Below are 127,533 nucleotides of genomic sequence, written 5' to 3'. Positions count from 1 at the left end.
TTGGCTGCAGGAAGCTCCTGCAGCCAATGAGAAGCTGCACATGCCTCCTCTGCGCCAGAAGGAGCACTGGAGATAGCATTTGCACATGCATTCATGCACACGCACTCTGGCCCACCGTGGAGTCTGCAGGACCGTGAAGGCCCAAGCCACAGAAACTTTGCTGACTGCTGCGTTAAGGCTTTGTGTCCAAGCAGTCTTTTTTTTCCTTTTTGCTGCAGAGCTTTCCACACACAAAACTCACTCTTTAACATGGAGCTTTAAGGCATGGAATGTGCCTGGAAAGCATGGGGGACAGGTAAGTGTGGCTAAGCCCTTGGTGTGTTAGTCCTCAACAGTTTGAAAGACCCAGCAACTGGAGGAGAGAATAATGCAAAGAACTGGCTGCCAGGAGATGTCGTTCCTAAAACTGTTGATCATTAGCCAAACGGCATAGATCAAGATCTTTTTAACCAGCAGCGCTGCAGTAACTGGAGAGGGCGACTAAAGTCAGCGATCACAATTTTTCCTGTAATTACTGCATAATGAAACTAATTTCTTTTCACCCCAGATGCCTTTCACCTCTTGCCAGCAGCACATTCCTGCAGAATATGAATGCTAATAATGAAGTGGCTGGAGACAGGCAGTGCTTTCAGATTGGAGGGCCTGACTTTTTAATAGTGTTCTGAGCGTGATGCCAAGAATGCGGGGATCGTGCTACTACTGTCCCTTGCAGAAACGTTTGGGGTGGAGAGAAACAGGTCACAAAATGAATTTAGGGCTCTGTGGCATTTTTCCATAAGTTCCTTTTCATCTCTGATTTTGCACTGCAGCAAAGGAAAGGATAACGTTCATTCTGAGCCTCCCTATTAGATGTTCTCTCTCTCCTAATTGCAGTGTCTTGGGAACTCCTTTCAGTGATGAGCCAGGAGTTCTCTTCAGATGAAATGAATTGAAAATGGGGAGATGTCTATCATGCCTCACTTCTTAAAATCATAGAACTGTAGAGTTGGAAAAGGTCCCAAGGGTTAATCCAGTCCAAACCACTGCAATGCAGGAATCACAGCTCAAAACCGACTGACAGATGGCCATCCAATCTCTGTTCAAAAACCTCCTAGGAAGGCGAATCCACCACCTTCTGCTCCACTGTTGAACAGCTCTTACTGTCAGGCAGTTCTTCCTAATCTTTAGTCAGAATCTCCTTTCTTATCATTTGAACCAATTGGTCTGGGTTCTCCTCTCTGGAGCAGCAGAAAACAAGCTTGCTCCATCTTCCATGGGACAGCCCCTTTAGCTATTTAGATAGCCATTTTTTAAATTTTTAAATTTATTATTTATACCCCGCCCATCTGGCTGGGCTTCCCCAGCCACTCTGGGTGGCTTCTGAAAAAAATTAAAATACTGTGATACATCAAACATTAAAAGCTTCCCTAAACAGGGCTGCCTTCAGATGTCTTCTAAAAGTCTGGTAGTTGTTGTTCTCTTTGACATCTGGTGGGAGGGCGTTCCACTGGACAGGTGCCACTACCGAGAAGGTCCTCTGCCTGGTTCCCTGTAATGTGGCTTCTCGCAGTGAGGGAACCACCAGAAGGCCCTTGGTGCTGGACCTCAGTGTCCGGGTAGAACGATGGGGGTGGAGACACTCCTTCAGATATACTGGACCGAGGCCATCACATCATTTCTCAGTCTTCTCTTCTCCAGGCTAAACATACCCAAATCCCTCAACTGTTTGGCATAAGGCTTTGTTTCCAGAGCCTTTATCATCCTGGTCACCCTCTACTGCACACATTCCAGCTTGTCAATATCCTTCTTAAATCAGTGGAGATGGAATGTGTTTTCTGCCACCATTCAATATCCCAACATACCCACTGGGACTGACAAGTTTTTACCAAGGAATTCTTTTAAGGTCTGTTGACCCAAATCTAGTGATGCTCAGAGAATCCCCACCCCCCAGCTCAATTTTTCCACCTAGCCTGAGGTTCTATATGACCTTCTCTTGCTGGTAAATGCACATTGATACAGCCGTCCAGCTAGTAAGCACTTAGCCCCTCTTCTCTTTCCCAATTTCCTGGCTCCTTTCAGACCAGCCTTTGCTAACCCGATTACCTCCAGATGTTTTGAACTTCAACTTCCACCAGCCCCTGCCAGCATGCCCATGCTCCCATCAGACAGGCCGACTGAGGCTCATGGGAGTTGTAGTCCAAATCATCTGGAGGTCACCAAGTTAGCAAAGACTCATATATGTGGAGGTTGACACAGCTTTCAGCTTGTGCCTTTTTCTCCATTATTGATACACAGGAGTGTCAGTGTTGATTGATTAAAATGCCACAGGAAGAGGAATCTTTATGTGTGGGTTTTATTAATAGGCTTCTGCAAAGATGCAGCCATTTGTAATTGAGTTTGATCTCTTGCATTGAACGCATGAAAACTAGGGATTAGCCAAAAGAAATTCAGCGCAAGTTTCTGCTTGAAATTAGTGATTTCATGGTGCTGAGGTGTAACTCCCCCAGGCCCCTAATTTCTACCTTTTTTATGGCTGTTCTCCCATGTTCATAGCCAATTTTCCCCCACCTGGTTCATTCCTCCAGAAGTGATCCCAGCTAATCAGGGATCATATACAGGATGCCATGATGTTATGCTTCTGTGCAGTCAGAATAATATTTGACTGTTTCCAGATACCAATAGAAGCAAAATGAGCGTGGGTATTGAGGACAATGCTGTCCACAAAGGTCACATAAATGATCCAAGCCAATAAAGGATCCCAGAAGAATCATTTGTGTGCAGCTCTTTCGCAAAGATCCTTGAGAAAAAGTAAAAGTCTATTATTCTACTGAATATTTTCACGAACTGCCCCCTACTTTGCTCAGCTTTAATAAAATCTTTCCTAAAGCATTTTGAACCGGTGCATTTCTAATCCCTTTTTAGAGATAAGAATAGTTTACAAAAACTTCTAAGTGGAGTTGAGCCCACTCCAAAGCAATTATACACATGTTCTAAATATGCACTTACAGAGATGGGCCAAAAATGTAAACAAAAGTTTTTCCAGTTATGAATGAAAAAAGTTAATGGGAAACAGCGAAAAAATTAGAAGTAATGAATACAATGGGAGGGGGAGAACATTTAACTGTTTTCAATGTACAAATAGCAGGTTTAAAAAATTTTCAGATGTTATAAAAATAAAATTTAAAACATCCCAAAGTTAGATGGCAGTGTATACAATCAAAATAATGTTGTGTTTAATGTAAGGTTAAGATGGATGAGGCCACCCTAGAGGATGGAGGGACACCATAGCCAAAGGAATGTTCCACTCTGTGGGGCTGGTGGCAAGGCAGACCAGGGTTGGATCTTTGCCAGAAGACGACCCTCCAGCAGGGGCTTCACTGACAAGAGCTCCCTGGGCTGCCTCCCCATTTGCAGCCTGCTTATTGTTCACTCACCTCTCACTCTGGTGTGTGAGTCACTGAGAGGGAGAAGGAGTGTGATTTGGAATACAGTCGTACCTTGGAAGTCGAACAGAATCCATTCCGGAAGTCCGTTCGACTACCAAAACTTTCAGAAATCAAAGCACGGCTTGTGATTGGCTGCAGGAAGCTCCTGCAGCCAGTCGAAAGCCGTGGAAGCCACGCCGGATGTTCGGCTTCCAAAAATCGTTCGAAAACCAGAACACTCCCTTCCAGGTGTCCATCGTTCAGGAGCCGATTTGTTTGGGAGCCAAGGGATTTCATAGAATCATAGAATCATAGAGTTGGAAGAGACCACAAGGGCCATCGAGTCCAACCCCCTGCCAAGCGGGAAACAAGTTGAGATACAAGGTATGACTGTACTGTGTCCAGTTATGGTCACTTCAAAAAGGATATTTTAAAATTGGGGAAAGGTTCAGAAAAGGGCAACCCAAACAATCAAGGGGATAGAGAGAATCCCTGTGAGGAAAGGTGGGACTGTTTCGAGAAAAAGGGAGGAAGAGGCAACATGAGAGAAGAATATAAAATCATGCATGCCATTATGGCTGGCTCAAGACATTTTGCTGCTTAAGGCAAAAACAAAATCTCTCTCTCTCTCTCTCTCTCTCACACACACACACACACACACACTGTTAAGTTGTGGGTGAAGATATCAGACGACACAGCGATTCTCCAAACAGCTCTTGTTTATTCACAGGTCAGAACAGAACTGAACTGAAGGGTTCAGCCAGCCTGTTTATATACAGCTCCAGTACAAAATAACTGTAACAACTTTCTGCAACTATCCAATCACTGAACGTCACTTGCAATCCCTTATTTGCATATGTGGACCTGAACTATCTACAGTATCACCCTGCTGGCCCAGGGTGAGAACTTCAGTACATAACACAAACTGCTGCTGCCTCCTTCTCTGCCTCTCAGTGCCCTGCCACCACCCAGCTTACTCCTCCTCTGTCCTCGCCAACACCTGAAACTACTGGAGGCAGCAGGGGGAAGCCCCGGTGTGCTGAAGGCAGCAGGGAAGAAAAGAAGGAGGCCAGAAAGGAGCAGGTGGCAGCGGGAGATGGAGGAGGTGGGCAACAAGTGCAAGAGTTGCCAAGAGGAGTGTTCCTCCAGGACCCAGGTGTACTCCAACCTGCTGTCTCCAACCTGCCTTGCCAAGCCTCATGAGTGGGCAGGCCCTGGATGGCACATTGAAAGTGGATAGAGTGCTAAGCGTCTGGGTGCTTCGCTTTCAAGAGAACAGGGAGCAGGTTCTGCTACATGCCATGGAACTTTGTGGAAAACACAGCTTAAGTCGTTCAAAAAGAATATATTGGAGCACCGCAAATCATTGGCCCATGTCTTATTCTTGTTTTTATTATGTATCTTGTGGTATTATTCTGTATTCTGTATTTTTATACTGTGAACCACCCTGAGATCTTCGGACGAAGGGTGGTATACAAATTTAATAAATAAATAAACAAACAAACAAACAATAATGCTTATGTAGGAAACAGTAGATCTAGCTGAAACGCAACACATGGAGATCTGCATTGATCATTGAAATGTATCTGTTGTTGTTGTTGCTGTTGTATAATTCTAAGATGATTGCATAATTTTAGAATGCTGTATAATCTTAGAAGAGGGCACGGCTGTGACTTTCATGAAGGGGCCGTGCACTTCTGAATTTGCCACAACATCTCTGCAGGTGGGTCATTTGGTGTTCACTGCCTGTACCTACATTTGAGGATAATTTTGGAGCCCAGGGCAAGGAGCAGGAAAGGTCCTCCCCCCACAGAGAAAGCCAACTCAGGTAAATTGTACCACAGCAAAGCTGCCTGTTCTGTGGAATTATTATCCAAAATGGTTCCTCTGTGGAAAAAGGACTTTTGCTTGTCCTGGTTTTCAAAGTGCATCTCTTCTTGCTCTCCCTGATAATTTATGGAAAGACTAATAAACCAAGATCTATGCCACAATAAATCTGTTAGTCCTTAAGGTCTCACAAGACTGGGTTTGACTTCTTCCTCGCTTTGCCTCAGAAACCAGGAGAAGCAGGTGAGAGAAGTGACTGGAGAGCAGGGAGCCTCGATTCCAACCCTCCATTCCTTCCCCAGGAGTTGGAGGGCTGTGGCAGCAGCTGAAGCTTTTCCTCCTACATCCTCCACTAGACTTCCTTGCCTGAGGGAAATGCTGCTCTTGTCTTCTCCCTGTTTCCATGGCAGTGCCAGAGCCTTCCGGCTGAGTCCGTGCTGTGTCTGAGGGGCCTCTCGCAGCTCTCCGGCAGCTTCCCAGGCAGAGCTTTTTGTGCGTCTGTGTGGTTGTTATTGTCCTTCGGTCTCTTCATCTCCCTGTCAACACCTGAAAGAGCACCTGGATTGCTCTGTGTTTCTGACAGCAGCAGCCATAGATCCCCCAGATTAAAACAACAGGGGGTGAGTTGGGTAATAGGAACACATAATATGATGCAACCATTTCAGAGATCAAAAATGCTGGTGACTGTGGACAGGGGAGAAGACACTCTGTAAGTTGTTATTTCTTGCATTTATATCCCACCTTTTCCTGCAGGGCTCTCAAGGTGGTTCTCCCCCTACTCATTGAATCTGCACAACAACCCTGTGTGGTAGGTTAGGCTCAGAGGCAGTGACTGGCTCAAGGTCAGCCTTTCTCAACCTTGGGTCTCCAGATGTTTTTGGCCTGCAACTCCCATCATCCCTAACCACTGGTCCTGTGAGCTAGGGATCATGGGAGTTGTAGGCCAAAAACATCTGGGGACCCAAGGTTGAGAACCACTGCTCAAGGTCACATTGTGACCTAAGTGGCTGGGCAGCAATTTGAACCCTGGTCTCCCAGGTCCTAGTCCAACACTCTGACCACTATGCAGCACTGCCTCTCTAGGGATGGGTGAATCTGTTTTGGTTTATCTCCGTTTTCCCACTTTATATTTGGTTCACCACATTGTCACATCAGTTTGTGAACTTTCCAAAAAAAAATCCTCACAAAAATTCACATGCAATTTTCGTGCCAATTTGTAGGATCATAGAATTGTGGAGCTAGAATGGGTCCCAAGGGTCATCTAGCCCAACCCCCTGCTTTGCAGGAATCTCAGCTACTAGTATTATTTATTCAGTCATTCATTTTATTTACATCCTGCCCTTCAACCTGGAGGTTCCCATGGCAGCACACAACAATTAATCAAATGCACACATCAATACGAAGACCATGAAGCTGACAACTCAAATAAAAGAGAAATTAAAACATTTAAACAGCAAGTCAAAAGGGAATCCAACAACAGCTTAGGGCTCACACATACTTGCATACAATTTTGCCTAGCTGTGGGGTGCCCCCTGCTCGCTCCACTTGTCATACCCCCATCCCTCCTCTTCCTCCATTTCATTTCACCCCCACCAATGATATCAGCCCTATCTTTTCTTCCTCCTCTTTCCCTTTGTCTGAGCTTCCCCCAAACCACCTAAGCTCCAAGGGGAAGGCAGAGAAATCACTCATCAACTGCTCTTTCACAGTTCCTAGAAGAGAGAAGTGCTTGATTTGCTCCCAAGCCAGAATTTTCCCTCTTGGGGAAGTGTTGCTTGCAAATAAACCACCTGAAGATTGTTTTAGGTCATCCCACACACACCTCCACCACAACTGATTGGATAGTCTCTCCTACCAAACACCAAAGAAATATCTTACTATGATACTAGGGATCAAAAAAGGAAGCAGATTTCTAAGGAAGGAAGGAGTATTAAGACATTCTAGTGTTAAACATGAAGCAATAGTGGCATCCAGTGGCACAGTTTCATTCATAAAACACCCCACAAAACACTTGAAATGTTACATTTTATTGCGCCACCTGTTCTGACAAGGCCATTGGTTCATGAGCTAGCCTGGGTACTATTCTCCAGAATCCCTGAAGAAACATTTTGCTTCAACGACTTAACTATTAATGGGTCTCAAAGGGGAGATGTGGGCCTCCTGATAAAGACACAGGTCGTGATGCTCACTGCTTGTGCCACCACAGCTGTTCAGGAATCAAGATAACCACAGCCCACCAGACATACACAGGCCTCGCTGGGTGTTTGGTTATGGTGAACGTTTTCTTTTGCTTCCTTCTTTGCTTGACAGAAATAGGGTGCTGCTTGTCAGGCAAGCTGTGCTCAGCGTGGGCTGTGCTCTGCTTTCAAGCCACAGGCCCAGCTGGTGTTCCAACCCAGCTGTTGTTGGACTACAACTCCCATTCTCCCCAGCTAGCAGGAACCAGTGGTCAGGGATGATGGGAGTTGTAGTCCAACAACAGCTAAGGACCCATGTTTGAGAACCACTGCTATAAGGCCTATGAGGAGCCAGTGTGACCAAGAGGCTCCAGATCTTGGCCTGGGAGGAGCTTGTGAGAAAATGATGATGATCACACTTAGGCTGCAGTCACATAGCAGTTTATTCTGTTTCCCCAACATTTCCCTAACTAGTTTTCGTATCATGTTTCACGCAACGTAAAAGCCGCTTCTGGAAATCTAGCAAAATGGAGTGGGCATTCAGCATGAACTTGTGTGTTAATTGCTTCCAGAAATTATTTCCTTATTCTGTAAGATTTAGACACTGCTAAATTGTAAAGATTTGACCAAACTGCGGGTGGCAGTGGAAGACAGGAGTGCCTGGCGTCAGTGGCTTAGCGTGGGGGGTGCAGGGGGGGCCGGCCGCCCCGGGCGCAACATCTGGGGGTTAGGGGGCGCAAATCCACGGGTTAGGGGGCGCAAATCCATGGGTTAGGGGGCGCAAATCCACGGGTTAGGGGGCGCAAATCCATGGGTTAGGGGGCGCAAATTACTCGCCTTGCCCCGGGTGCTGACAACCCACGCTACGCCACTGCCTGGCGTGCTCTGGTCCATGGGGTCACGAAGAGTCGGACACGACTAAACGACTAAACAACAACAACAAAATTGTAAAGAAAAACCCTCAAAGCAGTTTACAAATATTTACAATAAAATTATCAATACAAAAAAATTAACAACAGTAGTTCAAAACTTTTGAAACATTAAAATAACAGTGGACTAAAAACAGGTTAAAACCTACACCAACATTCTAAACATCTGGACTGGCTTGTTGAAACAAGAATGTTTTTAGCCAGCACCAAAAGAGTACAGTGAAGACTCATGCCTGACAGCAATAGACAGGGAGTTCCAAAGTGTAGATGCAAAATATAGCTGCTACTGCACTAAAAGATTGTGTTCAATGGCACTGATAGCAGTGCTAATTACATTGATTGAAGTGGTCAAGTTGGGGTATATAAGGTGATCTTGTAGGTAAACTAGTCCCAAATTGTTAAGAGCTTTAAATACTAAGCCCAGTATCAAATGGGCAGCCAGTGAAGAACTCTGGGTGAATATTTAGTGCAGCCCTACACTGCATGCTTACATTCCTGCCACTACCACAGCCGATCCTCTAGATCTCTGCAAATCTGAGCACGTCAGAAAATTAACTTCCGTTGAAACAGTGTCTGAGCCAGTGTCTTAATAAAATGTTGGACTTTTCTTTGCCACTAATATCCACAAGATGGCAGCAGATACATTGTCAGTGCTTGTAAGAAGTGGATGAGCGATAGAAGAAAAATGGTCAGGTTAAAAGTACCTCCCTGAATTTTCATGTAGAGGAGGATTTTTTTTTTCATTTTTAGATTCAATATCTCCAGTCAGGGAGAACAAGGCTTCCCTTCCTTATATTTCTAAGGAGCTGGCATGGAGGCTGGTTAACTTACGTCCATTTCTTGATTGTCACTTAAAGGCATCCAGTCACTGAAATAAAGAAGTAAACATATCTACTCCTAGCTCTTGTAGGAATGGCTTAGGCATTAAGATTAGGCAGAGAATGGAGGCTTATTGTTGTTACTCTGTAGCTTCTTGAGAAATGCTCCTGTTCCATGCGCTTTCCCTCAAACCAGCTTCTATCCGATTTGAAAATGCAAGGCGCAGTTAATCTGAGGTGTGTACAGTTCAGGCAGTCATCGCACATGCCCAGATAACACTTCAGTTAATTGGAATTTTACATGGGGAAACCAATCAGGTAATGGGCACTGGGTGAAGACATCCCCTCTCTCCCTGAGCAAGCTGGGTCAAGAAGGTCAAAAAAACAGTGTTAAACTTGCATTAGATGCTGAAGATATGTTCTTTCCTTCAAATCGGCCTTCATAATCTAAGCAACTGATGTCAACTTCAGTCAATTTTATTGGCACATTCCAGCAGATTATAAATACAGTGGTACCTCGGGTTACATATGCTTCAGGTTACATATGCTTCAGGTTACAGACTCTGCTAACCCAGAAATAGTACCTTGGGTTAAGAACTTTGCTTCAGGATGAGGACAGAAATCGTGCTCCAGCAGCACGGCGGCAGCAGGAGGCCCCATTAGCTAAAGTGGTGCTTCAGGTTAAGAACAGTTTCAGGTTAAGAACGGACCTCCGGAACGAATTAAGTACTTAACCTGAGGTACCACTGTAATGCTGAACTCCATCCTTGTGATCCACTATAGACCTATAAAAGATTATTGATAAAGAACCAAAATGGACCAGGGATGGAAAAGTCCTTGCTGAAACAACTGCCACGGGATTCAATCTTACTAATTTGGGCGATGGAGTAAAGACCCTCATAGAGGGGAAGCAGAAATACAAGAAGCTAAGGAAGACTAAGGAACAATTAATTCAGAAATAAGTTGGAGCGAAATTGAACATGCAGGTGGTGGTTGTTGTTGTTAATATCACAATCATCTGTAACATGCCACATAACATGTTCTCTGGTGGCTTGCAAGAAATGAAAGAATAGAATACAATATTGAAATACAATAACAGAACAAATAAATAGCAGCGCAAAAACTTTCAAATCCTGCAATCCTCCAGTTCCTGGGAAGCATATTTTCCTCTCCAAAGGCCAACAGAGAGACCCAGTGTGCAACACTGCTCTCCTCACTGCAATGGAAACTACCTGTTCTAAATGGGAGGGGATATAGTAAATAAAATAAGTGCTCTGCTCTTACTGCCTCTCTGCCAGCAGCACCCCAACAGGGGATTGGCCAATGCAGTTCCACCACTTTAGGTTCCCCGTCCTCTACTCTTCAGGATTGGATCGTAATCCTCAGAGTAAAAGACAAAACCAGTTACATATCAGACACATCAAGAGCCCAGGCAGGCATAGGCAAACTTCGTCCTAGAGATGTTTTTTTGGCCAGTGTGGTGTAGTGGTTAAGAGCGGTAGTCTCGTAATCTGGGGAACCGGGTTCGCGTCTCCGCTCCTCCACATGCAGCTGCTGGGTGACCTTGGGCCAGTCACACTTCTTTGAAGTCTCTCAGCCCCACTCACCTCACAGAGTGTTTGTTGTGGGGGAGGAAGGGAAAGGAGAATGTTAGCCGCTTTGAGACTCCTTAAAGGGAGTGAAAGGCGGGATATCAAATCCAAACTTTTCTTCTTCTTCTACAACTCCCATGATCCCTAGCTAACAGGACCAGTGGTCAGGGATGGTGGGAATTGAAGTCTCAAAACATCTGGAGGGCCGAGTTTGCCTATGCCTGGCCCAGAGCTTGAGTTCACCATTTAGAAAGAAAACACCCTCCAATTTTTCAACTCCACTTTTTGGAATTTAGTTCAGATTTGGTTGCCCTGTATTTCTGGCCAGCTGTCTCCCAAAATGAGATCACGAAGCTGTGATAAGGCACTTAATGAAGCCAGAATTCTGGCTTAACACTTATAGAGGCAGCCTCACTTAGTGGATTCCAGGGATCAACTTTTTTAATTCTACAGTATGGGGATGGAAGTGCCACCATTCCTATTCCGGGAAATGGAAACCATCCTTGATTCCCCCTTTACTCAAAGGGTAACATAATCACAAATTGTGCTGAATTCCTACTACACAGAGTAGAAGACTTGAAAGCAATAAAAAGAACAAGTTGGATTTCGTGTGGGCTTCTGCATCACAAATAATTGCTTTATTTCAAATCATTTTGTCGTCAAATGTTCTGTTCTTCTGTGCTGCCTTTCTTGATCTGAAGGCTGCCTTCAGTTCTGTAAATGAGGAAAGACTGCGCTCCAAGCTTCTAAACACCAACTTGGATACTTGATGTTGGAGCTGACTTTAAACTGCTGCTGTTGCAAGGCAGCAAATGGGCTTCACAGGTGGTGAAGTGGGGTGCTTATTTCGCACACTCAAACTAACAAACCTTTTGGAAGCGAAAGACGCAAACGTGCCTCCCGTTTTAACCCAGAAAATAAGAAGAGTCAGCTTTCAGAAGTTTGGGAAACATTGCGAAGGTGCTCTGAAAAGCAGCACGACATCTGCTGTGAATACAAACCATATTATAGGCTGGGAAGGCAAAAGGTTTAAAGGGCAGCCTAATCGCATTCCTTATTTTCAAAGGTATGAAAACAAATGCAAATGAGCCAGATGATCGTGTGCCAATTTGAAAAGTCATCCAAGTTTGCAAGAGAATGGTCTTGAAGATGTCCTCCACTGATTCTCTCTCTCCACCAGATGTCACACTTTTCTTTTTTGCCTTTCTTTCAGCCTTGATCATTTGCTTTTGCCTGCATATCCCATTCGTAAACGGAAGGGTACAATCCTTCTGACTCCACCTGATATCTCTTTGCGCTGGCAAGTACTTGAAAACAGCCATCATTGTGTTCCAGCCTCACATAGCACCCGAAACACCACAAGAGCAATTTGTGAAGGGGAAGGTTTTCCAGCTGAAGAAAAAAAGGGTTGTGCTAAACAATTATCTGGAGAGAGAGGAAATGAGTGGTGAAACTTCTTGAAAGGCCATCCCTGGAATCTGCCCAATTTCATTACTACCGGAGAAACTGTCCAGCAGGGCGGCAAAATCACAAATACAGAATGTTAAGCAGGAGGGATTTTGTAACTTCATCCAAGGGAACAAAGAAAGGAACTAATGTGGTATTTTATGAAAGAGGATATTTTGTTCTGATACCTCAAATGAAGCCAAGAAAGGGGGGGGGAGTTTGTTTTCTTGAGCTGAAGCCCCTTTCCAGGTGTGGGGTATTTTATATGCTCCTGACCTGTTTCTGGGCAGTAAAACGAGGATGAGATGAGCGGGGATGCGGTTAAAACCATAGTGACCCATCCAGAAAAGTTTATTTGTGTGATGAATTAGGGTGGCATTCAGCGCTAATCCTACTCAGAGGAGACCCACTGAGGTGAATGGCAGTGACTTGTATTAATCTCAGTGGGTTTACTCTGTGTAGAGATTAATTGCATAAGAACAGAAGAAGAACCTGCTGGATCAGGCCAATGGCCCATCTAGCATCCTGTGCTAACAGTGGCCAACCAGATGCCTCAATGGGAAATCTGCAAACAAGGCCTGTGCCCAAGAGTTCTCTGCCCTCTTGTGGTCTCCAGCAACTGGCATTGGGCAGCATTAGTGCATCCGACCTTGCAGACAGGGCATAGACACTGCAGGTAGTAGCCATCAATAGCTTTATCCTCTGTGTACTTGTCCAGTCCTCTTTTAAAGGCAGCCAAGTTGGTAGCCATCACTGCCTTCTGCGGGAGTCAGTTCCGTGGCTTGAACTATGTGCTGCATGTAGAAATGCTTTTCCTTATCTGTCTTGAAGATAACCCTTAGTCACAGCTTCCTTAAGAATATTAGGAATCTTGCTGGATTGGACCAAAGACCTCTCTAGCCCAGCATCCTGTAAGCCACAGTAGGCCTACTAGGAGAGAAATGTGCACAGTATGACATGGAAATCTCCTCCTATTTTTGTGAAGTTTGATGTTCTGCCAAATACATTGCTAAAGTCTCATTGCTTTGGATGGGATGTCCATCAATGACCAGTGAATCCCTCCCCCTTTGTTCAATGAGGCTTAATCTCCAGTAGTCCTTTTTAGGACCCGCTCTCGGCAAAGTGTCATCCTATGCATAGCATCCTCTGTGGTGGCCCCTAAGCTGTGGAACTCCCTTCCCAAAAGTGCATCTGGCACCTTCATTATACATCTTCCGGATGGTTCTGAAGACACAACTCTTTATACACCTGGCTTTTAACACTAGAGGTGTGTCTTTTTATCACTGTAAGTTGTTTTCAATGGTTTGTAAAGTTGTTTCAGTTTGTTGGTTATTTAATAAAATGTAAGGTGGTGGCGCTGTGGGTTAAACCACTGAGCTTAGGACTTGCCGATCGGAAGGTTGGCGGTTCGAATACCCGTGACAGTGAGCTCCTGTTGCTCGGTCCCAGCTCCTGCCAACCTAACAGTTCGAAAGCACGTCAAAAGTGCAGGTAGATAAATAGGTACCGCTCCGGCGGGAAAGTAAACGGCGTTTCCGCGTGCTGCTCTGGTACGCCAGAAGCAGCTTAGTCATGCTGGCCACATGTAAGGTGGCCAGTAAAGCGAGGTGAGCACCGCAACCCCAGAGTCGTCCGCGACTGGACCTAATGGTCAGGGGTCCCTTTACCTTTACCTTTAAGGACTCCGGGGTTGTGGCACTCATCTCGCTTTCAGGCCAAGGGAGCTGGCATTTGTCCACAGACAGCTTTCTAGGTCATGTGGCCAGCACTTCTGACACAATGGAACACGATGACAGAAACCAGAGCACACAGAAACGCCATTTACCTTCCCGCCGCAGCTGCTTGATTGTACGAGAAACCTCACAGCAGTTTACAAAACGGGTAAAGCAATAGAATTGTCACTAAGAACAATTTACAGCAATAATTTAAAACGTACAAAAAGTTAAAGCGCCACAATAGACAAACAAACAAAAACTCGCATCAACTTTCTGAATATCTGGGTAGGCTTGTCCGAACAAGAGCATCTTCAGCAGGAGCCAAAAAAAGATACAGTGTAGGCGCCTGCCTGATATCAATAGGCAGGGAGTTCCAAAGTGTAGGTGCTGCCACACCAAATAATCAGGTTCTTACAAATGCTGTGCAGGTATTATGTGGCCCCTGTAAAAGTGCCAGATCCACCAATCAAAGTGGTCAAGTGAGCGCATGTGGAGTAAGGTGATCTCGTGGGTCCCAAGACTTTATATACTAATAGCAACACCTTGAACTTGACCCAGCAGCAAACTGGCAACCAGCACAGATCTCTGAGCAGGGGCATTATATGCCAAGGCCCCACTTCTGCCAGCAATTGTGCTTCAGCATTCTGCACTGCCTGCAGCTTTAATGCTGCAACCTGCCCTGGGACTTTAGGGTGAGGGGGGGTGAGTCATAAAGTAATCATAATAATCTTTACTCAGAGATGTGGTCCAATCCACTCAATCAGGCTAACTCCCAGGTAAAGCTGCATCGGCTTGGGGCCCTTAAGGATGACCTTAAGGCAAGCATGAATAAGACTCCACTGGTTCCCTCCTCATTTCCTGGTTTCTAACTTCACATGCTTCCCTTCCCAGTTATCTGACAATGACCTATTTTTAGACACACGTCACCATGACTGGGAATGTCACTTGATAGAATACCATCCTGAAGATTCAAGTCTGTCACAGATAAACATGCACAGCAGACTGGTACGTGGAAGTTGCCTCTGAGACCTGCTTTCCTGTCCGTTCCAGGATGCAGGAGATGAAAATCATTTCAAATGAACAGCGACTGGTTCCTGTCATGTCTCTTGAGTGAAGACTGAACATTATATTTTTTTTAAAAAAAACCAAGAAAAAGAAAAGATGAGCTTTTTTCAAACTGACAGTCTAAGGAAGGTACCCGAGGAGCAGGAGAAAGCCAGACCTTTTTCTCAACGTGGCTTGATACTGATGCTTTCCTCTGTTTCCATCCTCCAGTCCTTGCAAGCTGCAGGTCACCAGAGTGTGTGAAATGCCATCAGATTCATCTAAAACAGACACACATACACACACACACACAGAGAGAGAGAGAGAGAGAGAGAGAGAGAGAGAGAGAGAGAGAGAGAGAGATTCCATTTTAAAAGATGTTAAATACGTTAGTATTTTACATGGAGATTGTCTTTTTTCTGCAATATCAGTGTCCTACTATAGCAACAGTGAATCCTACAATGGACAAATTGCTTTATCATATACAGAGCAAGATCTGGCTGTATGCTACCACTAAGAGTTTTTCCTGTCTCTCTACTTTGTCACTTGCCATCCAAGGCCAGCTTGCCAGAGGCTCTGGTGGTTCTGACCTCAACAAGGCAATTTTCTCACTGTCTGCTTCAAAACATTACTCTCCCCCTTCCCCTCTCACACACAAATATTGAAAGCTTTGATATATCTGCAAGTTCCCTCTCTCTAAATATGATGTGTTTGCCATCAAGGAGGAGATTTTCCCCCATTTGCCTTGCCCCACCCTCCAGCCTGAAGCGAGTTGCTTAATATATATATGACATAAATGTTTATGCATGTTAAACGTACTGTTCGTTGCTGATCATCTTTTAATTTTAGTTTATTTTGCCGTGCTATTATATGACTTACTATGTATTGCTACTGCATTATTGTAATTTTGCAGACTTTGTGTGCATCGTGAGCACAGTTTTACTTGTGGGAAATGAGGTATGTTGATAAATTAACCATTTATTTAGTTATTTCATCACATTTACACCCCACATTTTACTCCAAAGAGCTCAAGGGCATACATGGTTCTCCTCATCTTCACAACAACACCGTGAGGTAGCGTAGGCTGAGAAGCAGTGACTAGCCCAAGGTCTCCCAGTCAACTTCATGGCCAAGTGAGGATTTGAACCCTGGTCTCCGAGTGCATAGTCCAACACTCCAACCACTACACCACAGTGGTTCTCAGTGACAAAAAGAAGTGTGGGGCAGATCAGGATGTGACTACCAAGGAACCTTTGAGAGCTTAAAGGTAGCTTTGAGAGCTTAAAGGCAGAGGGCCTTCTCGGTAGTGGCACCCGCCCTGTGGAATGCCCTCCCATCAGATGTCAAAGAAATAAATAACTATCTGACTTTTAGAAGACATCTGAAGGCAGCCCTGTTAATGGAAGTTTTTAATGTCTGATGTTTATTGTGTTTTTAATATTCTGTTGGGAGCTGCCCAGAGTGGCTGGGGCAACCCAGCCAGATGGGTGGGGTGTGAAGAAGAAGAAGAAGAAGAAGAAGTTGCTGCTGCATGTGGCCATTGACCAAATTCCATGTGGGTGGCCAGGGTGCAAAAACAGCGTAAAAGGAGTGGCGGAAAGAGAAAAGTCCATATGTTGCATTTTGAACACTAGATGTCTTTCATTAAATCTTTCTTTCTTTCTTTCTTTCTTTCTTTCTTTCTTTCTTTCTTTCTTTCTTTCTTTCTTTCTTTCTTTCTTTCTTTCTTCCTTCCTTCCTTCCTTCCTTCCTTCCTTCCTTCCTTCCTTCCTTCCTTCCTGAAGAATAGCTTAGTTGCTTAGAGTGTTGGCTAGCCAGTGCTTTTTTTCTGGGGCGACACAGGTGTACGCATATCCCCCCAAAAAACATTTTGTGAATCTTTGTACTTTTCTCCGTTTACTGTATTTCTTTTTCCCAATTTGAACTATAAAATGGTGATTTTTCTTGAGTCAAAATGAGAGTACCCCCCACAAAAACCATTTTGTTTTTTTTAAGGGGAAAAAGCACTCAGGATAGCTGTATGTTCCCGCATTCCAGAGGGTTGAGCTGGATGATCTTCAGGGTCCCGTCTAACACTACAGTTCTATGATTCCATGAGCCCTGGTCCTCTGGAGCCACACCCAGCTTGCTCTTTTATCAGTTCCATGTGTTAAAGCATCTTAAACAGATGGAGAGGGAGGGAGAAATGCAAACAACTTCACAATTCACAATTGTGGTGGCTGAGGACAGAGCATCTATTTCTGGGAAGCCAAGTGTCAGTACAGCTCGAGCAGCCCTCCCGAGAAATTCAACAGTTGAAAGAGGTTCAGTGCACTTTGCAATGCAGCGTGAAAACCCAGAGCTGGCTGCTGTGGCGTTAAGGTTGCTGGATGTTTTCAGCCTTTTTTACAGGCTTCATTTGGGTCCTGAGGTCTCTTCTCTGTTTCCCTGCTTCCGTGGAGATCAGAGGAGAAGGAAAAGAGAGCTTTCTATTAATTACAAAATGGAGAATTTCTAAAATTAATTTTAAAAAAATGTTTTAATGAGCAACGCATTCTGCATAGCTATCAAGTCACTGTCACTCGGTAAAAGCCCCTCTCGTTCTATGCAATGGAGAGCGCTTATAAATAACCCCTTGAACGCCAATAAACTGGTGGTGCCTTTCCACGTGTTGAGGGAGGGGCTATTTTTGAAGAGCAGCGCAAAACTGATATACAGGAAAATAATAAGACTCCAGTTTAGCTGAATGTTGGGAGATTCAGGACAGACAAAGGGGGAAATGCTTCTTCACATGGCACTTAGTTAAAATATGGAATTCGCTCCCACGATATACAGTGATGGCTCCCAGGTTGGACTGCTTTCAAAGGGAATTAAACAAATTCGTAGATGAGGAGGCAATCAATGGTTACTAGGCTGTAATTTCTGCATTTCAGAGGGTTAGACTAGATGGCCCTTGGGGTTCCTTCCAACTGTACAATTGTATGATAGGTATATATAGTTTCCAGTATCAGAGTTCTCTGAACACCTGTTGTGGGGACCACAAGTGGAAGAGGGCTATTCCATTCATGCCCTGTTTGTGGGCTTCCCAAAGGCATTTGAGTAGCTAATGTGACAGCAGAATGCTGGACTTGGGTTATGGTTTTCATGATCACATTTCTCTTTCTTGCAAGGAGCTCAAGCTTGGCATACATCTGGCTTAGGCTGCGAGACGATGACTGACCAAAGGTTGCTTCGGAAGGCTCTGGTTGTCAGGTGAGCAGCCTGAAGATTCAGGAGGTTGATGTGCTTTCACCTGGTGTCTGGGGGCCAAGTACCACTTATTGTATGGCCCAAGCAGTGTGTGTGTCACCAGCCTGAGATGGGTGGGCCAGTTGTATCAGTGATGTTGTGTATGGGAGGGATCAGATTCCTCCAGATTGGGTCACAGAAACCCAAGCACATGTCGTGTGAATGTGGTGTAGTGCTTAGAGTGTTGGCTTGGAGCATGGTTCAAATCCCCACTCACAGAGCTATGGCTTCCAGAGTGGTTTAATGGTCAATCCCAAGGAAAGGTAGATCTGTGAAGGGACTAGGAACCTCTGAACAACTCTCAGCACCCTTAACAGAAACACAGCTCTCATAATTCTTTGAGAGGTATGATACTGCTTTCAATATATAGAGCAGATGAGGTTCTGGGTGGCAGACTGAGCAGGCAAACAGGTCACCTGGGCTCAGTTTTCTCCACTGAGGTCAGCTTTTTACTTAAATTATAGCAATGATTTCCAAATTTGCAACTAACTCTGTAGATAAATTGGCATATGCATGTTCCATGCATTCTTGGGGGCAATGAGTAAGCTGCTACCCTAACAGTTTCTGAATGATGAAATTGTCAAGCACACTTGCTTTTCTGGCATAGACATCACTAGCTATAATGGAGGGGGGGTTGTGTTGTCCCCTCCTTTCCTTCCTCGAGTGCTTTCTAATTAATGAAACCCAACAATAGAGCTTTTGCTGTATATTTTAATGAGAGGTCACAGGCAGATGACCCGTTCTGCTGCGGAACAACTGCACTTATCAATTAAAAATAACAAAAAAGAAAGATTCCTTCCTATCCCCCGGAGGCTGGTGCCTTGATCAGAAGGAAGATAGTGGCAAGGGGCGAAACAGCAGGAGACCCTCGTTCTCAGCCGGAGCCGAACCGTCCTAGTGCCATCTCAGGCACAATTACTGCCACCATCAGGTATAACTGCTAAAGTATTCCTCCCTGAGCAGGTAATTTAATCTAAGCAAAGCAGCTTGACCTACAAGTGACCCCTGGATTCTAACTCTCCACACTGCTCCTGTCCGCAATAGCCAAGATTCTGAGTTAGGAGAGCCACCCACTAAGGCTTTGTTGTGGCCTCAAAAGGTAGACCCGGGGCTTGATTTCAGTCCAGGCTGGCCCACAAGGGAATGGGCCCATTTTTGCTTTTCTTTCAATGCCAGGGTTCTCTCTCAAATACATGGAATAAATGGTTGTTTCATTGGGACAGCAGGCCATTCCAGCACTGACTTCTTTTGGATAAGAGACAATGGTGGTCTCACCATGGGTGAGGTCCTCTCAGCTCAAATGAGGTCTCAGTCCCAGTCACCCACACCCAGTGGTTCAGTAGCCCATTCAAAAGTGCAGAGTCTTTTCATGAGAGTCACAACCACACCCCTTCACAACCACACCCCCTTCCAAGATTGTGCAGCACTGTACTAATAATTGGGGACATGCTGCAATGATCAGTGCAGACGTCAATCTGTTGCCTTCCAGCGAGATCTACTATTTTCTGTACCTGGGCAGATGATTCAGAGTGCTGCAATATCTTCTTCTGGGGTGACTTAAATGGTGCTTTCCTTGAAGCTCCATTACAAATAACAGAATTTACATGCCATTCTTTCGAAACCGAAGCACCTTGTCTCCCGAGTGTTCCCATATGCTTAGCTTTGGCACATACAAAACCATTCCTCGTTGTTGTTCTTCCTGAGTCCCTTTTCAAGGGTGACCCTAAGAGCCAATCCTCCATGACAGACTCGCCTCCTCTCACTCTGATTGGCTCTCATCAGTGCAAAGAGTGGGAAGACTTCTTCTTGGTGACCTTTAATGCTGCCTTGGTTGGCTCTAGGACACTGAAGACAGGGACCCTGCTACAGAAATAGTTATAGGACCTTGGCCCCCTGTAGACCAGACCACTAAGCTTCTGCCTCCACCTTCAAGGGCCTGATTTGCCCCATAAGGTTGTGGGGGGACATAACTCAATGGTAGAGCCCCAGCTTTGAATATAGACAGTCCCAGGTTCAATCTTTGGCAACTCCAGGTAGGACTGCGAATGTCCCTTGCCTGAAATACTGGTGAGTCACAGCTAGGGATAGGGGAAGAAATTGGATTCAGTTCATATTTATAGCTGAGTGCACATTCTCACCTATAGCACATACTGAAACAACATGCAAACTGAAGCACAAGCATTCTTAAAAATGGGCACATTTCTGAATTTTGCAATGGCGTTCTTCAGCCAAGTAACATATACAAAATGCATCTACTGAGGTAAAATGTGCGTATGAATGCTTATATTAGTGAGACTAACAGACAAAAATGCCTTGTTTTATCTGTTGCATTTTCATGTGAACTTTTTTTTAAAAAAAATTTAATCACAAACCAATGTGGAATTGTCGAGAACCAAACTTATGATTCAAAAATGATGAATGGAGGGAAACCAAAATTGGCATATCCTCTCATCCCTAGCCACTGCCAATCAGTACAGACAATTCAGACCCAAGTGAATTGAGTTGAATTTCTTGATGAATTGCAATTCTAATGTTTCACACTGGAGCTTCCATTTTAAATTCTAAGCAAAGCTTCCTTCAGATCAGTGGCAAAGTGTATGGGAAGACTGAAATGTTCTCTTACTGGTTTATTAATATTGCCATTTCCTGGTGTCCAGTTAGAAGGAAAATGGAACCTTCATTCATCAATTCATTCATTCATTCGTCCATTCATTCATTCGTCCATTCATTCATTCATAATTACAACCCCAGACCCTCGAAGTGTCCCTATTTTCCAGGGACAGTCCCAGATTTACAGAAGCCATCCCAGTTTCTGATTTAACCCTGGAATGTCCGGCTTTTCCTTAGGGCAGCCCTATTTTCATCGGAGAAATGTTGGAGGATATGGAATTATGCAACCCCCGAAACAAGTAGATAAGTAACCGTAAAACCTTTAGAAGACATCTGAATGCAGCCCTGTATAGGGATTTTTTAAAAAAACGTTTAATGTTTTATTATGTTTTTATATATGTTGGAAGCTACCCAGAGTGGCTGGGGCAACCCAGTCGGATGAGTGGGCTATAAATAATAAAATTATTATTGTGGTTATTATGGAATAGGGCGTCCCTATTTTCATTGGAGAAATGTTGGAGGGTATGCCCCACTTTTCACCAGCAGGTCCCAGGGCGCGTTGCAACAATTTAAAATTAAAGCAGATCATAATCACGGGAACAGGGTGGGTCTTATCAACAAAGGAACCCTGACTCCAGCCGGCTCAGCCCTGGGCAGCTCCAAGCGTCTGTCAGCAAGGAACATACAACAACACCGCAAGATGACTGTCTTGGCACAACTGCAAAGAAAATAAGGCGTTATTGATGGAAAACAGACAACATTCTAATGCGATACTTGCTCATTTTAAACGTGCCTTATACATAAAGGAAGCTCTTTGTGTCAGAAAATCAATTTCCATTCGTATCCAACAGGAAGTCGAAGGAGCAGAATGTTAAACTGAGTAATAGTTCACCGCATATTAAGTTTTGCCTCCGCCACAGAGAAGGGAACTAGTATAATGTTGCTAAAATGGACATAAACATTAACGGATAATTGTTACCATAAACTTTGTTTAATAAGCAGGCTGTATTGCACCCAGTAGCACCAAATCATTTTTATTTCAAGCTAAATTTACCTGCTCTGTTTATAGACTATTACTGAGCTCCACATTTCAAGCATTGATTACCGAGTTAATGCAGAATATTAAAATGGTTTCTTGTTTGAATAACCTTCCAGGTAGATGGCTTTGATTGACAAGAACGCCCAGAGAGTGACATGAGAGTAAATATATATGTATATAAAGGGCTAGAAAGAAAGCTAGGCAAGCAGGTGGGGGGTGGGCAGACTACTCGTCTGCAAGACATGATGACCTTTATGTTTTTTTCTCTCCCTGTGCTTGGCTCCCAAAGAACACTGAATAAAACCAGGTACATGGAGCCAGGTAAGAAATCCATGTGCATATTTACAAATACGTTCAGGCAAGAGAAAACGAAGAGTTTGCTCTCAGATGCATACATATGCATACAACAATAGATACTTACAGTACATGTCTTGTGAGCAAAAAATAAAAATTGTGTGCATTTTTATATTTATTAAACAACAGCATGAACAGAGTCTGATGCTTAGAAGCCTTGTTTTGCTCTAGAGCAGTGGCTCCGAAAGTGGGCGATGCTGCCCCCTAGGGGGTGATGGGATTACCTAGGGGTCGTGCTAAGAGGTGAGTGGGAGGCAGGGGGGCAGTGAAGGTGTAAATGACTATCAGAATGACTTTGATCAAGTCTGGCAGCACTGGATCAAGTTCATTCATTTTGCTGAATTAATTAAACTAAATAGCCTTGGTTGAAATTTGAATAAATGTGCAAGACATGTAAGTATCTATTGTTTGTTAATATGTATGCATCAGGGGTTGGTTCTCTAAGCATGATGCCACACTTTGTAGCGTTGATGTAGCCTGAAACATATATACTTTTATTTTCTTATTAGTATTAATTTTTAAATTAATTAATTAAATTTCTATACTGCCTTTCCTCCGAGGATAACAGGGCAGTTTACAATATAAAACACAAATATATATCACATAGTAAGAAAAAAAGATTACCCCCCCCCCTTCAGTTTAAAAGACCATGGAGAGGAGTTGCAGTGGACCACGTGGCCACCCACTCTTCTCCGGGGGCAGGGGAAGAAGTCCCACGTTGCCCGGGAGATCCCGGCCACATCAGCAGCCAGCCAGCCAATCCGCTGGCTGGTGTGGGCGTGGCAGGGACCCATTTAAACGGAGGCGTGAGCTGGAGGGCTTCCTCTTGGCTCACTTCCTCAATATCCCACCCTCCTTCCCTATTTTGCAGGTTTCCTTCATTGGCTTTGCTATGGACCTCAGTTGGTCGCCGTTGAGAGGCCTGGTAGGAATTTTTCCACTTGGCAAAATTGGCATGGGCCATTTGGTTTTCACCTACCTCGTAGCAATCGTCACAACTTTGTAAGGTTTTGCAGGTAGGCATTGTTGGACCTTATGATGGGGGAGGGGAGGTGTGGCCATCACCTGCCCCTCCAAGCTTAAGGGTATTCTGTTAAAGGAATCTGGGGGTGTGGATCTTGTCCGAAGCCTGGGGCAGGGCTAGGGCCATGACACGACCCCAATGGGAACCCCTGGGGGAGCTCGAATTGGTCTGCATCGATGGGGCTCCCCCTTCTGGTGGTTTACCCTTACCGGACTCCCTGCGCAACAGGCAGGAGTCAGATATAGTCGGGTCCATTCAATGCCTAAGCCAATACTGCTCACATTCTGTAATCAATAAAGTTGTGGCCAAAATACTGCCCAATAACATTAACCTGATATCTGTGTCCTGGTGTTTTATTCTTCAGTGAGGGGATGGCTGTGGGGTCTCGACACGCAACTGCCTGTTCTGTAATATTCAGAGCATCCTCTGCCAGCAACCCATCTACAAATTTCTTACACTTGCTGGGGCAGATTGATAGGAGTTATAGTCCAAGACATCTAGATGGATCAAGTCTGGGAAAAGCTACACTAGTCCCAAATCCTCAGCAGGAACGGCCAATTCTAAGCATTCAAAGTGGAAAGGGAACCCACTTTTGCAGAAGTTCTTAACAAGTAACACAGAGGGATTCCTTTTCCTTTTTTTGGTCCTTCTGCTATGTCTTCTTTCAGATCTTTGCAAGAAGAAGCAAAGCATACAACTCACTTCAGATGTGAATCCAGCAGGGAACCAGCGTCTGCCTACATGGGATTTTACACATAATTTGGCTAAGTCAGCAATCCAGCTGCAGACTCAGGCTTCGAAGGAAACCATGTCGATTTGTGAGAATCCCTGGAGGACACAAGTGTCTACAGCACAGCAATGACTAGATCACACCCTCCATGTTTGCACTTATTTGATTGTGAAGATGTGTGTATGTTGTGCAAGTATATTTGTCTAGAATCATATATGTTTTTAATCATCACAACTCTTCGATTGATTAACACAGGACTCAGGCGAGGCTTCCGTTAAAAGTCACTCATAGGAATAGAAACTTTGGGGCTGCATTAACAATTGCAGATCAAAGGACATGGAGCAGTTTCAAGTCGGTACAAGGCCAGGAGCAGCCAAGATCACGGGCACTAAAGTACAATGCCCAGTAGAATAATAGAATTGTAGAGTTGGAAGAGACCCCAAGGGTCATCTAGTCCAACCCCCTGCAAGGCAGGAATCACAGCTCAATAATCCCTGAAGGATGGTCATCTGACCTCTGTTCCAAAACCTCCAAGGAATGAGTGTCCAACCACTTTCTGAGGCAGGTTGTTCCATTGTCAAACAGCTCTTACCATCTGAAAGTTATTCCTAATATTTAGCCAGAATCTCCTTCTTTGTTATTTGAATTCATTGGTCCAGGTCCTACCCACTGGAGCAGCAGAAGTCAAGTTTGCTCCCTCTTCCATGGGACTGGAGGGCTGGAGCAGATCCATGTGAGGATGAAAACACAGGTAAAAGCTGAGCCTCTGGTGAGTACCAGATGCAGAAGTGGACAGGGCAACAGGTGTCGTACCTTTTGGACAGTAGGTTACATTCCAGCTATGCAGAGGTTTCTACATATAACCACCTCTCCAACCTTCATCCATCCAAAGAAGAGGCATCATCATCACCGTTCAAGGACACTTTCCAGCCAAGGAAAAGCATGTGAGGAGGGCGTGGAGCAGGGCCCTTAAGGGGGCATAGCCTGGAAAGGGGTGTGGCATGGCAAGAGTTGCCAAGGGCCCCATCCGTGTAGAGTTGCGGTTACTCCATCTCAAAAAAAAAAAGATGGCACGAAGGCAGACAAAAAATGCAGGAAGAAAAAAGCAATCAAAATGGTCAGGGTTCGGAGCACCTTTTTTTTTACTAGAAGGGATGAATGATCAGTCTGTTTCTGGTCCATGCAGACTTGCATGAGGCCATTCATAACTCCATTCCAACCCATGTCCATATTAAGTTCAGATTCATATGGATGTTCATATGCATTATTATCCGTATGAATTAGTGTATGCTTGCTTATTTATTTACTTCCCCATTTGCTGCGTTTTTGAGCTGAGAACTCAGAGGAAACTGAAAATTCAGAGAAGGGCAAAATCCAAAGGAAAATTGCGTTTTGATCAGTGTATTAGTCCAGAAGGTGCATATTAGGTCTAGTACGCACAAGGAAAGTCTAAAGGATTTGAGGCTTTCTAGTTTGTTTGTTTTTAGAATGAGAACTACGAGGGCAGAATAGAAGTCTGTGAAATTTGGGGTAATAGTATGGAGCAGACAGGATAATTAACACCATAGTTTTGGGATCAGCCAATAAAACAGATTAGTGGTACTTCACACAAGAATTCATGGCACAAGATGTGATGACGGCCATTAGCTTAGATCAGGGGTGCCTAAGCTGCAGCCCTCTGTATGTTGTTAGACTCCAACTCCCATCAGCATGGCTCAATGGTCAGGGTTGAAGTGAGATGCAGCCTAACAACATCTGAGGCTGCAGGTTTCCCACATGCAGTTCAGGTGGCTTTGAGGAAGCGATGAGGCACATTTGCAGAACGGGAGATCTGTCAAAGTCATTAGCCATGCTGTCTAGAGAGATTCTCTACTGTTAGAGGCCTTACACCTCTGGCTCCCAGGTGCTGGGGACAAATGGCAGAGGAAAGCCCATCACTGCTTTCCCTTGCATAGAGAATTTTAATGGGCATCTGAGTGGCTTCTCCTGGAAAGAGAATTTATTTATAAAAATATTTGTACTGTGCTATTCATAAAATAAAATAAAAAGCAAAGTGGTTTACAAACATGTATACACAATATAAAAACCATGCAAACATTTAAGATCAGAGTGCAACTAACTATTACATATACCTATACTGGCCTCATCCTGTCCTTAAAGTCAAACCTTACATTAAAGTGAAATAACTTATTTACAGGATTTCCACAGCCTCATACAAGTGCAAAAAAACTTTGGAAGGGGGGGAAAACCCATCTACACTGAAAGATGTTCCTATGATAACATCTTTCATGGTGATATTCCGCTGCTAAGATCACAAGTTTCAAGTCATTGTGAATTTGCATGTATTTTCTAAAGGACATAACAGTTCTGCTCGGAAGTAACGCTTCCTTTTAAAATGGTTTCTTTTTTCATGGTTGCGACATAATATTTAATATTTTCCCTTTGTACAGTTTTTAAATAGTTGGGCTTTAAATTAAACTCTGGTAGAGGGGGAGGGGGGAACCTACAGCACTTTGAGAAAGATTTTATTTTTCAGGGTCACAAGTACCACAGTGCGATTTCTTTCTTAAAACAATGACACTTTAGTATCTCTGTAGTTCTATGAATACTTTTGAAGTGTCATATTAAAACCAATCTCTTGGCCTTCAGGCAAAGAGAAGCAATTAGTCTTCGAGTTGTGAATAAATAAAAATCCATTTATATACCCGTCCTTGACATGTACCTTGCAAATCTTAGAAACTTCATCTAGTGGGAAAAGAAAATGTTACCGACAGAAAACAGCAATACTGAATCACATTGCAGCGCTGCTTCCTGGTCTCATTTAGTTTGTATTGCATCTTTTAAGTCTTAATTCATATGTATGTATTCGCACGTACTGAAACCCAGCCACAGAAAGACCCAGACAGGACTCAGAAGAAAGGAAAATCACAGAATAATATATAGGCTTGTATTGCAGGAAAATATGCATCATCAGATCATAGGAAGCTGCCTTGTACTGAGCCAGACCATGGTCCATCTAGCCCAGTGCTGTCTACACTGGCCGCCAGCAGCTCTGCAGGGCTTGAGGCAGAGGTCATTCCCAGCCCTGCCTGCAGATGCCATCGGAGAATGGACCTAGGACTTGATTCAAGCAGAGCTGGCAAACTACCATTTTCTCTGAGCAACTTTCTTTCGTTTTCTTTTTCAAAAAAAAACCCACTCCTTTATTGTGCATCTGGTTTGTTGCAAATACCTAAGCAATTTTGCATAACACATATTTTTCCAAACCAACTGCTACTGTGTCCAAAAGCTGTTTATGTTCACTTGATTCTAAGTGAGATCAACTCGCCCAGAGGGTTAAAATACTGTTTTATTACTAGTTTGTACGACAGAGGTAAATGTAATTTTTGGAAGTGGCATATATAGGCAGAGACGTGTCATCGGAAGCAAATCTCTTTTCCATCGCTGCCTCCTTTTTTTGTGCCGATGGCGACCGCTCGTAAAGTTTAAATCTCAGTGTGGCTTTTTGGTAGCCGCCCTTTCAATCTGGCTGTTGAGATAAGTAGCCTGAAGTAGAAGCCAAACTGGCCCAAGGCCATTTTCTCTATGTTACCCATAGGTATAAAGGGAACTTACCTTAGAGGGAATCACAGCATAGGGCAATCCAGCTCAATAGTTTTTACACCAGCCTTGGCCAACCCAGAACCCTCCAGATATATTGGAATACAGCTCATGCTGGAGCAGGGGCTGCTGGGAGTTGTAGTCCAAAACATCTGGAGGGTGCCAGGGGTGGCCAAGGCTGGTCTCCAAAGATTAGCAGAGGCTTTCCAGGATTTCATAGAAGGAACATCCCCATCCCTACCCTGGGGATCAAGCCTGGGACCATCCAAAGCAGATGTTCCTCTATCACTGAGCTTTGCCATCACAAACTTAGAAAAGACCCAGAAAGGCCAAATCAGCAGCCTTGTCTAATTGCACCTAGAATCTGCTGGCAAGCAGGATGCTGTTCAGAATGCAGTTCATGTTTCAGATCGGATCCTGCCTTCGAGTGCTGCATTATTTTTCCCCTTTCTAAGTCATGCCTCTAGGGCAGGAATGGGGAACTTTTGGCCTGCCAGATGTTGTTGGACTTCAACTCCTATCAGTCCCAGCCAGCATGGTCGGTGTTCAGGGATGATGGGAGTTGTAGTCCAACCATCTGGAGGGTGAGGCCACCGGTCCTCTTCATAAGGTCAGTGGGCAGCTGATGACCACTGGCTGTCTCCCAGAGCTGGTTGGGATGGACAAAGCAGAACCAAACTGGGAAATCTTGAGCTGGATGCAAATCTCTCCACTGACCTAGTTCTTTTTTTTCTTTTCTTTTCTTCTTCCCCCCCATTTCAGAAGCTGAACTAAAAAAAAATCCATAAATTAAGGAAATTAACTGATGGAGCCTCCGGCATCTTTGTAAGCTATTTAAATCTTTAAATTTACAACATCTTCTGCATATATCAAGTAATTGAACTAACTGCAGGGATGTAACTTTAATGAGAAAATTTCCCTCTTCTCCTGTAGTTTGTACTTGGGAAATAAATAAATAAATAAATTCCCCTTAGGAAAAAAAACTTTCTGTTTATCCTTGTTACAGAAGATAACTTTTTTTTAAAAAAACACAAAAACCACAAAAACCCCGAACCCTCAGTTTTAAAGAGGCTTTGCGTCTTTTCCTTTGTATCCCTTGGTAATGAGGAGAAGCATCAGGAAAACCAAGAGTGGGTAGACCAAAATTATGTGGCCTTGACTTTTGTTGGAAAAGTTAGAAACAGGAAAGGTGAGTCTCATTTTCCTTAGCCGTTTCAGAACAATAGCAATGATGGCGGGAGGGCGGGGGAGAGAGATTGCGTAGTTTTTCTGCAGTTGCTCCTCCTTGTGGCTAGTAGGCGCTAAAGTTTAAACTTAGTTTAAATCCAACAGACATATTTCTTAAAATTTATTTATAAAAGTATTTGTATACCGCAATGTAATAAAAAATAAAAAGGTTTACAGTGATAAAAACATTAAACCATACAATAAAACCATAAAAAATTAAAAGCAGACATCAATTAACCATTGTGGAAGAATGTGTTCTTAATTGCCTACACAGGCCTGGCAGAATAGGCCCAGCAGGCATTTAAAAGTTGGCACAGAAGGTGCCTGCCAAATCTCTAGTGGCAGGGTGTTCCACAGGACTGATGACACTAAAGGCTCGGTTTCTCATTGTTGTCAAGTCAGCCTTGCCAACTCAGACCCTCCAGCAGATGATCTCAGTGATCGAGCAGGGATAAAAGGGATTAAGCGATCTCTGAGGTACCCAGGACCCAAGTTGTTGAGGGCTTTGTAAATTAATACAAGAAACTTAGCCTCTGAACATACAGTAAGGTTGAAATTCCATGCATTTAACTTGTGCATATTCAGCTTTATGTGCCTGCCAAAAAAATAAAAAGGGGGTGGAAAGGGGGCAGAGTTCCAGAAAAAATTACTTTTGGCAATCCACGCACCATTGAACCTGACGATACTCAAGTTTGGCTTTAGGCATGATCCCTAGAATATAAACCCCGTGTAAGTTGAGGGCTTACTGTACAGTGGTACCTCTGGTTACGAACTTAATTCGTTCTGGAGCTCGGTTCTTAAGTGGTTTCTTAAGCTGAAACCATTGTTATCCTGAGGCGCACTTTCACTAATGGGGCCTCCCGCTGTGCGTGCACCTCTGGTGCGCAATTTCCATTCACATCCTGGGGCAAAGTTCACAACTGGGAGCAGCTACTTCTGGGTAGGCAGAGCTCGTAACCTGAAGCGTTCGTAACCAGAGGTACCACTGTACTAAAAAAAAAAAAGATTTGGAAAGTAAGACTGGGGAAGGTGGTGGCAGTCAGTAATACAAAATCTCAAGAGAAGGAATAGTTTCCTCGGGATCAACATCCCAGTTAAGACCTGTACAGAACTCCCTGGAATTGCAGAGGAACACAGGGGAGACTTAACATACTTGAAGGTGGAGGCGATGCAATGTGCTCCAATAGACCAGAACTGTTTCCAAGCTTTGTCCTCCAGATGTTTTGGACCACAATTCCCATCAGCCTCAGTATGGAAAACATCAGGTTGGGGAAGCCCGGGTCAGATGAATGAATGAATGTCAGATGTCAGAATGAATGACACACACACACACACACACGGATATTTTTCTTAAAGTTCTCTGCCCTCATATTTTAATTACTATAAGTGAATAATTGAGGTTTCCTAGTTATGTCTGTCAATTTATTGAACTGCTGTATTCTATAACACTGACACACATTTTAATGTCCTTAGTGCAGATTTTACAGTAAAGCTAAAAAGAAGGATATTCTGGAGAAATTGTACTAATAATGGAGACTTGCAGTTAACCATTGTAATTTGAGAGGGCAACGGAGGGTGGGGACGCACGTTCGGCTTGCTCTAATTGGAATGTGCGCGCATGGAAAAGTGGTTAATGGGAACTTCTGGAGGGGGGGCGGGGCAGTGGAGAATGATGTGCGTTATAGTTTGGATGATTGGCCGACAGGGATCCTATTTGTTCCTTCCAGGAGAGGAAATAAACGTCTGCAGTTGCAACTGATCACTGGCAAGAAAGGCTGGAGGGATGGCGCTCATATCTGTGACAACGTACAGGCTGTCAAATAGGAACTTCCCAGGCCAACCCCCTCTATCAAGAAATGCCTCTCCTATAATTTGGAAGGGGGGAGAAGCCCGGGGTAAGATTAGTCTTTTTGCCAGGCTTGAGTGCAATCCCGCGCACGTCGAAGCCGATGGAGAGTCCATTCTTTCCTTCCTCGGGAGCACATTAAGGAGTTTGGGAGGCCATGAATGTTAGGAAGAAAGCAAGGCAGGCAGGCAGGCAGAAAGTTGCTCCTGCCAGCCAGCCAGCCAGCCAAGGGGAGGCAAGCGCGCTCCTCATTGGGGCGCCGAGGGCTGGAGGCGGTTTCCCCCGGAGGGAGCGCGCTGCACAAACGCTTGGCCCGCAATCCGACCTGCTTTTGTTCAGAGTTTATGGCGAAGGCTGGAGGCGCAGGGAGGAGGCGGAGAGAGAAAGCTTCCAGCAGGCGGGGAGGGGGGGGCAGAGGGAGGAGGCCCGGCCAGGCTGCTGCGGCCGGGCCGGAGGAAGCAGGAGCGCCCCTGGAGCTGCTCGCCTGCCTGGGCAAAGCCTCGGTGGCGGCGGCGGCGGCAGACATCTCCATCTCTCGCCGTGCGCCATCAATGGAAATGGCGCATTTGGCCCGAGGCGGCCTGCCAGGGCGCTTTTCTCCCGCCGCACAATGCCTGGCCGCGGACGTCATTCGCTTCCAGTGGCCTGCGGGGCATTGGGGGAGCGTTTGCAAGCCGAGGCGCGGGGGGGGGGGGTCGGGGAGGAGAGAATAAAACAAAATCGGATCCCCAAAGAAGAGCAGAGAGGAGTCATCGAAAAGGGAAGGCTTATTCTGCTGGCTCTCCGTTTGAGCCCCTCGATCGCTGAGCTCGTCTTGTAATTAAAAGAAGGGGGGGGGAGAACCCGTCTCCAAAACTTGCTCCAGTTTATCAACAAGTGCAGCAGCGGCCCGGGTGCTCCCCTCGTTGTAACGAGGGAGGACTCCAACGATGTGCAAAACGTGCCCTGCCTGACTTATTTGGGAGCTGCAAATTTATGCCTAGTTGGGAAATGCCCCGGGAAATATTACATCAGACCAAATGACAGTGATTAAAATCAGCTTTGCGCTCCCCCTCGCGCGCGCTCCCTCCCTTTCGCGCCCCCACCCCCACCTTTTCCTTCTTTTGCACTAAAGTCTCTCTGGAAGGGACGTGGCCCTGAGGACTCCGGCGGCGCCAAACCGTTATCCTCCCCCCCACCCCACCCCCAGCCAAGAAAGACGAAGAGGCAGGACCGTTAGCAAAAAAAGAGGCGAGATTTCGACACAGGACCCAAAGCTTGGTGCTCGCGAGGAGAAAGGGGGGGGGGAGCGATTTTGCAGGGGGAAGTCGGTGCGACGGGGAGGAGGCAGATTTGCAACAGGATTTTTTTTTTCTTTTTAAAAATTAAAGCAAGACACAGAAAGAGTTAATTTAGAAAAATAAATAACAACAACAATTCCGGCGGTGGGGAGGGCAGATTTTGCAGAAGGTTGGGGCCAAGATCGGCTTTTCCTGCGAAACTAGCCCAGGCGAGAGGAGAGCGAAAAGGGCTGAGCTAATTGCAGCCTAACGTGGCGGCGGAGCCGGAGGCGTTTTTTCAGAGCCCAGAGCGAGAAGCCGCTGCTGCCGCCGTCTCCCTTTCGCGGTTTCCTTTCTCTCTCTCTCTCTCCCTTCTTTTTTCCCTCCCTTTCCCCCCTCCTCTCCCCGCGTTATTTAGAGAGGAGATTATTGCCTTTCTTCTCCCGAGCAGCCTCGGCTCCTCTGTTTTAAGGCTCTTCTCTCCCCGATCCCCCCCTCCTCCTCCGCCACCCCGCTTTCCTCCCCTCCCCGCACAGACGAGGCAAAACAAACAGAAAAGAAGAAAAGAGAGAGAGAGGAGAAGAAGAAGAAGCCTGGGCAAATAGATCTACAATAATATTGCATCGCGGCGGCGGCGGCAGCAGGGTCGGAGGCAGCTCAGCCAGAGGAACCTACAAAGGCGCCCCGAGCTCCCTCCGCCTCGCCAAGCGAGCGGCGCGCAGCGCGGAGGACAGGGGGCTTGGCCCAGCTCGTCGGCGTTTCTTCTTCGCCGCCTGCGCTCAAGGTAAGGCGGGCGACCCGGGCTGGCGGGGGAAGGCGGGCGGGCAAGCGGGCTCCCCCTGCTTGCCTCTCTCTCTCCCTCGCTGCTTCCTCCTTTGGTTTGCACCGTGCGCGCCTTCCAAAGCAGGGGATCCCCCCTCCCCAAGTGGTTCTTGCAACTCAACTCGGATCTTGGGTCCTGTGTGTGCAGCTGCCTTTTTTAAAGCTACAGTGACACTTCCAGCCAAACCCTTCCTTTGCACCCTGTGTGTGTGTGTGTGCACGCGTGTGCACGCATGGCTCCGTGCGCGCGCTTGTTCCGCGCGGCCGCGCGTATGTGTGTAGTTTTGCCTTTTATTATTTTTTTTCTCCCGTTAAAAAAAAAAAAAGACAAAAAAGGCAGAAGGCAGCAGCGATGATGGCCAGCTTGGCTGGAGCCCCCTCGCCCGAGGCTGCTCGCCTCTCGCTGCTGCCCTCCTAGCATCAAGCTGGAGAAGCGGGGAGAGGGGTGGAAAGGGGGAGGTGGAGGTGGAAAGGATCCGGGCCAAGGGAGCTGCGGCTGGCGTGGAGGGAAGCGCGCGGCGCTCGCTGGGGCCCCCGCGGCGTTTGAATGGTACATGCACGAGCGAGCGCGCCTTGACAGCCGTCGCGGCTTTGGAAGGGGGGGGGGATCGGTGGTTGGGGTGACGATGAGGGGCGCCAGAAAGGGCTGCCGGCTGCTTTGGGGGTGAGTGCCGTGCGGGGCGGGGGCAACATTGGCGCTCCTAGTGCTTTCCGTTTTCTCCTCGGCTGGGGGAAAAAGGGGGGCGTCCCTTCTTTAGGAAGCCCCCTTCCCCGGGGGCTGGTTCTGCACAAAAGGCCAAAGAAATGGTGAGGATGATGAAGGAAAAGCGCTTGGAGGGAACGGGTGAGAGGGGGAGCCAAAGCCCCAGGCAGGCGGGCTGTGAATGAAAGTCTGGCGCCAGCGATTAGGAGAGGGCGGCGAGCCGAGCCGGCTTGGCCCAGGACTGCCGGCGATCGTCGGTTTGCGCTGTCGGTACACGCCGCGCGCGGGGCTCCCCAAGCCCTGCTCTAGGGCTGGAGCTCCCCTTTCTAGAGGGGGGGACACTACTCTCCCTCTTCCATTTGCCTGCTTTGCTGCTTCTGTGAAAGAAGAAAAGGCGCCATGTTGCTCTTTTAATTTAATTTTATTCTTTGATTTTTGTTTGTTTGTTTGCTTCCCGCTACTGCTGGGAGCTTTTCTTTGGCAAAGCCAAAAGTTTGGAGCGAGCCTCCCTGAATGCTGTTGACCAGCACTCAAAAAGGAGACCGGCGCGGGGTGTTTGGATGTGTTGGGCCACTTGCGCGCTGGCGAGTAGATGGGGATGCCTGCTTGAGTTTGTGCGGAGATTTAGTCTTAAAGACCCCCAGGCTGCTCTCTGATACAGAACTTAACCTGGGGCCCATTCAACATAATGGGATGGCCCTCCACGTGAGCCACTTTCAATACAGAGGGAAGTTTCAGCTGGGACCCGTGCAACTTCTTCCTGCGGAGGAAAGTGCAGGCTTGTGTGTTGTATTTGTTTGTGTGCACACATAGGATGGAGGGACAGAAAGGACCTTTTGGACCAAGTTCTGTGCTTAAGTGAGCTGGGAAATTTTTAAGGGAAGCCACTTCCTAGCAATAGCTCTGGCTGAACTCTCCATCTACTCCCATAAAAAAACCGAGGCAGATATTGACAGGAGGCCATGAACTTGCACCCTTCCACACTCCTAATGACCAGATTACACCTCAGCTGTCAACTCCCTGGTTGCGCAGTTGTTCCACCCCCTGCATCCCTGGGTTTTTAAAGGCTACCAACTGTGGAGAGCTGAGCATCTTTTGCACAGACAAAGGTATCCAGGCCTTCTATGTCTTAACCCACGGGCACATTTTCTACGGAAAGGTTAAAAGACTTTTGCAAAAGGGAGGGGAGCACTAATATTCTCCAAAGGCTCTTGAGGACAAGGACTTTGGGGGGGCAGAAAAGGTGCTGTGAAAAATGCTTATATCCAGATGCTGCCCTAGACCTGCCTTTGACCAAGAGAGCCCAACAAAGGGATGGTCCAGAGAGCAGGTTTTAGATTTGATCTGATATAGGCAGGGGGTGCAGCCCAGGAAGGTCTCCTGCACAAGCTCCCTTGAAAGTGGGGTGGAGGTGGGAAGGGAAGCTGTGCCAGGCCCCCCTTCATTCCAGGGGGACTCCTGCAGACATTCCTGCTGGACTCTAGTCCTTAGCCACAGAGTAGTTTGGATGCACTTGAAGCTTTTGATAAGCGGCTGGCTGGCTGAAAGGAAGATGTCCCTTTTGCATCCCAGAGAAGAGCGGGGGTGGGGGGGGAGTATATTGCACTGTTTCAAGGCATCTCTTAAAAACCCGCAGTTTTCATTTCATCTCTTAAATGGGCATGAAGGAATTAAACTGCATGAGTGAATAACAGCATTAGTTTCAATTAATTTTTTTTATCCTGGCAACAATAAACTTTAGAAACAAAAGCGTTTTTACATCCTTAATTAGTCTGGCTTCCCATCTGTAGGCTTTTAAGTGTCTGTGTGCCTTGATTTAAACTTTTTCCTTCTTTTGGAGCTCCTTTCTTTGCCTGCTTTCCCCCTTTTTTGTTTTGTTTTTAATCCCTGCATACCATTTGCTGTAGTTTCCTATTGTTTGCAACCTCTCACCTTCCCTCCCTTGGCCTTTGCCTGCTTTGCCTTTTAGTTTCTGCAGTTGCTTTCAGGTATACAGATATATATATTTCTCCCCTTCCCCTCCAAAAAAACACAATCCCACCCAATCATCAGCAGTATTGGTTACTATGGCCCCCCAGGGTGTGTATGTACAAAAAAGGGAAAGTTTTATCCATCCCAAACTTATTTTGCACTTTTGAAGTCTTTTTTTTTTTTTTTAGGAGGATTTCAAATTGTAGCATCTAGAGTGTATATTAAATGAATAATATTCCTGTAGGCTTGTGTGTGTGAGAGAGAGAATGAAGACAGAGGCAACACCCTGGAAATTTCTGCAGTCTTTCAGCATTCTCTGCCCCAGGGTGATAGCCCTGGGCATGGAGTTGAATAGAGCTCTTACAACTGCCTTCTGTTTACCTTTTATGGTTAAAATAACAGCTTAGCAAAGAAGCAACTTCATGGGGAAGCGATTCGGTGAAATCATTGCAAGCTGTAGCAGCCTAGCTAGTTTAATCACCCCTAGAGAGCGGAACAACTGTGAGCTCAATGGGACACAAAATCATTTTGTGTGTAAATGAGCATAGGATGGTGGTTATTTCACTTTCCACGGGCAAATAGTTTTTACAAGCAGCACTTAGGCAGTTAGCACAGGAAGGCGGGAAGAAATAAGCTGCCTTTTGGAAGATCCTGGTGAGAGATGCTAGAAAGCTACTCTGCACACCAACATGGAGGCAGTTTGGGTATCAGGTCTGTTGGTTGTTGGCATCATCCAATGAGATTTCTTTTGAATGAGAGCATTGCAAGACTGCCCATTCATTTCGAGCAGGGCTGGCGCAGGAGAATTTCCCGGTGAATCAGTGTCTCTGCCTTCAGCAAACTCCCATAGATCCTCTTCCTGTGTAGACAAACCACACAGGGATAATTTGAACTAATGCAGTGTGCTTAGTTTACACACACACACACAATTCTTAATTACTCTGTAAAAACTTTCACTTGAGACTGCCTCAGAATATGTCAAAAGTTCATTTCAGAAGCAGTAAACCAAAAGACAGTTTGATTCTTTCAGTGCATTCTTTAGATACAAATACAAAACTATTTACCTTTTCTCTGAATACTTTTAGATGGTGTAGATACAGTGCTTGAGAAAAATGTCATCTTAAGTGAATGAGAGCAAAAGAGTCAGTTGCACGTTTACAGTTCAGCTCATAATATCCATCTTCTGTGACAAAAACAAACAAACACCTGGGTGGTGTTTTTGTAATCTGCGTACCCATCTTTCTAGTCCACTCTGAATTCAGATCTGGGTCCCTATTAGATTTAGATTAGCATCTGCTCAATTTTGTGGACTGCAGACTTGAATAAATTTTTTTCTGCATCTAACAAGTGAGAGACAGCAACAGTGCACAGAGGTAATTCAAAAAGCCATGCAAGGGAATAGTATAAATTGCTAGATTGCACAGTTGACACCCAGGATGAGAAATTAATGTTGTAGCCCTATGCAAAATAGCTGGAAAGTGAGCCCCATTGGAAACAGATGGACTTACTTCTGAGTAAAAATGCTTGTGATGGAGCTGTGAGCCTGCAGTCCTAATCCCTCTTACCAGGGTTATGCCTCATAGAGTGGAACTTGATTCCAAGGAGACATATTTTGTATGAGGGACCCTCAGACAGAGATGTTGCTGTTGTAGGTTAGCTAGAACACTTGGACTATACTCTTGTTTCTGTAAATTCAATGGGAATTCTGCTTCTGCAAATCAGAACAGCCTGCGCCTTCTGCCTTTATCTAGCGGCTGTCATTTCTTGCCAGAAGTCTCTATTGCAAGATAAAACCATTGCAAAGTAAGAATTGAAGGGCTTTCTCTGTGCTAAGATTTCATTCTGAAGGAGGAAGAAGGCAGAACGGTGATTATTCACGAAGGAAATTGCTGCCTTTAGTTATAGGGACTTCCTAGGCAGCTCCTCTAACACTATTATTAGGGGATAATAGGCTAGCTGGGGTCAGAACAAAGACAGGCAGCGCTGACATCAAGCTTCTAGCTGGAGACCCCCAAAAATTTAAACCCAGGAATCTAGTACGTATAAGAGCTTATTGTGTTCTTTGGTGTTGGGAGAATTTGTAGGCATCTGGGGAGATGGGGCACCTACAAGCAGGAAGAAATGGCAGAAGACAATGGGGCTGACACTCTGAAATTATTTGTTGAAAGCAAGTAGTTCCGTTGATGATGTGAAATATTTGCTTAAGATGGCTCAGGGCAAGAACCAAGAGACATTTGCTCTTTTAAAGAATTCAGCCCCTCTCCTTGAAGGTGGTGCTATTGTCAAAATGCTAATGATAATTTCCTGCCAACTGGCTGAAGTTTCTGGGACAGCACTAATCTTTGGGGTAGCGCTCAGGTTAGATGTCCGTTCTGCACTCCTGCGTGTCAAGACAGAGAAGGATGTGGATCCGTAATGGGGTGATGTATTTCTGGTGGCAGAGTGGCAAAACAGTCAATTAAACGTGTTTATATTCTTTGTACCGATGTCCCAAAATTACTTTTCAATCAGTTTCTATGCAATTCAGAAAAGCAAATGTTTGCTGCCTGTTGGGGTGATTTTGTCCAAGCTAGTCGTATTGTTGCGATGATGTTAAAAAGGGAGACTTTGGATTCTGAGAAGTACGGTCAAAGGAGTCTGTAAGAAATGGAAATTCACTGTGAAATATTGCATAGGGTGTGCCTGTCGGATGTTAGCAGAATATAAATGCTCTGTGTTGTGACTGCAAATAAAAATACCAAGTCAATTAAATTATTCTCTGAAATGTTTCATAGCTGTAATATTTGGCATATTTTGCTGTAATGAGTGGGCGGGGGTGTGTGTTTAGAAATGAAGTTTATAGGCTGTGCCACTTGGAATGCCTTGCAAGATTTCGTGTTGGTTGCCTGTATGTGCGACAGTATTGTTTTATCCAGATTATTATTTATTAATTTATATACCACTTACGAGTCGGAATAGCTTCTAAGCATTAAAGCAAACTGAAGTACCTACTGTCTGTCAAAGTTTAAAATCTGATTGTTATTTTCTCGAAGGCTGAGGGCAATCAAATTTCTTGACATTTTCATAGAAATCTGAATTTTAGTGAATAAATTTATGGAAAGAAAGTTTTGAGTTTAAACTCCTTTTTTAAAAAAGAAAGAAAGAAAGAACTGACTATAAACAGGATTGTTGTCTGTATGCCTAGATAGGTCTGTAATATATGACTTCAGCTGAGAACACAAGATATTTGGAAATGGTATACAGAGGGTAACAGTGGTCACTTTTTAAATGATGTTTTTTGTTCTAGCCTCCTCTTCAGCTAGAAGGCTTTTCCTCTAGATAAAAAATAGGTATTAGTAGTTGTGTTGTGTAGGTAGTTTTTTTTTAAAAAAAAATGTTCTATGTTTGATGCGAATTTTACTACATGTCTAAATGAAATGCCTTAGGTACTGAGGAAGTCACTAATTTAGAGGTGTCTCGTTACTGAGACAAACTTGCAAAAACCCCTGAATCCCAATTCACAAATTGGTTATTCGTTTGTCAGGGGATATTTCACATCTAACACATAAGCCCGCGACCTTTAATTAGAATTTTGCAGTTTGTTTTATGCCCCTTGAGGCTGACACCTTGAAAAAGATCCCCCCCACCCCGCTTGATTTCTTATTGCTAATAAGCATCTTTTCTCTTTGCCCGCTGGTCCTTTGAAGAGTATGATGCAAATACACTTAATTACGAAGGTGGCAATAATTTGTTAGCTGAATATGTGATCAGGCAGATGCAAAAATGATCTTATTAGATCTGTGATCTCATTGGAATCAAGGTAAAGCACAGCTGTGCTTAAGAGGATTTTTCTTCTTCTCTTTTTTCTGTCGGGGGCTTCTAGGAGGAAGGCAGAGCGATGTCCCGGCTGTCTTTAACACGGTCTCCGGTTTCTCCATTGGCTGCCCAAGGAATCCCTCTCCCAGCTCAGCTCACCAAATCCAACGCCCCCGTGCACATTGATGTAGGAGGACACATGTACACCAGTAGCCTGGCCACCTTGACAAAGTACCCAGATTCCAGGTAAGGTCAACACTTTTCCTGGCAGCGTCCAACGCATGGAACTTAACGCTCTTTGATAGCACGAATTCAGCCGTAAGACGAGTAGAATCGGAAACTGCGAAGTGCTTGTGCTGTTTCCAGATTGAACCCTCCGATACATTCCCCGCCTTCTGTCTTGCAACGTTGTGTTTGAAGCACCTGTTGCGATTGCTGTCTGCCTTTGCCAGTACCCCTGCTTTGTAGCTAAATAAATGTGCCCGTTGAAAGGTGATTTTAACCCAGGTGTGTGCACACTCTTGGCATCCCCAAAGAGTTTTCCGGTTGTGCCTTTTCAGTGAATTTGTCACCGGTGGGAATTTGCTCGCTTGTTCTCCAGTCACTTTTGTTTTGAAATTGTTTCGATGGAGCTTAATTTGCAAGTCTGTTTCATCTGCAGTAATCCTGAGCTCAGAAACAGAAAAAAGGAAGTGCAGCTGAAAGAAATTGTATTCATATGCGAATTTGTTGACGTTTCTCCACTGCATTGTCATTTCTTGGTTCTTCCAGTTTATTTGGGAATAAGTCCCATTTAGGTGCAATCTTTGCATCTAAGCACTTTCCTACAGACACACAAGTCCGAAAGAAATTAATAAACAAACGTGCAGCATTGTAGTGTTTGCTGGTGCCTTTCAGGGCAAACATCTTATTCGAAGCTGCGCATAAGTTTGTTGCTGCACATATCTGAGTTGTGTACCATTCTAGCGGTTAGATGCTAAAGACCCACTTATCTTGTATAGCTTGTTGTCAAGATGCTGAGTTTCTGGGGAAGAGGCTGTCCTGGGAAGGTGTTTAGATTAAGTTTTAGGGGTCCCCCCAAAAAACCTGAATGATGGATGGGATTTGATTTTTATGTGCATCAGAATATGTCGGCTTCACTGATCCGATTGTGTGATGTAATGGCAATTAAGAGAGGCTTGGTTCATGCTCTATAATGATTCAGAGACTCACAGTTGAAAAGAGAGGAAGCTACATATGCAAAACTTTCAAATCTCTCATTATAAAAGAAGCTCCTTCAGGTCTCAAAATTGGTACCAGGTCTGCAGACTGAGGGATAAATCTGTTAGAAAGATTCCTACACAAGCCCAGTGCATGGTTTCTGCGCTGTTGAGAAAACCCTTAATTGCTTTTTGTAGGTTCATTGTGCAAGAACTTTCCAGTGAATGTCTTCCTGGGTCTGTCGATCTGACTCCATGTTTGCCTTCGACTGTCAGAGGTTCTGCTTCACACATTATAAGTGTGCACCTAAACATGCAGCGTATGGGTGAGACAGGCACATGATTGCTAACGTAGATCACATAGGTTCACTGCTCAGAGGGCCAGGGTTGTCTGCAGCTTCCCTATCACTATCAAGAGTACACTTGGTAGCAAACATGGGTTTGTTTTGGTGCGTAATGTGTTGGAACCCCTCAGTGCAGGTCTTGTTGGGCTACAACTCCCATCATCTGTGGCTATTGGCTATGCTGGCTGGGGCTGATGGGAACTGGAGTCCCAACAACATTTGAAGGGGCACAGGTACCCCGTCTCTGCCTAAGCAGTTAAAGTCTGGCTGCGAGATAATGCATGTATAATACATGACCATTACTTCTACAATATGGAAATATGATTTCTCCTCAAAAGGATAAAGTGTTCAATTTTTTTGTGCAATTTCTTTTTGAATTTGAGTTTTTTGCATTGATTCTGGCAAACCTCTAAACCCAAAATAGAGATAGCCTGCACTAGGGCTGCGATTTCGTTCCGGGGTAGATGGAGTGGAATACTTTAATGACCTTTAGGAAAGAATCATGGCCTGAAATATTTATCATTTAAACTACGAAGATGATTAATTACTCTTCCCCACCGTCTGATTTCTAAGGGGATGTTTATTTGAAGGTGCTGATTTGAAGTTTATTGCGACAGCATCAGCCCAGTGCATAAATATGTTTAGTATAACAACGCAAGTGAGAGATTTGGGTTGCGAGGCTTTCAAACTGGGTTCTTCAAAAACTTTTCTGTATGGGGGTAGCAGACCCACAGGTCATATCTGCCCCCTACAAATGTGCCTCCCACATTTGCCTTTTTTGCAAAGAAAAGAATTTTATTTTTGTTGTTAATCTGTGTTCAGCTTGCTCTTCTTCCTCACCCTTTGCTAGCTGTTGGGCTTTCTTGGGTGTCCAAAACACCTCAAGTCTCTAAATCAGTTGCCCCTTTTTACCTTTAAAGGGGGCCTTTTTCTCCCTCTGGGGTGCTGCTATTGTCTTAGGAAGAAGGGCTCCTTTCTGTTTCCCAAGATGGTGGAGCCTCAGAAGAGGGAGGAAAGGTAAAGCAAGGACTTCCTTCCACCGCTGAACTCCATTCTTCTTCTTTGCTAATTAGCAAAAGAGTGCTGGGGTCTGAATATTGTGTGTTCGTCTGAATGTGTGTATGCACATCTGTGTGTGCATGCGAATGAGGCATACAGCCCTCAGGGTTGGCCAGCCCTCGTTGTGGTCCTTGGGTCAGTAAAGGTTAGCCACTCCTGATATAAGTGGCCACATTCACATAATACACATAAAGTGCTGTGATATCACTTTAAACCGTCACGGCTTCCCCCAGAGAATTCTGGGAACTACAGTTTGTCAAGGGTGCTGAGAGTTGTTAGGAGACTCCTATAACCCTCACAGAGCTACCGTTCCCAGAATGGCTTAACAATCAGGCCCTCTTCCCAGGGAACTCTGGGGATTTTAGCTTTGAGAGAAGGAATAGGTGGCCTCCCAACAACTCTCAGCCACCTTAACAAACTACATCTCCCAGGATCCTTTGGGGGGAAGCCATTGCTGTTTAAAGTGATAGGACGCTGTTTGAAATGTATAGTACATTTCAGTGGGACTCATAGGGCAGCCTTTGTCAACCTGACACCCTCCAGATGCCTTGGACCACAACTCCCATCATTCCCAGCCACGAGGAGACCAGGAAGATAGAAGGGAGCAGAATGATAGCTTGGCCCATGTCGACTATGGCTGGTCTCCTACCAAGTTGTACTTAAGGGTAGTAGGGATGTGGGGTGTATTGCAGGACATGCTTTTAATTCATGGTGCTAGTAAGGGCCAACTGTGCCCTGCCTGAACTCTACATGTGCTCTGGAACACTTCTGTAGCTCCATGGAAGCACATGCCTCACTGAAAAAAGGATATTGCAGAGTTGAAAAAGTTTCAAAGGGCAACCCACAAATGATGGAGGTGAATGAATGAAAAAAATTAAAATAAAGGTGATGGAGTGACTCCCTTATAAAGATAGGTTGCAGTGTTTGGGACTTTTTAGTTTAGAGAAAAGGCGACATGGCAGAGGTTTATGAAATTGTGTATGGCGCTGAGAAAGTGGATAGAGAAAGTTCTTCTCCCTCATAACACAAGGACTTGTAGACATCCAACAAAGGTGAATGTTGGAAGATAAAGGACAGAGAAAAGAAAGTACAACCTCACACTGTGCAAACTATGGAACTGGCTCCCTCGGGAGGCAGTGATGGCCACCATCCCTCGGGAGGCAGTGATGGCCACCCTGTCTAACAGGGTTAGACAAATGCATGGAAGACAGAGCCACCAACGGCTACTAGCCATGATGGTTATGCTCTACCTCTGCAGTTGGAGACATCAATGCCTCTGAATACCAGTAGCTGGAAACAGCAGGAGGAGAGAGGGATCTTGTGGGTTTCCCTCAGGCATCTGGTTGGCCACTATAGGAACAGGATTCTGGACTAGAGTAGATGGGCCAGCCGTAATCAGCAGGAATGTTCTTGTGTTCTTATGCTTGGTTGTACAGAAGGTCCAAGGTTCAGCCTCCATCATCTCCCTGTAGAGCTGGAGAAGGCGTTTTCTTGGAGGGCGGTTGCTTGTCAGTGTGGTCAGTCCTGAGCCTAATGGGCCCATGGTCTGATTTAGTGTAAGGCAGCCTCCGGGATTCCCATAATCCCCGGCAAAATGCAGTCCCATGTCCATTAGCTGCCAAGCCAATGTTGGAAGAATTGCTTGAAGGCAGAAGGTTTGGAAGCCGCTGATATTAAGTACGCAGAAGTTCAGAGAAAGTGCTGCAGCCCCAAACATCTGTTTCATGATTAAAGGAAAAAGCAGGAGCGGGGAGAAAGAAGAAAGAAAGGAGGGAAAATAACAACTGGAAATATTTAAAGTATTATCCACACTGGAATTGTTGAAGAGAAACAAGTATGAAACATGGAAAAATGAGACGTGAGGAAAATTAATTCCTAAGTTTAATTTAGGTTTGGTGAATCATAGAATTGTAGAGTTGGAAGGGAATCCCAAGAATCATCTAGTCCAACCCCTTGCAATGAAAGAATCTCAACTAATAAGTTTACAGTACAAACCTCTGGGAGAGGACCAGTCAAAGAGGATGATCTGTTTGTCTGAATATCACAGTCAAACAAACGGCAACAGGGAGCGGGACCTAGGGCATGCTGAATTTTTCAACTTTCAAATTCCAAAAACGAGGGGTTCTAAAAAGTTGTAATATGACTTGGGAATTCAAAAGATATTTTTATTACATTAATTTTAATTTAGCTTTGCTTGATAAGTAAAATGTGTGTAAAATTGCATAGAAATCATTAAAAATGATAGCCAAGAACTTGCAATGTTATGTTATGTTATGTTATGTTATGTTATGTTATGTTATGTTTTATGTTATGTTATGTTATCATTTAGCATTACCTGACATTTTCAAAAGGTATCATGAAAATGCTTTGGTTTTCCAAGAGCAGTTAATATGCTTTTCAATCAAACATAGATTTACCAAGCTAAATGTTGTCCAATCACAAAAATAATAGCAGATTTGAATAGCCAGACTCCTCACTGAAGAAATTTGCAAAAATTAAATTTCATCCCCTAAAATGACACGCCTTAGCAGGACCCTGTATCTTAATATTCATGGTTAGCAGCAGGAAGGGCATTTGCAGGGCCAAATTGGTGGTGGCAGTGCAGGGGGAGCTTAACCCTTCCACTGATACTTCCCTAGAGGGCCCCCCTTTTTTTTCTTGGTTCCAAAGTGGGAACTGGGCCCAGTTTTTGAGTAGAGGGAGGGAGGTTTAGGAGGGAATCACAGGGCACTGATACTCCCTTCCTGTATTCGCATGATGGCTAAGTAGCAGACTTACTGACAATGTAATTTGATGTTTGCACTAAGCGTAGCAACCTAAGAGTTCATAGAAGTTCAGAGGTGGTTTGTGTACTTCCTTTGTTCTCTTGATACATTAGCAAAATATGTTGCACGTTACCCACTCTGTACTTTGCTTTTGTTATTTGGAGCTAAACGATGAAGGATGAATCTTTCTCACACGATACCTACGACATCGCCTTACCCCATATGTTCCCAATTAACCTCTTCAAGAAGTTGTACTGGAACTGATATAGGTGCCACAAAATACCCATTCCGCATTTGTAAAGACGTTGGAACTCCCTGCCTATTAACATCAAGCAAGTGCTTTAATGTACTCTTGTCATGACCTGCTAAAAGCTTTTTCATTTAGAGAAGCCTACGGAGGTGTTGAGAAAGTTGATGCAAGCGCCAGTCTTTTTTAGTCTGTTGTAATCTTAGCTTCTTGAAAGTTTTTAATTACTGCTGTTAGTTTTTCTTATTGATTATTTTATTGTTTTATCTCTTCTTTTTTTGTAAGCTGCTGCTTTGATGGTTAACCACCACCCCCTCCATTAAGCAGTGTATAAATTTTTATGAAATAAATAAATAAAATAATAATCTCTTAGGATGTTTGTGAGATAACGTTATCTCAGGAAACAAACCTTCAAGGCAGGTCACACTTCTTACCCTCGTGTCGGGTTGGATGTGGGCTTGTCCCAGCGAGCTCTGCATTCAAATCCATCCATGGGCAAGCCATACTCTCTCACCCTAACCTACCTCACAGGGTTGCTGTGAGGAGAAAATGAGATCCCTCCAGCAATCCAGATCGTGCTGGACTTCCAAGCCCCACCATCCCTGACCCTTGACCATGATGGCTGGAACTTATGAGAGTTGGAATCCAACAACGTTAGGAGGGCCACAGGTTATGATATGATAGCCATGTTCAAATATATAAAAGGATGTCACCTAGAGGAGGGAGAAAGGTTGTTTTCTGCTGCTCCAGAGAAGCGGACACGGAGCAATGGATCCAAACTACAAGAAAGAAGATTCCACCTAAACATTAGGAAGAACTTCCTGACAGTAAGAGCTGTTCGACAGTGGAATTTGCTGCCAAGGAGTGTGGTGGAGTCTCCTTCTTTGGAGGTCTTTAAGCAGAGGCTTGACAACCATATGTCAGGAGTGGTCTGATGGTGGTTCCTGCTTGGCAGGGGGTTGGACTCGATGGCCCTTGTGGTCTCTTCCAACTCTATGATTCTATGATTCTAGGTTCCCCACCCCTGGTATAAAGCACCTTCTCAGTCTTGACTCCCCTCTTGTAGAATGCTTTCCGTAGGGAGGCTCTCCTTGTGCCCTCTGTCTAGTTTAGGCACTAGGCAAAAACCTCCCTGTTTACCTGGGCGTTTGTTTTGGCACTTAGATGAAGAGGCTTTTATGTGAATGTGGTCTTTTTTGGTGGGACAGGATCTTCTAGACCTGCCTTTTGTTTGTATAGATGTGTTTGTTTGGATTTTTTAGGCTTTTAATATTAATTGCTAATATTTCTGTTGTGATTGTACGTTGCTTTGAGTCATTTTGGAGTAATGCAACGAAAATATATTCTTAATGATGATCATAACAATAACCAATGCAATAAAAATAGTAATGCATACAGAGCATTGAACCCAATCAGCAGCTCTATCGGCAGCTCTGTCGTTAAAACTCCAGAGGCAGGGGTGCTTGAAGTTAATAAGCAAGAGGTGAGAGAGAAAGAATGGAGAAGGAGCAGCGATTTTAGGATAATTCAAAAGGAGAGACCAGTGACTCTTTAGCCAAATAAGGAAGAGGAGGGGAAATGTACAGTGGACATAAAAGCCAGCAAATTGGAGAAGTGAAAACGTTCTAGGTGCAAAGTGCCATCTAACCAGGGTAGTGTGGGAAATCTCATTAGTGACGTAGACCGAGAGGTAAAGAATGGGTTAGGAGCAGGTGAGAGAGGAAGAGCCAGAGATTTTGCCTATTCCAGAGGGGAGCATATGTCTGTATCCTCTTTCAGTGGCTCATAGAGGCATTGATACACTTCCCAGGTGCAAGGATAAGAAGAACCACTTAGCAGTCTCCCTTAGAATTAGGTAGCCAAAATACACCAGGAGTCTCTTGACTTCTTGCCCTGATCATCTAAAGGTGAGAGCCAACTTGGACTTCAAGGCAAAGGAATCTCCTCTGTGACAGGGAGCTGAGAGGAACCTATTCTTTACTGGGTCCCCTTCAGCCTTAACTGATTAAGTATAAAATTGATAAGCACTGAGGGGGGCAAAGGAGAATTAGGGGTGCAGGGAGGTGGAGCAAAGCCAGTATGGTGTAGTGGTTAGAGTGTGGGACTAGGGAGACCAGGGTTCAAATCCCCACTCAGCTATGAAGCTCACTGGACTGACCTTGGGCCAGTCACTGTCTCTCAGCTTAACCTACCTCGTAGGGTTGCTGTGGGGATTAAATGAGGAGGAGGAGAATCATGTACACCACCCTGCACACTTTGGAGGGGGGAAGGTGACACATAAATGCCCTCATGGTACCTCGGGTTACAGACGCTTCAGGTTACAGACTCCGCTAACCGAGAAATAGTACCTCTGGTTAAGAACTTTGCTTCAGGATGAGAACAGAAATCACGCAGTGGCAGCAGCAGGAGGCCCCATTAGTTGAAGTGGTGCTTCAGGTTAAGAACAGTTTCAGGTTAAGAACGGACCCCCAGAACAAATTAAGTTCTTAACCCGAGGTACCACTGTAAACAAACAAACAAACAAACTGCTTGCGGTTTAGAAGGACCCAACATGGTTTTATGTTTGGGGTTTGGTCCTCCAGAGTTTGGAAATACGAGAGAAGGGGTTTTCCTAGAACAGGGGTGGAGAGGGAGAGGACTTGCAGGACTTCAGGCTTCTCATGGGTGGTGATCACAAAGGTGTGTGGTATGCAAATAGGGTCTTCAGGCAAGCATCTTCTCTTAGGAAGCAACAATGCTCCTGAATACCAGTTGCTGGAAACCACAGGACAGGGAGAGGTTTCTTGAGCTTGAATCCTTTCACATTCCTCACAGGTTGGCCACTGTGAGAACAGGATGCTGGAATAGATGGGGCATTTACCTGACCCAGCAGGCTCTTCTTCTGTTCTCCGCCAGAGCTCTATGACAGCCAGTTAGCAGATACACACTTTGGCTGGCTTTGTATCAGGAGGGAGGGAGACCTCAGCTTATCCTGAGGTTTTCTCATACCTCTTGGCACAACAGACGAGAGTCACTCCTGTTAATAACGCAGAAGCAGATGTAGGGAACCTTTGGACCTCCAGATGTTGTTGGACTACAACTCCCATCATCCTTGGCTGTCCTTGCTGAGGTTGATGGGCACTAAGTTCAGTAACAGCAAGAGGACCAGTGGCTCCCCACACTCATTTTAAAGAATGGTCTTGCCTGTGTCCTCTAAACCTTGGCTTGGTTCACCTTCCCAGATAAATATGTAGTTGCTAGAGGATATTTAAAATGTCACAGAGACTAAGCTTCTGAGCAACACCTTTCATGACCAAGATGGAAGCCAACTCATTTTCATTGAGACCTACAGTGGGTTTAAATGACAAGAAAGGAGATTTTTTTTACTAAAGTGTAGGAAGAACTTTCTGGCCGTCAGAGCTGTTCAACAGTGGAACGGACTCCTTCAGAAGGCAGTGGACTCTCCTTCATCGGAGGTTTTTAAGCAGAGGTTGGGTGGCCATCTGTCAGGGAATCTTCAGGTGTGATTCCTACATTGCAGGGGGTTGGACCAGGTGACCCAGGAGGCCCCTTCTCACTCTACGATTCAATGATCACCAGCTTTTGCAGACTGAAAGAAAGGTAACAATGCTTAAGGTTCCTATGTGGTTGGTGAAGGCGTCTGTTTGAAGAAATAAGGTGGGAGGGATTCTCCTAACTTTTTAAGTTCTTACGCACATGCACTTAATTGGGCAATAAGGAAAAAGCCCTCTGGGAAGTAAAGCTGGAATATATGCAGGTCTTGATCCAGGTCCAGGGCACTTAACTTTCCTCCCGCATCCCCACCTACATTGCTCGCCATCTCCATTATAACCTAAATTTCAGTTAGAGTGCCTTGACAGTTAAAAATATCCAGCCTGAACTACTTGTAATTAAGCCCTGCTGAGTTGAGTGGGATTTTTATTTTCCCCACTGGGGACAGATGCATTGCCTGTAGCTGCAGTCCTTATATATACTCATCCAGGAATAACTCTTACTGAGCTCCTTGGGTCTTACTTACAAGTAAACTTGCATAGGACAGGAAATTATCTTTCCAGTTAAAGTCCCAAGTAAATCTTGGGTTTTTGGATTTATCAAAACCCTTAAAAGAGATGGTCTTGAAAGGTGTTTTACGTCCAATAATTTTATTTAGTATTTAATATTTTTTAAGCATGCGTAACTGAAATAATTGCCCGTCCTTCCCTTCATTACCTCTATATCCACCTCTCTCTCCTTTCTCTATGGTTTCCCTTGTGTCAAATTTTAGATTGTAGGCCCCTTGGAGTTGGGACCTTACTTGTGTACTCTGTCAGGCATTGTGCACAACAAAGGCAATGTATAATAAATTATAATGTAGGGCTGTATGCAGCTATGTTATACTCAGGGTAGACCTGCTGCTTATTCATGTCCGTTGCTTTCAATGGATCTACCCTGAGTAGGCCTGGCTGTAGATACAACCCAGTCATTCCCTAATCCCTCTAAATGGCAAACTCATGAAATTCTATTTTTAAAGAATTCATCAGCCTGAAAGCGAACGGCGAGCTAAGTTAGTAATAATAATAAATAACAGGAGTTTTAAAGAACAATAACTGCTAACAACATTAAATCTTACATGTATTACCTTTCGTACAAAGACAGCATTTTTACGTCACGGTAAACAATGGTTAGCAGTTTACCATCAGAGCGACAGACTATGACTCCTGGCTTAGCATTACATCTGAACCAGGGGTTGTGCTTTGTTTTTCTTCGGCCAAACCACAACATTAAGCCAAGGTTTATACTTGGCTTGCCAGTCATGATTTATCTGAGCAAATTGTTGCTCTTGGAAAGGATCTCTGTGTTTGGTGTATCCCATTGACCACAGTTTACTGTGATGGGCACTAATGGTTTACTGTGATGGGCACCTATCCTGTAATGGTTGCCCAGCCCCAGTGTGACCCTATGCATGTTTACTGAAAAGTAACTCCCACTCTGCACAGTGCAGCTTATTTCCAGCAGTGTGCATGCAGGATTGCAGCAAGAAATCGGACTTCCCTCTCGCATCTGCTTCGTTCTGTTTTCTGTATCTTCTGCCTCTCATAATGATTTATAAAGCACAGGCAATTGGCCCCTTATACTTTATTGATCCATTCATAATGCCTTCAGAGATGTTAGTTAGTCCATAATCTCAATGTTATTATTGTTGCAAATCTCAATGTTATTGTCAGATGTTTGCTGGAAATATAATATTTAGAGTGCTGAGGGCCTTTCTCCATTTTACCTGATTTCTGTTAATCAGATCTTCCAGTTGTTACCTGTTATTAGATCATACAGCATAAAGGCACTACCACTTGGCATATCAGGATGAAATTCCCCTAACCAACCTCACATATTTAGTCCATCATACCCTGAAAATTAACCCAATCTTCTGGGATTTGGAGGTGAAGGGGAGGAGGAGTCAAATTTCTGAAAATATATGGAAATAGAACCACAATTCAGTAAAACAGAGCAATTAATAAATAGGCAGTAAAGAGCAAAAACAGCAGTCTCCAGTTATGAACTGCTCTGAGATCTTCACATGAAGGGAGGTATATAAATTAATTAAATAAAATCATGTTCCCAAACAGGTTTTTGCTAATTTCCTCAAACTTGAGAGTGAGCTACTCTAGAGGAAGAGGGTGTACTGCCTAGTAACCCATAATTGATGGCTCTGGAATATTCAAAACATATTTTGGATGTGAATGAACAGTTCCATCCCTCAGTCTGTTCCCCATAACGTACCATCTTTGTCAGGCTGTTTTGCCAAAACACGCCAGGTTGCCTTATCATACTTCGCCAGGAATGAATTAATTGTGTCACAATCAAAGCACAGTTTGGCTGGTTTGACCAGATTTTTAAAGAAGCTAGTTCCATTGCATTAATAGCAAGTGAAGCTACTTTTCATGTCAAGAATGCCAAGCTTACCATCGTAAGGGACCACTGCTCATCCAGATGTTGTTAGACTCCATCTAGCCACTGCTCAGCACGAAGGACAACTGGGGGCCCACAAGTTTAAACCTCTGGTCCAAGCCATCGCTTCTCCCGATTCAACCGCATGTGTGTGTCAGAACACCAGAAACTAAGAATCTGGTGGAAGATTCGTGGCAGATGAAAGAAAGTACTACTTCATTCAATGAAGAGTTAAAACTACGGAACTGCCTCCCACAGGAGGCAGTGCTGGCCACCAATACAAGTGGAGGAGGAGGCTATCAACAGCTACTAGCCACGATAGCTGTGCTCTGTCCCCACAGCCGGAGGCAGTAAATGCTTCTGAAAACCTGTTGCTGGAAACTACAGGAAGAGGAAGTACTATTGTGCTCACATCCTGCTTTTGGGCTTCCCTCAGTGATCTGGTTGGCCACTGTGAGAACAGGATGCTGGACTAGATGGGCCACTGGCCTAATCTGGCAGGCTCCTCCCTACGTTCTTACCCATCAGTCAACATTCTGGCCTACTTCACACATCACGTTAAACCATGGTTTAAAACAAGCTATGATTTAATGTGAAGGGGGAGCGTACTGATATGCGCTGCTCAGAAGCTCCCACAGCACGTCTCCTCAGTTGCTGCTGTGCGGTGGATGAAACAAGCCACAATCTGGCATGTTGTGTCATCCAGGCTTGTGGTTTGTGTCACTCCAAATAAACCACAGAGTTTGTTCTCAGCTTGCCGTTCATTGTTTCATCCAAGCAAAGCACAAGCCCGGGTTTGGACAGCAGAATAAGGTTTGTTTTGTGTGTAGTATGGCGGCGGCAGCAGGGGAGCAGCACTGTGGGAACTTTTGAGCAGCCTGCACCAGCGCACTGCTCATTCACGATCAACTAATAGTTTGTTTTCAGCTATGGTTTAATGTGAAATTCCCAAGATGATCTTAGTTGAGCCATAGCTAAATCTACCCTCATGTCCAAGGTGGAGATGATAATATGGATCTGCCTTACAAGATTGTTTTCAAGTTTTACCTAGATAAAGGGCACGAACCACCTTGAGCTCTCAAAAGTGCCATGGAAAGATTGTAATTTGCTACATTGGTTATTCCTTTAAGCTACAACTCTGTATTACTTTTTCCTCTGTTACATTTTTGTGTGTGTCTTTGCGTTCTTTTATAATAATAATAATTATTATTATTATTACGTGCTACATAAATAATAATAATTGTAACATAAAACACCAGAGCTGAAATTTCAACATTTCTGCTTTCCTTATGTAAAGTGGTGGCTCTCAAGGTTTCTACCTTTGGGAGACATTTTCTCCATTTACCTGTCAGCCATGTAAATGGGTCTGCTGTAGGACCATGGATGGGGTGCAGAGGTTTCTAGGGTTAGGATGGGTCCTACCACTAGGTGCATTGAGGTTACTGCCTCTGGGTATGAAGGGGACGGAAGCGGTAGCCCCCCCTGCCCAGGCATTCTTCCTGTGCTGGTCCCACCTGTGGCTGTTTCCCTTTGAAGGGGGTCAGAGCTGTATGTGCTGTTACGTGCAGACTGCCCTTGTTCTGCCCCTGTGTTATCCTGATGTCCTCAGATGTAGTGCAAAAAGCTGTCCTATCACCAGCAGTTGAAGTAAGAGTTAACTCCCAGTCCACTTGGCTTCTGCAGATGGAATGGGGACGAGGCATCATGCAGCCATGTAGTGGAAGATTCAACAGTGCAGAGTCCCTTTGTGATAGTCACATCCCCACACCCTCATAACCACACCCGCTTCTAAGATTATACAATCTTCTCGTTGTTGTCTTATCTGTCTTGGGAGACAATAGAGACGCTGGCTTCTCCATGTCTACAGAATGGAAGATGGCAGGCTCCCCAAGGATGTGCTCTATGGGGAGCTGGCTTCAAGCACCAGACCCATTGGCAGACCAATTCTGTGTTACAAAGATGTCTGCAGACAAGATGAGACAACCTTCTAAGATTATACAATAGTAATAATTTGGGGTGCATTGCAGTGGTCAACGTAGATCTCCATGTGTGGCCACTCAGCTAGATTACTATTTTCTGTGCATGTACATAAGCAAATGTTTTGGAGTCCTCCCATATCTAACTTCGGAGCGACTTAAGTTGTGTTTTCCTTGAAGTCCCTTTGTACTTTACAGAATTTGCACACTATTTTCTTGAATCTGAAGCCCTTGTGTTTTTAGTGTTCCTAAATGCTCCGTGTTGGAGCATACATAGCTTTCCTCCTCGGTGTACTTCTCCAGAGTGGCCCTAGTAGACCATCCTCAGCAGCTGATGCATCTGCTTTCACCTTGAGTGCCTCCAATCAGCACAAAGGGTGAGAAGAGTTATTCGTGGCTAAAAAGCACCCCTTTCATGCTGATTGAGTGGCACTAGGATGCTGGAGACAGGGAGCCTGCTGCAGAAACACACACCTGGGCAACTGTACCTCTGGAGCCATGTTGTCTTTCTCTAAATCCAGCTACCTCTATTCTAGAACACACATTTGGTTTGCACAAGGTATCATGCTCCCCAGTCTGAACTGAAGGTGCGTCAACATTCTGCAAGCTTTCTGCAACTGTAGAATCCAGGAGACCCTCATAAGTTTCTGAGGAAGCCCAGGGTCCCCCTGCCACCCCGTACTATGGTTTGAAGACCTTTGCTTTAAAAAGCAGTATCACATCTAGGGGGAAGGGGGTTTCACCATGCTTTCCACAAGGATCTAGTTAAAATGAATGAGCTCCATTCCGCTTGAGGCATCATCCAGGCCACCAGGAGCCCACACCTAAGCAAACCCCATGGAAATGAGTGGAGATTACCTGGGGAAGGGCTGTAGCTTAATGGTAGAGCACCTGCTTTGCATACAGAATGTTTGAGGTCCAGCCTCTGGCAGCATCTCTAGGTATGGCTGGGAAGGCTTCTTTTTCTGAACCACTGGAGAGCTGCTGCCCACCTGCGTAGACAACGCTGAGCTGGGAGGCCCAAGCATCAGACTCCTTTTAAGGCAACTTCCTATGTTCACAAGAGGGTCCCATTCATTCCTCCCTTGCTAAACTTGTGCACATTCATTATCCAGGTACCATTCATTTCAGTGGTGCGCACAAAGAGGTTCCAAGTCCTAGTTCTGGCCTCTCTCTGAGCTCAACTCTCCCAAGAGTGTCGTTCCAGAGTTGCCAGGCTAATGCTGTGTTTTACAAGGCAACACATCAGAGCGTTGGTGTCTCGGAGCCGTCTCCTCTGGGTTTCTCATTCATGTTTTCACCCTTCCTAACACAAAAGAGGCCATATTACACATTGACACCTGGGTGGAGATTTACATGACAGACTGTGATTGCTCTGAGAGAGAGAAAAAACCTGCGAAGGCTCTAGCAGCATCAAAGGCGACATTTTTAAATAAAAAATAAAAAACCCAAACCCCACAAACAACTCAGCGCATATTACGAACACACTCTCACACATATGATAATTTATCTAGGTGGATAAATTCACTGGTGGCAGTTGCTAAATAATTGCAGACATGCTCTGTGTTTGTGTTGCTGTTTTATTATCACATATTCCTAATGTTTTTTAAACCAATCTGTAGCCTGCGAATGGGACGGGAGGGACTTGGAAACCTCGGCAGCCACGGCAGCCAGCTTTCCGAGTCTTGATTGCAGCGCGGTGTAACAAGTTTAAGTTGAAAGGCTTTATTTTTCATTTTTAAATCGTGATGCATCTCTCACACATACACGCACAACTCCTGTTTCTTAGAATGTGCTTTTCTTGAGGAAGCCATGTTCTGTTTCAATAGAGAAGGGGCTGTGGAGGACTCGATCCAATTCAAGTTGAGGGAGAAAGCCTTTAGGGAGTTCTCATGTAAAGGTCAGCGATGTAAAGAGTTTCCTAGAGGACAATAGGAACAAAACATGGGAGGGGTGGGCAGGCAGTTAGGCAAAAGGGTAGAAGGGGAAATACAGAAAACCTCAAATTTTGTTATTAAAAAAACAACAACACACGTTCTATTTCAGTTGCTTAGTAGCATCACCTGGAAATACTTAGGTAACGTATATACCTGTGCAATTAGTATCTGAGAACTCCAGAAATATGAAGACAAATTAAATGACAAAAAACCCACCCTGTTAAGTGCAGAGTTAAAAGCATGAGATTAGGACAATTTGAGTGCTGCAAAGGCAGGCTGTGCTGAATGGAGCAATTCCTGCCCCCGGGGCCAAAGATGGCCGCCCTTGCTCCGTGCTGCAACACAAGGAAATCAGTGGAATGAGGGCCTCTGGAGAAGCGAGAAGAGACCAGCTTAGCCATCATAACAAACATGTGATTTCACACACACTCACACACCATTTGTTTAAACCCAGTTGGCGGGGGGGGGGGGGGAGAGAGAGACAGGCACATCACAGTGCATTGGATTTTGAGTTTCTGCTGTTCAAAGGTCAGAGAAAGGTAACGTGGCTCGGTTTCAGATTTATATTATTTTGGCAATAAGGTCGCACTGTCAGACTCGTGCGTTTCGCTGTGGAACTGGTTTTCTAGACTGCAGATTTGAGGCCTGGGATTGTGGCTTCTAAGGCAGCCTTGCAAATCAGACTTCCCCAACCTGGTGCCCTCCACACAGCCAGAGGGCACCAGTTTGTGACAGCTGCTGTAGATAAGGCCACAAAAATGGCTAGCTTCCATTGCAGACAATTTACTCAGAAGGAAATTCCATTGTATTCAGCAGGACTTGAGCACTGGGGATAGGGGCGCTTTCCTCTCCCTTTTTCTGGCAGATGGGCAAGGGCTTGCAGGAAGAGAGGGGCTGATGCTGCTTAGTCAACTGGTCCTTCGTTCCTGATGTGTCGTCATCCTGGCCCAGGAGGCTGGTGCCTGTGGCTGGAAGTTTCCAGAGGTCTGCACTACTGCCACATCCATGCCTGGTTGCTGCCCTTCTGGGCCTCCTGAGCTTTGTAGGCAGCAGGAGGTAGCCACTGTCAATGGGATCAACTTCTCTTTTCCTCTGCAGCTCCTCCTGGATTTCAAAGGGCAGCTTTTGCTGTGCCAACACCACTACCCCCAGGCTGAGGTCTTTGAGTGGCACATGTGCATCTGTGTCTGCCTGCCTTGTTGCCTCCCATGTCCATCTAGGCATTCCAGTCAATGCTCACCACCATCATCAAATTCCTCACCTGCCCTTCATGCCAAGCCAGGGCAGCTTTCAACAATTAAAGCACAACGTTAAGAACAGTGGGTCCCAAAATGGGCAGTGGGATTACCCAGGGCTGCTGGGTAGTGAACCAGTATGATCCCCAATCTGTCCTGATTACCCAGTGCCACTCCACATTCCCACTGTGTTCCAGCATCACACCTGAACAGAAAATGCCCTCCTGAGCAGGAGCCACGATTGGCACTCACCAGCCCTGCTTGTTTAGTTTCCCACCATCCCTTATAGATCATGAAAGGGGCTTTAGCTTGTGTTCAAGTGAATGTGTGGCAAAGTCAGTGGGGTGATGTATACCAAGTTACCGAAATAAATATATATGTATAAGTTGTTGGGGGATTGTCCTTCCATGTATGGCCCCATGCTTGATGATTTGCGTCTTCAAGTAACCACCAGAAAGCATCTACTCTGTGCAGGGTGGATAAAAATCAATGGTTAAAAAAATAAAAATCAGATTTTTAAAATTATTTAAATCTGATAAATCAGATTTTTTAAAATTTAAATTGGATTTTTAAAATAAAATGCTTTTGGAGGAAAAATCTTTCTAAAGATAATTTTCTATTTAAGTTACATTATAGTCCAAAGGCTATTCATCAGGAAATAAGGATTTGTTTAATTTTTTTCATGTGTGCTAAAACTCAGTTGTAAGTTTTTGGTTTTTTTAAACTCGTTTAACCACGTCAGTTAACAAATATGGATACATATGCTATAATGTTATTGTTTTAGTTTAAAAAATTGTTTAAATTGTTATTAAGGAAATGATTGTTTTTCTCCTTCCAATAAAGAACAGCAGAAAAGTTGTCCAAATATAAACAATAATTTCATAATTACCTGTCTTTGTATTTCTGATAGTATAACCAAATCATTAATTTTTGATATACTGGAAGTGAGTGTTCTGGTTTTCGAACGTTCTTTTGGAAGCCGAACGTCCGAGGGGCGTCCGCAGCTTCTGATTGGCTGCAGGAGCTTCAAACGTTTTGGAAGTTGAACGGACTTCCAGAACGGATTCCGTTCAACTTCCAGGGTATGACTGTATTCAGGCTTTGACATGGCAGAATGTTATTTGATGTAGCCAAGCTACCTATACCGGCTCTGTCCTTGTCTCAGTGATAAAAGCCAAATCCCTAACAGTCCTTCACACTCTAAGGGGACCAAGCTATGGAGCCTTGGTCTTGTTATGCAGATGAGGGGGTGGGGCTATGCAGATAGGGCGAGTCTCACTTCTCAAAAGGTTCCCCCCAAAGCCCTTTTCACCCCTCTTGCCACTGCTGCCTGTTCTCCTCTCCAAGGGTGTGAGCAATGTTGACAATCAGAGGAAGGATAATCCTGCTCCCACCCTTGGATTCCATTGACGTCTCCTCCTGTGCAGTGCTGGGGATTGGGTGCATAGTGAAGGGGACATTGAATGGGCAGTGGTGGAAGTGGCAAGGAACGCAGGGTGGTGCTTGCCCAAGAGCCCTGCTTCCCTCCCCACCCCCAACACAATCTGGAACTGATGCTTCTGGTGGAAGCAGATCAGGGTTTTTTTGTATAGCAGGCAAAGCCAGCTGAAAGTGTTTTGTCAGTGTGTTCGCTTACAACATTCAGTTTCTGCTCAAAAGGAAAGGGCTTCTCCCTTATTGATTTTTTTTGTTTTAATCCTTGCATCTGGCAGTCTCCTGGAGGAGGTATAAAGAGAGAGAAAGATAAGGTGCACTTTGCTGGAAATCATGTCCCGAGGTCACTGTAAAAATGCAAGAGACACAGCGTTACCTCTTGATAGTTGGGCTTTGAATGTGTTTTGCAGCAAGACTGTCTCCTCCACAAGTTGGGTTTTTGATAATGCACAGAGCCCTTCTGAGTGCAAAGTGTGGGTGGGGACTGTGAAACAGAAAGCGGTGCAGACTCTTGCAGCGTTTGTGGGACATGAACATCTGGGTGCTTGATGTGAGATGACGCAAATAAACCCATGCCGGTCCAGACCATGGGTCTGCCTGTTCTAGCACTCTGCTTTCAGGCAGAGCAGGCCGGATTCTTCTGGGGGCCCCAGCTACACTATACATTTAAAGCAGCATGACACCACTTTAAATAGTCATGGCTTCCCCCGAAGAATCCTGGGAGCTGTAGTTCATTAAGGGTGCTGAGAGTTGTGAGGTGATCCCTGTTCACCCATTCCTCATACACAGCTGCATTTCCCAAAGTTGTATAAAAACAAATCTCTCTTCCTAGGCAATTATAACTCTTATGAGGGGAATAGGGGTTCCCTAATGTGTCTCAGCACCCATCGCAAACTACAAGATTCCTTGAGGGAAGCCATGGAAATTTATTAAAGGTAAAGGTACCCCTGCCCATATGGGCCAGTCTTGACAGACTCTAGGGTTGTGCGCTCATCTCACTCTAGAGGCTGGGAGCCAGCGCTGTCCGCAGACACTTCCGGGTTACGTGGCCAGCGTGACAAGCTGCATCTGGCGAGCCAGTGCAGCACACGGAATGCCGTTTACCTTCCCGCTGGTAAGTGGTCCCTATTTATCTACTTGCACCCGGGGGTGCTTTCGAACTGCTAGGTTGGCAAGCGCTGGGACCGAACGACGGGAGCGCACCCCGCCGCGGAGATTTGAACCACCGGCCATGTGATCGGCAAGTCCTAGGTGCTGAGGTTTTACCCACAGCGCCACCCGCGTCCCTATGTAAATTTATTAGCAATGATTTTATTGTTTTATCTTTTTTGTAATCTGCTTTGAGTTTTTCAGGCAGCATGTACATTTTAATTAATAAATAAATGCCTGTTTAAAGTGGTGTGATACTGCTTTCAATGTGTGATGCAGACCAGGGCTGGGAATTGCACAGAGAGGCAGCGTATGAGTGCAACCATCTTCCCCCGTTATTTGAGGTAGCCTCTCTGCCCAGCAGCCCTTGAAAGCTTGAATTTGCCTAATCTCCCTTTAAAACCATTGAAGTTGACAGCCATTGCTACCGAAATGCTTTAACCCAGGAATGAAAGCGCCTTTTCTACCCTGGGGGCCACATATCTAAGGTGGGCATGTCCAAGAAGAAGTGAACATGGCTATACTCTCAAGCCATGTGTGTGTGGACATACAGTTCATACACATACACATTCAGATGATACCTATATACACAGTCTTGCTCACATTCACTCTCCTCCCTCTGGCCAGACAAAAAGAACCTTCGCTTTCTTTTCAGCCCTGGTTGCTTGAGAGGGAAAGGGCAGTCATAGCTTGGTGACAGAGTGAGCATCTGGCTGGGAATAATGGGAGTTGTTGTCCAATGACAAGACTGGCATGGAGACATGGAGGAAAGTAGAATGTTTTAGGGGAGCAATGTGGAACTTCTTTGCTACTGCTGCAGAAGAGGGGAAATCTGGAGAGAGAGCAATGAAATAGCAATGGGATCGAAGCAAGAAGGGGGACTGTTTGAGTTACGATTTTCAAACGGATGCATAGTGTGGGCTGATCCTTCCAGGTGCTGAGTCCCTTCAAGTCTCTTCATAGCGGGAAGAGAGAGGAGCTCTTCCCCCTGCAGAGCTAGGCCCTTAGGGGAGCCAAGGAACACGAAGATGTTGGTTGAGGGATTTGTTTTAATGGGAAGAGCTTTCGCTCAGACACCAGTTTCTACATCCCAAATTTGTGTGACTTGAAACATAAAAGAGCGCAGGGACCCTCAGCAGCAGCAGCAGTCACAATAGTCTTCTAAAACAAGATGTTTTATAGATGTGATTATATATTTTTTAATCTTTTACCTGCTTATGTGATATTCAAATAGGACTGAGTAAATCCTCATGGAAACAGGCATACTTGTGCACAGGAACCCCATGTCTACGTGCGGTTTCTGCTACTCGGGCAGAGCTCATCTAAAGGCAGCTTCTGTGCCACTGTGTGCGGTGAAAAGGTGGGCCCAGATGGAGCTGTGATGGCTAAGGCAACATGCATAGGTGGCATCAACCTTTTGGGATGGAGGGAACAAGCCTGGGATAGTGAGCACTCCCCCAAAACGGGAACAGTTGGCAATCCCTGGCCACAGAAGGGATGACTCCTTTTATTTAAGAACATAAGAAGAGCCTGCTGGATCAGGTCAGTGGCCCACCTAGTCCAGCATCTTGTTCTCACAGTGGCCAACCAGACGCCTGTGGGAAACCCACAAGTAGGAGCACAGCCCAAGAGAACTCTCCCCTCCTGTGGTTTCCATCAAGTGGTATTCAGAAGCATTGCTGTCTCTAACCGTGGAGGCAGAGCATAGCTAGTAGCTGTTGATAGCCTCCTCCATGAATTTGGCCTATCCTCCTCCCAAGCCCTCCAAGTTGGTGGCCATCGCTGCCTCCGGAAGGAGTAATTTCCATAGTTTGCCATGCATCATTTTATAAATGTCTATCATTTCACCTCTTGTTCACCTCTTCTATAAACTCAGGAAGCGTGTGGTGCAGGTCCAGTGAGCAGTGTGTTCTGGGGAGAATCCAGATACAGAGACCTAGAGGGCCTGAGGTTCCCCAGTCCTGTTTTGCCCCCTTCTGACCTGCTACCCAACCATCATCCTCTCTGTCTCTCACATTCCAGATTGTCTCTCCCCCTTGGAGTTTTGTTACCATCTACAGTACATGTGTTTTGAGTAGGGATAGGTGGATCAGTTTGTTTGTGATCTGTGCTCGGTTTTGCACCTGCTCATCCATAAGTCCCTCATTAATCTGCAAAGGAACCCACATGAAGATGTGTATTAAAATACACATTTCAGCTCCATGCATATGTTTTTGAATGTGTTTTATTCTAAAACTACACAGTTCAGTGTTTTTATGAACAAAGAACTGTATTGCAAAATTCAGAGGACTGTGAAAATCTGAAGAATAATGAATTGGATCAGCTTCCATTGGAATTTCTCAAACATTCTGTTTTGGCATGTGGATTTCTTTCTTGAACATATGAAACTGCCCTGCTGAGTTACACTAGCCCAGGTACTCTTATCCAAAGCTGCATTGTTTAAGGAAACACAGCTTTCTGCAGTTCTCAGCCAGGGGGTTTCTTTCGTAGCCCTACCTGGATTGAACTTAGAGCAAAGCCTATTCTCTAGTACTTGAACTTTGCCATATTAGATGCTTCAATAAATGTGCTAAGTGTCCGTTTTGCAGATAGAAGTGGTTAAGTGGGCATATATGGAGAAAGGCCACCCCACATGAAACTGTATTGATAAAAGGTGTTCTGAGCATGAACATGTGATGCTTCTGTTGCCATTGAGTAGCCAGAGCCTATGCCAGCCTTCCCATCCTGATGCCCTCCAGATGTTTTGGACTGCATCTCCCATCAGCCCCTGCCTGCACGGCTGTGTGATGCTGAGGATAGATGAGAGAGCTGTAGTCCCAAACATCTTGAGGCCCCAAAGGCTGTGTCTTCCCCAAGTTTGGGGCCTGAGTCTTGACCCTTCTTATTAGATAAATCAAGCTCTCTTTATGACGCATGCATACATCTGTCTCCTTTTCCTCAAAGGAATGGCCTCTCAAAAGTGGCCTATTACGGATGATTAGTATGTTTGATGGTTCCCATCTGTTGTCCACTGTCTCCGTGGTGCTAGAATTGTGGGGTATTTTTCTGCTATTTATTTATCAAAACGTTTCTTAACCTCTTTGCATGTCAGGTTTCAAGGCTTGTGTGCAGTAACTTTAAAAGCATAAGCAACTTTTAAAAATCAATAAAGGTTTTATAAAAATGTAGCTGATGACCCATAACAGAATTAAGGTCACAACAGCACACTAAAATTAAGCACTCTCGAAGGCCCTGGAAACATAAATACGTTCTTAAGAGGCACAGCGATGTCATCAGTGTTTCAGTTTATTTGAATGCCACCTCTCCACCCACCCTAAAATGTGGCCAAAGTATCTCACAGTTTATCAAATGAACAATCTGTATAACAATTCAAAACACATTAGGAATGGCTATAAATAAGTACCAAAAATAATAATCCATAGTGTTGTGTAAAACAATACAGATAAGCTAAGCTAACTGAATAGCTTAAATGAAACAATACAAAGAAGCCAATGTAACTGAATAACTGAAGCTAAGCAGAATACGAAAAAGGAAGGCTAGCAGAGGATGCACCACTCTGTTCCAGATGATACACCTGTATCAGGTGGTTTGGTTCCAAGACTGCATATTCAGTATCCAAGGACCTCACCCCCATCTCCCACCTGGAGTAGTGCAGACACACACACCCTGGCTTTTACTATGTGGCAGCCAGCAACTTTCCTTCCACACTCTCCCACCAAGCGACATACATCGAACCAAGCTGGGGGTTGTCATGAGTCTCAAGATGTCTCCTGGCTCAGAAGTGGAGTGTCAGGCAGCGACGGGTACGGAGGGGTAACTGGAAGATGACATGGGAGGGGCTGAGTGGGGTACAGAGGCTGGAGGAGGTGGATACTGTCCCCTCTTCTGTCCTGGAGAGAAGAGAGCACCAATAGAATCCGAGGGGCAGTGGGAGGCATCAGTCCACCACTAGGGATGGAGAGTCAGAAGGGAGGGGCACAACTTGGTCACCCAGGACCCAGCAGTACTCCCATTGCTGCAAACAGGCACATCCTCCCTGATGCAATGAGCTCCTGCGCATGTGCAATCTCACAAGGCCTAAGAGTCTTGTGAGTAAGTGCAGCTTGGCTCGGCTTTCAAAGCTTGGCAGGTGGGTGTGTCAACCCATTGGAACAGCTTCATTGCTTCTGTGCCGTTCTCAACTCTTTGACCTGATCTTAAATTTGGACCACTGCTGCTTGTCCAGCTAGCCTCTGCCTGTTGTCGAGGCCGAGCATATCGGCTGCTGTGACCCATTGCCCGTTGCTGAGCCGAGATGTCTTCTCTGCATCTATCAAGATCTCTGCCTTTTTCTCAAGTCAGTGCTTCCATCATCTTGGTGGGAGCTAGGGCAAGGGCTGTGAAAATGGGCTCAGGGTAGTGCCTCACTCTAATGGCGACTCCAAAGTGGCAACCTCAGAATGGGATTTCACAGCAGGGATTCTCTATCCACCCACAAGCCAAGCACTGCCTGTACTGTGCAGCTGGAGCTTGTAAGAAGAAGACTCACCAGGATGCAACAAGGGGGGCATACAGATGTGGGGAATCTTGTGTTAGTTTTCCCGGTTATAATGCTAGTGCTTCTGTCCCATTTTCTAATGTCCATTTCACACTGCAGTACCTGTTGTGTTATGGAACTGTGGCTTTTTGAACGCTATACCAGCATGTCATGCTAAATTTCATCCACACCAGTGGCTGTGATGTGACACAACAATGAGCATCACTGAACTGCATCACTATTCTCCCACCCCTTCCGCACAGGCCTACTGCATGATTTCCCCCATGAAAACAGCAGGACAGAACTGCCTCTCCAATATACTGTCCCAATTTTTGTCACTTTAACTCCTGCAATTTTCTGGATAAAGGGAGCTGCAAACAGGTATTTTTTTCTTTCTTTCTGGAATCAAATATCATAGGAATGAGCACGAAACAAGCACTGTATTCCGTTAATTTTCCAGAAGTGGCTTTTGCATCGTGTGAGAGCTCGGCTATGATATGGAAGTGAACAGTTAGGGAAACATTGGGGAAATGGAATAAACGGTTGTGTGAATCCGTGGTGTCTTCCACCAGCAGGGCTGGTGCACTCTGCCTTGTAAGTTCTTTCATTGCAGGGCCTGCTGACCCCAAGCCAAGCCCCACCTCTGCCATCCAAAAGTGCTTTAATAGCAGAGGCCTGCCCTGTTTGATAGCTGGCAAACGTTTTTGTCCAATTTTCCCACTTGATTTGAGTTGGATCAGCATTTGTATCAGTCATGGAAAAAACCCTAATTGGATTCATTATTCAAATTCAGGAGCGCACTGCGTATACTTCTCAATTCTCTTTCATCCCCTCATCCGTTGTTCCTGGAAGTTTGACACACACACACACATGCATGGGGAACTTTAAAAGAGATTTCTCAGCGCAGCCTCTCTTTGGTACATTGACTTTTAAAAATATGTCTTGATTGCGTACAGCCAGCTCCCATCTTTGGCAAAAAATATATATATATATATATATTCTCATCTGCACTGAAAAATATAAAAGTATTAAATCTCGGCGGTAGAAATAGATCCAGTCATTCCTCCAGGTGCTTAATAGTTAGTGGATGTAATATCCATCAAAAGCGCTGAAGAAGTAACATGCTCCTGTGGCACTCCAGCATCAAAGTCAAAAGGTAGGAACACAGTGTTATTACAGAAATTAGAGATGGAGAAAGCCTATTATCTTGTGGGACCAGTCAGGATTGCAGTGGCTCTTAGAACGCTGTCTCTGCTCCTCTGCATCAGCCCACGCTGCCATATCTGACTCCACGCGTTCCAAGGTCTTGGGTAAGAGAATTTTCACCTTCCCTGTCCCCATCAGCCTCTAGATATGTGCGAAAAGGAAGTAAGCAACCCCTTTATGCAAGGGCAGCCCACATGGTGCCCACCAGATGTTGCGGGAAGCCATCGCTGTTCAAAGTGGAACGATACTGGTTTAAATGAGTGGGGCGGGTGAGGACTTTCTCTTAGGTATATGTGCAAGGAAAGGAAGTTTTTGACTGTCAGGGTGAAAGCGAGGCGTAATTTATTCAGTGGGAGAAAGCCCCATTAAGTGCAGAGTTTGTGCATAAGGTTGGGATAATTTTAAAGTTCCCAAAGCAAGGAAATGCAAATTGAAACCATTCCTGCCCTTGGGGGGCGGGGGGCAACCAGAGAAGCCTTAACCTTGCACGGTGACACACAGGAGTGAAAGAATCCAGAGCACTTTATATCCTACCATTAATTGGATCACTACAATTAAAGGTCACAAATCAGGAAATAAGGTCATGGTTTGAAAGTAGGCAAACCCCACGCTATTACTGCCTGATAATTTCAGCCGAAGCACACATGGCACACTCACATATTCATGTTTGTTTGACATCTGCCCTTAATTTTATCAAGAGGTCCTTTTATTTATGTAAGCAATTTGTATTCTACTCCTCTTCAGCAGATCTCAGTGCAGATGAGCAGGGTTTGGAATACAAAAAAACCACACAAAAATCTAAGCATAAAATCACAATATAGCAATCAGTCTAAATAACTCGAGTGCCCTGCATATGGCCAGAGATATCTAGGGTGGGAAAAACTCCACTTGCGTTTCCTGGCTTTCAAGAGAAGAAGTGATCAAGGGCCACTTTTTGTGGCTCCGATGTCTGGGGAGGTGGGGAGCACGTAGCAGGTACACAGTCCATACCTGAGCCCTTTGCCAAAGAGGAAGGCGAGATACGTCGCATTAAAATTACACCAGGTTACACCTGGCAATAGTTACGCGCAAAACAGACTCATTGAAATTGATGGATAGGACTATGCCACATCCATAGCATATGCTTAAAGTTCTATGATACCAGAGTTTCACCTCTCCCCCACAGCCCCCAAGAATTCTGTGTGGGAATGTTCAGGGTGGCAGAAGAGGATATGCTGTTTGTTAATATCCTTCCTAACTTGCGCTAGCAAGTTCCTTTACTTAGCAGAGTGCATTCCCTTTACACAGCAGAAAACTAGTTGCAAACCCGTGTGAGTTTCTTAAAACAATACGCAGTTCAATCTGGCTTGTCCAGATTGAAATGTGTTCTAATATTTTCCTGGTAAGACCCCTTGAATCCCTCCTAAAAGAATAAAGACACCACAGTCTTATTCATAAGCAATAAAAAGAAAGTTTACTCATGACCAGGCAGAGCACAGTGTGATCCCTGAAGGCAGGCTTAAGGCTTAAAGTTACAAATGTATAAAAACAGGTTTACCCCATAAGGGAGATGGCCTGAGGGACTGCTTGGCTGGCAGCCAGCAGTTAATTCCAGGAAGTTCACAGGACAAAAAGAAGATGGAAAAGAGGGAGAGTGGCAGCATGGCTTGGCCTTTTACCAGGTCTGGAAAGGTCACACCCACCCACTAATCACATGCAAGGAAGGATGCTCCAGGCCAGGAGGAACAGGAAGTTTTGACTGGCTGGACCAAACATCCCCTTGCATGTCCCCTCTAGGAAAGCCAGGAATGTTGTATTTGACTGCTCCCAGTGGATTACATCCCACATTCTGTAGTTTGTTAAGGGTGCTGAGAGTTGCTTTTGAGACCCCTACTCCCCTCAGAACTACAGTTCTCAAGAACAGTTTAACAATCAGTCCTTTTCCCAAGGAACCTGTAAGGCTTTTTCAACGTATGGTGCCAGTGTGACCTAACTCGGGTCCATTCATTTCAATGGCTCTGCTGTGAATATAATTTAGGTGGCTGTAGCCCTGCAAATCTGAATAACTATTTGGGGAAGGGCTGCAGCTCAGTGGTAGAGCATCTGCATTGCATGCAGAAAGTCCCAGGTTCAATCCCCAATGGCATCTCCTGATAGGGCTGGAAGAGACCCCTGTCTGAAACCCAGGAGAGCCTCTGCCAGTCTGTGTAGACCATGAGTAGGCAACCTAAGGCTCGTGGGCCAGATGTAGCCCAATTGCCTTCTCAATCCGGCCCGCGGACGGTCCAGGAATCAGCGTGTTTTTACATGAGTAGAATGTGTCCTTTTATTTAAAATGCATCTCTGGGTTATTTGTACGGCATAGGAATTCGTTCAAAAAAAATTTCAAAATATAGCCAGGCCCACCACATGGTCTGAGGGACAGAGGACCAGCCCACGGCTGGAAAAGGTTGCTGACCCCTGGTGTAGACAATACTGAACTAGATGGACATATGGTCTGAGTCACTATAAGGCAGCTTCCTGCATTCTTAAGAGCAGGCAGCTGGGTCTGGATTGCTTTTGGGTGCAAGCAGACTCATCATTCACACAGTCGCTGGTCCTTAAATCTGATGGAATCGTGCACCCCCTTCATTTATTTTGTTGGTTAGGCATGCCTCATACTTAATGATTTGCAGGCTGCGGTGAGATTCAGAAAAGAATGTTTCATGCAAGCAGTTTGGAGCACCTTTCTTGGCCCCAGGAAAGCCCTGTGGCAATTTCTTCGGCGTAGCTGGGAGCAGGCGTTGTTGGGAAAGTCTCGATAACTGATAAAACTGCTGCTGCTTCCTCGCTGGTTTCCTTGAGGCAATTCGCCTACCCTTGATCAGCACCAGGTTTGGGTTGGTTTTTTTAGTTTTTTACTGAGCAACTCGAGGTTTCAGAGATATGAATGAGAGACTTGGGGATTTGAGAGAAGAAGGCCAGGGGCGGAACCGCTGCTTCTGTCATTCCAGTTCCACCACCTTATGAAAGTTGGGTTAACCGTTTTTGGAGACTGAGAGCTGAGGCCCAAACCATTTCTAATGCAGCCTGGTGTTGTCGTCGTCATTATTATTATTGTCATCATCATCATTTGCCCACCTAAGGTCCCAAAACGGGTTGCAGCCATTATAACACAATTACAATTACTGGGTTGCAAAAATACACATCTTAGGTATCAAATTGTTATTCTTACTTACTTACTTTATTTATTTATTTATTTATTTATTTATTTCCCGCCTTTTTACCAGATAAGGACTCTGGGCTGTTTTGCCACTTCAGAATCCCTGCAAGAGTTCTTGAGGCACATCTCTCCAACAATACAGTGCAGCTGACCTGACTTTGCACGTTCATTCACAGGCTGTGGTGTTTCCCCTCTTCCGTCAAGCCTTTGAGGAGAGCTTTCAAAGGCCGTGAAGCTCATTATTTGTTGGGAAGGGAACAAGGAAACTCATTCCTGCATTGCTTAGAACACACTATTTTTCTCCCTCTCCTCACACACTCTGCTGTGGAATCTCTCAGCACGGAGCTGGAAGATAAGAGGAAATACTGCTCAAGCAGTCGGTGGCTTCTGCGGCTGTGAAATTTGTGACCGGCCACAAAGGATAGAATGAGATGATCTGGGTCGGGTGGAAGAGCATTTGTTTCCATAGTCCTATAATATTTGGCCCATCCCTCGCTGGTGTGAGAGGCAGTGTGGCATATAGAAGGTTAGAGTCTCAGGCTTGGACCTTGGAAGGCAGAGTTGAAATCTCCACTTGGCTGTGAACCTCCTTGGGTGGCCTTGGACCACTCACCATCTCTCAGCCTAACCTACCTCACAAAGTTGTTGTGAAAAATGGAGATGGGGGGACCACATATGCCTCCATTTTCAGCTTCTTGGAGGAAAGATGGGATAGAAATGTAACAACAACAACAACAATAATAATAAGCATGATATAGCTGTTGGGCCAGCTTTGTGTGGCTCTCAGACGACAATGGAAAAAAGCCCCCTGCGTTTCTTTTCCCTGGCTTGGGGGGGGGTGCGCTTTTCCTCCCACTAAGATCTTCTTTCCAGCTTGGCGATGTCCTGATTTCCTACCTCTGCCGCTTGAGCTCCACGTCTGAGCCAAAGAGCAAAGCACAATTGACAGACTCCATATCAAGTGCCGAGAAGGCCTCAGAGATCTTGTCAACTTCGCTTTGCCCTTCCTGTTGTGTCTGGGATCAAACAGCCGGAGTGTGGAGAAAAGCACCGCGGAGCAGGGGGAAAGTGGAGCGACAGAGCCATGCGAGAGCCCTGCGCTCGGGGCGCCCAGACAAATAAGAATCCAAAAGGACACCTTTCAGGGCATATTTTCCATAAATGCACAATTACGAAACAATTTGACACGGGGCAAGGGAACTGTCTACAGCATCCATTTTTAATGAGTGTAAACAGATAAATTATAAATAGCACAAATATTACAGAACAGTTAAATATTAATTGCCAAAATTAATGTTCTCGGTGCTTTCTTCTCCAGATGCCGACTTAAGCACTGCTGCCATTCCAGCAGACTGAGAAGCTGCTAGTAAAAGCGAGCAATGTGAGCAGGCTATTGGGGTGGGGGCACGAGGGGAGGACCAGAGAGGAATGGGGGTTTAGGGTTGCCTTTTCCTGACACATCAGGGAGAGCTGAAACATTTCCAGGCACCCAACATCCCCACAGAGGTGCTGCGGGAGTTTAGGAATGCAAATATAATATTTATCCTATGCTTTGTCTGGCAAGTGAAATTGTGATGTCCTCAAGGGATTTTCTTGTTAAAATTCTGGTGTAGATAAAAGAACCTAAGGAAAGCCTGCTGGATCAGGCCAATGGGCGATCTCATCCAGCATCCATGTTTCCCAAGAGCACTGTCTCCTCCTGCAATTTCCAGCAGCTGATATTCTGAAGCATACCCTGCCTTTGACAGTGGAGGCTAGTAGCCATTGGTAGCCATAAATGTCGAAGTGGTGCATCTGCACAGCCAGCACAAAATATTTTTCCACCCTCTATATAGCATGACTTTAGAGGTGATACAGCCTCAGGGCTATATCAGATTCGGGGGCGGGGATATACCTGTCTGAGCACACACTGATTCATTGCTCGGCACCCTTAAAACAGTTCAAGCTAACTGCTTGAACATAAGAAGAGTCTGCATTACTTCTGAGTAAGGCCTGCCCCAAATGCAGATCAGCTTCCAGAGACACTTATCAAGTAATAAAACTTCACCTCTCTGACTTTCGTTGCGTGGTGCTATTGATATGGCCATTCACACAACTGCTGAGATCACATTGTAATGAGTGGGATATAAATTCCCAAAATAAACCACATTAAATTAAAACCTTTGCACACTGGCAAGTCAAGTTGAAGACATGTGTGCAATCTCTCTCGGTTTGGCATAATTGCTCTGCAGTTATTATCTACTTAATTTATCCCCAATTTGTTAGTCCGGCAGGGACCTGGGGGCTGGGCCATGAATTCTTGCCTCCAGTCACTAGAAATCTTTTTCAGGCCCATCTCTGGCTCCAGAGGTTCCAAGCAGGCATTGACCTCACATTTTAAATTAACACCTTCACAACTGTAAGGGCTTAAGACTTTGGATTTTAACAAGCAAGAGTTCTTTGGATATTGGATTCTACTCTGTTCTTGGCCAGTTGCTGCATAAATGCAGCCCTGAGTTCCTCCCTGATAATCCTAACCTTATATAGCCACGATCAGATAAATTGAGCTTCAGGAAATAGGGCTTATTGTGTGTGTTTTACCCATGCTAGTTAGAGAACAGGGGCTGTATCATCCAACCCTTTCAGATCAAACAGTCGTGTAAAGATTCCCTTTTCCTACTTCCTATCTCCATAGCATTGAAGGCATACAATTCCACACGGCGACATGTGGTTTTCCTAAATCTTACACTCTATAGCTACAGTAAGTTGCTTTTTTGGCAGCTGAGGCCGTCTGGATTTGATTTTTATTCTGCTGGCTACTTTGCAGTTGCAAGCATTGTCGTATATTCCAACAATCTGCAACCTAGTTTACATATACAAAATGTTTGCCATAAATAATAAAGTCCATTGTTTGTGGCAGAATTTAAACCCATCAAATAACTTGCAGTTTTGTATCCAAAATACTCTGCCTCTTCAATCATCCCACTCAAGAAGTGCATATTAAGAAAGGGAATACTTTGTCCTCTGTAGTCATCTGCAAACTGCTTCCACTTTTCATAATGGTTGCTTATTATGTTTGCCGTTTTATATCCTGGATGGAATTTGGCCAAAGGTGTCTATTTAAACGCCAAAAGGAGCGTGCCCAACTAATCTACTGAATGGGAACATACAACATTTCCCCATATTTTCGTTAACTCAACTACGGCTGTAATTATTGGTACATTTTTTGGGATGACCTCTCTATGGAGAAGCACAAACCTGATTGACAACTGAGGCAATATGAGAAAGAAGAGAAGTCCCTGATGGATCCTGCCAGTTTATTTTGTTATAAAAACCCATGATTAGTGGTAAAAGTTCAACCGTGGCTCTCTTTTGTCTTCAGATATTCAGGAGGACAGGAAGAAATAAGGGGTTCCAGGGGTGACTGCGGATTCTGCAATGCAAGATACAACCACAGCATCTCTCACCAATGCTTGTCAGAATACCTTCAGCGAAAGGATGCTGGCCACCACTGAAGGCAAATCTGTCCCACTCCTAAACAGCTCTTACCATAGCATTGACATTTCACCAAAATTCGCTTCTCTCAAATTTCTGTCTACTGGCAGTCCTGCCCTGCAGAGCAAGACAAGGCTGCTGGATCAGGCAAAAGGGCTATCTAGTCCTCTTCTTGCAGTGTCCGCCCAGATGCCCATGGGAAACCTCAAGGAGGTTTCAAGCACAAGGGCCCTCCTGCCATTTCCAGCAACTGGTATTCAGAAGCATTGCCGATTCCAGCCATGGAGGCAGAGCATAACCATTGTGGCTGAAAGCCATTGATAACCTCCTCCATATATTTGTCCAATTCTGCCTTTAGTTGGGAGCCGCCCAGAGTGGCTGGGGAAATCCAGCCAGATGGGCAGGGTATAAATATTATTATTATTATTATTATTACCACCATTGGGCTTTGGGCCACCTTCAGTTGGGCCTCAGTGCTCCTGCCTGCCCAAGGCCTGCTCCTCACTTGCCTGCCCTTTAGCTGCACCAGATGGGACCAGTTCCAGGAAAGACATTGCCTTGTATGCTGAGCAAAGGTGGCCAGGAGAGACACAAATATTTCAGGAGGGAGGGGGTGAGAAGGGAAAGAAGGTCTTTCTCAGGAGAAAGGGCTGGAGGATGTATTGAAGAAAGTGAGCCAGAAGGATATTATTTAATAATTACTAATACTATGTAGTTGAGTTTGACCAAACTGTGGGAAGCAGTGGAAGACAGGTGTGCCTGGCATGCTCTGGTCCAGGGGTCATGAAGAGTCGGACACAACTAAACGACCAACAACAACAATACTATGTAGTAATAATAAGCTGATATTAAAAAATATAATAAACAAATTGGGAAGAAGAAGAAGGAAGGGGATAAAAGAAGAATACTGTTGTAGGAGAAAGAAGTGAATGTAAAAGGAGGAGGGATGAAAGAAGCTTAATAAGTTTCTTTCATAAGGGAATAGGTTGTCTGTTGAGTGTGAAAAGGAGACAAGGAGAAGAAATTACAGGCAATGGGGAAAAATACCTTGGAGAGACATGTGGAGCCAGGAAGGGGAAAGTATGATTTAATAATTTCCAAAGGTGGATAGGATACCAAATGAAAATGATGTCAGTCAGTGACAGCTGATTGTGCCCAACGCTGCCTCCACCTGCCGCCATTTTGAAACTGCCTCTTCCTCAACATTTATGACAGGCGGGCCTCAAGTGTGTGGAGAAGCTCTCTTTCAATGGTATTGGATACCCTGGGCAGTTTGGAAAACATTCCCCGTGCATTCCCTGTGCTATCATGTGAGAGTTCACAGGACACAGTGCCCTTTCATAGCAAAAGAAAGAACCAAATCTCCACACAGGGAACGCACAGCATTTTAAAGAGAAGACTAGACCAGAAGTCTTGTGGTACCTCCTTTTCTCGGTGCAGGAATCCTGCCTCTCACCTGGCATAATGCAATGCGGGCACAAACAAGGCTGCTGTGTTTGCTGATGACGGGGAAGGGTTTGTGGGAAGTGCATCGACTCTAGTACGTCACAGGTGACGAAAACAGGTGCCCTTGTGTGTTTGCAGTAACTCTTTACTCTCACACAATGTGACTCACTGCCTAACACCTCCCATGCTAACTAGGAAGAGCCTCACATCCAGTTTGCCATGCTCACTTGTTGCTGATGCTTGACAGGTTTTCCCTAGTTTCTTATTATAATGGTGTTCATATAGATGTCATTGGGGGACACAGGGTGGGTGAGTTATTTGGAATTAGCTTCTGGTCACATCGCCTCCAAGCAGATACTGTAGGACTGGAAAAGGCTGAAAAAAGGACAGCCAGCATGATCGGGGGGTGGGGCAACTGCCCCATGAGGAAATGTTTCTGTTTTGGGACTTTTGGGTTTAGAGAGAAGGCAAGTAAGAAGTTTGTAAAAATTAGGCATGGCATGGAGAAAGTGGATGTAGATTCCCCACCCCTTCAGAGAGCATGTATTGAAGCTGAATATTGGAAGATTCAGGACAGGAAAAGTTCTTTTTTTATTCAGTGCACAGTTAAACTATGGAACTCACTCCCGCAGGAGGCATTAATAGACACCAGCTTGGATGGGTTTAAGAGGATGAAACAAATTCATGGAGGAAAGGACTATCTACACCTACTAACTTGTAACTGAGGATCGTTAAAGGTTTTTGAAAATAACTGATCACAGATATGGAGGTTGAAGTGAGGATGATTGAGCTCACCTGCATGGAATTTCTGGGCTCCGTGGCTTTAATACTGAGTTAGCAGGGATCTGGGGCAGGGCATTCTCAGTGGTGGTGCTGTATCGTTAGAGTTCCCCTTCCATCTTTGGGGTGGGCTTCATTTCTACTTAGGTTGTGTTTCGATCAACCCTAACATTCTTGTTCCGCTCCCAAGCTTTGGCTTGATTTTTTTTTCTTCTGGTTCTTCTGTGTTTTGAGATTATTTTGATTGCAATGTTCTTAATCCTAATTTACTTTGAAAGCCGCCTGGTGAGAACTTGGCCCTAAAAGGCAGGACTGAAAATAATAATAATTTAGAAATAAGTAGACAGAATACTTTTGTTTTACTCGGTTCTTCAGCATACGGTTGAGGATTTTTTGCAGTGAAACCGAATTAATAGAATCGTAGAGTTGGAAAGGACTCAAAGAGTCGTCTAGTCCAACCCCCTTTCTTGAAGGAATCGCCACTAAAGATGATATAATGCCCACAGCTGTGAACTTCCAGTTTGCCCTGTTTGGTTATTGGGTTTGGTCTGAAGGCACAAGAGGCCATCAGCTTGCTGAAGCTAAGCAGGTCTGGTTGTGGTCAGTGCCTGGGTGGGAGACTGCCTGAGAGCCCCCTGGGGTCCATGCTGGGAGAAAGGTAGGAAAGTGTAAGAAAACGTAAGAAAATAACTAAATAAAAAAAATAAGTTTCCTGTCCACCCATTAATGACTTGACTGGAAAGCTTTCAGCCATTAGTCCTTGCAGAAGGTAAAGCTTGTCACTTTCTGAGTGTCCTTGGCCATGGTTTTGGCGGGGCAGGAGTTCGACAGAACTGAGTTCCTTTACCCTTTTTAATTAAATAATAATTATTATTATTTTGCCTGAGGAGCTAGAACCCAGTGCCTGAGCAAAAAATCCACCTATAGTCGTAATCAATAAAGTTGTGGCCATTTCTAATCCAGATCATTGTCTGCTTGAGTTTATTAATCACATCAAACATTTAGCCTGATGGGACGCGGGTGGCGCTGTGGGTAAAAGCCTCAGCGCCTAGGGCTTGCCGATCGAAAGGTCGGCGGTTCGAATCCCCGCGGCGGGGTGCGCTCCCGTTGCTCGGTCCCAGCGCCTGCCAACCTAGCAGTTCGAAAGCACCTCCGGGTGCAAGTAGATAAATAGGGACCGCTTACTGGCGGGAAGGTAAACTGCGTTTCCGTGTGCTGTGCTGGTGCTGGCTCGCCAGATGCGGCTTTGTCACGCTGGCCACGTGACCCGGAAGTGTCTCCGGACAGCGCTGGCCCCCGGCCTCTTAAATGAGATGGGCGCACAACCCTAGAGTCTGTCAAGACTGGCCCGTACGGGCAGGGGTACCTTTACCTTTAACATTTAGCCACTGCCCAGCAGGTGGGGAGTGGCACTGCGACTGGGCCCGCAATAAACAAGCAAACTTGAAGGTGAGTTTCCCCCACCTTTTTTTCCAGAAAAAAAAACCCACTGGCCTTGCCCCATTTCAGGCTGTGTGCAGTCAGTCGGTAGGTTACCTTGAAGAAAAATCAGGAGAAAGGAAACATCTGGAGATGCATGGCAAAAGGAGGCAGGAAAAGGCAGGCACAGAACACCAGCAAAACAGCTCGCCCACATTCATAATTAAAGTCGTAACTTTATGGGAGTCCCAGCAAACATCTAATCTACTTTCATCACTACTGTAAATGTTCTTGAAAGCTACAGCATTGCTCAATTAATTCAGTACAAGATTGAGCACAAGTCTTATCAGTGTATCCCCCACTAATTGAATCCAGTTTTAACCAAAAGGGAGAAAGAGTCAGTGGAATTCCAGTTCCAGTCATGCACAGAGTGCCCAGATGCAGTTAACCCTTTCCTGACTCCCAAGATCTAAGGCAGTGGTCTCAAACTTTTTTCTTTGGGCTACACTTTCTTTGGGCTACACTTTCAGAATAAAGAGTTACTTGCACCACAGCTTTTTTTTTTTATTGGTAAGAAATACATTGGAAAACAAAAAGCAACAACTCATAGTAGTTGCTTGATTTATAACATAGAAAGTAGAAAACAATGGACATGAATCACTCTCAAAATATAATTATAGACGAGCCTCTGACATACATACCTTTACGTATGTACAGTGGTGCCTCGCAAGACGAAATTAATTCGTTCTGCGAGTTTTTTCGTCTTGTGAATTTTTTCGTCTTGCGAAGCACGGTTTCCCATAGGAAATGCATTGACGGTTTCCCATAGGAATGCATTGACGGTTTTAAGAAAAAGGCGCAAGACGTTTTCGTCTTGCAAAGCAAGCCCATAGGGAAATTCGTCTTGCGAAGCAACTCAAAAAAACAAAAAACTCTTTCGTCTTGCGAGGCATTCGTCTTGCGAGGTACCACTGTATATAAATTCGGTGCAAGGTGTGAGGTTCCACACTGAAATGTTTAAATGTTTCTTTGATTGTCTTTGAATCTTCCCTCCACACTTGCCATCCTCTCTTGCCACACTCTTTGAGAACCACTGATCTAAGAGGAGGCTGGAGTTCAGTCTTCAGGTTGCTAAAACAACAGAGAAGAGTCTTTGGGGATGCAAAGTACTTCTCAGATATTTCTGAATGTGAAGATCCTTTGTTGGTTAAGTTCTTTACCTAAAAGATAATGCTGTTTTGTTTTGTTTTGTTTTGTTTTGTTTTGACAATGTCATCCCAAGTCAGCAGAGCAATAGACCTATGGCCTAAGGGCTTCCCCTGAGCTGAGAATCAGACAGAAAGCAAATGATCTTGAGAAAATAAGGATGGCCCCAGAAACATTCTCCATAGGCAGCACATCAAGTGACATAATCCTCGTCTTGAAACCTGCGTGCGCATGCTGGGAACTCCCAACGTTCCCGGGGTTGTGAATGCAAGTCACGGGCAAGCCATCCACACAAGCTGTTGTGACGGAAGGCCGCCTTGCCGAGTGTGGAGCTGCCCACGTTCCAGGGGGCCACAGCAATTGCTGACCCCGGCTTGTGTAAGAGGAGAAATTGCCACCGAGCTGCGGAAGGGCTGTAGCTCAGTGGCAGAGCAACCGCTTTGTATGCAGAAGCTCCCAGGTTCAATCCCCGACATCTTCAGGTAGGGCTGGGAGAGAATCTCATCTGGGACTCAGGAGAACCACAATTCCGAGCTGGGCTCATACCTGTGTTCCGTGTAGCATGTGAATGTGCCTGACATTCTATACAGGCGGCAAACATTTTCTGTGCAGGTTCCGCCCCTGGCTACCATACACATAAGCCCGCCCCGTTCTGCCCTCTTCCAGGTCCAAAAGTACCTATGTGTTTGCGGTCACACATCAATTAGGAACAAAATAGTCGCTACCTGTATTCCTTAACTGAGTTGCTTTATTTGATACCGTTTCATAATAGCTGTGGCTTAGTGGTTGTGGTGGTGAGGAGAGGGAAGGGGAGCAGGAGAGAAACAGACTGTGCACTGGGATTTACAAATACATATTGGACAAGTACCTAATTAATTCAAATGCAAAACAATTCCATGTATGTGTCACCTGCCTCGGTTCTGGGGTGGTGGATCCGTAAACAAGACAGGGAGTGACCAGCCACAAAGGGTGGGTTCCAGAAAAGGGTGGGACCTTCCGTTGGCGTTCAGCAGGGAATTGTGTGAGCTCCAGCAACTTCGGCTATCTCTGTAATTAATCCAGAAGAGAGTAGATGGCACACTAATGAAATCTGCAGATGATTACTAAATTAGAAGGAACTGGAAACACCAGATTTAGGAGCGATAGTGGAAAGAAAATTATACATGAAGTGGGAGACCAGCGCAACATCAAAAAGAGCCTTTTCCGATCTGGGCCATGCAGGGAGGCAGGCAGCTGCCTGTCCCCAAACTACCCGAGTGGAAAAATCACACCCAAACTCTAGCGATTCTGGTGGGACCTTTGTGGTTCCTGAGAGATGCAAACAAATTAGGAGGGGAAAGAGAAGGAGCTAGAGGGATTCCTTCTGCAAGGAAGGCAGTGTAGTCTGAGAAGAGGGCTCTTTTTAGGATTCAAAGCACGCTTTGCAACAGCGCGACTGACAGGAGAGGATGACAGATTCTTTGAGGGTATGCTTTTGCAAAAGTGAATACTTTGGGGCTGTCTGGGGTCATGGCTATGGTGCAGAATTTGGCGGCCAGGTTGCTCACTGGGACATAACAGATTGAGCATATTGTGCTGATCCTGACCCGACCGTACCAGCTGCCAGTTAGCTTCTGGGCCTAATTCAAAGTGCTGGTTTTTACCTATAAAGCCTTAAACAGCTCAGGACCTCAATACCTCAAGGACCGCCTCTCTCCATATGAACTGCCCCAGACTCTGTGATCATCATCTGAGACTCTTCTTTGGGTGCCTCTCTCACGAGAGGTCTGGAGGGGGGCAGGCCTTTTCTGCAGTGGCTCCCCATTTGTGGAATGCTTTCCCCAGGAAGGCTCTCCTGGCACCTTCATTACATATCTTTAGGCGCCAGGCAAAAACATTTCTCTTCAACCAGGCATTGGCTGATTAATATTCTGTGGTGTTTTAAATGTGTCTGTGGAAGGGGGGTATTGTTTTATTTTTTGTTTCATTATAATATTTTATGGTTTTAATTTGTATTTTTATATTGTGAACTGCCCTGTGATCTTACTACCACTACTAGGTAAAGCTAAGGGACCCCTGACCATTAGGTCCAGTCATGGACGACTCTGGGGTTGTGGCGCTCATCTCGCTTTACTGGCCGAGGGAGCCAATGTTTGTCCACAGACAGTTTACAGGTCATGTGGCCAGCATGACTAAGCCGCTTCTGGCGAAACCAGAGCAATGCATGGAAATAACGTTTACTTTCTCGCCACAGCATACTACTACTAAAAGTAATAATCATAATTTTGTGGGTAATGGGCAGCCTTCCCCTTGTGGGAAATTTGGGTTAATCTTTGGGGTTACCCTAATAATGAACTCACCATAACAAAGTGTTGGTTAAATGGGGGAGTGTGCTATACACAGTTTACTGTGCATTGTGAACTCTATTTCTGTCAGCTCCTGTCTTGGAGTTTGAGGTTGGACTAAGCCACCCTTGGCCAGCCTAGTGCCCCTCAGGCGTTTTGGACTATAATTCTTGTCAGGTCCAGCATCCAAAATATCTGAAAGGAACCCTGATGGCAAAGGGTGGGCCAGGTGACCATAAAAGAGCCTTCTGAGATTCAGCAACAGATCTGCTAAACTACTGTCTTAAGATTCTGTGATTCTCGCAAGATCATGTGACCTTCTACTCCCATTTTGTGCCCACCCCTTTTCCTTTTTCTCCCCCTCCCAGAATAAGCCGTCTGTTTAATGGCACGGAACCTATTGTGTTGGACAGTTTAAAACAACATTATTTCATTGATCGAGATGGTGAAATTTTCAGATACATCTTAAGCTTCTTAAGAACGTCGAAACTGCTGCTCCCAGAAGACTTTAAGGTAAGACAGGCCAGAAACCTGTAATCAGTTTGTTCTCTTATTAAGCCATTTATTTCAGAGTGAGTTTGTATTCTCTGGTGTACTTTCCCCCACTATGCTGAGGCTGGAAAAACGCTGCCTGCATGGCTCTGTGGTCTTCTCCCCTTTCCATCCTCTCCCTTTCAGTTTTGGGAACTAACTGTGGTTTACTCTCGGTATGCACCAATGTTTAGGTTAGCCATAGTTTGCTGTAAACCAGATTAGAACAGGGTTTCCAAACATAGTTAGGAAACTGTGGGGTTTTGTCTGGTCTGCACATGACCCAGATGTTGCTGGTGTTATTGTTAAAGGGACTGCTTTGCCAAGACTTATGTTCGGTTTCCTTGGGTCTGGTGTTGTTGGAGCAACAGGAACTTGCATGCTCTAGCAGAGGGTGCCCTTTCTGTTCTTTAAGGTGCTTGTCGGATGCTAGGCTGCAGATGCAACAGCTTAAGAAACAGGTCCACTAGTTGTCATAGATACCAGAAAGGGAAAGGGATCGGCAAAGCACCAGGCGGGATCAGTTTTTCTAAGCCAATTTTACTTCCTCATTTTTAGCTTATTTATCAGGATCTAACAACAATTAAGAAGAAGCACCAGAAGCTGGCCATATACTACCATTTTTTAGTGGTTTTGCTTTGATGGAATTCAGAATGTGCATAGCCTGATCTAGAGCCAACTTCAAATCAACTAGAAAGGTCTTGGTGATTAATGCCTCTCTGTGTTAAAAAAAACCCAGTGAACTGATACTACATCTGGATTTTTCTGTTTGATGAGTGCCACCAAGCCTCTCACATTCCCTATCACACACAGTACTCCATCCGTACAAATTCCAGTACAAGAATCCCATGAAATCTTTTTTTTTTCTTTCCCCCAAATACTCAGACAAGGGTTGGAAAATATATTGTCCTCTAGTATGTTTTGCTAGCTCGTTGCAAAGCAGGAACTGAGTAATTATTTCACCATTGTGAATGAATCTGACAGAGGCAAGCAATTGTGCTTTTCCAATTATGCCAGTAGATTCATAAACTTGAATGGCAAATTCAGAATTCCTCATACTTTTGGAAACACAGTTCTCAATATTAGCTGACATATCAACTATTCTTCTGCAAATTGTCTCGTCAGACAAAAGGAATTTCCATAACTTGTCATTCAGCATCATCACCAAACAATTTTTTCCACAATCAAGCTGCAGGCAAGCTTAATCAATTTTTCAGCTATTACTGTTATGTAGTTTTGTCTGTTGAGCAATCAAGTCAGCCACTTCGTAAGGTATAATTTACATCTTATCTGAGACTTTTACTCATTTTTTAAAATAATAATAATAATAATATGGTCATCGGCATTTCTTCTGTTCCAAAGGCCTTTCAAACTATTGATGAAATATTTGCCAGATTTCCATGTTTTAACAACAGGTGTATTTTCATATTGTTTGGGGCCATATTGGAATTGGAAAGCTTCTCACCACAGATCAAACACATAGGCTGAGGGACATTTTCATGTGAAACTGAGACTCAGATAGCTCTCCACATATTGCCAACCAACTTTTTTTTTTGGAGGTTTGCTTGGGCCTGCTACTGGTGTTGAATTAAACGAATCTTCTCCAGCACTCTGTTTGAATGGCAGTTCTGGATATCAACTAGGATTGTCCTCAGTATCACTTGATGTTCTTGCTCTCATTTTGCAAAGGTACCTATCCATATTCTGCAAATAATTTTTTCCCCTTTTGATACTGTACTATCTTATGCTACACTGAAATGTTTAAATGTTTCCTTGATTGTCCTTGATTCTTCCTGCCCCACCAATGTGACATACGGCACCCTTTGAGAACTACTGTCCTAGAGAGATGGTATCTGCAGTAGGATCGTGCAGAAAGCAGTTATCCATTGGATATATAAGGAGTGAGGCAATTATTGAGGCATCAAGGTCCCAGTCTATGCCAGCACTTTGAATCCAGCCCAGTAGCTAATTGGCAGCCAGTAGTTGCTGAAACATTAGAGAGTTAAACAATACAAAAAGAGAACATGCAGTTATACCTTAGAAGTGGTGGATAGTTTATATCCAGCTAGTCAGGCCAATAATGCTCCCCCTCCAGCACCCTGGACAGCTTTCCCAAGAACACTGGGGGAGGGGGAGAATGAGAGACCTTCCTCATTGCCTCTTAACTGCAGAGTGACCTGAGGGCTGCTACTGCTGCTCCCACCACCAGCTCAGATGGGTAAGGGGCTTTTACAGAGGAGGGGCTTTGTGGGGAATTGGAGGAGCTGAGGTTGCTGAAAGGGAGGGAGAGGAAGGTGAGTGTGGGACTTCCAAAGTCAGATAAGCCCCCCCCCCAAAAAAAAACCTCAGCTATTTTTCATTGTTTTGGAAGCCGCCTGTCTCCACACAGAATTGGGTTGCCTCAGGCAGGGAGCCAAGCTGCACGGTTATGTGCTGGTTCCCCATGGCTCCGATGATCCATATGAGTTTGTTGCATTTATATCCCACCTTTTTCTCCAAGGAGGCCAAGGTGGCTTACATGCTTCATCAAGCCCACACCTCAATTAATCCTCACCATGATCCTATGAAGTAGTTTAGGCTGAGAAGTGGCGACTGCCCCCAAGGTCACCCAGTGACCTTCATAGCCGAATGGGGATTTGAACCCTGGTCTCCGAGATCCTAGTCTGGCACTCTTAACCACTACACCACACTGGCTCTATTTTAGAAATCTGCCTGTACTTAGAAGTGCAGGAGAGAATTAAAAAACGCTGAGACCCGAGGACTGCAGAAGTATTTTTGTGTTGGCTGGGAGGCAGAACGGTGCAAACCACACAGGAAGTTGTCGATCCTCAGATTTCGGCGGGACCGCTTCCAAATATATACTTTGAGAATTTCTGCCTCTGAGGATTGCAGTTTTTAAGTGTTGTTTTCAGGCTGAGCTACAGAGGCAGCTGCATATGTGTTCCTAGCTAGCGAGTCTCTATTATCGCATCTGACTGGTGTGTTTACGGTGAATATTAACTACAGTTCCAGTTGCTAATAAGATGAGACTTGAAAGTGCTCTACCTTTGACAGCCTCCCCCCACCCCTTGAGAGCACCTTTTCCTAATATCTAATACAGTTTTCATGGGCTTGTGATTTGTAAATACAGCAGCAATTACTGGCTCAGGGGTCCTTCCTGTCGCTCACTGCTGTCGCTCCATTGAGTCAGAGGAGTGCAAAGTTGTTTCATGTAGCAAGCAGAAGGTATGGGGTGCAGGCTTGGCTCTACAGGCTTCCTCTGTCCCCCCACCCCCTGCAATTCACCTAGCATGCGCCAGTCACTCTACATGCGCTGAGACCCAGGCACAAGCCTGCCTGTGCAGAAAGGGTATTGTTAAGTGCCATCCCAGCCACCGAGTTGTAAGAGGCTACAGGAGTTCCCAGCACTTCCCCCAGGGTTTGGTTTCCTTGGAACGAAGGTCAGCGGAGACTGTGGTTTCTTTAGGACGCATGGTTTTATTTCCACATACAGTGGTAACTTGGGTTAAGTACTTAATTCATTCCGGAGGTCCGTTCTTAACCTGAAACTGTTCTTAACCTGAAGCACCGCTTTAGCTAATGGGGCCTCCTGCTGCCACCGCGCTGCCGGAGCACGATTTCTGTTCTCATCCTGAAGCAAAGTTCTTAACCTGAGCTAATATTTCTGGGTTAATGGAGCCTGTAACCTGAAGCGTATGTAACCTGAAGCGTATGTAACCCAAGGTACATAACCTATGCATTGGATGGAGAAGCTGACAGCATTGAAACCCCAACAGATCTTGCTTCTCCATTTGATTTCCAGAGAAGCCCCAAAGCTCAGCTTAGGCCTACCACAGAGCAGGACATGTCTCTGTGTCTCCAGCATCCAGTTTTCTACTTTCACACACAACAACTTATCTAGCTATTGTTCTTCTGCAGGCCAGCCGGGTGGGGAAGGCCCAACCCTTTATTTCTCTGACAACGGAACTCACTTAAGATGCAGAAGTTGGGTACTTAGCTTGACATAAGAAGAGCCTGCTGGATCAGGCCAACGGCCCATCTAGTCTAGCATCCTGTTCCCACAGTGACCAATTAGATGACTGTGGGAAACCTACAATTAGGACCGGAGCGCAAGAGCAGTCTCCTTTCCTGTGGTTTCCAGCAACTGGTATTCAGAAGCATTGCTGTCTCCAACCATGGAAGCAGAACATAGCCATCATGGGTGGTAGCCACTGATAGCCTTCTCCATGAATTTGTCTAATCCTCTTTTAATGCCATCTAGGTTGGTGGCCATTGCTGCCTCCTGGGGAAAATGAGTTCCATAGTTTAGCTATGCACTGCATGAAGAAATAGACAAAGAGACGGGTTTGACCAGTCCAACAGGTTCCCTCTTATACATTCTAGCCTCAGAGATACAGGATTGCAGGTTTGGAAGGGACCCAGGGTTTCATCCAGGCTGATCCCCCCCCCCCCCCATTGATAATGTCTACTCTGAAGAAGAAGGTCTGTCCCGGACCTACAAACGCCCACAGAACAGCTTCCCTGTAGAGATTGCATGAAGCCTCCAGGTACATTTGCCCTCACACATGGACATCCTAGGAGTCCAAGACAAATGAATATGGGGCTGCCATACTCTTGTGGGGCTTCCATTCATTTCAGAGAACATACTGGTGCATCCAGCCCAATTGGGCCACCCTTAGTAGCCCCCATTATCTGTTGCTCAAAGCAGCTGTTTTTCTTAGCCTCCTGAACAGGGATGTCTCTGGGCAGGTAGCCCAATCCCAAGAGCAACCTAGAGCCACAGGAGTCCCATAGCCCACACTAAGGATTCTGTCTGCATATTACAGTGGCCAAATCTGCCTGGCCACCCTCTTGTATTCAAGATTCAGTCATTTTTAGTGTAACTGATGGAGCAAGCCTGGGCATCTTACACAAGATCCATTCAGGATGGATACATGAGAGGGCTTAAATTTGGGGCAGGGGGAGGTGGCAGCCAAGGTCCCCAGGTGCCTTGATACTTGTGCCTGTTGAGTGTAAAGGAATATCTTTGCAGGGTTCCTTAGCTGCACTAAGAAACCCTGCACAGACCTTCGTGCTAAACACAGGAAGGCGTAAAGCAAGAACATCTCTCAGCCAAGAGCCATATTCAGGGGAGCACCATTGGCACTGCTGAGAAGGCTGGAATGGAGGGGCTCTAGATGCCTGTAGCAGCTGATAGAGCTACTACAGCCTAGCAGAGGTTTCTGTGAATGTGTGCTTCGTATGCAGACTCCTGAACATTGTTAATGTTAGCAGCCACTGAACACATCTCAGCCAGTTGGACTCTGTTAGTCGACGGAGTCTGTGGATTTCCATTTGCCCCTTGCAGGGAGCTGCAAAGAAGGTGCTTCAGGTTTCCTTGCCATTTCTTTCCATGTCAGCACTTTTCCAGGCTGGAGTCTGTCATTTTCTGCCCTAAGTCATCAGTACAAAGTGGGAGTGAAATCATCCCTGTATCAGATGAGCAGCATCAGATTAGCAGAGGTGTTAGCAAACTCCCGGGCGCAGCAAGGCTGGGAACAAAATCTCACACCTGCCTTTCAAGGCTGTCTTGGGTGCTGCCCTGTCAACATGGACAAAAGGCCCTTCTCTTGGGTGAAAATTAAAAGTCACTGGTGTGATAATCAGGCATCCGGCTCCTTTTCTGGACAGTGGGTGTGGCATTAGGGCTTAATGGGCCCATCACTAGGGCATGTGGGGCTCCTCAAGGGAGGGTGTAAAGTTCCAGGCCTCACCACCCTTCAAACCTCAGATTAATGGGGCATTTGAAGAAGGGTCTGCTCAAAGGACCTAGCTACAGCTAGGTACATATGGAGGAAGGGAATCCTTCAGGATCCAAGGTCTCTGTGGGTCAAAGCAAGTTCTTTGAAGAGGGGCCAGAAACAAATTGGGAGCAGCTTTGAAAACTTTGCATTACTGGGAGAGGCTGCAACTCTTTTGCGCGATCAGTAGGTGAAAACTTTTGAAGGTATACTGAAGGGGTTTGTGGGGGTGGGCATGAATTGGCAGACTATTCAACCAAGAAACACCACCTTCAAGGAAAGCGTCATATATATATATATGTTATCAAAAGGAATGTTGAAAAAGATCAAAATGAGAAAGTCATAGAATTGTAGAGTTGGAAGGGACCCCAAGGTCCAACCCCCTGCAATGCAGGAATCTCACCTAAAGCTTCCATGACAGATGGCCAGTCAACCTGCTTTAAAACCTCCAGTGAAGGAGAGTCCACAGCCTCCTAAGGGAGACTGTTCCACTGTCAAAATCTCTTACTATCAGAAAGTTCTTCCTGATGTTTAGTTGATATCTCCTTTCTTTTCATTGGTTCAAGTCCTGCCCTCCAGAGCAGGAGGAAACAAGCTTGCTCCATCTTCCATGGCTGTCATATCTCTTCTCAGTCTCCTCTTTTCCAGACAAAACATACCCAGCTCCTTCAACCACTCCTCATTAGGCTTGGTTTCCAGACCCTTGATTATCTTGGTTGCCATCCTCTGATTTTCCAGCTTGTCAATATTCTTATTAAATTGTGATAACCCAGAACAGGAGACAGTATTCCATGTATGGTCTGACCAAGGCAGAATAGAGTGGTACTATGGATTCCCTTGATCTGGACACTATACTTCTGTTGATGCAGCCTAGAATAGCATTAGCATTTTTTGCTTCTGCATCACACTGTTGACTCATGTTAAGCTGGTGATCCACCAAGACCCCTAGATCCTTTCACCTATACTCCTAGTAATCCAGGTGTCTCCCATCTTATATTTGTGCAGCTGGTTCTTCCTGCCTAAGTGCAGAACCTTCCTTCCTTCTCATTTTCTACCAGGACCCTAAGATTGGCAGGGTCTAAACAGGATCCCAGAATGTAATATATCTGATGCAAAAAGAAAAGCCACCAGAAATAATTTGCACATTTTTCTTTACCCCAGAGAATGAAGGAAAAGCCAAGTTTTAAGACAGGCTTCTGCTAACTTAAAGCAGGCTTCTCTCAACACCCTCAAAAGGAAGTTGGATGCTACATTGGACTAATGATAAGAGTTGCAGTCCAAAACTTCTGGAGGGGTTAAAAGAAGGCCCAGTGAGCCCCAGTGAGATCTTTGGCTTTGCAACTGACTCTTATCATTGTAGATATTAAGATGAGACTTCCTGTACTCTGTGGGTGTGGTTAAGTCAAGCTTCATTCAAGTTCTCGTCGTGCCGTAGGGCTGGCTGCCAAGTATTTGAGGAACATTGTGAAATGCTTTGCCTGAACACTGTCCTGTAGTGGGGAATTCCAAAGGATGGCTTTTTTTGCAGTCAGCTTGCTTGCCAGGTTTCCATGGGCGGATGAGTGTTCTTTTTCCATGAGAGCTCATTTAACATAGTAACCAAAACACACACAGCTAAGAACCAGGAAGTTTCAAATCACACCTCTACAATGAACCTCCTTTCAGCAGCTTCCCTTTCCCCCAGCCTCAGCCCCCAACATTCAGGGCATAGTAGCACCTTCCCTTAGGGGGATTGTAAAAAGATCTTGAGAGAAACTGTATTGAATTGTGCTTGTAGCCGTGAAGACTGTGACGTGAAATTGTCAGTTGTTCAGGGAATGATTGCTGTCCATCTTCTGTGAGGAAAGGAGAGTTGCCAGTTTGGTTGGGATTGAAATATTTTACTACAAACAGAACTGAAAAGAGGTTCCCCTGGGACCCAAGGAATTGAAAGGATGTCACTCAGACGCAAGGAAGTACTTACGGTCAGGAGAGGGGTGTGTATGTTGTTGAGGGAAGGAGAGAGGAGTGCTGGGGAAGTTGGTCAAGCGAAAGGGTGGCTCAGGAGAGTGGGACAATTTAGGAAGGGGCCTGAGGACACAAGAGATTGTGGAAACTTAAGAGTTTTTGAAAGGAGAAGCCAAGGTGCAAATTGAACAGGAGACTATTAGGGAGCTGTGTGTTGTTGCCAGGAAAGATGCAGGCAGGCAAGGGGGAACCAAGGGGGCTTAGGGTGGCTGGGTTTGGAGTCTAGATCTTGAATTCCATCTGTTGACTTGAACTGAGCAGCCAGCTCCTTGGCTTCAGACATCCAGTATGTTGCATAGTCTTTATTAAGCACTGTTATTTCTGCTACGGGTACAGTAGTCCCTTAAGGTCCTCCCATTTCCATGGTTTTTTAGAGCTGCGGTGTGCATTCAAGCAGGGGCACCATCCAGCTCAAATGGTTACAGAAAGGGCTGGGGCAAGGATAGCCTTCAGGCAGGCTGTTTCAAGCAGGGCTGTGCTTACCTCAATCCGCTCCTCCACCTCAAGGCCCAGGTACTTCCCTTGGAGCACAAGAAGGAGGCAGCTCCTCCCTGGTGGAAACGATGCATTTCCCAGCACTTTTTCCTGTGTGGGTAACCCTTCCTGGTGAACTTTTCTTTCCACTAAAATCCCCACGATGACGAATTCCCTGCTGTGATTGAGCTTTTACCTCAGTTTAATAGCAGCATGGTGGAGGGGGGTCATTTCTGTCAGGTTTGTAGGATGGGACGGGTCACATTTTTCTTCTCCCTGCAGCCCCCCTTGTGCTGCTCAGATGACTGAGGAACAACTGAGAGTGGTGGGAAAAGGCTGGACTGCCAGAAAATAACATTTCTGGAAAAACCGCCCCTTCTTCTCACTGCTTGGCTGATCTGTGAAGAGGGTATTGTGATACCCGTAAGATCAGGAAGTGGACAGAAGCAGCCTGCAGGATTCAGATTGCACAGTTCTGAACTAGAGATGGAGGCAAGGCTTTTTTTTTTTTTTTTTTTTTTTGGAGACTGTGCACATTGACCAGAAAATGTACAAAATTCAGTTGAGATATGCACATTCCCCAAAGCCCTTTGGAGATTACATGCATAATTTCCTCTTCACAGACAGATTATGTGTATAGACAGGGTCAGCAAACTTTTTCAGCAGGGGGCAGGTCCACTGTCCCTCAGACCTTGTGGGGGGCCGGACTATATTTTTTGGGTGGTGGGGAATGAACGAATTCCTATGCCCCACAAATAACCCAGAGATGCATTTTAAATAAAAGGACACATTCTACTCATGTAAAAACATGCTGATTCCCGGACTGTCCGTGGGCCGGATTTAGAAGGCGATTGAGCCGGATCTGGCCCCCGGCCCTTAGTTTGCCTACCCATGTGTATAGATATAGATACAGCCGTACCTTGGATCCTGAACACCCTGGTACTCAGACGTTTTGGCTCCCAAACACAGAAACCCGGAGGTGTGTGTTCCGGTTTGCGAACATTCTTTTGGAAGCCGAATGTCCGACGGGGCTTCCGTAGCCAATCAGAAGCCATGATTCAGTTTTTGAACGTTTTGGAAGTCGAACAGACTTCTGGAACGGATTCCGTTCGACTTCCAAGGTACTACTGTATAGATATAGATTTGGATTTAGATATATGAAATCCATAAGTGCTGAGATACGTAAGCTCTCTTTCTCTCCTTTTTTAAAAGGATTTTAATCTTTTATACGAAGAGGCCAAGTACTACCAGCTGCAGCCGATGATCAAGGAGCTGGAGCGATGGAAACAGGAGAAGGAACAAAGGAAGCACTTCCAGCCCTGTGACTGCTTGGTTGTAAGGGTGACTCCGGATCTCGGGGAAAGGATTGCACTGAGCGGAGAGAAGGCATTGATCGAGGAGATCTTCCCGGAGACAGGGGACGTCATGTGCAACTCGGTCAACGCAGGCTGGAACCAAGACCCCACCCACGTCATTAGGTTTCCTTTGAACGGATACTGTCGGTTGAATTCAGTGCAGGTAATGGGCCTCATCCGTTCTACCGTTTTCTTTTCGCGTTCAGTACTAAGCAGATGAGTCCCTTCTGCCCAATTGCCTCTGTGTCACTGGAAGAAGGAGGCATTTTTTGCCTGGTGAGATCATGGGCGTTTTTCCTCTCTCTCCCTTTCCCTTTTCCCTTAAGTCTAAGTTGTTGGTGGGGGAGAGAAAGAGAGATTTAGATTTTTGTGTGTGTTAGCACCATGCTGATCTCATAATGGCGTTAGGCTGACAAATGCTAATTTTTTTTCATCAGCTCATACCCCGCAGTCCTTTCTTCCCTCCAAAGTGCCCCTAGGAAGAAAAAAGAGTGTACCAAAACTACAAAAAAAGAAGAAGAAGAGGGGAAAGGAGGAAAGGAAGGAGGGGGAGCCGCTTCTCCATGCCACTTTATAGAAAACGCAACAATGTGTAAATGCATAATTTATGTCCCACTCATAATTAAATGATAGAGCCTCCGGGATGGACTTAAAAAAATGATCTCTGCACTTTTTTTCCCCTCCAAGAGGATGTTCTATAAAAATTGCCCAGAGTATTTTAAACAAAATGTGTTCCACTTTATACTCAAAGGTTTTTATGGGGGTTTGATTGAGTTAGTTATTTTCCCCCCCCTTTTCCTTTCTTTTTATTTTTTATTTAAGATTTTAAAATTAACATATGAAACAAGGAAAGACGGATAGGTAGAATGCGGGAAATGTAAGTTTGTGATTTGGCAAACCCCTCTGAGCGGCTTTCTCCCCTCCCCCCCGCCCCAAATAGGGGAGCTTGCCCATGGGAGGGCTACCCTACAGGAGACCTTGGCACTGAGCAGCCTTGATGGTTTGACACTCATTAGCGAGGACCAGAGCAACGGGGGCATTTTCATTGGGAGCGTTGAGCATCCAGCTGCCTGTCTCAGGATGTTTGGCAGGGGGCACGGGCAGGGGGGAGTGAGCGTGGAAAGGCCTCTATTGGCAGAGGATGTTTTGGGCAGAGCAAATGGGCTTCAGGCTACAGCGAGAAACCAAGTCAGTTGCAAAACATGTCACTGTGGCACTTTGTGGGTGGTTGGAATTTTATTGCTCTGAATACCTGGCCCAGGTGAAGAGCGGTATGCAGTTCAAAAAGCTGGCCTTTAAAAAATAAAATAAAAAAACATTGTGGTTGTGTCAACACAAACAAGGCAAATCATTTCCCCAGTCTTTTATCCTTTATGCAAGAGCAGAGAATGACAACATGGCACCCACAGAAGCCTTCACTGGCACCCATAGGGCCCCTCCCCCCCCCCACAGAAAATACCTTTGAAATAAGTGTTTTATTGCAGCCAATAGAATAGGTGGGTGGGGATGGTGCCCACAACAGCTTCTCCAGCTTACAGCTGTACCCACATGCCCAAAAGGTTGGCAACCTCTTGGGCTAGACCATGATAGTGAGGTCTCTCTTCAACAAGTTGTAGGGCAGAGCTTGTTCTTACATACCCCGGGGTTGTCCCCTGCCCCATCTAAATGGCTTAGAATTCATTTCAGGTTAACAAACATCCCAGCCCTCCACAGCGACAGAGTCTTCAGTGTTAATCTCTGGCTTCCCGATATTCACTCCTATTTTGATGGTTAGGCAGGGGATTTGAAACTGTGACAGCAATCTGTCCTCGAGGTTCAGGACAGCCTTTGCCCACACAGTGCCCTCCAGATGTTTCGGGTTGCAATCTGGCTGACAGAAGTTGCTGTCGAAAACATCTGGAAGGTGCCAGGTGTTGGCAAAGGCTGGCTTAGAATTCTGAAGGTCCACATTCTGCATCTGGATACTTGTTTAATTCTGAACTCCATTTTACGTTTTTTAATGGGGGGGGGGCGGGCGGTAACCAGACAGGCTTGAATTCATAACTGCAGAGAGAGGACTCGCCCCACATCCTAGTCACAAATGCTTCCTCAGAAAATGGAATCGTTAAGCCCTGTACGACCTTTTTAAAATGCACGGCTCTTGAACGAGAACAGAGGATGGAGTTCGTGCTGTTCTGTTTAATGAAGACGCACAACACCCTCTGCTATGTATAGACTCTTTCTCGACGACACCTGCAAATTTTGTCTGCTGCAAACATCAGGTGTTGCAAATTGTGGTGTCGCAGAAGCGGGTGCTTGCGAGCTTGCTGTCCATTTTAGCTGAAAAATAATTCAGGATATATGTTACATTATCCCGTGATGCATTTCAGAGACTATTTTCAGTGGCAAAGTGGCAGGCACGCCTTACAGAACATTGCAGGGCAGTGAACTAGAAAGCAGGCATTTTCTGCCATTTGCCCTTCCCTGTAGGATGCCCTTCCTTCTGATGGAGGCAGCGTCCATCAGTTGTGTCCCACATCATGTGAAGACATAAATCTTGGCACAGACTTTCCCTGGCCAATGAGATTCAACCTTGTTATTTGTGAATTCCTATTTTTATGTCTTTTTTATAACAGAAAATAGAAGTGCTTTTAAGTAAATGAATAAAACTGACAAGTTTTGCCACAAGGTTGATGAGGTAAACTTACCACAGCAAAGGTCGGTCCAGGTTTTAGACCAGGGGGACATTTTGAAAGAGTGCTGTAGGCACCAGTCACAAAATGGCTGCCGTGAGGGACATGGCATAACACAAAACCAGAGAAATTGTATTTCCATGCTAGAAGAGACTTAACCTGTAGGGTTTTATATTCCACCTCTTTCTCCAAGGAGCGCAAGGTGACGTACACAATTCTTGCTCTCCTCATTTAATCTGCACAACAACACTGTGAGGTGAGCTATGCTGAGAGGCAGTGACTGGTCCAAAATCATCCAGTGACTGAGTAGGAATTTGAACCCCAGGTCCTAGTCTGAGATTCTAACCACTATACTACACTGGCTCTTAAGAATTATGGGGTCAGGGCTTCACATTTTTGTTGCTAATTCATGACTTATTGTCCTGAACATTGCTAATGTTAATGGCTGGAAAGGACCCTTTTTCTTTTTTGGTGCAACACGCATCCCTCCCATTGTAGGTTTTCTTTTAAAGTCACAGATACCAGAAATGCCATTTTTCCTTGCAAAAACATGATGACCATAAGCATCATTACAACAGATAGCAAATTCAGCCATAGAACACTGCGGTTGAAAAGGCCAAGGCCTCCCCCAGTTTATGACAAGAGATGTTCTGTTTCCAAAACTTGGGAAATCATGCTCGGCTCGCCACAGAGATGATCTCTTTTAGAGTGTTTCCTTCTGGGTAGCAGCACACTTCAAGAAGGCTTTGAACAAATTGGGAGAGGAGAGCTATAAGAATGATTCTAAAGGGATCTGTCTTGAAGGCAGTTTCCAGGAGGGAAGACTGGCAGAATTGGAGATGTTTAGCCCCAGAGAAACAACGGGAGACGTCTCAGTTCTGAACACTGTGAACTTGGAAATTGCTCCCATTGATTTCAGTGAAACATGCGTCAAGGGGAAGCGTGCTCTGGGTTGCTTGCAGCCTAAAAGTGTGGCAAGGGAAGGGCACATAAGAAGAGGCCCCTGCAGTTGAGCATCCTGTTCTCACATTGCCCAACCAGATGCTTCTTCTGGGAAACCCACAAGCAGGACCCAATCAGAAGAGCACTGTCCACTCCTGTGGTTGGCAGCAGCTCGTATTCAGAAGGATATCTGTCTGTCTGTGGTCACAAAACAAGAATTAAAGTATTCAAATGCCCTGAGTTGCTGAATCAGCCAGATTCATTCCTAGGCCACGGTGGGGTTGGGGGAGGTCCTCAACCATGTTCCTTCTTGCTTACAAATGAAATAAAATCAGACCAAACAGTTACGGAATCATTCTTCCTTCTTTCACATCTAAGGACTCTCAGCTTATTCGTTAGTTTTTCCAGCATGTACCAAGGAGTAAGGTGGGCCACATCTAATTTTCTCCAAAACTGTGTGATGGTCATTCCAGGTGCTTTAAGCAGGTGCACTGTTATCTCTTCCCCTCACCCCTCCTTTCATTTTTTTTAATCTTTACCCAAAAAAGGGTATTTTTTCTTTCTAGGCCTTTTACTCGTTCTCCCTCGGGTCCTTTCACGTTCTTGCATTGCGAAGTGATACAAGATCAGGGCAGAAGTCAGGGGAACGAGGCTGATGTTTGCCTCCTTGAACACCAAGACAGTGCGCCTGTCCCAGGGCCAGTCAATGCTCGCAGGGTTCAAGAGAAGCCATGAGAAGAGATCAAAGCTCAGCTTTGCCTTGCATGACTTGGGAAGTCCAGGTGGATGGCGGAAAGGAGGCCTGTCTGTTGCCTACCAAAAGAAAGTGAAACAGAGACTTTGGAATTGAAAGCAGGAGGGAGAAAGGAAAGGATGGAGGAGTTCGCCGAAATATTTATAATCACCTCAAGCAAACCATATAATCTGTGCTCTGTAAGGGGATTCGGTAGGTCTAGGATTCTGGGGAGAGCACTGAACCTATGAATTTAAGAAGAGTCCTGCTGGATCAGGCCAATGGCCAATCTAATCCAGCACCCTGTTCCCTCAGCGGTCAGCCAGATGCCTGTTGGAAACTTGCAAGCAGTCACTTTTCATTGCCCAGCCCTCAACTGCAATAAGGTTCCCAGCCTTCCTGCTTTAGTATATTGGCTAAATATACTAAGCAGTATATATACTGCTTTAGTATATTAGTTGGGGAGGCATGGAATGAGGTGTATCACTTTTGACACAACGACAGCTTGTATTATTTGATTATCCCCTTGTCATGTGTCGCTACGTTGCTTATGAATTTTGTATTCTGGAGTAACTGAATTGCCTCCTTTGTTCTTAAGTTGTTGAACCAAGCATTTGTTTATAAGCCTGTTGTAGCATTTTACTGTCAGAGAATGTTCATCTTGCTTGGCTGTCCTTTGAAATAGTGACATTTGCGCTTCGTATTACATTTCTTCATTCAGTGCATAGTTTAACGATGGGACCCACTGGAGGGAGCAATGGCCACCAAAAGAGGGTTAGATGAATCCATGGAGGAGAGGGCTATTGATATCTACTAGCCACGATTGATATCTACTTCCTCCATGGTCAGAGGCAGAAATGTTTTTGAATACCACTCACTGGGGACCACAAGAGGGGAGAGGGCCCTTGTGTTGGGGTTCTGTTTGTGGGATTCCCAATGGGGCACCTGGTTGGCCACTGTGAGAACAGGACCCTGAACTAGATGGGCCTTTGGCCTGATCCAGCAGGCTCTTCTCAAGGATGCAGGGAGGAAACACCCGGTTTGGAGGCAAGTAGGAGCTTGCAGTTCTGCTGGGCCATGGAGGTGTCCTTGAACCCCTTCAAAGCTCAGGTTGATATCACAAACCAGGTGGCATCCCAGAGGTGGAGTGCTGAGCAGCCATTCTGACTGGCTGCCCAGTTGAGATTAGCGGTGAGGACTTTAGGTGGCTGAAGGGCACAGGCAGGAATATAAACACAGGCACATTAACAGCACACATACACCCTGAATACCCCAACCTGTTTGGTAGGAAAATCCCATAGCGGCCAGAATGGTTACACCAGTAAAGAAGATGCTCATAACAGCCTGCTGCTTTTTCTCCCCCCATCTAGCACAGCATATTAATGATGAGTTATGGCCTCATTTTATGATGACTGAAGCCCCAACGTTGCTTTTCCTTAAGAGGTAGCATCAATATCACTACCAGCCAGTATTTTACTCCATAATGTACTGAACTGCCCTGCAGAGTGCTTGTTTGTTTGATTAATATTTGGGTTTTTCTGCAGAGGTTTGCTGTAAGCAAGACTTTAATCATGCTGCAGTCATTTAGGAATAAGTTATAGAATTATCGCTGCATAATATGCTGGGAGATCCTGAAAAGACCAGAAATGTATCATGCAGAGTCTAGCTGGCTCTCGGGGGCCCTTTTCACCACCTCTGGACCACGAGACCAAAATACTTTGCAGGGCAACACGCACAAATGAAATAGTCCAGATAGCGTCCATCTGCAGGAAGCTGAGATGGCTTTGAAAAAGGAAAGCCAGTGAGTAGGGCTGGATACAGAAGGCATGAACTCAAGTGTGTCTTCAGCTGTGGACAAAATGGATAGCAATTTATAAGTCAGACTCCATCCCTGAGCATCACTTTCCTCCTAAAGTTGGCCTGTTTCACAGGGTTGTCGTCTGGCTGGACAAGGAAACACTGTGCGTAGAAGGCCATGGGGAGATCAACCTGGCCCCACCCATTAGCCAGTGGAGCTCCAAGGCTGCTTTCCTCCTCCCACCCCATTCCTATTTCCTTTTATGTCGAGTCTCTTAGATTGTGAGTCTGTAGCCAGTGACAGCATTTGGAAGAAATTCAGGTAATTTCTTCAAAGTTAGTTAATAATACAAACCTTTAGCCACAGGGGGAAAGTTGAGCTACAAATCGCCTTCGTCTAACATTTTACTCCAGTGACAACTTTACTGTATAATGTGGGGCTTTCCTAAGGGTGAAATTAGATGTGATGTGGAAGCTCCAAACATGGAGCTTTCAAAAAGCAGCTGCGCAGAGTGTTGCATCCAACTTAACTCACCCCTTCCCCAAAACTGCTATTAGCCACAGGCTTCTTCTCTTCAATGTGTGAACTGCCCCATCTCATCTAAAGGGAGCACCCAGGGCAATTTTGATCAGGGCCACAGTGCAGCAAGAAACCCCCTTTTTGGACATGCTGCACCCCTGATCTAATCCCCCACCCAAGGCTGCTGTTTTTGGGGAAAGAAAAAGAGTGTTCGTTATATCACCCTTATGTCATTTCTGCTTTGATCCTTACCCTGAGCCAGACTGCTGGTCCATCTTATTTAATATTGGTTGTGACTGTCACTAGCTCTCTAAAGCAGGCTTTGCCAACCTGGTGCCCCCTGGAACTTTTAGGCTACAATTCCCATCAGCCTCAGCCATCGCAGCTGTTTGCCTTGGGCTGGCTGGCCATTTTCTGTTTTCAGAGTCTAAGGCTGCATTCACATGGCAGTTTATACCATTTCCTCACCGTTTCCCTAACCGTTAATTTCTGAATTATATTTGCACTTTCACACAGCAATACAAGCTTAGCACTCATTTCCATGTTACTTGATTCCTTTAAAAAAATTATATGCTTGGAGGCCCTTTAACCCAGAATATCATGGGAGTAAAGTGATTAAATTTAGTGCCGTATAGCGGCATACAGTTTTCCTCCCTGCTGCTTTAATGGGGGAAGAGAAGCACACGGCTGTGTGGACAGAGTTGGAGGAGCAGCGACATTGTCCAATGTGGTTTGCTGTTGTGCCCACTGATGTGAATGAAATTTAGCTCAACATGCTGGTCTATCGGTAAAAAAATAATAGTCATAACACAATTCACAATTTCAAAACACACCAAGTACTGCGGTGTGAAAGGACCACAGGACCGAAGCACTAGAATATTAATCAGGAAAACGAATGCAATGTTCCCCATGCCTGAAATGCACCCCTAGTTGACACGTGCGGAGTCCTATATGTGGGGCTGCACAGAGACTTCAGCAAAGAAATACAGTGGTATCTCGGGTTAAGAACTTAATTCGTTCTGGAGGTCCATTCTTAACCTGAAACTGTTCTTAACCTGAAGCACCACTTTAGCTAATGGGGCTTCCCGCTGCCACCATGTGATTTCTGTTCTCATCCTGAAGCAAGGTTCTTAACCCGAGGTACAATTTTTGGGTTAGCGGAGCCTCTAACCTGAAGGGTCTGTAACCCGAGGTACCACTGTAACTGTGCGTAACCTTTGCACTGTCGCCCATTAACCGCATTGCGTGTCCTGGCTCCCATGGGTGTATATAGGACTCGTACTTTCAGTTCAGTGGGATTCCTTTGGTCCTTTCAGAGTCATGAGCACATTTGATACGGAGCCTTCTCCAACATTAACTGGTGTTTCCCCCCCTCAGGTGCTTGAACGGTTGTTCCAGAAGGGCTTCAACGTGGCAGCGTCCTGCGGAGGAGGCGTGGATTCCTCTCAGTTCAGCGAATATGTACTATGTCGTGAGGACAGGAGACTGCAGCCCAACACCACAATCAGGATAAAGCAAGAGCCCCTGGACTAAAGACACCCCCCTTCCCCCCTTCCTTTGTGAACGTAGAAGTGTTTTTAATAGTCTCGTGTGGAAACACTAAGGATTTGCAAGACAGTATTAACCTGGGCGACGTTGCCCGAGTGGTATCTCTCTGAAACTACCTGTCACCATTGCCAGCCATGAACTCTTTATCTGGAAGCAAAAAGACAGCATACAAAATAATAATGATGATGATAATAATAATAATAATTTCATTTGTTTTATTAGTCAAATGCTGGGCGGCACGTCCAGCATCGTGAAGTTTTGTGGGATTGTCCTCTCGGCAGGAAAGCGTGCGGAATGGAGACAAAGCTTCAGTGAAGAACTGGCCTTTGATTGGACTTTGGTAGAAGGACCAATTTAACGCAATTTGAATACACCCATTGAAGGAGTGCACCATCCGACTTTCTAGGGGACCTTCTCCTCCTCCTCCCTTGGTGGGATCAAGGACATGGGAGCTGCCCAAAGGGAGATGGTATCGTGCCAAGTGTCTTCCCCGCCCCCCTGCCCCCGATGAATCCCATGTCCTCTCCTGTCTGACAGGCTTTTGCATCGCCATTTGTCCACCCCCGTTACCCTTCTGTGGTTGCCTTTGCGCATTGTATCAAATGGCTTATTTTTCTACGACGCTTCCAGTTGTCTGTGTACAGAAGCCACCCAAACCAGGGACCAATTTGTATTCTTCTGGTGCTGAATGAACTCTGTGCAAATTCTTTTCAGTCCCGCACAACCCACCTTTGAAATAAATGCAGTGGTTTGACGTTTGCTGCCTTGTCTGCCCGCAACTGACGAGATTGAATTGCAGCAAAACATTTGCAAAAAGAAATCGGAAATGGAGACTCAAAGCAAGTTCCTAAATAAGATTGTTCAGCATTAAACAGGCACTGCCATGGAACTTGAGTTAAGGTTGTGGCGTTCTTTCATTCATCTCAGATTTTAAGTTTGGGGGTCATCCAGAAAGTGAAAATGGGCCATGCAGCTGCTACAACCTTTCTTTCCTCACTTAAAACCCAATGTTATTGTTGCTTTGAGAATATATAGGACACAAACAGAACATCTTTTCTGCCTGATTGAATCAGACCATTGTCTCATGAGCTCATTTCTCTGTGTGATGCATTGCAGCAGTCTTCACCAATGTGGTACCCTTCAGATGCCAACCATCCAGCAATGTTGATGGGAGTTGTTACCCAAAGGATGGGGAACCTAGTAACCTCCAAATGTTGTTGGACTTCAGCTCCCAGCATCCCTGATGTTGGCTATACTGGCTGGGGCTCATGGGGTTGGAGTCCAAAAACAGTTGGCAAGGGAGCACAGCTTTTCTGTTCCTGCATTATAATAAATGTTTTAAAAACTAATGTTATTAATGTTGTTTGGGACTCCAGGTTCAGAAGGTGTTAGCTTTCCATCACTCAGCAGAAATTGCGTTTCAGCTTTGCAGATCTGATGACAGAAGCATGACAAATGAATGTGCAATCAACATGTGGGTGAGGAAAGCAGAATCACACCCATTGGCCCTACCCCTGACTTCCACTCACTGATTGTGGCTCATGAGGACTGTATATCCTGCAAAGGCTTAATTTAAAAGACAGCAGGCGGATCCCACAGCTGTGATCCTATTGATCATATCCTGATTGCACAGGGCTCTATAATGGCGGGATTGGTGTTGCACTGGCAGATTAACTAAAAAAAGTAATTGGAATTGCAACACCCATGGAAACATTACAGGAGCTCCAGTGTCAACAGACAACAGGAGGGTGGCTGGGTCCAAAGCCCTCCCAGTCCCACAAGGTTATAGAGATATTTAGTCACACTCTTGACTTATGGGAGGAAGGGTGAAAGATGAAGACAGCAATGTGAAGCATTTTTCTGCTTGAACCTGGCAGAGCATTGGATAAGGTGGTGGAACCACCTTGGCATCTCATCCATACGCCTTAGGATTGCACAGCAAGTGACATTGTTCATAGGCCGCATTCGAACCACATGTTCAAAGCAGTATCATGCTACTTTAAACCATCATGGCTTCCCCCAAATAATTATGGGAGCTTTCGTTTGTTAAGGGTGCTGAGAGTTGCAGGGAGACCCCTATTCCCCTCTCAGAGCTACAATTCTGGGAGTTCCCTGTGAAGATGGATGGACGGATGTTTAAGCCACTCTGGGAACTGTAACTTTCTGAGGGGAATAGGGGTCCGCTAACAACTCTTAGCCACCCTTACCAAATTACAACTCTCGGAATTCATGGTTGTTTAAAGTGATATCACAGTGCTTTAAATCTATGCTGCAAATGTGGCCATAGAGTGAATTGGGGACTGAGAATTGCCTGCTCAAGGCCCCCTAACCTCTTCCCTTCCCAGAACTACAGATCCCAGGATTACCTGCTGAGAGGAATCAGCCATTTAACCTTTTGCAGCTTGTAGCACAGATGTACCCTGCCCATGATTCCATTCAGAAGAAAATACAAAAGTACTCATAAGTCACAAATATCAAATTACATCTTTTCTGTAATATGCATAGAAAAAAAGGTGTTCTGATGCAGTAGAGAGGGCTGTGGCCAACCAAATTCTACTCGCTGATGAGTCTAAGTTAGTCATGTCAATCAATTTCAATGAGTCTACAGTGGTACCTCTAGTTATGAACTTAATTCGTTCCGGAGGTCTGTTCTTAAGCTGAAACCGTTCTTATCCTGAGGTGCGCTTTCGCTAATGGGGCCTCCCGCTGCTCGTGCTCCTCTGGTGCATGATTTCCGTTCACATCCTGGGGCAAAGTTTGCAACTTCCGGGTTAGCGGAATTCGTAACATAAGGTTACCAGACGTCCCCGTTTCCCAGGGACAGTCCCCGGATTTACAAATCAGTCCCCGTACAAAATCCATTGAAGTTGAAAAGTGTCCCCGGATTCATTGAAAAAAATCTGGTAACCTTATCGTAACCTGAAGCTTTTGTAACCAGAGGTACCACTGTACTCTGAAGAGTATTAATATTTGATACACCCCTGATTGTTATGATTCTGTCCTTGGAAGTTGAAGGATATGTTGTAACAAGCTACTAGGAACCTACTCAGGACTCACTGGAATAAACAGGCATTGCTCCAGAGTTCAGCTGAACTCTTGGATAACTCCCTCCTGTTGATTTCAGGGATGTTTCTACAGAACTGCAGCAAGGAGGTGCCAGTTCTTTGTACAACGTTGGGTTGCCAACCTTGTCGCTGCACTTTTAAGAGCAGTAGTTATAATACCAATCTCTCTATCTCCATCCTGTGAAAAGCCTCACCTGCTAACTTCTGTGGATCCAGTTGTTATTAAAAGACACAAGAACAGAACAGACCTGGGGGTGGGAGTGGGGTAGGTCAGTTGACAACTGTAGGTAGGTATTCTGAACACCAAGTCTTATTGATGCAGCTAAAGTTGAGTCTCCAGATCCAGTCATCTCTTTTTTCCAAATCTCCCCAAAAGCTATTATTGGTCTACGTTACCTATGCAGAACAATTGCTGCACCTGCAGAGAAACCTGCCACTGTAAAATGCATTTAATTAACATCTTTTCTACTTTTATGGCACTCTGAATAAAAAAAAAGACTACGTCCTAAGGCCATCATTTTTGTATGTAAGATGCCTGTTGAATTGTATAGTACTGTATACACTTAATATTGTATAACTTCCCTTGCCCTTACCTCAAGATTTTTGCAAAACTGAAGATCATTCTGTGAGTTTATAAACAATTTCTTTGCTGTTTATTATGTCACAGACATTCCTATAAAGTCAAAGATCAAATATGCAGAAATCTTATTTTACTTTTACACATTTGTCAGCAAACCAGTTCAGCTTCTTTCACCTCGGAACCATCCGCTGAAAGTTTCCCTCACTGGAAACGAGAAGAGTAACTGCTGTTGCACATTCCCTGTTCATTTCCAGTGATGCTTGAGTAAGAGAATCTGGGGAATCATCCCCTCTGTCTTCGTACCAGACTGAGAAAAGCTTCAACTGTCAGTAACCCTTTCCCCAGAAAATTACATTTGTTCATTTTCTTAATGGCAGGTTCCTCAATTTGAGGATTTTTCCCCCAGTATACAATCTGAAGAATGTATCCTGTTTGGGAAACTAAAAAGTTGCAGAGGCTACATGATTTATGTCCCTCAACACAGAAATTTGGGACATTGGGGTTTTTTTAAAACAAAAGGCTATGTATTCAAAACTTCCAGAGGTAGCCCTTGCGGCAAAACAACAACAGAGAGTCTTGTGGCATCTTAAAGATGGTATGAGCTGTTGTTGATTTAGTTATTACATTTGTGTCCCACTTTTCCAATAAGCATCTCCCCCTCCCCATTTTTATCACAACAGCCCTGTGAGGTCAGACCAAGTCACCCAGTGGTCTTGTGCCAGTCTGAGGATTTGAACCCTGGACTCCCAGATCCTAACCCAGCATTCTAACCACTACACCACAGTGGCGTAGTGGACCAGAGTCCACTTCAGACTCAAGGTAATACCCCATGCATCTAATAAAGTGGACTCTGGTCCACAAAAAGCTTTAGGCCGACAGAAATTTGTCTGAACAATCCTTACTGAATAAGTGAGGGTTTTCATTGAGGAACTTTCTTTGCATCTACAGCTGACTTTCTGTCAAGACTAGTATGCAATTTTTACAGCGGTGATGGTGGTGGGGAGTCAGAACTGTTGCACTATATTCCATTCAAGTCCTGGGCACAAACTCCTGTGAAAATGTTGAGGCAGCAATAAAAAAAAGATGAAGTATGGAAGTATGATTGGGGGGGGGGCGGGCGTGGGAGAGAGAGACCAAGTGAGATGGATTCTGTCAGCTGAGCCAGAAGCAGAACTAAGGCTGGAAAATCAGAACCTGCCCAAGTTTAGCCAAGAGGCCCATACTTTATTTGGTCACTTAGGCCAGCTCCATATGATCTCCCAAACAGGCACAGGATCAATCAGAATCTTGCAGAATCTGAGCTCTGTATTTGCTTATAAATGCAACAGGGAAGCTACGTATGACCACGAGTGAAGATCTGTTTTTCTGGGTGTACAAGCGCTGAGAATCTGCTCCCAATTACAGCTCCCAACATGAGATGCTCATCCAACCTCGTCATGCGATACCTTCCCTTTCTCACCATTTAGGTAAAACGTCATGTGTGAAGTGGCCCCGAGCCTTCATACTTTTCTCAGAAGGCCCTTTCAAAATATTTGCAGCCCTACTTTATTTCATTTTGATGTCCGCAGGGTTTTGGGGGGGGTGTTTTTTTTAAAAAAAAGTATTTCCATGAATCAGCTTCAGTTACTTGTTCAGTTTGGGGAAGGTGGCACCATAAATGGTTCCAGCCGATGGAAAAGTTTGAGCCATGACATCATGGCACTTACTTGCAAAACAGCAGTTTAAAAGGGGGGGACGCCATGTGGAAGCAATCACTGCGCTGGGAGACGGAGGCCCTCCCTAGAAAAGAAAACTTAACATTGGGATGTCTTTTTTCACTTAGAGATTTCAGGTTGCCGAATTGAAGTTTGTTTCAGTTGCATGTGATTTTTTATTAAAAAAAATATTGTGCATTTTAGAACAGCAATATCAGCTGCCCCCGTCCTTTTCTTCCTCTCCATTGTTACACCGCAGCAGACTGCGCCCTACAAAACAAAGAGAACCGCCAGGCTGCATCTCTAACCCAACTGGTGCTCAGAGAGCAGGGGCATCTGAGTTTGAAGGCAAACAAAGAGTAATTGAATCCGACTTGGAACCATGCAGATTGGATGCCTTTTTTTGCTGAGCACGAGGTCTGAAAAACAGGTATTCCACCCCCCACCCCACCTCCGCTTCCCTAGGTCCTGTTCTTCAAGCTGTTGCAACAGAATGAGCACCTCGTATGAGCACTTTGGGTGGCAGCACTGTTAGGAGTACCAGTGATGTGCTGTATTGTTCGAGAGGAACGGTCCCTCGCAATGGTGTGGCGGATGTTGGACACTGCTTTCTCCATATGCACAGAATCATAGCCAGCTCCTGTCTCGGGACGGTCTTTGGGGAAGACACCCTCCACGGACGCCCTTCCCTCAACAAGGTCTGCCTCCTCACTGCCATGATCATTCTCTGTTGCTGCCCCTCCTTTTGCTCATTGCTACTGCCAGCTTTCTGGCTGGGCAGAGAGCTAGTGAACAGGGCAGGGTGTGGTCTCCACTCTTCCCTCCCAGCGCCAAGCCTTATCTGAGCCAGAGCGAGAGGCAGGTGAACAAGCAAGTAGGTTGCAGGGGTGAAGAAAAGGAGCAGAACCAGGTTGGCAGTGGGGTTCTTCTCAGTGGTCCAGCTGCCAAGGTGTGCCACCGACTTCCCACTCACCCACCTAGCCTGACCATGTTACCCCTGCGTAGCAATCTTGGGCAAGAGCATCACTCTTCCCCATTCCTCTCATCTTAAGTTAAAGGAAAAGGAAACATTTTGCTGGGCATCTTGGGAAAATCAGCTTTAAGCCAGAAACGGCGGGAGTTAATTGGCTGCGTAAACAGCATCCATGTTTGTTGACAGCTTTACAGCATGTTTGGCGAGAGCAATGGCAGAACGTTCAGAGCTCCGAGTTATTAATACATCTTTGTGGGTATTCTGTTAATATTTTAACACGAAATGTTTTTGATCATTGCTTATGACTACACGACAATGTGAAGCGAGTCACTTCCGATGAATTATTTGTCACTCCAGTGTGTTCTTTCAGTAAACTGTTTTATTTCTTTGCCAAACATGTACAGGCAAGGCGTTTTAAGTTTAGTCCAAATGGAGGCATTTCCAGTAATGTAAAGGGGGGGGGGGAATCAAGACAACTTAAAACCAATAAACAGAAGGAGTTTGTAAACACTATGTACAATCAATATATTTAAAGGAGAATTTTGCATTTCCTGGTCATACGAAGCGTCATTTGGGCAAATAGACATTTCTTCTACTTTTCCCTTTTTTGTTGCTTGTCATCTGTTTGTTTCAAGGTGTAACAAACAAACAAAACCTACTTTCTCCACAGCCCTCCTGAAAATTAATAATGATGGGGGCCGGTGCACCTCGCTATGGAGGACATCCCACAACCTGGGAACCGCAATCAAAAAGGCCCTGTAAACCATCAATCTTATCCAGCAGGGCTCTTTCTATGCTCTTTAGTAGTTAATAATATTATTTTAAATTTATTCATTACCTGCTCTTCACCCTAAGGTCCCAGAGCATGTTACAGTATTAAAACACAATGTTAAAAGCAATTTAAAGCAATTTACAACCATCAAAATAAGGTGCATCCTAAAAACATACACCTCAAGTGTCAAAAGCCAGGGTAAAGAAGTGCAGCTTCAGCTTCTTCCAGAGCTGTACCATGAAGGTGTTGGTCACAGCTCTGCGGGGAGGGAGTTCCACAGCTTAGGAGCCACCACAGAGAAGGCCCTTTCCCAGGAGACCACCCACCCTGCCTACGAGGGCAGAGGAACTACCCCTGCGGATTTCAGCACATGAGAGTTATTTGAGGTACTGCAGAACTACCAGCCCTGTGCCGCAGCCCCCTGAAATGTTCTCTCCCCCCCCCCCCCATTCATTTATCTTTCAGTCATAGTCCCTCAAGATTCTGGTCATTCTTAGCCAGCCAGCAAAGGGGCTGGGTTGGTGCTGCCCTCAACAGGTTACCAGCCAAAGCTCTGCACAAGATGGAGCCTGGCTTCACACATGCCCTCCATCATTCCCCTCATGAAAAGCGGTATGCACATCTTTTGATGCCACACTGTCACACAAGTCAGCTGACTTGTGCAAAGCATTACTGCAAGCGTATCCCCGGGACATTGCAGGATCAAATCAGAAGTCCGGGTGGCTTCTGTAATTCTGGGAAAGTCCCCCGAAAATAGAGATGGTTGGAGGGTATGGCTGCACAACCCTCATTGGCCGCATCCCAGCAAGCCCCATCCAGTTCTTGGGCAACACAGCCTCGCCCCTCTTCTTCTCACCTGAGGAGGTGAAAAACCAGTTGCATTGTGTCCAGTGGAGAAACGATGGCTGCAGTTTGGAAGGAAAGGTGAGTGGAGCTCTATTGGCCTTCAGAGGGGCTCCACTATCAACAGTTAGTTAATGAATAATAGAAATTCTGCACACAACAATTGCTGATTTCTGTAGCTTTCAGTTGCTGGAAATCCCTGTGCCTCCTGTGATTTCACCCGATAAAAACCACATGCTTTTGTGAACGGAAAAATCTGAGGGCTCCCTTCGACAAAACAGACACCAACCAGGATTACTTGGAGCAAAACAGCAGCCTTGTAGGCTTGGCCTTTATTGAACTGTTGCAACAGGGTGCTCCCCTCACTTGCAGGAGAGAGGAAGGACCCAGAAAAATGGTGTGCAAGGCCTTATAAAGACTTTTGAAATTGCCACCCTGTAGATCAAGACCACCCCCAGAAACATCATACATACACCACAGAAGGGGTGTAACCTAAGACCACCCCTCATATACATCACAGAAAAGGCGGTCCAAAATAGAAATTTTAATATTGTTTTTCTCCTGTTTTTGTTTATCTCCTGTCTGGCAAGTTACTTGATTGGATTTCCTGGGTAGCCTGGCCAGTCTTTTGTAATGATAAATACATAGTTCCTGGGCCAGGTCACAGGCTCACACCCTATTCAAACACGAGACATACCCTTAAGACAGGATTTGTGAAGGAAAAGACAATGGGGAGGCTTTTCCAGTTTGACCTTGCAGAGAAAACATTTGCTCAGTTTAGGAATCAAAATAGTTCCAGGTTGGCCTTCCTATGCTGATCTATGTATGTGCTTTGTTGGTACACTTATGAACATTATCATATATTTAAGAGCATAAAATTCCTATTACACTTTCAAGCTTCTATTTGCAGGACTAGAAGAAGAAGAAGGTTGAGATTCTTGGGAAACTGAAATCTGTGATTAATGACAGGTTTTGGCTTCCTGCATAGTTGTATCTCTCACCAACATAGCCATCCCGCCCAGTGGTTGTTGGCACCAGCATTCTCTGAGCTGCTAGTCCTGGATTTTAATGGAGGGTCCACCCTAGATTACGGGCTATGGGGAGCTTTCCCACAAATTAATCTGAATGAGCCATCCAGGCACACTTTAGGTTAATCAGGTGTGCCCTGGCTTTCTGCTTTTAAAAGCAGATCTCAATACTGCAGCTTGGAAGATTCCAGCCTTCTTCAGGCGTTCAAAAAAGAACACGAGAGCTCAAACTGGCAGGGGTGCACACATTGACTATGCATGTCCAATGTGCAGGAACATTATGAAGAGGGTCACCCATGTCCACTCCTCCTCCTCAGTTTGAGCATTAGAGAGCTTCTGAAACCCCTCCTTCCTTCTGTTGCCTTGTTCTGCATAGATCCCAATTGTGTTGCTGCTTTCAGAAGGCACAGCACCAGGGAATAATAATATTTTTAAAAATCCTATTCATTTGACTAACCAGCTGCTCCAAATGTGCAAAAGGCTGAGTAGCTTTGGAGAACAATTGGTCACGACTCAAGGTAATTCAGCTGGGACATGGAAGCACACATTTCATGCGCTTAGGATTTCATTCGGCATCTGAGCACCAAGCTGTGCCTACAGAAGTCTCCAGTGTAAGTCCCCTGTTGTGGGACCTCCTTTGGCTTTCTGGAAGAAAAAGAAGAGTCAAGGAGAGGATGCTTATCAGAAATCATATCAGCTATGGAAATAGACTTCATTCCGGCTAAGTGTCAAATTGGCTAGCGATAAATAGATATTTTAATTTATATGCAGCTCTTGGAGATAATTTTTTCAGTGGGTTTTTTTTTTATGCATTATTTGCAATTGTAACTTTTAAAACTGTTCTAATGTAACATGCCCTAGAACCTTAGGTTGAAAGGCAGGAAATACATACATACATACATACATACATACATACATACATACCAGAATAAAAGCACACAAGAATGAAATACCGCATTGGCCCGAATATAAGCCACACTTTTTTCCCAAATTCCAACCATGAAAAGTTAAAGTGTGGCTTATATTCGCGACCTTACGGTATGCAGCCAGGAGCAGCAAGGAAGGGAGCGACTTATATTCAGGTTCCCACCCACCCCCTCCAATTTTAAAGGTGCGGCTTATATTCAGGAGCAGATGATATTTGGGCCAATACAGTAGCTGGATAAACTGAAACATTAAAAACGTCTCATGTGAGGGGAAAGCCAGAAGTGAGCAAATGAAGCTCCCAGATCAGACCACTGGTCCATCTAACTGAGTGATGCCTGGAGACTGTGAGGAAGGGCCAGAGGTCAGTTTGTGGAGCATCTGCTGTGCGTGCAGATGGTCCCAGGTTCAGCCTCTGGCATGTCCAAGGAGAGCTGGGATGGCCCCCCATCCATAAGCCCGTAGATCCACCACCAGTCAGCTTCTGATGTCCCTCTTGACACTGAGTGGCCAGCGTCTCTCCAGGGTTTCAGGCATGGAGATGTCAGGGATGAAATCTGTAACCTAAGATCTTTGCCTGGCACCCAAAAGTACATCAGCATGTGTCAGGTGGGCCTCTCCTGAGTCCCTGGCCTAACGCTATAACCACTAAGCAGCACTGCCTCACCTGTCGAGCTTGTCACAGTGGAGAAAAATCACGGTTTACATGAAGCACTGAAAACTGCTGCTGCTGGGTTGGTGCAGCAGAGCCCCCCCCCCCCCCCGGAAAGGATTAGAGCACAATCCACATCCTGATTTTATAGGCTAGTGGGGGCAGGGGGAATGGGGAGGGAGAGAAGGTGCTGTACATAAATGAAGAGGTTTTGATTGCGGTTGTCGTAATAGCTTGGCTGGATGGGTTTATGAGTCCAGAAGAAAGCCTGACTTCACCCTCGGGGCTTTGGAGACAAAGGCCTAATGCGGTGCCAGATTAAAGCAATCTAGCTGGAGGCCACGCAACAATCCACAGCTGGTAGATGGACAGAAAAGAGGGGGGAGAGAGAGAGAGAATATGAATCAGGCATGGGAGGAATCGCCCAGCACTGCTCCAACATTATCCTCTGAAGCTAAACAATGCTTCTGTGCATGGGGTTGGCCCTTTACAGAAAGGAATTTTGCTTTTTATCCTGGTATTATTTTATTATTGCATTTATATCCCACTTTTCCACCACAGAGACCAAGGTGGGAAACACCTCTCCAACAACGCAGCAAGGTAGGTTAGGCTGAGATATGGTGACTGGCCCAAAGCCACCCGGTTTGCTTCATGGCTACATGGGGATTTGATCCCTGATCTCCCAGGATCTTGTCCCAACGCTCTAACCACTACCCCGCCACCCTCTCAGACTGTCTCAGGGTCAGGGTAACACCCAGTTACATTAAAATCAGTGCAACTGGCAGCATTGGAAGTGGTTCGAGGAGTTTTTGTGTGGTCTGAACACTCATTTATTTTACTTTGTTTTTTATAACAAAACATACATGAACAAGCATTCAACATATAATTAGGGATGGAAAGATATGCAGTTTGTGTTCTCTTAGTTTCCCAATCTTAAATTCAGTTCTCCACATTTTGCAGCAATCTTGAATTTATTTTTTAGAAAATGATCCTCATAAAAATTCATCAGCACCTTAGTGCAAATTTCTACTAATAAACACATTTTTGTGTGCAGTTTTGAATAATGTACACATTTTTGCAAGCAATTTTCCCTAATGCAATGCATTTCTGCACATTATTTGTGCCAATATAGTCATTTTTATGTACACTTTCCTTACTACATACCTTTTTGTAGGCACTGTATGGCTGGAGAACTGCATTGCAAAATTTAGATAAGTGCAAGTTTCGAAGGAAGTTTGCGTTTCAGTTCTCATCTTGCTTTGGAAAGTGGAAATTTATTAGATATGGCTTCAAATGAGATCTGAATCGAATTCCTCCTCCATCGATCCATTCAATACAGTTGTCATATTTGAAAACAAAAAACCCCACCTATATCTTTAGTTCCCTTTAGTTCTATATGCATAAATGTATATGAAATCCATTATAAAGTTCCTTTTATCCACCCATTTCTCTCCTTTATCACAACTCATTGAACAGGTTTCACAGGGTTCTGGGGATGGTACAAAAACCTGCAGAACCTATTTCCCACAGAGCAAGAAGTGGACACCCCATAAGCAACTCGCTTTCAACTCTATTGGTGGTGAGGAAATGGCTTCCTCTTTTTCATTTTGCCTCCAAATCCAGCAGAAAGCAGGTTGCTCCATTCTTTGATCTTCATGAATCAGGATAATTATTAGCTCAAGGATCTGCACACAGAACAGGGTCCTGTCTGGCCAGGCAGCTTGAAAGAAAGCAAAACTATTTTAATGCATAGTTGCATATTTTCATCCGGTTTTTAATGTAGTGTTACATTGATATTTTGCATTGTATTACTTGCACACCAATCTGGGACCCAATAGGATGAAGGACAGCCTAAAAGTATAGTGAGTTAATTTATAGATTGGATGGAGCAGGTTGTTGACCATGAAAACAAATAGACTTTTTTTAGCCTTTCAGGTGCTTGAGACTCTGTGTAGTCTTCTTTTAATTCTCAAAGGTTTAAGTACATACGAAGAGCCCTTTTGGATCAGGTCAATGTCCCATCTAGTCCAGTACCCAGCTCTCACAGTGGCCAACCTGATGCCTCTTCTGGGAAGCCCAGGACTGGAGCCTGATAGCATTAAAAAAAGAAAAGGGAAACACCATCCAACTTCTTTTGAACAATGTATTTGCCCCCGGAATGAATTCCTTGCAGTCTTCTATATTGTAAGCAATTGCTCTACGTAGGGCTGGCCTGAGGCTGGCCTGGAAGGTGCAGCTAGTACAAAATGTGGCAGCTCAACTGCTCACTGGGGCAGAATGTTGCTATCATGTTGCACTTCTACTGAAAGAATCAAATGGGCTGGCAGTTAGATACCAGGATATGCTCAAGATGCTGGTATTGGCATGCAAAGCCCCACACAGCTTGGGACCAGATTACCTAATTGATCATCACACACCCCTTGTATACCCAACTGATCATTGTGTGCTGCCAGAGAGGGCTTCCTGCAGATACCATCTCATCAGAAGGTCCATTCTGTACAATATAGGAATCTGGACATAAGAAGAACCTACTGGATCAGGCCAATGGCCCATCTTATCTAGCATCCTACTCCCACAGTGGACAACTAGTTGCGTCTTTGAGGAAACCCACAAACTGAACTCTGTGGTTTCCAGCAGCTGGTATTCAGAAGTATTGTTGCCTCTGACCATAGAGGTACAGCAGAACTATCACAGGGGCATCATCACGAGCATGGAGGCACCGACTGCCCACTGGAATTTCATCTTCTTACATATTATACATGCATTGTTTCTATTATATTTCTGATTGTTGAAGATCTTCTGTTTCCAACATGCCTTTTAAGTGGAGGATTGTGAATCTGGTTACGAACTTAATTCGTTCCAGAAGTCTGTTCTTAACCTGAAACCGTTCTTAACCTGAGATACCACTTTAGCTAATGGGGCCTCATGCTGCCGCTGCACTGCCAGCGCACAATTTCTGTTCTCATCCTGAGATAAAGTTCTCAACCAGAGGTACTATTTCCGGATTAGTGGAGTCTGTAACCCGAGGTGTTTGTAACCCAAGGTACCACTGTATGTACTGGACTTGAAAACTGTTTCTATGTATGTTTTTATGGTCAGTGGCTTTTTTTAATTGCTAAATTGCTTTGCGGCGTTTTATGGGAAGCAGTTTACATATGAAATAAATGAATTGAAATGAACTAATATAATTTTAACGATCCAGAAAAAAAAAACACCTAGTTTTAAAACTGTCAAGAAAAGCCAGCTACAACAATGGTTTGTGAAAATACATACATGCATGTGTATCCATTTTTCATTAAATGCATGTCACTGTTTTTTTCTGTTACCATAGCAAGTAATAAGAGCAAAAATATATATTGAAAGCAAATGACTGTAAACTGTTTACGTTCCATTATTTCATGCCCTGCTGCTGTGTTGCGTGTTTGATGGAATCAGATGTGGAGAATATATCCCACCCTTTCTTTAAAACCTCAGTGGAACCTTGAGAGACAGGACTTGATCCTCAGTGGCCACCATCTCGGCCACTATGGCACAATCTTCTCACAAATTCCCTTTCATTTCAGTGGGGTCTCCACCGAAAAACTTCCCTGCTGACTGCATAATCCAAGGAAAGGAAAAGGAAACCTCTCAAAATCGGCAAGCTGGGGAGCAGAACATTTTTGGTGAAAGTAGACTTGCTCTGTGACTGATAGAAATGATAAAGACTTGATCAAAATTTCATGGGCATTAGTATGGTGCCCTGCATCTCTGCTGAAGCCAAGTGTTTGGCTCTGAGAATGTGTTAGATGAATGGAATAAGTGTCACATTCTGACTGGCAAGGTAAAAAAACTTAACCTGAAATTTAGCCTTAACAATGGTCAAAATGTGCATTTCTCCTTTTAGGAAACCAAATTACCTCTAACTGCTCCATGGTTGCAAAGTATTTTGATTATTCCAGAACGGCTGGACTCTTTTCATATGGTTAAATGAATGTGCATTACTTTCACTTTCCACCTCTAAGAAGAAAGGGAGAAAAATCTATGGTTTAAAAAATAATAAATTAGAGAACTGTGGAAATATGCTGCAAGATTCTTCTTTCAGGAAAAACAAAAGGCGAGGGCAAACAGGAGGCTGCAGTTAATATTTTATCCATCCTTCCTTTACCAGAAAGAAAGTCAGTCTTGACATCTATCCTTTGAACACAATCTTGAACTGAGGCTATTGCTTCTCTGTGACCCAGAGAGACAAGGCAATAATGATAAAACAGACTGGCTTGTTTCTTTCCAAGCTGCGTGGCCCATTCTCATGGCAGATTTACCACTTCCAGCAAGAGCCCAAAAGCAAGAAGCGTGCAGCCAAGATGCAGAGATACCTCCCTGGATCTTGGTTGTCATGTAGCGGTTGAAGTTCAGCCCTGCCTTGCCGCATACAGAATGTAGTATTGGCAGGAGGGGTGAGCGAGAGAGGGAGGGAGGGAGACGGAGAGAAGGTAAGTATTCCTGACATATGGAGGCCATGAGGGGAAAGGTAGATGGCAGAAAGTTACAGAGAGCATTATCACTTCATCTTCCCATACGCCCAGGTGGAAGGAGGGCAGGCCAGTGGGATTGCTTGTCTCGACCCATCAAAGATGCAAAGGTACAGGGAAGACAGATGAAAGCTCACACAAGTTCAAGGGGCCTCCAGTCTGCAGATCCACAGACGAAAAAGACAATAGGACAGCAGGTGGGGGGATGTAAGAAGAGCCTGTTGGGTCAGGCCAATGATCCATCGGGTCCAGAATCCTGTTTCCACAGTAGCCAAGCAGGACCCGGGCACTGTGGTGCCCAGCAAATAAATTCAGAAGCATTTATTGTGTGCTCGCTTCGGCAGCACATATACTAAAATTGGAACGATACAGAGATGATTAGCATGGCCCCTGCGCAAGGATGACACGCAAATTCGTGAAGCGTTCCTTATTTTTGCTCAGAAATAAACAAGCAGATACTGTCTTTTTCAATAGAATCTTTATTAAAAGTTTATTTTTTAAAAAAAGAAGCATTTATTGCATCTGACTATGGAAGGAAACAGCATAAACATTGTGGCTAGTAGCAGATTCAACTGCATAATGAATACCTCATTTGCACATTCAAGGCTCGTCCACACTTCCACTTCTCTTGCTGCTTTTCTCCAGGAAAATAATCTGCTCTTTACTGCTGAATTGGAGCAAACATCAGTAATGTTTTCTGTAGAGTGACGTTTGCTCCAATTCAGCAATAAAGAGCGGGAGGTGGGGTTGCCAGGGAACGTGGTGAGGCAAATGGAAAACCACTCAGACCTGTGCCTAGAAAGGATGGGACAAGTGGGACCCATGTTTTCTAGGCAGAGGACAAGCAGAAGTATGGATGAGTCTTTCGTTTGTGATTCAGAAGTTTCGTGAATGTCTTCCACATTGTCAGATTAGTGTGACTTTTTAGGACAATTCAGATAAGGCCTAGGACTTTTATCAATCAGAATAAGAAGCAATCTTGGCTCCAGGTTTGGGAGAGGGTTGTGGGGCAAGGCACCTTCCATGGGTCGCCTTGCCTCACTGAATCTACCTGCTTACAGCAGTAGGCCCAGGGAGCTCTTCATGTGAGGCTATCCTTGACGACGGTGTGGAAACTTCAGGATGAATCAAAGCCATGCTCACAGCCAGCTCCTTCGATTTCAGTGGGTCTGCTCTGAGTATGACTTAATTGGATACAAACTTTCAAAGAGGGCAGCACACAGCAGCCCAATTATTATCTGAGGCCAGTGGTCAGGAGCTCATGGCTCCCATGAGCCCATGTTGCAGGACTGACACTCCTTGCCCACCTGTTTGCGGTCTCAGTTTGAAATGCTAGTTTTTGGCTTTTAAAAGCATAAGCAGCTTGAGGTTCTGTTCACTTAAGGGATGAGCTCCTCCCAGGCAATCCACCTTAGATCAGGGATGATGGTTGTGGGGCATGCATGATTATTACTACACATTTATTTATACCCCACCTTTTTCTCTGACAGGGACTCAAGGCAACTTGCAGATAAAATAGGAACGGCTAAAAACATGGGGGTGGGGTGGGAAACAACCATAAAAAAAAAACATTTAAGAATTTATAGAATTAAAACTATATCTATCTATCTATCTATCTATCTATCTATCTCTATCATCTATCTATCTATCTATCTATCTATCTATCTATCTATCATCTATCTATATGAGATCTATTAAAAAAACATGCATGTAATTACAATATAAACAGCATGGCACCAGCCCTTTAGTTAAAAGCAGTCAGTTCCCAAAGCTTGTAGGAATAAGAAGGCCAGCAGAAGGACAGCAAGGAGGGAGCCACTCTAACTTCTCTAGGGAGGGAATTCCAAAGCCTGGGAGCAAATACTGGGAAGAAACTTAATGGGTCCAAACCAAAGATGGAAACACTTCTCTTTTGGGATGCATTTGCAGCTGTGTAAGATCAGTTTTAAGCTACGTTGTTTATGGGATTTAGGGTATTGCTTGAACTTAATTTTTATTATTATTATTATTATTATTATTATTATTATTATTTCATTTTTTACTTATTCCCAACCTTTTTTAAAAAGGCAGACTAGAAATGGAAGTTCATTATGACTGAAAGCACTTTGACAGTGTGATTGAGGCGTGTCTACTCAATAAGTAATTCCTAGGGTAACTCCCAGACAAGTGTGCCTAGGATTGCAACCCCAGTAACTTCAGAGAGGTAGTGCCCAGATTGCAAAACGCTCAGCTCATAAAAGAAATAACAATCGGAAGAACGCAGGGTATGGTATGTTAATTAGCAGATTCTACAGACAACGGAGATGATTCCAGGTGATATTTTTGTAACATTCTCTTTTGAATGGAAAAAAATGCAAATCTCGGTTAGCAGTACTTATGTACAAAACTGGTTCAGTGTGCAAGCCTGTCCTTTCCTGTTGCATTGACTCCTCTGCTGTGAGCAACTGCTCCTCAAGACTCTATTTTGGCACACGCTCCCTTACTACACCCTCTTGGATGCAAATCCACCTTGCTTCCTCTAGGCATAGGAACACACCCATCGCCCTGCAGTCAAATGATCATGGGGGGGAACTGATTTGCACGAGTATTTACAAGTGCCTTAAATACCAACACCGTTGCAACATTTCACAGATGTGCTGCAGTCATTTTTAATGTTATGAAATGTGGAGAAGGCTAGGCGTACTGGAGCCACAAATGCACACAAAGAAAGAGAGAAATCCCTCATTAGATTTGTTCTGGAACACTTTTCTGTTCGTATCACATGATGCTGTTCCGCCGGAGTTGATGCAGCAAGAGAGAGTATTCCAGAGTGTTGCTTGCATGTGAAAGACAGATGCGAAGTCTGACTACAACAGAGGCAATGTGTTTCACAAAGCAACTTCAGCCCAATGAACCTTCACCTGGAAGGATGTGCTCTACTGTGTCTTAAAAAATCATTGCCAAAATCGCCTGCAGGGCCCAGAAACAAAAGCGAAAACCAGCTGATGAGCTGAACTCTAAAGGAACACTAGCAGGACTAAAATCTTGAATTTCTTTGAGGCAGGGGCAAGTCCAAATCCAAATCCAAATCTCATTTCACTTACAGTCCACCAACCAGAAACAAAATGTAATAGTTACAGAATATTGAAAAGTACTTCAAAAGGCAGGAGGAATTAAAAAGCAAATTGTCAAAGTGAAATTGCTGCATTTAGGAATTTTTGCAGCTTGCTATGCAATTTAAAAAATAAATAAAGACAGATTTTCTAAGATAACCTTTGTCAAAACTCCTGAAGCTTTCTTATTGGGTATTGTAGGTCAAGATTTACCAAAAGACAAGAATCTACATGACAACAGCAGCCAGAATGCTACTAGCTCAAAGATGGAATAGCGACGAAATACCAGTGAAAGAACAATGGCATGAAAAGTTAATGGAATACGCAGAAATGGCAAAGTTAACTGACAGACTTAAAGATAAAGACAATAATGACTTTAAAAAGGATTGGGAACCTTTTAAGATATATATACAGAAGCAATGCATTGAAATCAGCTCACTTGCAGGATTTGAGTAATACACTCACAATGAGCAAATACAAACAGTAAACACAAATAGGGACTAAGAGGTTAAGAATACTTTAGGAAATAAACTTACTTTAGCATAGAAGGTACACAAAATTATATGCAGAACAGAAATGATATACTCTAAACCAGAAAGGGAAGTCGGAGAAAGTTGGGGGGGGGGGGTAAATTGAAAATGTAGAATGTAATCTGAATTTTCTGAATATGTTGAAATTTGATGAAAAATCTCAATAAAAATTATTTACAAAAAAGAAAAAGAAATAAAATTACAGATTTTCTCTAAGATGGGAGAATCTGTCAATTTCTGTTTCTCATTTTTTCCAATATTAAGTTCAGTTCTCCACATTTCGACATCTTTTTTAAAAAAAAGTGCTCTTGAAAATTCATCAGCATTTTAGTGCAAATTTCTACTAATATGCACATTTTTGTATGCAATTTTGCCTAAATTACACATTTTTGCAAAGCATTCATTTGCAGGGCAGTTATATGGCAATATGCATTCATCCCTATTTGCTTGTGCAGTGTTTATGCATCTTCATGTTAATCATTTATTAATCCCACACTTTCCAGTACACATTGCCATCACTTTCTAACCACAAAAACTATGTGTTTTCCCCCGAACATGAAGATTTGTTGCAATAAGGGATACATGTGCTTTAATCCATTTTAATTGTGCAAACCTAAATTCCAGTTTGCCATTGAATCCCTCCTGCAAAACACTGGCAGCTGTAGGCACCCTGGCTCCAGTGTCATCTGAATCACCATAGGTTCCCTACCCTTGTGGGAAATCATTTGTTAAATATTTATTTTACTACTTAAATCATTTAAGAGATTAAATAACATCAAGGCTTAGATGTATCAAATTATTTTGAATTGCTCCCCAATGACATGTATTATTTTTTTTCTGATTTATTTGTCACTTGCTCCATAAGGAGTAAGGGACTAAAATGCATGGCACTTTAGCTGAAGAATGCAACACTCTTGTTCCATATTTCTGCATTTCTCTCATCACTACTGAGCCATTTGTTCTCTGCTTTTTCAGAATGTAGCATCCATTGGATGACTACAATTTTGGCTACCAAGGGCAGAAACTGATGATGATGATGATGATGATGATGATGATGATGATGAATGTATTTATTTATTTATACCTCACCCATCTGATTCAAGAAATCATGCCCTTGAAAATATAACTTTGAAATACTTAGGTCTCACTTTCAGAACAACAGTTAATACATTTGATACCATTTAATTGTTGTGTGTGTTTTAGCAGAAGTGTGCTGCCTAGACAAAGAGCTATATCCTTCAAGATGAGTTGTGTTATTCTGGAGTGAACATGAAGACAGTTGGAGGTGTTCCTTCTCCCTTTGTCTTTCTAGCCCCTTCCACAAAGACCTTCTAACACCATTAACAGGAAAGGAACAGCATTCTCAGAACTGTATTAACTAGGGACAGCCCCCTTTTCTGGATTAAGAGGGTCAAGTCACTTTAAAATACTTAGGTGTAGGTAGGTAGGTAGGTAGGTAGGTATGAAGCTCAACTGAGAAAGGGACCACTTGGGCTTAGTGGATGCCAGCTTGCTTGGTGAGCAGCAAGAAGCTATGAGATATAAGAAGGCTTCCTTCAAAAAGTGGAAGTTCACATTTAAAGTCAAATCTATCAAATCCACACTGGGTGGGGGGCATCCTGTTTCACCACCTGAGGCAAACTGGAATTTTTGACTCCCACCCTCCCAAAACTAATAGATTTCCATTTTCCGAAACAATATGAAAACTCAAACACAAACAACTTATGAAATTTGCACTTCCAAATTTTGTCATGCAGTTCTCCAACCAAATTATTTTTTACAAAAAGGCATGTTTTAGTGGAAAGTGTGCATAAGAAAGAATATATAAGTGAAAATAACTTACAAAAATGCATTATATTGGGAGAAATTGCTTGCAAAAATGTGTGGAGTATTCAAAACTGCAGACAAAAGCATGTTTATTAGGAATAATTTCCAATAAAATGCTGAAGAATTTTTATGGTGATTTTTTTAAAAAATGGAAATTGTCGCAGAAATGTGGAGAACCAAATTTCAGGTTGGGAAAAATGTGAATCTGTAAGAACCAATACAGACAGATATTTCCATCCCTAGTTGCTGTTATGCACACTGGGAATTGTACAACACTGAATTTCCCTGGGTTGTTCCCTGAAGGAAGTTTTCAACATTCTCAGTCAGATCCTGAAACTAGACATTGGAGTTATTTTCAGGTCTGCACCTGTTTATTTGTTTGTTTGCTTGCTTGCTTGCTTCTAAAACATATATCCCACCCATTGTCATAAGACCCCCAAGGGAGGTTACAACATATAATACATGATAAAACACGCAATTAACAAATGAAATGACCCAGACTAAACTTACAGTGTTAAAAAGGCTAAACAGAAAGGTAGGCTTAAATTTAAATTGATTTCTTTATGTCTCTATTTGCTGGTGCAATTTCAAGTGTGTTTGTGCTCCAAGATTTGCCCTTTGCAATCCTCCATTCATACATCTGCACAATATAAATCTCACATTGTTGCGTTCATATTTCACCTGGCAGACAGCTTCAAACTCTTCAAGTATTAATGAGGCTCTACTCATTTTGGAGTGCTGATCATGCCAAAAAAAAAATTACATTTAATCTTACTGGATTGTGCTAATCAATCTACACTTTTCTCTTTTTCAACGCTATTTTCTTGCCCACTTCAATCCTGTTCAGGCACGCTGCACAGTGATGCTTACCTCCCCAGCCCACCCATGGGCATAATCCAACAGAGTTAAGTGTGTGAAAAAGCCCACTGGGTTTCCGTGAGCTAAAGCCCATCTACCTCTATGCTGGATTGCAGTGAATGAGTCCAGTGTTCCCCACCACTATGACTCTCATTGGGTTGTTCCACCTTGGAATATTTCCCTGTGGAATTGTGGGCACTCAATGAAGCTGAATGTTGGAAGATTCTGGGTGGATCAAAGAAAGTCCTAGTTAGTTAACCCATGGAACTTGCTCCCACGGGAGAAAGCGATGGCCACCAATCCAGATGTCTTTAAAAAGAGGACTGGGTAAATGCATGGAGAAGCAAGCTATCAACTAGCCATGATGGCTATGCTCTGTCTCCACTGCCAGAGAAGACCAGTTGTTGGGAATCGCAGGAGGAAGAGGCTATTCTTGTACTCAAGTCCTGCTTGAGGGTTTTCCACAAGCAACTGGTTGACCACAGCGTGAACAGGATGCTGGACTAGATGGACCTGATCTAGCAGGCTCAGCTTATGTCCAAAGGTCCACAGGCCATCTCCTGCAAACTAACTGCTTTTCTGTTTGATGAAAGAGTTTGGTGAGCAGATTTCCAGGGGTACCATTGACACTTCATCCACCACAGCAACTGATACTGTATATCCTGATATCTGCAGCCCCGGGAGGCTCTTGGGGGCAGCTTCTGCAGAGCCCTTTGACTGCCTTTGAAAGGAACCTTCGGAGGAGACATTGAGCTGCTAATGAAAGGGCTGCTTCTAGTTGCTGTCTCTCTCGCTCATGGAGGTTTCTCTGAAAGCAAGACAAATGAAGAGCATCACGGCTCCAAAGCCTGCAGGCAAAAGGAAAGAAGACGGACTACCCTGGGCTTTCAAATTTCCAGATTTCTTTGCTCATCTCATGATTTAAAAGGGTTCACTCAGAAACACACTGAAGCCATAAGGCTCTCCCTCATCCAGCCTAGGTCTAACAGCCAGCCTTCCTTGGCAGGAGCTTACAGCTGGTGGCAGATGGGCAAAACCAGCTCTTAAAAAGCAAAGAGGAGGAAAGAACTGAAATTATTGGGATGGTAAACCATCCATCTTTTTTTATTAAAAAAAATCACTGTCAAAGCATGGCAACATTCAGCAAGGAGTGCTGCCTCTTCCATGGAACACCAGCATGTGGGGTTCTTCTGGAGTGTGGGGTTACCCTTGTTCCAGGGGGCTATGGGCAAAACTTTGAAGAGATCTCATCCTTCAGTGGGGGTTAAGCCTTCTCTGGATGATAGCTCCACCAGCTCCAGAAAGAAGAGCACCCAGATCTGAGCCAAAGGGGAGCCACCAAACTATATTCTGCATGAGGGAGAAGCTCTGGAGCGGTGAGCATGGTGCTGCCTCATGAGCCTGGATAGCTCAGTTGGTTAGACCATGGTGCTGATAACACCAAGGTTGCAGGTTCGATCCCTGTGTGGACCAGCTGAATATTCCTGCATTGCAGGGGGTTGGACTAGATGATCCTCAGGGTCCCTTCCAACTCTACAGTTCTATGATTCTATGATTCTATGTATCCTATGGAGCAGGAAACTCGATCTTCCAGAGTCTGCCACCTTCTATGAGATTGGCTTCAGAATTAGAGGTGGGCAGTTTCTGTTAAAAGGGCAGTACATCAGGAAAGAAGCCCACTGTGGTTTTAACCAGTAAGGTGATGAATGTCAGCCAGTGAGCCAACCTATGCACTGCACACCTCATTTCTATCCTAAGGGAGGGAAAACAGCAATGCTTGCAATAAGCTACTTGCTCCAGAAAGACAACCAACCAGTTCTTCCTCCTGATTCCTTCTCTTTTAGTAAGAACTTGTTGGTAAAATAAATCACTTCCTTCCAGGCTTTACTTCCTTCCTGCTTCTTCTCCCAGTGTTAACTTCTCAGCCTCATCTTGGCCACATGTAAAACCTAGGCTTAGACTGGCTTTGTTTGCCATGACTAATAAACCTGACGTTATCCCTCTAACCAGCAGTTTTACCAGACTCTTTCTTTCTGCACACTGCTGCAGAATATAGTTACTAAACACCAGCAGGAATGACCAGCAGTCGAAGACACTCCCTTACACAAGGAAAGGGGATAAATTGGTGCTGTTCTTGTTTTAATACAAACCTACCCAAGTTGGATTACAAGAATCAATATTTGCACCAAGAGGTAGCTATCATTTGAAATCTGCACTTTTCTAAATTTTGTGATGCAGTTTTCCAACCCAAAATTGCATTATATGTGTGGAATTCACACACACACACACATTAGGTGAAACAAAACATTAAAAATGCATTGCATGAGAGGAACCCCCTCATCTCGCAGCAGTCAATCGCCTCCCTGGAATTACTGGGCACCTTTGGCAACCAGGCAAGTAGTTAAATCCAAGGCTGGTCTAGACAAGAGACAGACAACTCTGTTGCTTTCTATGGCTATCTTTATACCCTTTTCACAAAAATTCTGCGCTTATGGCGTCTGAAGGAAAAGAGTTAAGTTTTCACCAGTGTGTGAAGACATCAGCTCATGAACTACAATTCTAGTTTTTCACACACGAATTGTTTAAATATGTTATTCAGTGTTATCTTGAGGCACCGACATAAAGTGTGTAGATAAGAACACTCGGAAATGGAGCCCAAAATAGAGGCTGTTCTCAAGTGATTTTGTTTAAGATGCAAGTGGCATATGGAAGTCTGTGACTTGTACAAGTAAATGCCTATAATGCAGGTTGCCAAGCTTATATGATGAAGCCTTTCCCCACCTGAAATCCTCCATATCTTTTGGACTGAAACTCTCATCAGACCCACCCAGCACAGCCAGGACAGGTGCAATCCGAACCTTCAGGAGGACAGGAAGTCTGAGGATGGGTCAAAGCTCAGCAGTGTTATTTGTTCATTTATCAAATGTATATCCTACCCTTCCACAGGCGGCAAGGGTGGCACGGAAGAAGTGACAAAACAATAAAAATGTCTTGAAAACAATTCCAATACAGATGCAGAGTGGGATAAGGGTCCCAGCTTAAAAACATGGTTGGAAGAGGGCAGTCAGTGTAGACAATACCAAACTAGATGGGCCAGTGGTCTGACTTAGTAGAAGGTAGTTTCCTATACTCCTACAGGAGCCAGTGTGGTGTAGTGGTTAGAGTGCCAGGCAGATGAACTGAGAAACCAGTGTCCAAATCCCTGTTCATCCATGAAGCTTGCTTGGTGACCTAGGGGGTCAGCCACTGCTTCTCAGCCTAACCTACCTCACAGGGTTGTTGTGAGGATAAAATGGGGTGGTGGAGAACTGTGTTGCATTTTGGGGAGGAAAGGTGGGATATAAATGTAACTAATGAATGAATGTGTTGCAAAGGTTGAGCTTGTGGGAAGTATTTCCATTTCATCAGCTCTTGATCCAACAGGTGCTATATCCACATTTCTCTAAGGTGAAAGGGTCATTCAAAGAGCCAGGAGTGCCTACTGCAATCTCAGTGCTAGCACTCGTCATCTGTTTGGGGTCAAGATGGAGGGGAGGACACAATCTATTATGCTTAATATGCTTAATATGTCCCAACTTAAAACAAAAAACAACACACACCCCAATTCCCCTCCACACTCTTCCCCATCTCCACACGCCAAATAAATTATTTGGTTCTATGGAAAAGCACTTGATCAGGGCAGTGTTTACACAGCTTTGGATTGTGGACTGTTTTTGTTTTTCCAGTTCTGGAAGAACATTTATGCTGCACCCTTTCAAAGGCAGAATCAGGAATGACAATCTGCAGCAGTAGGATGGTGAATGAACCGTAGGAAATATCATGCATATCCCATTGCCTCTGGCTCCCCCAGCCTCTGGTACAGGCAAGCTGTGACTTATTTCAACCATACACACTATTAATTGCTTGCTTTGTGTCTACTTACCTACATGTGAAGAAGAAGAAGAGGAAGAGGAGGGGGAGGAGTTAAAGGATATTGTAGTTGGAAAAGGTTCAGAAAAGGGCAAACAAAACGATCAACAGGATGGAAAGGCTGCAGTGTTTGGGAATTTGGGAATTGGCAAGTAAAAGACAACATGATGGAAGTTTATAAAATTATGCATGGCTTGGAGAAAGTGGAGAGAAAAGAGCTTTCCTCACACTCAGAACCCATGGAGATCCAGTGAAGCTGAACACTGGAAGATTCAGAACAGATAAAATAAAGTCCTTCTTCACACTGTGCATAGTTAAACTATGGAACTGGCTCCAACAGGAGGCAGTGATGCCACCAACCTAGATGGTTTTAAAAGAGGATTAGACAAACCCATGGAGAACAAGGTTATCTATGGCTGCTAGCCAAGATGACTATGTTCTACTTCCACTGTCACAGGCATCTGGTCAGCCACTGTGAGAAAAGGATGTTGGACGAGATGGTCCTGATCCAGCAAGTTCATCTTATGTTCTTAAAGGAGGAAGAAGTGGCATTGCTCTTTGAACTCACCCCCAACCTATTCCCCTTGTTGCTTGAGGGTGGTTCTCTGCTGCACCAACCTGCATCCTCTAGGTATGCATGAGCTGAAGAGGAAGATGTTGGTTTCTAGAAGTACCAAAATAAACAACCCATGCACTCAGAGCACCAGCAAGTTCTCTTCCTTCCAATGGGCTTCTACGAAAGAGGAGGTGTCCAGCAGTTCAGAGGCAAGAAGTAGATATTAATTTGGAGGGGGGAACAGACATGAAAATCCTTATTCCAATATTTAACGTGATGACAAGCTTAATGAATAACAGATCTGATGCATACCTCACTGTATAGGTAAAGGGAACTTCAGTTTTTCATTTTCTGCAAGTTCGCCCCACCATGTAAACATTCTTCACCCTCGATTAAAATTACTCATGGTGCAGTTCTACAGGCTCTTCTAGATTGGCACCCTGGAGCTGAATCCTGATTCACAAACAAAACAAAGCATCTAATTACTGGAGCTTCATCATTCTACTACTACTGCTGCTAGCCTTTATTGGCATAAGTGAAAACAATAAAATCATAAAATCATACAAAGTCATCCAAATACCAGTACATTGATAATCCAAACACATACAATATATAAAAGACTAGATAGCCACCATTGAATAAATCAGGCAACTTTAAATTTAGCTTTAAAGATCTTGGCTAAGTACCCCGAAACAATCTTGGTAGTTTTGGGAGTATCATCCCTCAACAAATACTGGATTACAGACTTGTCTTCTGAGGGAGGGAAGTAGACATTTACCAAAATTACTTGTTGGTTATTCATAGTTAAAAGGTAAGCCTGGGCTAATAGAGGATAAGTGCCAAGAGGAGTTGCTTCAAATGGCAGAGCAGATCTGATTAAGATCAATAGGCCAGCTTTGTGGTGCCTTTGGAGAATTGTCTATGAGCAGGTAAGTTATATGAAGAAAACCCCAAAATGGTTACCTCAGTCACTAACTCTGGTCCTCCCTTAAAGTGAGACCTGGACAACCGAGACCCTGTGTTGTGGGTGGGTATGTTTGGACAGCCACAACACCCGATTGGTAGGTCCCTCGAAGCTGGGTGCAATCTGGCCAATGGGATGCAATCCAAATGGTTCGAGGGATCTATTTGTGTCTATGCACGTGGCCCAGAGCTTCCTCTTTCAGCACATGCATTTGGAACACCTGCCCACCTCTCCCTACTTTTCGGGCTTTGCGCTTGACCTTGCTATGCCGTCGTGTGTCATCTGTCGTTGGGACAGGGGCATGGCAGCAATCTGGCTGATTGGCTGTTGCCATTTGGGTTTCACCTGCCACGTAGCAAATCGTCACAACTTGTAAGCTTGCGGATAGGTTCTGGTTCAGGTGATAGGGATGGGAGAACGCTGTCGCCATCCCTATGTGAAGAGTATTCTGTTAAAGGAATCCAGGGACTCGATGGTTTGGTCAACCCCTGAGAGGGGCTTGTGCCCATGCCTGAGTCCAGAGGGACATTTGGGTGGCGGAGTTAGCCCGTTCCCAGCTTTCCACTTATCCAGGTGTTCACCCTTGGCTGACCTATGCTGGAACCCTGGGTCAGCGCTATCTGCATGGCAGGGAGCTAGTCAAACCAGAGCCTATGCAACCAGTCACTTTCTGTAATCAATAAAGTTGTGGCCTAAATTCTGCCAAAAACCAAAAATTTGAGCCATGTGTTATTTAGGGGGGAGGTTTCTGGGTCTGAACACGCAGTCAGGTTTCTTGAAGTAATATACAATAAAAGCTTTTAAGATATCCTATGAAGTCTGGGTCACTGGCTTTCTGCCCCTCAACCAGCAATGTTCCAGGAGATGAGGCAAAAAAATCCCAGTATGGGCACCTGCTTATTGCCAACCAGGTTCTACAGTTTGATCCAAAGGTCTATGACTATCCAAAGGGACATAGTCTTTTATCTGAGGGGCACTAGGGAGGGTTGGGGTAAGTTCCATATCCTCTGAATTCAGGTCTATCAGTGGGGTTTGAAATTTCTAGTTCAGTTGCGGGGATTCTTGGTTTTCAAGGAATAAAAACTTGGCACCATTGCTTTCACCAGTTTGATTTCCCTCAATTATTGAGGGTATTAAGTTAAGTGTATTATCTTTAGATCTGAGAAAGATGTTGTTCTCAGTTTGAAGGGCACTCCTGAGATGTTCCGTTTAATATTTGAGTCACAGATTGGTCGAATCATAGATGGCTTTAGAGGGTTTGGAGATTTTTCTTTACTCATGGGTAGACTTTTCTTTAACAGGTCATGTTTTGCTATAATTCTCTGCTGTTCCTGCTCAGAAAGGGTCTGTGAAGGTTCTTGGAGATTTTCTTCCAGGGTCTCATTTTCAAATGGCATGTTTATTTCCAGGCCTGGGTCATCTGGTTGACCTGCCCAGGGAGCATCATCCTTTTGGGCAAATTCTATAGCACTCACCTTATCCCAGTTAGTAGTTTCTGAAGGGTCATCTTTGCCCTTTCGGCTGGAATCGCAAAGCGGTTGGAAATAGAAGTCTGTGGTGGGTAAAAGTCTTCAATTCTTAGCTGTTTAGCAGCAGGAAGGATGTAATCATCACAAACTTTCAGGCGTTTTAATTTAGCTTTAGTTTTGTAACGATTTAATCCATGTCAGTCCCAGGGCAATGCATTTTTAAGGTTTGCCCATTTTTGTTGCAGCTCAATGTCATTATTTTTTGTTGTTTCATTACTCGAGGTAGTATCTGGATATCCAATGGTTTCAGTCATTGGATATATTATATTCACATTTGTAATCACTGGGCCTCTCCTTTATAAATTGGCCATCAGAGTAATTTCCTTTTGTGTTGATCCAAATTCCTCCTCATCTAGGTATCTCATTTCTGTCCAGAGCCCAGGATTTGTCATCTTCAGAATTGTTTTTGTCACAGGAGGGAGTAAGTTTTCCTATTTTTTACTTCATACATTATTTTTTGATAACAGATTTATCTCTGCTGTAACCCTTTGCTGTGCTGGGTCATTTTGGGGAATGATCTGGCCATCCACTGTACCATCATCCATCTCATCTCTGGGTTTTACTTTCCTGGTACTTGTTCTCCCTTTTCCATTTTTTATCTCCTTTATCACTTGTATCTTAAATTCCTTTAATTTTAATTTTAAGCCCATTGCTTCTTCTGCACTGCACGAATTAAGTTCTGTTAAACAGCTTCTCAAACGGGTGAGCTCCCGTTTCTCTGTCCCAGCTCCTGCCATCCTAGCAGTTCAAAAGCACACCACTGCAAGTAGATAAATAGGTACCACTGCAGCAGGAAGGTAAACAGCGTTTCCATGCACTCTAGCACTCATCATGGTCCTCTGTGCACCAGTAGCAGTTTAGTCCTGCTGGCCACATGACCCGAAAAACTGTCTGTGGACAAACACCAGCTCCCTCGGCCTGAAAGCGAGATGAGCGCCATAACACCATAGTCACCTTTGAATGGTCTTAACTGTCCAGAGGTCCTTTACCTTTTACCTTTACCTTAAGTCCTGTTAAATAGCTTCTCAATAAGTCTAGCCTTTCCAGGATTTCTATTTGGGCCATGGTTGGCAAAATCAAATATTGACACATTAAGGCTTTCTCACCTGAAGTAAAATTTTCTCTCCACTTGATAGAAAAGTATTGTGTGGAGTATTGTGGGTGGTGTGTAGGTGGTATCTTCCATTCTGGTTTTGATGTCTCTTGGGCAAGGATTCTTGGGTCCAATTCAAATCTATAAGGTTTTCATCACTTTGGTTTTGAAAAATCTTTATCTTTGTACTCAACAGCCACATCACCGCTGACATGGGCACTGATCTAGCAGACTTCACCAACCTGGTGCCCTCCAGATGTTTTGGACCACAGCTCCCTTTGGCTCCCAACCTGCATGACCAGGTTGGCTAAGGCTGTGCTGTAGTATGATGAAGAAGGGTCTTTGATCCGAGAACAGAAGGTTGCTCTGGGCCAGCCAGACTGCCTCAAAGGAGACAGACACCTGTCCCTAATATAAGAGGAGAGTATCCACTCAATAGTTTCTCAGATTGATTCTCCCTTGGTGTCCCAGCCCATACATGGGTAGTCACTTGACTCTACATCTCCAGTCAGAAAAATCACCATGGCTGACCATATGCTTGCTGGTGCCCTTCAAGGGAAAGGCTATAGCTGAGTGGTAGAACATCTGCATTGCATCCAGAAGATCCCAGGTGCAATTCCCAATGGCATCTCCAGGTCAGGTGAGCAGAGAACCCTTCTTGAAACCCCAGAAAGCTGCTGCCAGCCAGTGTAGGCAAGACTAAGGTAGATGGACCCAATTGTCTAACTAAGGCAGCTTGCTATTCTCCCACTGTCCAGCTCTGCCTCCCCACCCAACACTTCAGCAGACGACAACAATTCTCACACAACACAGCAGCCCAGAGCATCTGAGTTTCTCAAGTATGAAAAATCCATGCCAGACATGGTCACTGCAGACAGAGGGAGAAAATGTCACCGTTAATCATTAAGAATAATGCCCTCCTCGAGCTCCCCACATCTCCTGTGGCAGTGGCTTCGTTGTTTGTCATCTTGCCAAGGCGCTGGGGGGCTGGCAGGACCGTTTGTGCAGAAGGACGCTTGCCACAGCCAGCTCTAAATGGAGGCCATCCGACTGCCAAACAGGGATGAAGAAATCTGCCCATCCCAGTTTTTCATTTTGCCAAACTTATGTTCAGTTCACCACAATTCTGCAGCAGTTTACTGTCTTCCTTTTTAAAAGGTTCAATTTTTTTTTAAAAAAAAATCCCCAGTATTTTAGTGTGCAAAGTTTTTCTTCCTCTCTCATAACACTGGAACTCATGGATATCCAATGAAGCTGAACGTTGGAAGATTCAGGACAGATAAAAGAAAGCCCTTGTTTACACAGAGCATCATTAATCTGTGGAACTCACTCCCACATGAGGCAATGAGGGCCACCAAGTTGGAAGGTTTTAAAAGAGGGCTGCACACATTCCTGGGGGATAAGACAACCTTCTGCTTCTGAGTACCAGTTGCTGGAAACCACAGGAGGGGAGAGGGCTCTTATGCTAGACTCCTGCTTGTGGACTCCTCATTGGTGTCAGGAGTTCAGCCTACACTTGAGTAGGACCCTGGCAGAGACACATGCCCGACTGGCATGTACCCTCCCTCCTGGTCAATCGTTCGGGAGCTTCATAAGCTTTCTTCTGCCCGAACATCACAGCGACCGATGCCAACAGACATCGCCACACTTAGGGATCTACAGAGTTTGCGCGTCATGCGCGTGACAGACCTCAGCAACTCAGCATTTTGGCTAATCTACTTTATTTACATATAAACACACTCAGAGCACTGCAACA

General features: G+C 44.8%; 1 protein-coding gene across 5 annotated transcripts; it reads left to right on the top strand.

Moving 5' to 3' along the window:
* The first annotated feature begins 31,353 nt into the window (after positions 1 to 31,353).
* On the top strand, positions 31,354 to 100,138 carry KCTD15 (potassium channel tetramerization domain containing 15). Of its 5 annotated transcripts, none has more exons than XM_083452975.1 (5): positions 31,354 to 32,692; positions 39,267 to 39,445; positions 78,390 to 78,534; positions 88,026 to 88,331; positions 96,210 to 100,138. In XM_083452975.1, exons 2-5 carry the CDS (start codon positions 39,282 to 39,284, stop codon positions 96,363 to 96,365), a joined length of 771 nt encoding a protein of 256 aa, XP_083309101.1. In that variant the 5' UTR covers positions 31,354 to 32,692; positions 39,267 to 39,281; the 3' UTR covers positions 96,366 to 100,138. The 5 variants fall into 5 exon arrangements, with proteins under 5 accessions (XP_083309101.1, XP_083309100.1, XP_083309102.1 ...); XM_083452974.1 differs by lacking the exon at positions 31,354 to 32,692 and adding an exon at positions 33,220 to 33,280; XM_083452976.1 differs by lacking the exon at positions 31,354 to 32,692 and adding an exon at positions 33,370 to 33,394.
* The last annotated feature ends 27,395 nt before the right edge of the window (positions 100,139 to 127,533 follow it).

This window comes from Podarcis tiliguerta (assembly GCF_965153285.1).
Source record: "Podarcis tiliguerta genome assembly, chromosome: 8".
In the NCBI taxonomy this organism is placed as follows: domain Eukaryota; kingdom Metazoa; phylum Chordata; class Lepidosauria; order Squamata; family Lacertidae; genus Podarcis; species Podarcis tiliguerta.
This window is presented reverse-complemented; position numbering and strand designations above follow the sequence as displayed.

What these genes read in the sequence shown, in the direction of transcription:
- KCTD15 (XM_083452972.1), top strand. Translation starts at nt 37,768, where the DNA reads ATGTCCGTTCTGCACTCCTGCGTGTCAAGACAGAGAAGGATGTGGATC. An exon ending in GGATGTGGATCCGTAATGGG is followed by an intron (nt 37,825 to 39,266) that starts GTGATGTATTTC and finishes GGGGGCTTCTAG; the next exon opens with GAGGAAGGCAGAGCGATGTC. An exon ending in ACAAAGTACCCAGATTCCAG is followed by an intron (nt 39,446 to 78,389) that starts GTAAGGTCAACA and finishes TCCCCCTCCCAG; the next exon opens with AATAAGCCGTCTGTTTAATG.